General features: G+C 45.5%; 3 protein-coding genes across 8 annotated transcripts; 2 read left to right on the top strand and 1 right to left on the bottom strand.

Annotated features, from left to right (window-relative positions):
• Positions 1-645: 645 nt before the first annotated feature.
• On the top strand, positions 646-23,543 carry LOC126064370 (prothymosin alpha-like). The gene is made up of 4 exons (XM_049863381.1): positions 646-680; positions 2,668-2,737; positions 22,731-23,162; positions 23,496-23,543. The coding sequence occupies exons 1-4, from the start codon at positions 646-648 to the stop codon at positions 23,541-23,543; spliced, it is 585 nt and encodes a 194-aa protein (XP_049719338.1).
• Positions 23,544-32,700: 9,157 nt separating this feature from the next.
• On the top strand, positions 32,701-69,912 carry NUB1 (negative regulator of ubiquitin like proteins 1). 5 transcript variants are annotated; one of them, XM_049861951.1, is made up of 16 exons: positions 35,458-35,669; positions 36,630-36,747; positions 38,777-38,944; positions 40,564-40,622; positions 41,543-41,613; positions 49,199-49,381; positions 49,563-49,654; positions 51,000-51,106; positions 56,283-56,469; positions 57,131-57,238; positions 57,900-58,052; positions 63,322-63,468; positions 65,972-66,067; positions 66,764-66,941; positions 67,119-67,314; positions 69,828-69,912. In XM_049861951.1, the coding sequence occupies exons 1-15, from the start codon at positions 35,473-35,475 to the stop codon at positions 67,295-67,297; spliced, it is 2,043 nt and encodes a 680-aa protein (XP_049717908.1). In that variant the 5' UTR covers positions 35,458-35,472; the 3' UTR covers positions 67,298-67,314; positions 69,828-69,912. The 5 variants fall into 5 exon arrangements, with proteins under 5 accessions (XP_049717910.1, XP_049717912.1, XP_049717908.1 ...); XM_049861952.1 differs by lacking the exon at positions 69,828-69,912 and adding an exon at positions 69,360-69,799; XM_049861953.1 differs by lacking the exons at positions 35,458-35,669; positions 69,828-69,912 and adding an exon at positions 32,701-32,818 and having other exon boundaries at positions 67,119-69,799.
• A 2,579-nt stretch (positions 69,913-72,491) lies between these two features.
• Positions 72,492-107,013, bottom strand: WDR86 (WD repeat domain 86). 2 transcript variants are annotated; one of them, XM_049861956.1, is made up of 6 exons: positions 106,666-107,013; positions 91,397-91,538; positions 87,466-87,889; positions 78,737-78,872; positions 75,769-75,872; positions 75,097-75,361 (listed from the first exon to the last, which is right to left on the bottom strand). In XM_049861956.1, the coding sequence occupies exons 1-6, from the start codon at positions 106,826-106,828 to the stop codon at positions 75,185-75,187; spliced, it is 1,146 nt and encodes a 381-aa protein (XP_049717913.1). In that variant the 5' UTR covers positions 106,829-107,013; the 3' UTR covers positions 75,097-75,184. The 2 variants fall into 2 exon arrangements, with proteins under 2 accessions (XP_049717914.1, XP_049717913.1); XM_049861957.1 differs by lacking the exon at positions 78,737-78,872 and having other exon boundaries at positions 72,492-75,361.
• Positions 107,014-117,295: the final 10,282 nt, after the last annotated feature.

The raw sequence follows: 117,295 nt of genomic DNA, 5'->3' as shown, positions 1-117,295 counted from the left end.
TATAATAAAAATACCCCAAGTGGATGGCTTTAACAAATAGGAATTTATTCTCTCACAGTTTAGGAGGCTAGAAGTACGAGTTCAGGGTGCCAGCTCCAAGGTAAGGCTTTCTTTCTCTGTCAGCTCTGGAGGAAGGTTCTTGTCATCAATCTTACCCTGTTCTAGGAGCTTCTCAGTACAGGAACCCTGGGCCCAAAGGACATGCTCTGCTCCCAGTGCTGCTTTCTTGGTGGTATGAGGTCCTTCTGTCTCTCTGCTTGCTTCTGTCTTTTATATCTCAACAGAGATTGATTTAAAACACAGTCTAATCTTGTAGATTGAGTCCTGCCTCATTAACGTAAGTCTCCAATCTCACTTCATTAACATCAAAGAGGTAGGATTTACAACACAGGAAAATCACATCAGATGACAAAATGGTGGACAGTCACACAATACTGGGACTCATGGCCTAGCCAAGTTGATAGATATTTTGGGGGGACACAATTCAATCCATGACAGTGTCCTTTGGACCTGGGGTCCCTGTGATGAGAACCTCCTAGACCCAGGAGACAGAGAGCCGTAACACTGGAGAAGGCCCAACAAGGAGACAAGCAGCGGCAGAGAAACCGCAGGAGCAGAACCAAGAGACCAGCAGGAGACGGCACGATGGGCTTCCCAGCCTACAGTGCAACATGGCTACAGTGAGCTAGCCAGCCTATGGAGCTAAACAGCTGAGTGCCTCTGGGCAGGAGGCTTGCTGGTGGAGTGGGGTGCCTCCGGGTACTTGTTGGTGGAGCTAAAGAGCTTCATAACATTTGACCGAGAAGGGCAGAGGCTGGGCCTGAGCAGGTGCCAAGACAGGTGGCCTGTCCTGAGGGAGCCGGGAGGAGACTGTCCTCAGGGGACTGAGAGGAGGTGATAGAGCTGTTTTACACTGAAGAAGGGAGACTTTGCCTACATGCTTCCTGATCCTGATCCTGATCCCGAATTACAACCTGTTACTTCCCTAATAAACCCCGTAATCGTGAAAAAAAAAATTGTTTCGTAATATTTTAATAAAATGACTGAGAAATTAGATCGTAGATTTTGAATGTATGTAAAGGATACCTTCTTTTGTCACCTTTAAATTCAGCTTAAAATTAATGGAGTGTGAAATAAAAGCAATGAAGATGAAAGATAAAACCAATATAAATATTCTGACACTGGGGATCCAATTGTAACAAAAAGTTCTCAGATCACACAAGAAGCCGCAACTGGTTCCGAGGAAGAGATAAGTTTTGAATACACATAATGAATAGGCTTTTGGATTGTCTGATAATCCAATTAATGCATCATATGGACACACAGGGAAAGGATGTAACTTTTTTGCTCATTTGACTTGAAATACTGACATCGACAAAGATACAATGAAACTCATGGAGCACCACTTCAAGGAGGACCTCTGTGACACCCAGACCCGAAAGAAACCCATAGCAGTGGAGCCGATTCCAACTCATAGCGACCCTACAGGAAACGGTAGAACTGGCCCATAGAGTTTCCAAGGCTGCAATCTTTACAGAAACAGACTGCCACATCTTTCTCCTGCAGAGCGGTTGGTGGGTTTGAACCGCCAAACTTTTGGTTAGCAAGCACTGCGCTGCCAGGACTCCTTATTTGTGATACACTGGTTAATAAATGTCAATAATTCAAAGGGCGTTTAAGATGAGTCACTGAGCAAGAATCTTGAAATGCCCCACAGTCTTAGAACTCATGTGAGACTTGATACAGATTTCCTAAAGTTTGACAATGATCTTAAAAATGTTTACCATAACTATTACCGGTAATGAGTTATAAAGCCATATTAGCTGGGCTTCAATCAGTAGACAGAAACTACACAGTAATATGAATAAGGCAAGTTCTAATATAAAGAATTATTAACTTTAGCAGGGGGTTGGAGTAATAAGGCATTAGTTGGAACGGAGTGAAGAGAACTCTTAGTACCGGAATAGCAGCAGCTGGCATTGATTGAGTAATCACACAAACAAACGTGGGACTGTGACAGGGCTGGTACTGGAAAGAAGTGTGCACCATCTTGAGGGACTATAATGAGACAAGCCACCTGGCAAAGCTAGCGAAGACTTCCCTGAGGAAATGACAATTGAATTGGGATCTGAGAGATGAATGGAGTTACCTGGGCAGAGGAAAAGGGAAGAATGTTCCAGGCAGTGGAAGCAGCACGTGCAGACTTTGAGGCAAGAGGGAGCAAAGCAAAGTGGGAGCTGCTCCCTCCTGTTTGTGCATAAAGGGTTGCATAAAGGAAGGAATGAAAACCTGAAACAGGAGCACGAGCTGTTTCCTGGGGAGCAGGAAAGTTCTATCAGATGAGTCATGGGATGGGCCGGGGTGTCAGTCTAAAACAAGGTGGCCCATGGGTACCAGAGACGAATGCTTTTAGGTGATGAGCACAGAGTTCCTAACCTGGCTCAGGGGACCAACGAAACACTCTGCAAACCAGCAAAGTGCACACACTGCATATGAGCGCTGTTCTGGGGGTGGAATCCTGGCTTACAGCAGGGAAGTCCATGACCCTCCCAACAGTTAAGCACCAGGCGCTCGGGGGCCTCAACAGCAATCCGGGGAACGATATTCCTGGGATGCCCCTTTGATGGCCTGTCAGCCGTCAGCTGTCCTCTGCCACATGCTCTTCAGGAGAGTCCTGGGCCAGAGGCACTTGGAGCCAAAGAGTGTTACAGCTGAGAGGGAATCCCCTTGCGCGCAGGTGAGGAAACTGAGGCCAGTAAGTGGAGCAAGTGATTAAGACACTGAGGGGCAAAACCAGCACTGATGTCACTTTTAAGGCCAGTGAGCTTGTATGTGTGTGTGGGTGCTTGTGTGGAAGTGTATGTTTGTGTGCGGTGTGCCGGGTCTGTGTATGGTGTGTGGGACATGCGTGGTGTTTGTGTACACATGGGATGTGCATGGTGTGTGGGTGTGTGTGCAAAGGCATATGTGTGTGGTGTGTGACGTGGCTGGTGTATGGGCGTGCGTGTATGTGCAGTATGTGTGGTGCGTACGGGCTGTTCGTGGTATGGTGTGTGTGCGTATGTGTAGTGTGTTTGACATGCAAAAATTTGTGTGTGTGTGGGGTTATGTGTGGTGTGTGGGGTTGTACGTGGAGTGGGTGGAGTATGCGTATGGTGTGTGGTGTGTGTGTGCGCAGGTGTATGTGTGAAGTGTGTGCAGGCGTGTATGTGTGTGCAGGTGTATGTGTGAAGTGTATGCAGGCGTGTATGTGTGAGTAGTGTGTGTATATGTGTGGTATGCAAGTTGTATGTGTATAGAGTTTGTGTTTAGAGGTGTATGTGTGTGGTGTGCATGAATTTGGTGTGTGGGGTCTGTGTGTTTGGTGTTTGTGTGAGGGGTGTATGTGATATATGGTGTGTTTATGTGTGGTGTGTGTGTGCAGTGTGTATGTGGTGTGTTTAAGGTGTGTGTGGTGTGTGTGTGTGCTATACGGTGTGTATGTGTGTGGTGTGTGTGGAAAGGGGAATTCATGACGTAAAAATTTAGTATATTACTTTCCCTTCAAGTTGTATAATTTGTATCTTCATCAACAAACTATGAGGATGTTTATTTGCCAGCTTCCCCACAACCTTGTCAACACTGGTTATTATCAAATGTTTAGGCCTGTGCCTGTCTAACTGTGGACAGATGATTCCCACTGTTTTTAACCTGTGTTTCTTTAATTACTAGAGAGAGTTTGAACATCTCTTCAAATGTTTGTGCACCCTTTAATTTTTTGTGTGAATTCTTGTAGTTGTTATTTATTTGCACTCCTCATTTCTTAAACAACTTCTTTAAGCTTTTTATAGGAGAGAAGTAAGGGGGCTTCTACTGGTAGATGGCAGCCTACCAGTAGATTGTGGAGCATCATATATGGCACATAGTAGGTACTCAATAAACATTTGTCAAATTAACGAATGATCGCTGCACGTCCCTCAAAAAGTTAAACAGACACCTAGCACCAGCAATTCCGCTCCTAGGTATATACCCAGAGAGCGTATACCTAGTCCCAAAGCAGAGGCTCAGGCAGATACTTGTTTACCAGTACGCAGTGCAACGTTATTCACAAGAGCCAGAAAGGAGGAACAGCCCAAGTGATGAATGAATCAAATGTGGGATGTACGTACCACTGAATATTATTGGTTATGAAATATCTAGAATACACAAATGCCTAGAAACAAAACTATATTAGTGATTAGCAGTGGCTGGGGGCAGAGGGGAATAGGGAGTTATTGCTTAATGGCTATTGACTTTCTGTTTGGGGGGATGAAAAACTTTTGGAAATCCATAAAGGATGCTGGTTGTACAACATTGTAACTGAAGTTAATGTCACTGAACTGTACACTTAAAAATGCTTAAAATGGCAAATTTTATGCTGTATTTATTTTACCACAAAAAAGAATTGCCACATGATGTACTGCTTGCTCTGTCCTATTCTTGTTTCCCTCCCAATTCTAGACTTTGAGTCACACACACACAAACTGGGTTTGGGTAGAGGGTGGTATCTTTCTTTTCCTGCTTTTGGGGGTGGGGTGAGCCAAGATGGATCTAGGGGTGATGGTCCAATAGGAACTGGATTATTGAATACTTGCACACGTCTCAAGTTTTATGGTAAAGATCCCCAGTGACTACAACAGGCAGTGCTAGGCTTGCAGGAGGCCAGGAGATGCTTCTTTAGAACTGCGATCCGACGCAAATTCTGAGTCTTGCCACAAGAGGGAGACCTTAACTCAAGATGATTCCAAGGTTTGGAGAAGTACTGACTTCAAAACGTTGTAAAGTTCTCAGTCTCCTCATAATTTTCCTCACTGGTTTAAATACCCGCAAAAGATATAACTTCCAGCTTATTGTAAATACTAATATTAAAGAGCAAAACTCTTGGATATGTATTCAGTGATGGCTAAATACCTCAGCACTTTGATACCCACATGAGTTGGAATTGACTCCATGGCAACTCTTTTTTTTTTTTTTTTTTTTTTTGTATCATTTAAAACGCTGGTGGCGCAGTGGTTAAGAGCTTGGCTGCTAACCAGCAGGTTAGCAGTTCAAATCCACCAGCTGCTCCTTGGAAACCCTATGGGGCAGTTCTACTCTGTCCTATAGGGTCGCTGTGAGTTGGAATCGACTGGACAGCAATGGTTTGGTTTGGGGCCCTGGTGGTGCAATAGTTAAGAACTCGGCTACTAAACAAAAGACCGGCAGTTCGAATCCACAGCCCCGCCTTAGAAACCCTATGGGGCAGTTCTACTGTCCCATAGGGTTACTATGAGTTGGAATCAACTGGATGGCAACGGGTTTATCATCACTTAAAAATACACGAACAAGCTCTTCTTTAACCATCAGGAATCTCGTATTGTTCATTTTTCTTCCTAAATATGTCTTCGCAAAAATTTATTTATTTTGGTGTCGTTGTTGAGAATATACCCAGCAAAACATACATCAATTCAACAGCTTTTGCATGTAAAATTTAGTGACATTGCTTACGTTCTTTGAGTCATGCAACCATTCTCACTCTCCTTTTCCAAGTTGTTCCTCCTCCATTAACATAAACTCACTGCTTCCTAAGGTTCCTATCTAATCTTTGAAGTTGCTGCTGTCACTCTGATCCCATACAGATGGTTCTTATAAAAAGCATAATGTTCAAGGCAGACATTTTTTCCTAGTTAAGGTAAACTATTGTTTGGTTTTAAGAACTTCGGAGATATTTTTGGTTTCAGGTTTCAACATTATCTCAGGGCCAGAGTTTCCAGGGTTCATCCAACCTTCATGGCTCCAGGAAGTCTGGAGCCCATGATAATTTGAAATCCTGTCCTGCATTTTCCCTCTTTTGCTCAGGATTCTTCTACGGAATCTTGGATCAAAATGTTCAATAATGGTAGCCAGGCACAGGGACAGATTACTCAATAAGCTTAATTGTGTTTACTTACTAATCTGTAGTGCACAATTTCACATGAGTTTCATCACACTGGTGAAATTTGTGCACTACAAATTAGCAAGTAAACACAATGAGGCCCGCGTGTACCTTGCTTACTATAAGCCCATGAGTATTGTGTTTACTGGTGTGATCTGCCACTGGCGGGGGCACCATCCATTACTTCTGGTCTCATGGTAAAGGAGGTATCCTCCCCTATTCCTGATTCTCCTTGCACTGTTACTCCAGGCGAATAGAGACGAATTGCTGTGCCTTGAATGGCTGCTTACAAGCTTTTAAGATCTGATAAACGGTTAATCTAACCACAGCAGGCCATAACCAAGAAGGTCAACTTGTTGGTCAGAATCTGAAAAGCTTGAAACAACAGAAAACTACATCAAAGAAGTAGGACAGAATGCTCTAACCGGTTCAATGGGCAGTGGACGTATGTACCAAAACTAAATAACGATTCACCCCAGGAAGCGAGTTAATGATCTACCCACTATCATATGTAGTCCACGTAAGAAATAAAAAACAAACATCATATGGCAGACCTAGAATCCCTGAGCCAAGAGACCACTTTGTTAGAAAAGAAAAACAAGAAAAGGTCACCCAGTCATGATCTTAGTTGTCTTTAAGCAATTATAGTCTGTAAGTAATTTACTTTTAATGAATCAGCACCTGTCAAAATTGTATAGAAAGCACTTCTAGATGGTACTTCTGCAGCCAATTTCCTATTTTTGTTTTCTGATATGTCACAATAAAAAGCTCTTTGTTGCACAAGGCTTCGGTGAAAGTTGTTTACCTACAACAGATGGGTGCAGTGATAGCAGGGTCTTCACGAGCAAATACCTCGTCAGATCTCCAGGAGACCTGGACTGTTTGTTGGCGCCACAGTGGATCCATCGTATTCTGCTTCTTACACTCTGTGTCTGCTTCAGAGGTCCTCCAACAGGGGTAACCGCTACTGAAGTATGAACTTTATCGCCTTTCTGCATAATAGGAGATATCATCATGGCACTGTTTTGGTTAGAAATACTGGTTTGGCAACTTATTTGTTTGAAGCTTCATTTTGCGATTTTTGTTTGAGAGCTCCACCTGCAGGTCTTTTGGTAAAAACTGCAGTTCTAAAGTCATGCAATATTTGTCATTTTGTGATTGACTTATTTCACTCGGCATAATGTCTTCCAGCTCCATCCACACCATAGCATGCATCAAGACTTCATTTTTCATACTGGCTAAGGAGTATTCCATTGTATAGATGTACCACATTTTATTTATTCATTCAACTACTGACAGGCATTTAAGTTGATTCCACATTCGGCTATTGTGGATAGTACTGCAATGAACACTGGGGTACAAGTCTCTGCTTGAGCCTCTGCTTTCAAGTCTTTGGGGTACATATCTAGGAATGGAATTGCTGGGTCATATGGCAGTTCTATTTTTAGTTTTTTGAGGAACGGCCACACTGTTTTCCACAATGGCTGTACCATTTTGCATTTCCACCAGGAATGGACGAGGGTTCCAACTTCCCCACATCCTCGCCAACATTTGCTTTTATTATTGTTTTTAATCTTAGCCATCCTAGTGGGAGTGAAATGGTGTCTCACTGTGGTTTTGATTTGCATCTCTCTAATGACTACTGATGCTGAACATTTTTTCATGTGTTTGGTGGCTATTTGAATGTCCTCTTTGGTGAAATGTCTACTTACGTCCTTTGCCCAGTTTATGCTTGAGTTATTTGTCTTTTTGTTGTGATCAAGGTTTTATATACATTTTGGTTATTAGATTCTTGTCCCATATGTGGTTTCTGAAGATATTCTCCCAGTCAGTAGCTTGTCTTTCCACTTTTTTGGTAAAGTCTTTTGATGAACGAAAGTTTTTAATTTTTATGAGGCCCTATTTATTTTATTTGCTATTTGTGCTTTTGTTATTATATTAGATAATCCATTGTTAAAACCTAGGCCTGACAGCGTTGCCCCTGTTGTTTCTTCTGAGAATTTTATGGTTTTGGCTTGAATATCTAGGTCCTTAATCCATTTCGAATTTGTTTTTGTGGATGATATGAGGCATGGATCCTGTTCATTTTTTTACTTGTGGAAATCCAATTTTCTTAGTACCATGTACTGAAAAGACTCTTCTTTCCCCGTCAAATGGCCTTAGCACCCTTGTACCAATAGACTTATTAAACATTCTTTTTTTTCTCATTCATAACTTTTGTATTAATAACATGTTGAAATAATATTTTGGTGAAATTAAATATACTTCCAAAATTAATTTTACCAGCATCTTAAAAAAATTTTTTTTACTATGCTTTAAGTGAAAATTTACAAAGCAAGTCAGTCTCTCATACAAAAATTTATATACACCTTGCTATATACTCCTAGTTGCTCTCCCCCTAACGAGACAGCACACTCCTTCCCTCCACTCTCTATTTTCGTGTCCATTCGGCCAGCTTCTGACCCCCTCTGCCCTCTCATCTCCCCTCCAGACAGGAGCTTCCCACATAGTCTCATGTGTCTACTTGATCTAAGAAGCTCACTCTTCACCAGTATCATTTTCTATCGCATAAAACCCCAGACCCTGTGCCATTGAGTCGATTCCGACTCATAGCGACCCTATAGGACAGACTAGAATTGCCCCATAGAGTTTCCAAGGAGCGCCTGGCGGACTCGAACTGCCGACCCTTTGGTTAGCAGCCATAGCACTTAACCATTATGCCACCAGGGTTTCCTTCTATCCCATAGTCCAGTCCAATCCCTGTCTGAAGAGTTGGCTTTGGGAATGGTCCCTGTCTTGAGCTAAGAGAAGGTCTGGGGACCATGACCTCCGGGGTCCTTTTAGTCTCAGTCAGACCATTAAGTCTGGTCTTTTTACGAGAATTTGAGGTTGGCGGTCCACTGCTCTCCTACTCCCTCAGGGGTTCTCTGTTGTGTTCCCTGTCGGGGCAGTCATCAGCTGTAGCCAGGCACCATCTAGCTCTTCCGGTCTCAGGCTGATGTAGTCTCTAGTTTATGTGGCCCTTTGTGTCTCTTGGGCTCATAATTACCTTGTATCCTTGGTGTTCTTCATTCTCCTTTGCTCCAGCTGGGTTGAGACCACTTGATGCATCTTAGATGGCCGCTTGCTAGCATTTAACCCCAGACGCCTCTCTCCAAAGTGGGATGCAGAATGTTTTCTTAGTAGGTTTTATTATGCCAATTGACTTAGATGTCCCCTGAGGCCATGGTCCCCAAATCCCCGCCCCTGCTACGCTGGCCTTCAAAGCATTCAGTTTATTCAGGAAACTTCTTTGCTTTTGGTTTAGTCCAGTTGTGCTCACCTCTCCTGTATTGTGTGTTGCCTTTCCCTTCATCTAAAATAGTACTTACCTACTATCTAATTAATGAAAACACTCTTCCTCCCTCCATCCACACTCTCGTAACCATCAAAGAATATTTTCTTTTCTGTTTAAACTATTTCTTGAGTTCTTATAATAGTAGTTGTCTCGTACAATATTGTCCTTCTGCAACCGACTAATTTCACTCAGCATAATGCCTTCCAGATTCCTCCATCTTATGAAATGTTTCATGGATTCATCATTGTTCTTCACCAATGTGTAGTATTCCATTGTGTGAATATACCGTGATTTATTTATCCATTCATCCGTTGATGGCACCTTGGTTGCTTCCATCTTTTGCTATTATAAACAGTGCTGCGATGAAAACAGGTGTGCATATATCTATCTGAGTAAAGGCTCTTATTTCTCTAGGATATGTTCCTAGGAGTGGGATTGCTGGATCCTATGGTAATTCTATTTCTAGTTTTTTAAGGAAGCGCCAAATCGATTTCCAAAGAGGTTGTACCATTTTGCATTCCCACCAGCAGTGTATATGTGTTCCAGTCTCTCCACAACCTCTCCAACATTGATTATTTTGTGTTTTTTGGATGAATGCCAGCCTTGCTGGAGTGAGATGAAATCTCATTGTAGTTTTGATTTGCATTTCTCTAATGGCTAATGATCGTGAGCATTTCCTCATGTATCTGTTAGCTACCTGAATGTCTTTTTTAGTGAAGTGCCTGTTCATATCCTTTCCCCATTTTTTAACTGGGTTATTTGTTTATTTGCAGTTGAGTTTTTGCAGTATCATGTAGATTTTAGAGATCAGACGCTGACTGGAAATGTCATAGCTAAAAACTTTTTCCCAGTCTGTAGGGAATCTTTTTACTCTTTTGGTGAAGTCTTTGGATGAGCATAGGTGTTTGATTTTTAGGAGCTCCCAGTTATCTAGTTTCTCTTCTGCATTGTTAGTAATGTTTTGTATACTGTTTATGCCATGTATTAGGGCTCCTAGCATTGTCACTATTTTTTTCCATCATCTTCATCGTTTTAGATTTTATATTTACGTCTTTGATCCATTTTGAGTTAGTTTTTGTGTGTGGTGTGAGGTATGGGTCTTGTTTCATTTTTTGCAGATGGATATCCAGTTATGCCAGCACCATTTGTTAAAGAGGCTGTCTTTTCCCCATTTAACTGACTTTGGGCCTTTGTCAAATATTAGCTGCTCATATGTGGATGGATTTATGTCTGGATTCTCAATTCTGTGCCATTGGTCTGTGTTTGTTGTTGTACCAGTACCAGGCTGTTTTGACTACTGTGGTGGTATAGTAGGTTCTAAAATCAGGTAGAGTGAGGCCTCCCACTTTGTTTTTCTTTTTCAGTAATGTTTTACTTATCCAGGGGCCTCTTTCCCTTCCATACGAAGCTGGTGATTTGTTTCTCCATCTCATTAAAAAATGTTGTTGGTATTTGGATCAGAACTGCATTGTATCTATAGATCGCTTTTGGTAGAATAGACATTTTTACGTTAAGTCTTCCTATCCATGAGCAAGGTATGTTTTTCCACTTATGCAGATCTCTCTTGGTTTTTTGCAGTAGTGCCTTGTAGTTTGCTTTGTATAGGTCTTGTGCGTCTCTGGTAAGATTTATTCCTAAGTATTTTATCATCTTGGAGGTTACTGTAAATGGTATTGATTTGGTGATTTCCTCTTTGGTGTTCTTTTTGTTGGTGTAGAGGAATCCGACTGATTTTTGTATGTTTCTCTTGTATCCTGATCCTCTGCTGAACTCTTCTATTAGTTTCAGTAGCTTTCTTGCAGATTCTTTACAGTTTTCTTTGTATAAGATCATGTCATCTGCAAATAGAGATACTTTTACTTCGCCCTTACCAATCCGTATGCCCTTTATTTATCTAGCCTAATTGCTCTGCCTAGGACCTCCAGCACAATGTTGAATAAGAGTGGTGATAAAGGGCATCCTTGTCTGGTTCCCGATCTCAAGGAGAATGCTATCAGACTCTCTCCATTTAGGATGATGTTGGTTGTTGGCTTTGTATAAAATGCCCTTTATTATGTTGAGGAATTTTCCTTCTATTCCCATTTTGCTACGAGTTTTTATCATGAATGGGTGTTGAACCTTTTTTTGCATCAATTGCTAAGATCATGTAGTTCTTGTTTTTTATTTATATGATGGATTACATTACTTGTGTCTCTAATGTTGAGCCAATCCAGCCTACCTGTTATGAATCCCACTTGGTTATGGTCAATTATTTTTTTGATATGTTCTTGAATTCTATTGGCTAGAATTTTGTTGAGGATTTTTGCATCTAAATTTGTGAGGGATATAGGACTGTAATTTTCTTTTTTTGTGGTGTCTTTATCTGGTTTTGGTATCAGGGATATGCTGGCTTCATAGAGTGAGTTTGGTAGTATTCCGCCCTTTTCTATCCTCTGAAATACCTTTAGTAGTAGTGGTGTTAACTCTTCTCTGAAAGTTTGGTAGAACTCTGCAGTGAAGCCGTCTGGCCAGGGTTTTTGTTGTTGTTGTTGTTGTTGGGAGTTTTTAAATTACCTTTTCAATCTCTTCTTTTGTTCTAGGTTTATTTAGTTATTCTACCTCTGTTTGTGTGAGTTTAGGTAGGTAGTGCGTTTCTAGAAATTCACCCATTTCTTCTAGGTTTTCAAATTTGCTAGAGTACAATCTGATATGATTCTTTTAATTTCAGTTGGGTCTGTTGCCATATCGCCCATCTCATTTCTTGTTTGGGTTATTTGTTTCCTCTCCTGTTTTTCTTTTGTCAGTTTAGCCAATGGTTTATCAATTTTGTTAAATTTTTTCGAAGAACCAGCTTTTGGTCTTATTAACTCTTTCAATTATTTTTCTGTTCTCTATTTCATTTAGTTCTGCTCTAATTTTTATTATTTGCGTTCTTCTGGTGCCTGAGGGTTTCTTTTGTTGCTCTCTATTTGTTCAAGTTGTACGGATAATTCTTTGATTTTAGCCCTTTCTTCTTTTTGTATGTGTGCACTTATTGATATAAATTGACCTTTGAGCACCGCTTTAGCTGTGTTTCCAAGGTTCTGATAGGAAGTGTTTTCATTCTCATTGAGTTCTATGAATTTCTTTATTCCATCCTTGATGTCTTGTATAACTCAGTTGTTTTTGAGCAGGGTATTGTTCAGTTTCCAAGTGTTCGATTTCTTTTCCCTACTTTTTCTGTTATTGATTTCTACTTTTATGGCCTTGTGGTCTGAGAAGATGTTTTGTAATATTTCAGTGTTTTGGATTCTGCTAAGGATTGCTTTATGACCAAATATGTGGTCTATTCTAGAGAATGTTCCATGTGCAATAGAAAAGAAAGTATACTTGGCTGTTGTTGGGTGGAGTGTTCTGTATATATCTATGAGGTCAAGTTGGTTGATTGTGGCATTTAGATCTTCCGTGTCTTTATTGAGCTTCTTTCTGGATGTCCTGTCCTTCACCGAAAGTGGTGTGTTGAAGTCTCCTACTATTATTTTGGTGCTGTCTATCTCGCTTTTCAATCCTGTTAGAGTTTGTTTTATGTATCTTGCAGCCCTGTCATTGGGTGCATAAATATTTAATATGGTTATATCCTCTTGGTATATTGTCCCTTTAATCATTATATAGTGTTCTTCCTCACCATTTGTGGTGGATTTAATTTTAAAGTCTATTTTGTCAGAAATTAATATTGCTGCTCCTTCTCTTTTTTGATTGTTGTTTGCTTGATATATTTTTTTTCCCTCCTTTAAGTTTTAGTTTATTTGTGTCTCCAAGTCTAAGGTGTGTCTCTTGTAGGCAGCATATAGACGGACCATGTTTTTTAATCCATTCTGCCACTCTCTGTCTCTTTGTTGGTGCATTTAGTCCATTTACACTCAGTGTAATTATGGATAGGTATGAGTTTTGTGCTGTCATTTTGATGTCTTTTTTTTTGCATGTGTTGTTGAGAGTTTCTTTTTCCCACTTAATTTTTTGTGTTGAGTAGTTTATATGTTGTCTTTTCCTCATACTCATTGTTGTTGATTTTGTTTCTGCTGAGTCTCTGTTTTTTTCTTGTATTTTATTTTGATAAATGGGATTGTTAGTCTCCTTTGTCATTACCTTAATATTTACCCCTATTTTTCTAAGTTTAAACCTAACTTTTATTTCTTTATATCACCTTGTCTTTCTCTCCATATGAAAGGTCTATGATTACATTTCTTAGTCCCTCTTTAGTGTTTTAATGTTGTCTTCTTTTACATAATGACATCACTGTTTCCCTATTTCGAGTTTTTTTTTTTTTATCTTGATTTATCTGGGTTGACATCTGACTGCTCTGTCCAGAGTTCTAGTCTTGGGTTGATATCTGATATTATTGATTTTCTAACCAGAGAGCTCCCGTTAGTATATCTTGTAGTTTTGGTTTGTTTTTTATGAATTCCCTAAAGTTCTGTTTATCTGGAAATGTCCTAATTTCACCTTCATATTTGAGAGATGTTTTTGCTGGGTATATGACGGTTGGTTGGCAATTTTTTTCCTTCAATGCTTTATATAAGTCATCCCATTGCCTTCTTGTCTGCATGGTTTCTGCCGAGTAGTCCGAGTTTATTCTTATTGACTCTCCTTCGTAGGTGACTTTTCGTTTATCCCTAGCTGCTCTTAATATCCTCTCTTTATCTTTGGTTTTAGCAAGTTTGATTATAATATGTCTTGGTGACTTTCTTTTAAGATCTACCTTACGTGGAGTTCGATGAGCATCCTGGATAGATATCTTCTCGTGTTTCACAATATCAGGGAAGTTTTCTGCCAACAAATCTTCAACAATTCTGTCTGTATTTTGTGTTATCTCTCCCTGTTCTGGTACTCCAATCCCTCGTAGGTTATTTTTCTTGATAGAGTACCACATGATTCTTAGGGTTTCTTCATTTTTTAAAATCCTTCCATCTGATTTTTCTTCAAATACATTGGTGCCAAGTGCTGTATCTTCAATCTCACCAATTCTGCCTTCCACTAGCTCAGTTCTGCTCCTCTGACTTTCTATTGAGTTGTCTAATTCTGTAATTTTATTATTAATCTTCTGAATTTCTGACTGCTGTCTCTCTATGGATTCTTGCAGCTTATTAAATTTTTCATTCTGTTCTTGAATAACCTTTTTAATTTCTTCAACTGCTTTATCTGTGTGTTCCTTGACTTTTTTATGTATTGCCTGATTTCCTTCCTGATCTTGTTCCTGATGTCTTGAAGGGTTCTGTATATTAATATTTTGTATTCTGCATCCAGTAATTCCAGGAAGGCACCTTCATCCAGAAGATCCTTTGATTCTTTGTTTTGAGAGCTTGTTGAAGCAATCATAGTCTGCTTCTTTATTTGATTTAATATTGACTGTTGTCTCCAAGCCATCTATAAGTTATCGTATTAGTTTATTTTGTTTGTTTACTATATCCTAGCTTCTTTTTTTGTTTTGTTTTGCTATGCCAAAATAGGTAGCTTGAGTGAGCTAGCTTGATTATTTTCACCTTTGAAGCTCTAATGTCCTGTCACCAGATGGCTAGAGCTATTATCAGGTATATCAGCCTAGGACTCCATTCATTTTTCTTGTATGGATTCAGCTCAGGTGTTCAGGTAGTTGGTCATCAAGTGTGTGGTACAGGCTGTCCTACAGTCTTAGAGGGGCAGGAGTGAGTGGTGTAGGTGCAGGTATCTGGTTGCAGCAGGGTATCACGCTCTGAACAAGGCAGGGGGCTTATGACTGTTCCCCGAATGACTGTGAGGAAAGCACATCCTTGTTCCCTAGAGTGCACAGGTGGGTGGGTTCTGCAGATGGACCATGGGCACCCAATTCTTTTGGTTGTAAGGAATGGGAGGTACCAGTTATCATTGGACCTCTGTCTCAGGTGGCTGGGTGACCTGAGTGGAGCCACCAGTCCTTAGGCCCCTGATGTGGGTAGGTGAGGACCCTGTTTAATAGGCAAAGCAGTGACAAATGTCAAACTCCCACCTCTCCAGCACATAGCTGAAACTGTTGCAATCTGCCAATAAGGGCCTATTCTCCTGAAACAGGCCCACAGAGGTCCATGCAGCAGGGGAAAGGTATTCAAAGTCCACAGACTGTTTATGCCTGGACAGGAGCCGCCTCTGTCCTGAGCTTCCCAGGTTAGTGGTGCTGGCAGATTGTCTTTTCCCCAGTTGTGAATTTATTCCTTCTCCAAGGCCAGGAGGATGGCTCAGGGTGCTCAGCGGGACCTATCTCAGGCCCAGGGAAATCAACAACCACTGAAGTTGGCTTGGGGGCTGGAGGCACGGTCAAATATATGCAAGTACTCAGCTTTTGCTGAGAGTTCCATTCTTCTCTGGTTCCAGAGGTGCGAGTAGGCCGTGTGGTTGGCTGTTTCTCCCTGAGAAAACTGCGGCCAAACAGTACCACCAGCTTGCTGCGGTCATTCCCAGGAATGTGCCTGAGGGTTCCCAGTGATTCAGATCTGGCAACTCCACTCTGCTTCTGTACCCTCTCTCCCTCCCCTTGCTGCTCAGTCCATTTTCTAACTTTGTCTTTGATGTTCAGGGAGCCTAGCTTGTCATAAATATGATCATTTCACTTTTTTGGGGGGGGTCTTTGTTGTAAGAGGGTTCACCGGAAGTGTCTGAGTTCTCTGCCATCTTGGCCCTGCCCCCTAAACATTCTTTTGATGATAAATAAGTTGATTGTTTTTCTTGATTATCCCTGCTTGTATTTAAACCCTAAAAATGGAAAGATAATGCTTTTGTTAGATTAACCCAGGCAGTAGCTTCAGCAGGACATTTGACAAATTGTTGGATTTGCCACCTTTCCCCTACTCAGTACATTCTACTTCCGATCCTATGGCTTTAACCTGTTGTTGTTGAGTTGATTCCAACTCATAGCAACCCTAAAGGACAGAGTAGAACTGCCCCATAGGGTTTCCGAGGAGCAGTTGGTGGGTTCAAACTGCTGACCTTTTTGGTTAGCAGCCAAGCTCTTAACCACTGCACCACCAGGGCTCCCCTTTAGCTTTATCTGTCCTTGATTACCCTGGAATCCTGAATGCCGTTGTCAACTCAACCATCCCAGTAACTCATGGAATTAGAGTTAGATTCTGGCATCCTCCAAATGCCCAATATGAGTTAACTGCTCCTGGCTTTAATCTCACTGAAATAAAAAACATAACTGATTACTGTTAATAAGAACCAATTATACAGATTGGGCCCCATCAGAACATAAGCATTCTTATGGATCCCTCAACAATTTAGGCTTTGCCGGATTTGGGTTCCATCTCTACAGAACCAGGAACTTTGATTTCCTAGGTGAAAACTGTTCTTCTTCAGGGAAAAAATCTAACCTTTACAAAAGAGATGCTTTAGTCTGTCAGGAGTTCCCCAATCCCTATGATTTGGGAAGACTCTCTATTTGTGATCATTCTGTTTCTGAAAATTGGTTAATTCAGGCAAATAATGCCATTCCCTATAAGGAACCTGTGAATAACGACACTGGAGCAGCTGTTACCTTTGCACCCAAAGGTTATGCTTTTCTTTGTGGAGGATCTAGCTGGTATAAAGATCATAAAACTCTTCAGGACTTGGGTAACACCTGTGCCCTCCAATGCCTTGATGGCAGCAGAATGTCAGGAGGCTGCATCTTGGAACCTTTGGGGTTCCACTAGAATTCCACTCATACAATGAAAGTGAGCATTGGGCTAACGTTCTAAATTTTTTTGAAAGAATTAGAAACAAATGAGTTGTCTTGCCAGAAGGTATTAACCCCACTGATTTCACTTCCTTTATCAGGTCCTTCCTTTCCTGGCTGGGAGTCAGCGTAAATGAAGTATGATTCCTAACCAGGACTAGATTAAGGCACGTGAGGGCCCTTGTTGTTGTTGTTGTTAGATGCCATCCAGTTGGTTTCTACTCATAGTGACCCTATGTACAACAGAACGAAACAGTGCCCGGTCCCACGCTATTCTCACAATCGTTGTTATGCTTGAGACAATTGTCGCAGCCATTGTGTCAATTCATCTCATTGAGGCTCCTCCTCTTTTTCACTGACTCTCTACTTTACCAAGCATGATGTCCTTCTCCAGAAACTGGTCCTTCCTGATAACATGTCCAAAGTATGCAAGATGAAATCTTCCCATTCTTGCTTCCAAGGAGCATTCTGGCTGTGTTTCTCCCCAGACAGATTTGTTCATTCTTTTGGCAGACCACGATATGGTCAATATTCTTTGCCAACACCACAATTCAAAGGCATCAGTTCTTCTTCGGTCTTCCTTATTCATTGTCCAGCTTTCCCATGCATATGAGGCATTTGAAAATATCATGGCTTGGGTTAGGTGCACCTTGATCCTCAAAGTGACATCTTTGCTTTTTAACCCTTTAAAGAAATCTTTTGCAGCATATTTGCCCAATGCAACACTTTGGTTGATTTCCTGACTGCTGCTTCTGCAGGTGTTGACTGTGGATCCAAGTAACATGAAATCCTTGACAATGTCTATCTTTTTTCCATTTATCATGATGTTGCTTACTGGTCCAGTCATGAGAGTTTTTGTTTCCTTTATGTTGAGGTGTAATCCATATTGAAGGCTGTGGTCTTTCATCTTCATCGGTAAGTGCTTCAAGCCCTCTTCACTTTCAGCAAGGAAAGTTGTATTACCTGCATATCGCAGGCTGTTTATGAGTCTTCCACTAATTCTGATGCCAAGTTCTTCTTCATATAGCCTAGCGTCTCCAATTATTTTCCCAGCATACACAGATTGCATAAGGATGGTGAAAGGATACAACCCTGACACACACTTTTCTTGATTCTAAACCATGCAGAATCCCCTTGCTCTCTTCAAACAACTGCCTCCTGGTCTAGGTACAGGTTCCACATGAACGTAATTAAGTGTTCTGGAATTCCCATTCTTTGCAATGTAATTTATAATTTGTTATGATCCACACAGTCAAATGCCTTTGCACAGTCAATAAAGCAAAGGTAAACATCTTTGTGGTATTCTCTGTTTTCAACCAGGTCTGACATTAGCAATAATATCCCTAATTCCACATCCTCTTCTAAATCCAGCTTGAATTTCTGGCAGTTCCCTGTCAATGAACTGCTGCAACCACTTTTAGCTCTGCCAGTAAGTGCCCACAGGCACCCTACTCTGCCTGGAAGCCTCAGGCTAAAGGTGCTCAGCTCTAGCTCTGTGGGTGGCAAACCTAGCTCCGCCAAGTGCCTGGAGGCCATCTACTCCGCCAGCAAGGCTCCTGCCCTATGGCACTCACCTTTCTCACTCCCTGGGCCAGGAAGCCCACTGCTCTGTCTCCTGCTGGTCTCCTGGTTCTGCTCCCACTGATTCTCTGCTGCTGCTTCTTGCTGTCTCTGGTGTTATAGCTCTTCCTCTCTGTCCTGGTTCTGCTGCCTCTGCTGCCTCTCTATGTCTTCCTTGTTACAGCTCCTCTCTCTCTCTCTCTCTCCATGTCTCCCTTTAAGTGTAGCAGGATGGCAAAACTGACTAATTCCCTCCTTAGGGTTCCACAGACCTTATTTACATGGTTTCACCCTGACAAGGCTGCCGTTCATCTTATTTACATTATTGGCAAGCTATTCAATCCTTTCCCCCACGTGCCTGCCAGTTTGTCGTACTGTGGGGCTTTGCTGTGATGCTAGGAGCTATGCCACCGGTATTCAGATACCAGCAGGGTCACCCACAGAGGAAAGGTTTCAGCTGAGCTTCCAGACTAAGACAGACGAGGAAGAAGGATCTGGCAGTCTACTTCTGAAAAGAATTAGCCAGTGAAAACCTTATGAATTGCAGTGGAACAGTGTCTGATATAGTGCTGGAAGATGAACCCCCCAGGTTGGAAGGCACTCAAAATACGACTTGGGAAGAGCCGCCTTTTCAAAGTAGAGTCGACCTTAATGACATGGATGCAGTAAAGCTTTCGGGACCTTCATTTGCTGATGTGGCGTGACTCAAAATGAGAAAGAAATAGCTGCAAACATCCATTAATAATCGGAACCTGAAATGTGCAAAGTATGAATCTAGGAAAACTGGAAATTGTAAAAATGAAATGGAACGCATAAACATTGATATCCTAAGCATTAGCGAGCTCAAATGGTCTGGTATTGGCCATTTGGAATTGGATAATGATATGGTCTACTATGCCAGGAATGACAATTTGAAGGGGAATGGTGTTGCACTCATCGTTAAAAAGAACATTTCAAGATCTATCCTGAAGTACAACACTGTTAGTGACAGGATAATATCCACATGCCTACAAGAAAGACCAATTAATATGACTACTATTCAAATTTACACACCAACCACTAAGGCCAAAGATGAAGAAACTGAAGATTTTTATCAGCTTCTGCAGTCTGAAATTGATCGAACATGCATTCAGGATGCACTGATAATTACTGGTGATTGGAATGCAAAAGTTGGAGACCAAAAGGATCAGTAGTTGGAAAATAATGGCCTTAGCGATAGAAACAATGCCAGAGATTGAATGATAGAATTTTGCAAGACCAACGACTTCTTCATGGCAAATACCTTTTCTCACCAACATAAATGGCAATTATACACATGGACCTCACCAGATAGCATATACAGGAATCAAAGCTACTACATCTGTGGAAAGAGACAACGGGAAACCTCAATATCAGTCAGAACAAGGCCAGGGGCCGACTGTGGGACAGACCATGAACTGTTCATATGCAAGTTCAAGTTGAAACTGAAGAAAATCAGAGCAAGTACACAACAGCCAAAATATGACCTTGAGTATATTCTACCTGAATTTAGAGAGCATCTCAAGAATAGATTTGACACACTGAGCACTAATGACAGAAGACCAGACGAGTTGTGGAATGACATCAAGGACATCATACATGAAGAAAGCAAGAGGTCATTGAAAAGACAGGAAAGAAAGAAAAGACCAAGATGGATGTCAGAGGAGACTCTGAAACTTGCTCTTGAACGTCGAGCAGCTGAAGCAAAAGGAAAAAATGATGAAGTAAAAGAACTGAACAGAAGATTTCAAAGGGCAGCTCCAGAAGGCAAAGTATTATAATGACATGTGCAGAGAGCTGGAGATAGAAAACCAAAAGGGAAGAACGTGCTCAGCATTTCTCAAGTTGAAAGAATTGAAGAAAAAATTAGCCTCGAGTTGAAACAGTGAGGGATTCTATGGGGAAAATATTAAATGATGTAGGAAGTATCAAAAGAAGATGGAAGGTATACACAGAGTCATTATACCAAAAATAATTAGTTAATGTTCAACCATTTCAGGAGGTAGAATATGATCAGAAACCGATGGTACTGAAGGAAGAAGTTCAAGCTGCACTGAAGGCATTGGCAAAAAACAAGGCTCCAGGAATTGATGGAATATCAATTGAGATGTTTCAACAAACAGATGCAGTGCTGGAAGTGCTCAATTGTCTATGCCAAGAAATTTGGAAGATGGCTACCTGGCCAACCGACTCAAAGAGATCCATATTTACGCTTATTCCCAAGAAAGGTGATCCAACCGAATGCAGAAATTATCAATCAATATCATTAATACCACATGCAAGGAAAGTTTTGCTGGAGATCATTCAAAAGTGGCTGCAGCAGTGTATCGACAGGAAACTGCCAGAAATTCAGGTCAGATTCAGAACAGGATGTGGAACCAGGGATATCATTGCTGTTGTCAAATGGATCCTGGCTACCTACCAGGAGGATGTTTACCTGTGTTTTATTCATTATGCAAAGGCACTCGACTGTGTGGATCATAACAAATTGTAGATAACTTCGCGAAGACTGGGAATTCCAGAGCACTTAATTGTGCTCATGTGGAACCTGTACATAGATCAAGAGGCAGTTGTTCGGACAGAACAAGGAGATACTGAGTGGTTTACACTCAGGAAAGGTTTTATCCTTTTACCATACCTATTCAATCCGTATGCTGAGCAAATAATCCGAGAAGCTGGACTGTATGAAGAAGAACAGGGCATCAGGATTGGAGGAAGACTCATTAACAACCTGTGTTATACAGATGACACAACCTTGCTTGCTGAAAGTGAAGAGGACTTGAAGCACTTACTAACGAAGATCAAGGACCACAGCCTTCAGTATGGATTACACCTCAACATAAAGAAAACAAAAATCCTCACAACTGGACCAATGAGCAACATCATGATCAATGGAGAAAAGATTGAAGTTGTTAAGGATTTCATTTTACTTGGATCCACAATCAACATCCATGGAAGCAGCAGTCAAGAAATCAAAAGATGCATTGCACTGGGCAAATCTGCCACAAAGGACCTCTTTAAAGTGTTGAAGAGCAAAGATGTCACCTTAAAGACTAAGGTGCTCCTGACCCAAGCCATGGTATTGTCAATCCCATCATATGTACGTGAAAGCTGGACAATGAATAAGGAAGACTGAAGAAGAACTGACGCCTTTGAATTGTGTTGGCAAAGTATATTGAATATACCACGGACCACCAAAAGAGTGAACAAATCTGTCTTGGAAGAAGGACAACCAGAACGTTCCTTAGAAGCAAGGATGGCAAGACTGCGTCTTACGTACTTTGGACATGTTGTAGAAAGGGATCAGTCCCTGGACAAGAACATCATGCTTGGTAAAGTGCAGGGTCAGCGGAAAAGAGGAAGACCCCTAATGAGATGGATTGACACAGTGGCTGCAACAATGGGCTCAAGTATAACAAAGATTGTAAGGATGGCGAAGGACTGGGTAGTGTTTCATTCTGTGTTACATAGGGTCACTACGAGTCAGAATCAACATGACGGCACCTAACAACAACAACACAACATCCAAACCCCTTGGGGGGCCACAAGTACCTAATCAGCACATTCCTCGCCCAGTCATGTGGTGGGAGTTAGAAAGACTATGGCTAGAAGGGCCATATCAAGTAATTCACCGCACCACATGAAGCAAGATAAAGTGTCTTATAACTGCCTAGCTTCCCGGTAAATCATGGCACCCTCAGTGACTAATAAGGCCCTGACAGCAGTTCAGTATAAACCAATCAGAAATAAGTTTCTTTGCTTTCCCGGTTTGTCAAAAACCCAGGCATTGCAGGTACTGAGTGGAGTACCTTTCCACATGTACTAGTGGTCCTACCTGATTTAGGAATCCTCTGCCCGAATAAACGTCATCTAATAGATTAATTTTATTATTGACTCAATTTCTTCTGACAGAACGAACATGAAAAAATGCTTAAGATATATTAAGCTTAAAGAGTAGGATAAAAATTGCATATACAGGATGGTGACTTTAAGAAAAGCTCTTATCGAGAAGAAAGCATTGGAAATTTTTCCATCGAAATGTTAGTAATAGTTACATTTTAGGTAATGAAACTTTGGGGGATTTATATTTATTCTTACCTCTTTTTTTATCATTTTTTAATAATTAAAAAAAATTTAATAAGCCACTGGCTACTCTGAAAAGCCCTCTGTGCACTGTTCCCGGCTGTGTTTCCCGCTCCCAGCAGCCACCCCTTCGCCATAGGCCTCCTTCGCTGCCGCAGACTCGGGCAGTTTGTCACCAACGTCTGGAGACTGGCGCTTTCCTCGTAGTCCGCCGCATCAGAGCAGCGGCGTGCCCCACCCTGTCAGTGGTGGCAGAGGACGCCAGCTCCCAGACCACCACCGAGGACACAAAGGAGAAGAAGGACGTTGTGGGGGAGGCGGAGATTGGAGAAGACGCACCTGCTTGTGGGAATGCTGACAACGAAAATGGGGGACAGGAGCCTGACCACGAAGTAGACCAAGAAGAGGAAGTGGGGGAAGGGAGAGGTGGGGAGGAAGACGAGGAGGAGGAAGATGGGGATGGAGAGGAAGAGGGGGATGGAGAGGAAGAGAATGGCGATGAAGATAAGGCTGAGGCAGCTACTGGCAAAGGGGCAGCTGAAGATGGTGAGGCCGGCAGCCACCTAAAGGCGGCTGAGCAGAGCTAGGCCGCCACTTCCCCTCCTTCAGCGACCCCGTGGGACTGACAACATGGGCATCATTACAGGAGCTGTCCACCAGTCCTGATGGATCACGCCCTGAAGAAGAACCCAGCCCTATTCTGTTTCCTCCCGGTGTATAAACCCCTGTGCCTGCCGATGAGAGAGCCATCTTGGCGTTGCAGGTCACAGGGTGCTCCTTGGCTTGGCCGCCAATCAAGTAAAATTGTTCTTTTTTGGCTTTAGCCCCACTCGTGCCTCAGTGTCGCATGGAGCGACACCTGGAGGTCTGGTAACAATGATGAGGATGACGATGTTGACACCGAGAAGCAGAAAACCGATGAGGATGACTAGACAGCAAAAAAGGAAAAGTTGAACTTAAAAAAAAAAAGTCACCATGACCTATTCACCCCCACTTAACGTCTCAAAATCTAAACTTGGTGACAGTCAAATGGAGTCTCACCCCCAGTGGGCAGCGCCACCCGCAGATGGCACGTGCTCTCCACCACACAACCCAAACCACACCACAACATGAATTTGCAACAGGAAAGGAGAAAAGTGCCAAAGCTTCCAAGGCCCTGCTTTTTTCCTTAAAAGTATTTGGAGAGGAAAATTTGGTTTTACTTACCCAACCCAACCCCATGCCATCGAGTAGATTCCGACTCATAGCGACCCTAGAGGACGGAGTAGAACTTAAATGTTATATTTTTGTACATATCGTTAGGGGTCAGCCATTTTTAATGATCTTGGTTGACCAAACCAGCCTTCAGAGCTTCTGTCCTACATCTGACTTTGTGGTGTGACTATGCTAATTATGATCTCAGGAGAAAAATAAACTTGTTAACTGTCTTCCAGGTCTCTATCGGTGCTATACTGAGATACTAGTCCAGTGCAAGCAAATAAAATTTCATTTGGTTGGCCAAGCAAAGGAGCACACTGGGACCTGCGTCGCTAAGACGGCTGCCAATCGGTTACCACAGGGGTTTATAGGGGAGGAAAATAGAGTGGAGCTCCTCTTCGCGGCATGCTCCGGAACCTGGTCCATCAGGATTGGTGGACAACTTCTATGAGGATGTCCTTGTCATCGGTTGACTCAGCCACCCTAGGGTTCAGGATTCACAAGATGGCCTCGCTAAGGGATAATGGTGACTCAGTTCCTCCCAGGCCCCCCTGCCCCCTGTTGGCATCACCTCTGTGATGTGTAGCTGGAAGGAAAAGTTGAGGCTCTCTGTGCAAACATTCGTTGTTCTGCACCTGCAGGGACACCTCAGACTGATTCTGTCCGATATGAGCCCCAGCCCCTTATTTTTCACTCTCGAGGCTTTAGCTTAGCCCTAACCCGCTGTTGTCCAGCGGCTGCAGTTCTTGGCTACCCGGTCGCAGTCCAGCAGCTGCCCCTCTCTATCTTGTAAGAAAAGCAAAAATGACAATAACAGAAATACAACCATATTACAAGCATTCCAGTAACTTTTTTTGTGTATGCTCTTAGCTGTAGTATTAGTTAGTTTGTACGAGGTGGTTAAAAATCCCGAAGATAGAAGGTCCCCCCACCTTTTTTTTTGTCTATGAAATTGTTGTTTATCTACTTATTTATTTTTGGCCTGTTTGATGTATGTGTGAAACAGAGTTGTCCAACAAGAAACTGGATTTTAATTTTGCTGAGTTGTTCTAACAAAAAAATATATTTTTTCAATGATAAAAAAAACAGTATTCTCAGAGCAAAAGTAAAACTCTGAGGGTATTTGCCAATTCTGGACAATGAAGCTGCAAATTCAGACTTTGAATCCGTAGATGGCCGCTCCTGGGAACGGAAAACCAGCAGAGCTTTTGGCAGACACTAACAGAGGGGGAATTCCCAAGGATATAGTTTGAATCCTGGGATTGTGTGGGGCAAGAAACTGAAACCTAAGTGGAAAGCTTCTGAAACGCAGAGGGAGCTTTTGTTAGGCTTGCAAGACAAAGATTGGAGTTTGGAATCTGCTCGGTAGGAGTGGAGGTGAGTTGTTGCACAGCTCCCAGTTGGAAGTTAGAGTGACATGGGATAGACTAGAGCTCAACCCTGCCCTGTCTCAGTCCAGTGCCTCATTGGATTAACATGATTGGCCTCTCACTGGTCTTTCAGAGGAAGGATAAACTCTCCCTGGAGGATGATAACATTTGAAATCTCTACAATGTTTTATAAACAATGTTCAGCATTTAATTAAAAAAAATTATTAATACATCAAAAGCAAGAGAAAAAAAAACACAATAGAAACAGATCCACAGATGAGTCAGGTATCAGAGTTAGCTGACTTTAAAATGACTATGATTAACAGGTTCAAGAAAATAGGTAAAAAGATGGAGAATCTCACCTGAGTATTGAAATCTATAAAAATAAAATCAAGTGGAAATTGAGCTGAAAAGTACAATAAATGAAATTATGAACTCAGCAGGTTAGACACTATAGACCACAGGATTAGTGAACTGGGGACAAAACAATAGAAAATATTCAAACTGAAGGAAAGAATGGAAAATACAGAAACGGCATTAGAGACATGTGGGACACAATAAAAGGTCTAATGTACACGTAATTAGCTTCGCAGTGGGGCAGAAACAGTATTTAAAGAGAAAATAGTCAAGAGTTTTCCAAAATGGATGAAAGACACCAAATCACAGATTAAAGCTCTATGACTTCTAAGTAGAATAAATATGTCTTAGTTATCTACTGCTTCTATAACAAAAATACTACAAGTGTATGGCTTCAACAAAGAGAAGTTTCTTCTTCACAGTCTAGGAGGCTAGAGGTCCAAATTCAGGATGCTGGCTCCAGGGGAGGGCTTTCTCTCTCCGTTGGCTCTGGGGGAAGGTCCTTGTAACCAATCTTCCCCTGGTCTAAGAGCTTCTCGGTGCAGGGACCCTTATCACGGATTGAATTGTGTCCCCCCAAAATATCTGTCAGCTTGTCTAGGTCATGATTTTGTCATCTTATGTGATTTCCCTGTGTTGTAAATCGTATCAGTATGATGTAATGACATGGATTAGTGGCAGTTATATTGATGAGATTTACGAGATTAAATAGTGTCTTAAGCCAATCTCTTTTGAGATATAAAAGACGGAAGTGAGCAGAGTGACATGGGAACCTCATGCCACCAAGAAGGCAGTGCCGGGAGCACAGCTTGTCCTTTGGACCTGAGGTTGCTGCGAGGAGAGGCTCCTAGGCCAAGGGAAGATTGATGAGAGGGACCTTCCTCCAAAGCCAACAGAGAAAGCCTTCCCCTGGAGCTGACGGCCTGAATTTGGACTCGTAGTCTACTAGACTGTGAGAGAATAAACTTCTTTTTGTTAAAGCCATCCACTTGTGGTATTTCTGTTACAGCAGCACTAAGTGACTAAGACAGACCCCAAGTCCCAAGACTGTGGGTCAGGATAGAGGCTTTTCCTGATTCACACAGCCACAAGGGCTGGCGAACCCAAGATCAGCAGGTCAGAGGGCAGGGCTGTTGCTCACAGGCTGCGAAGATCAACGAATCCTGAGATCGGCAGGCAAGACAGCAGGTAAGCTGCTAGCTCAAGTCCCAGGAACCAGAGGTCAGACGAACAGAGCTGCAGGACCCAGAGCGAGTAAAAGCCCTCGAGCCTTGACAGAATGTCCACTTATATTCGGTGCAGGCCACATATGCCCAAGGAAACTCCCTTTCAACTGACTGGCTACTCACAGCAGATCCCATCATGGGGGTGATCACATATCGAATCTCAACAGGGAAGTGATCACATTATACAACTGCGAGTTGACTCAGGATACAACCTAATTTTGTAGATTGAGTCTTGCCTCATTAACATAACTGCCGCTAATCCCACCTCATTAATATCACAGAGATAGGATTTAGAACACATAGGAAAATCACATCAGATGACAAATACTGGGAATCATGGTCTAGCCAAGTTGACAGATATTTTTGGTGGACACGATTCAATCCATGACAACATACAAAATCAACAACACTTAGCACATAACAGTAGGATTGCTGAAAGCCAAAGACAAAGATAATATTTAATGTTAAAAATGGGTTAAACAATAAAACATGGATTTTCCTGAACTTAATTCAAAAGTACTAATACCATGGTTAATTCTATCATCTTTGTCCTTATTACTTTATCTTTTCAGTTAGTACATCTCTCACCCAACTACTGGAGACAGATGAACTGAGGTAACAGTTAAAAGTTTGGGACCAGTATATGTAAGAGATTCAAAACCAGGGCATGTAACTTGAGGACTAGATGTTTTCAGAACTATCCTGAGTCACAAATGAGCATGTTGAGCTCTTCCTGATAGTCACTATGGCAATGACAGCTCATGCCCTTTCCTTGAGATTCAGTCTTCCACTCACATTTTCTGAGAATCAGAATAACCCCTTACCTAATCATTTCAAAACTTCTTTCTAATTCCATCACCTGCTATTATTGGCAACTTGATGTGAAACAGAATAAAGTGACTATGTCTCCAAATAGGGTTATTAGTAAAACTAATTAGACTGAAAGTGTGAGTCATCATTCAAATTCCCCCCAAATTCCAGTTTATAACCACTCCCCAGAAATTCCCGTTTATAAATAGGAAAGGAGAGAATGAACTTTTCTTTTTAAAATTCATTCCCCATCTATAAAAAATTAGCTTACCACACAACTTAACTCAATGTACTTATACTGCTCTAATTAAAGAAGCTATAAATAAAAGACTTGCCAAAGCCACCCGCTACTTTGACTTGGCTAGTAAGAATTGCTGAAGTTCAGCATTAAATTTCACTGTCATGCAGGGATGTTTAAGGATTTTCTGATTTTACTCTGGCACTGTTATGCAGAGCTTCCTTGATTCTTTCTAACCACAAAACCCATAGCAACAAAAACGCAAGCACAAATTAGGGAGAATTCGTCACCTCAAGAAATTCAAAGAAGCCACTAAATTTCAGTGTTAGAGATAACAGAAAGGAGGCAGGTCAATGCAATAGGGTAACAATAAAATATAGCAAGAGTAAAAAAAGTTGAATTATCGGGTGAAAGAGAATACGCATTGTAATTCTGCCAGATACTGCCACATTGTTCTCCTAGGAATTATACCAATTTACCACTCCGTAAAGGAACCCTGGTGGCATAGTGGTTAAGTACTATGGCTGCTAACCAAGAGGTCGGCAGTTAGAATCCGCCAGGTGCTTCTTGGAAACTCTATGGGGTGGTTCTACTCTGTCCTATAGGGTCGCTATGAGTCGGAATCGACTCGATGGCACTGGGTTTGGTTTTGGTTTTTTGAAGTAATGTATGAGAGTGCCTATTTCCTCACAGCTTTGCCATCACAGTGTATTACCAATTTTTCTACTATGATAGGTAAAAAGCAGTATCTTGGTCTAGTTTTAATTTGTATTTATTTCATTATAAATGAGATTAGGCAATTTTTCATATATTCATGAACAATTTATATTTCTTTTCTAGTTAACCATATTTTTATAGTCTTTGACTATTTTTCTATTTTGGTCTTTTCCTTTTGAATTGTAAGAGCTCTTTTTATGTTAAAGAAATTTGACTTAAATGTGAATTGATAATATTTTCTCCCATTTTGCTACTTGCTTTTTGCCTTTGCTTACGATTTAAAAAAAAATTTGCTTATGATTTTTAAATGCAGATCTTAAAAAAGTAGTACAATTTATCTATTTTTAGTTTGCTTGTTTTATGGCTTCTGAATATTGTCTTAGCTTAGAAAGGCTTCCTTCTCTCTCACTTTTTTCTGGAACTTTCATGGTTTCATTTTGTATGTCATAGTCTTTGATCCATTTAGAATTCACCCTGGTGTACTGTGTGAGGTATGGATCAAGCTTAATTTTTACTTCCAGGTAGTAATCCAGTGGTCCCAATGCTATTTATTGAACAGACTATCTTCTACATAGATTTGAGATGCCGTCCTTGTCGTATACTGAACATCTTGTGAGTATTAGAACCCCTTTCTGGACTTTGTTTTTCTCCATTGCTTTGTTTATTCATGAGCCAGTAAAACATTCTTGAGTTAAATGTTAAGGGAATGTAATGAACTAAGTTTGTAATGAGCACATATAATTTAAGGGAGTTTATTCAACTTAGGTTAATTAAACTTTAATCAAGGAATGGTTACAAGAAATTATTTTTATACAAAAATGTCTAGATTTATAAATAGAATGTCAAAATTTGTAAGTTGAACTTACAGGCTTAAGAGAATCTATATTCAAAAAATTTCAACTATGATAAATTCAGTGTTATTTAAAAACTTAGGTAACTACAGAGTCTCCCTATGCTTCCTCCACTAAGGTAGCCACTGCCATGTCCCCTTCCCTGGCTTGCTTGCACAGATGGTACCATGGTGGCCTTTAGCAAGTACCTGATGGTGCAAAACTCTTTGCTGATGGGGGCCTTGATCCTGCCGCACTGCCTGCCTCACCGCGGCCTGCAGGAATTAACTGTAAGAGTCACCGGATGCCCAAGTCAAACTTGATATCCTGACTCTACGATACCTAACATCCAAATTTTACCACTTAATTAAGCAATCTGTATGCTCACTTATTTTCCGTTCAGCTTAAAATAAAAAAACAGATATTCTATTAAAAAAACTGAAGTATTTTTAAAAAATAAAATCTTGTGTTAATTCAAAAAAAAAACAATATTTGACTGCTCTGTGATTTAAGAAATAATCTACCAATTGGGGCAATGTTTATTTCGTACAAGAAGAAACCACTTCCAGAGAATGGAGAATTCATGGAGACTTCAATGATTTTTGTTTAATGAATACAAGTTTCCACGGTGATGAAGTACTTAATGGTTTACTCAGCACTAAAAAGTTAACTCCTAAAGATTTAGCCCTCCATCCACCTGTAGCCATGAAACAAAACAAAACAAACTCATTGCCTCAAGTTGATTCTGACTCACAGCCACCCTTGAGGGTAGAGCAGAACTGCCCCATACAGTTTCCAAGGGGCGCCTGGTAGATCTGAACTGCCGACCTCTTGGTTAGCAGATGTAGCTATTAACCACTACACCACCAGGGTTTCCCTGTAGCCAGTAAAACCCATTGCCATTGAGTGGATTCCGACTCGACTCATAGCGACCCTATATTAGACCTCTCCAAATTTAAAGAGGTCCCGAGTCTTTTTCATTGAATCACAAGGTAACAGTTTTGTTACCATTCTCTGCAAGCAGGAAAACAAACAAGTGTAGCCATGCTGCAAAGTTGATTAACAACTTTTGGTGGAGAAAAATAAAAAACAGGCCAGGGAAGCCTTAGGCAAGATCAATTTTGGGTCAGGAATATTCAGGTTTGTGGGTAAGAAAATCTTGAAATAAAATATCTAATTTAAAAAATTTTTATTTTGTTGTTAATTAAAAAAAAAAAAAACCCGCTGCCGTCGAGTTAATACACACAGCAAAACATACACCAATTCAACTGTTCCTACATGTCCAATTGGATGACGTTGGTTACATTCTTCTGTGCCGCCTTTCTCACCCTCCTTTTCTGAGTTGTTCATCCCTCATTCACATAAACTGACTGCTCCCTAAGATTCCAATCTAATCTTTCAAGTTGCTGCTGTCACTTGATCCCATATAGATAGCTCTTAAGAGAGCATAATGCTAAAGGCAGGCGTATTTTACTAGTTAAGGTAAACTTTTTTTATTATCTGGTTTTAAGAAGAGTTCAGTGAATACGTTTGGTTTAGAGTATCCCAGGGCGATAGTTTCAGGGGGTCATCTAGCCCAGTGGGGCTTCAAAAAGTCTGGAGTCCATGAAAATTGGAAATTCTGTTCTGCATCTTTCCCCTTTTGATCAGGATTCATCTACAGACTCTTACCGTCCAGTCCTTCTGGTCTCATGGCAAAGGAGGCAATCCTTCATGGAAGCAATTAGCCACACATTCCATATCCTCCTCCTATCCCTGACCCTCTTTCTTCCTCTGTTGCTCCAGGTGAATAGAAACCAATTGCTGTGCCTTGGATGGATACTTGCAAGCTTTTAAGTCCCCGGGTACTATGCAACACGTAAGAGGTAGCACAGAAGCACTAAACACACTATTAGGCCCATTAACTGTAAAATACCTATTTTTAATTAAAAAAATTATTCCATACTATATAGAGTCCTTTACATGAACAAAATGATCCTCTTGTATATTAAAAAAATTTAACACAGACAAGATTAAAGTTAGAAACATAAAACATCAAACATCAAACTATAATTTTATAGAAACAAAATATAGAATATTAATAGAAAGTACATGATAATGGAAATATAGGAGAATATTTTAATAATCTTGGGGTAGCATAGGCTTTTGTAACCAAAATGCAAAAACCAGAAGCCACAACGGAGAAGACTGGTAGTGTTCACTATGTAAACTCCAGCACGGTGAAACACATCAACAAAGGTAAATGATAGGAAACGCGTAGCTGTGAGTAAAAGGAAAACGAATGCAAATAGCCAAAACAAAACAAACATGGAGAGGTGGTCAGCTTCACTAATGATAAGGAAAAGGTAATTCAAATTAATGGAATGTCATTTTTCCTTCCCATCAGATAGGTAAAAATTTTGATAGTTCTTTGATTGGGAAAAAGTTCAATAATGTCCAGTTGTGATGAAGTTGTAGGGAGATGGGCTCTTTGTACACAGTGTATGGGTCGTAAATCCGTACAGCTTTTTGGGAAGCAATTTGGCAGTAGTTTTTCCATTTCTGGGAATCTATTCTGAGAAATACCTGTACTTGCAATGATACATGCGTATCTTTACAGCATTGTTTGTAATAGCTAATAATTACGAATAGACTGTTAATCAACAGAGACATAACTAAATACGTGTTATGCTATTCATTTATTAGAATCAGGAAAATCTATACGTAGTGACATACAAAGATGTAAAGCAGACTATGTAATTAAATGAGAAAAAAAGGTGGCGGAACAATGTGTATAAAATTCCACTTATGTACCAAGGCCAATGTGTGCTTTCTGATGGAGGGGACAAGGGATGGTAGGGTCAGGGAGCAGTGTGGGTTTATGCTCCCATAGGGTAACTCTTCCCTCTGTGGGTCTCTTTTTAGGGTGAGAAGTGGCCTCATCAGTGGATGAATTCAGGGGCTTCCTGGCTCCAGTCAGCCTGCATTTGGGGTGCCAGATATTTACAGGAGCTGTCTGGGAAGATCAGCTGCCCAGCACCTGTGGTCTTGGGGCCTGTGGGAGAAACTGGGAGCTGTGGGTGCGGAGCGCTTTGGAAGCAGGCAGCTCTCAGCAGACACCGTCGCTAATCACGGCGATGGGTAGGTAGGTAGGGCGTTTAGCCTGGCAAACGCTGGGGCGGCCAGTTGGGGGGAAGCTCTTAATCCCACCCTGAGGGCGCACGGGCCGTGGGGTCCCGGCCCCACTCCGGGGGAGACGGCTCTCCTTGCGGCGTACCCCGTTCTCTCCTAAAGCTGTTGGAGAGGCCAGGCCCGGCGGCCCAGGCGGCAGGCCCAGGCCCAGGCCCGAGCTCCGCCCCCCGCCTCGGCGGCCTTCCGGACGGCGCGCGGGCGGCGCGGCGGGGCCGGTCTCACCCGGAATGAAAACGAACGGCCGGGCCGCATCCGGGCACTCGGCGGGCGGCGGGCGCGGCGGTGGCGCAGGTGAGGGCGGCGGGCAGGCGGGCTCCCGGCCCCGCGTCCCCGAGCCTCGCCGGCTGTGGCGGCGGCGGCGGGCCGGCCGGGTCTGGGCGGGATGGGGCGGCGGCGGGGGCATTAAAAGAAATTCAGTTGTGTTGCCTTTTGGAGAAAGAGAAATGAGTGTATTTGCGCGGCGTGTGTGCGTGTCGCGGGCGAGGGACGTGGCGGTCCGCTTCGTGAGGCTCGCAGCCTGGAAACCCTGCGGGGCAGCTCGGCTCTGGCCCTCGGGGACCTAGGACTCGGAGCCGACTCCGCCGCGACGGGTTTGGGGTTTTTTGGTTTTATGGAACGAGACAAGCAGAAAGCTTGAATCGTAGCGGTATTATTCCAGATATGACTTTTGGGATTTATTTGCAATCAAAGCCAGAGATTCTTGGCTGTTTAATGAATAAATAGTGAATTTTTTCGAACCTTGACCATCTGAGTCTGTATTTCTCCTTCCTTTTCTGTTCTTTTCCAGTACAATTATCTTTCAGGACTCCTTTTAAAAGGTAAGAAGAAAATTGGATACAATTGAAAAGCTTTGGATAAAGGTAGCCTCGATCAGTTCCTAGGAAAGTGGAAGAAACTTTCAAAGGAGTGGTTGAAACGTTTCACTTTCACTTCGGGGCAGTTAATGTGTCAGCTTTTTTGGTTGAATTTTGTACGCAGGCCTGAAACCGGCTTTCTCGGTTATCCACTTAACGTGGAAAACCGACCTATTAAACTGTGTTCCTTTTTCGTTTATTTAAAATTCGTGTCGTGGCTCTCTCTGTTATCTGTAACTGAGGTTTTGTAAGTTTCAGAGAGTGGAGTAATTTTTTTACAAAGGTCTCGCGCAGCGTAGACCCTGAGTTGTTGCTTTGCGCCGCGTGTGTGGACCAGCTGGGTTTGTGAAGCCCGTTTGCCCTCTGGCCAGGTGGTGGCCTGGATGGGGTCTGGGAGGGCTGTGCGTTCACCTTCACATGGCCTGGCTCCACGGAGAAGCCCATGAGGTTATTCCCCTCACTGGGGTTGCTGTGATATTTTATTCAGAATCTGAAGATTTAGGGGTCAGGAGTATAACTGTGTAGTGGTCGAGGGGTTTGCACTTGACAAGGTGAGGTGCCTAAGTACTGCTGGGCTTTTCTGTGCGAAAAGGTGTGTCAGTGCTTGAAAACCTGGGGTTCTTTCATGGGTCATACAGGATGTACACACCTTCCTTGGCTGTGTTTATTCCTTCTTCCCTTTGTGCCTTCCTATCCTGATGACCGTATTTCTCACCCCCAAACTGACATAAAATAGGTTTTGATTTTCTTTAAAAAAAAATTTTGTTTATTACATACGTTTAAGTTACTAGACCTGATTTAAAAATCAGGTGAATTGGGTTTTGAGGGTGTGGAATAGTGACCTTCAATGGAAAAAAGAAAGTTACTTATAATGAAAGAAAAAAAAATCATTTTATTGTAATAACATAGATGACAAAAAGTTTCCCATTTTAACCATTCTTAAATGTCCATTTCGGTGACATTCATTACATTCACCATGTTGTGCAGCCATCATCAATGTATTTCCGAAAGTTTTCATCGCCACAAACTGAAACTCAGTGCCCCTTAGGCAATAACCCCATTCTCTCTTCCTCTCAGCCAGGAGCTAGTAACTTTTCACTTTTCTTACTGCTTGTCTGATCTTGAAACCCGTTGCGTCAAGTCGATTGCAACTCATAGTGAATCTATAGGACAGGGTAGAACTGCCCCATGGGGTTTCCAAGGAGCAGCTGGTGGATTTGAACTGGCAACCTTTTGATCAGTAGCTGTATCTCTTAACCACTGTGCCACGGGACACGCTTGTCAGATGTCTCCTCATTAGCAGCCTCACCCACACCACTGAATGGCTGCTTTAGAGTGAGATGAATGGACACTTCCACTGTGGGCTGTGGCTTTTCAGGAGAGTGGCATTACCAACAGAGAACAGAAAAGCAGCAGGCGGTTGCCTTTCAAAATGCAGAGTCCAGTATCGTAGGCAGAGGTTCCAGAGCTGCTTATGACTCTGCCTAATGCTGTGACCTTGGCCAAGTCATTTTCCAAACCTAGGACCTCAGTTTTCTTGGCTGTAAAATGATGACCCAAAAAGTGTTGTAACTGAATAGCTTATGTGTTAGTGTGCTGTTACCACAAAATATTATGAAAAATTTTGCTAGTGTTATAAAACTTTTTTAATTAAAAAATTCAGTATAGAGAATATTTACTGTTGGTAGTTCACGGTTCAAGATAGCTTTTCTTTAACTACCAGAGTGGTTGACCTATTGTTTTGTATTAAATTATAAAAGAATGTACAAGCTCTGTGTTGATTTGCTTATAAAAGTTCATTGTCACAAGTCATTGTATGATATAATGCTTAATAGTTAAGTTTCATTTTTCTCCTAGGAGAATAATATATTAAGAAATAGAAAAGTGTAGTAAACCTTGCTGCATATTAGTAATTTTGAAATAGTACATCTGTGTGTGTGTTTGTATTTTTTATAATTTTTATTGTGCTTTAAGTGAAAGTTTACAAATCAAGTCAGTCTCTCACCTAAAAACGTATATACACCTTGCTACACCCTCGCAATTACTCTCCCCCTAATGAGACAGCCCGCTCTCTCCCTCCACTCTCTTTTCATGTCCATTTCTCTAGCTTCTAACCGCCTCCACCCTCTCATCTCCCCTCCAGGCAGGAGATGCCAACATAGTCCCAAGTGCCCACCTGATCCAAGAAGCTCAGTCCTCACCAGCATCCCTCTCCAACCCATTGTCCAGTCCAATCCATGTCTGAAGAGTTGGCTTCGGGAATGGTTCCTGTCCTGGGCCAACAGAAGGTCTGGGGGCCATGACCACCGGGGTCCTTCTAGTCTCAGTCAGAGCATTAAGTCTGGTCTTTTTATGAGAATTTGGGGTCTGCATCCCACTGCTCTCCTGCTCCCTCAGGGGTTCTCTGATGTGTTCTCTGTCAGGGCAGTCATCGGTTGTAGCCGGGCACCATCTAGTTCTTCTGGTCTCAGGCTGATGTAGTCTTTGGTTCATGTGGCCCTTTTTGTCTCTTGGGCTCGTAATTACCTTGCGTCCTTGGTGTTCTTCATTCTCCTTTGATCCAGGTGGGTTGAGACCAATTGATGCATCTTAGATGGCTGCTTGCTAATGTTTAAGACTGCAGACGCCACTCTTTAAAGTGGGATGCAGAATGTTCTCAATAGATTTTATTATGCCAGTTGACTTAGATGTCCCCTGAATTCATGGTCCCCAAACCCCTGCCCCTGCTATACTGGCCTTCGAAGCATTCAGTTTATTCAGGAAATTTTTTGCTTTTGGTTCAGTCCAGTTGTGCTGACCTCCTCTGTATTGTGTGTTGTCTTTCCCTTCACCTAAAGTAGTTCTTATCTACCACATGTTTATATTTTTAAAGAGAAGTTTGGGGCTGGTTAAAACCTTAGTAATTTAGATTAAAGGAGGCCCTGGTGGTGCAGCAGCAAAGCGCTTGGCTGTTAACTGAAGAACTGAAAGTTCAAATCCGGCAGCTGCTCCAGGGGAGAAAGATGTGGCGGTCTGCTTCCATAAAGACTACAGCCTTGGAGACCCTATAGGGCAGTTGTATTCTGTTCTGCAGGGCCACTGTGAGTCAGAATTGACTCAATGGTACTGGGTAATTGAGTTTAAACTGCAGAGGGAGGAATGGGAAGGACGTCTGCTTGTCTTACAAAACACCTCAACATATTAGGTCGGTTATAAAACAGTTTGAAATGTGCTGTGGAATTTTATTGTTATATTGTTTTGCTTTCAAGGATGGCACAAAAGAAATATCTTCAAGCAAAATTAACCCAGTTTTTAAGGGAAGACCGAATTCAACTTTGGAAACCTCCGTATACAAATGAAAATAAAGAAGTTGGCTTGGCATTGAAGGTATTTTTCTTCTAAGACATAAATAACTAGCAGTGTTATAAATCTCCTTGGTAAATCAGGTTCTGAAATCTCCGGAAATTGTCAGGCACAGCCATATAAACTTTTGGCATAACCAGAAGCATCAGTGACAAGCAAGTACCTACTTTGACTAGGAGTTTACAAGCTTATTTTTGTTTAATAAGATTTTGTTTAGATGACATTGTCATCTAATTTCTCAGGTGTGTTAATCTAGAAACTAATTTTGCCTGGACAGCTCAGCCGTTCCAGTGTAAGTTATTGGTTATGTTTTTAGGGTAATAGTATCTTGGTTGATTCTCAATTCTCCTTGCCGTCTTGGTCTGTAAAACGATTCTCCCCCCCTCACTTTTTTACACTATGGCTGTCAGTGTTCATTTTCCCAAAACATATTTTTCTAGAAGTTAGGCCTCAAATTTTCAATGGCGTCATCAGAGATGGCTTTATTTTACATGAGTGAAATTTCTAGAAGCTGACATTTCCCTGCTTTTCAAAGCAGGGAAGCAGTAATCATTTTTGATAGAACCCTGTTATATGAGAAAATCCTATCATGTACTCATCTGCTTTTTCAGTTGGAGAATCCTGAATATGAGGAGGGGGTTATCGTGAGGGCAGCAGAGTGGCCTGCACTGTGACACAGTGATGCACTCAGAAGATGACTTAGAGTTGTCTCTTCTGTCCCTGATAGGTCTCACTTTTAATTTTTGCAACCCACCGGTGACCTTGCTTCTGAATTTGCTTGTTATAATCTTGACTCAGAAACTAAGAAATTTAGATTTTCCAGAGAATTACAGGAAGTTAAAAAAAGTCTTAGGTGTTTTCTGGTGCTAAAAATAATATATACTCTTGGGTTTAAAAATGTATGTATATAATTAAAAATTTAAATAATACATTTAAAAAATAATTAAACATATCATCATTAGTGGTATATTGTTTCATGGTTTTCCTATGTGAATATTAAAATATATGTGTATTACAAAGGGGTTTATGTTATTTTTAAAATACAATACTCTCCTCCTGTTATGTAGCTTTATAGATATCACGAACATCCCTCCCTATTATAAGTCTTTGCTGCATAGTATCCTTATTAGAAATCTGGACAAAACCTGGGACTTGAGTGTCTTTCAGCTGTTACTGTTTTATGGAGTGTGATGCCTCTATGAGCCTTTAAACCCCAAATGCAAAGCTTCTTTGGGAGGGAACATAATGACTTCACTTTAAGTAATAACTGGTTCAGGTTCATTTTTGAGGCCCCTTAAATCTTCCAAATTCTTTTTCCCAAACCTAAAGTTCTCCCTGGCAAATGATTTCACAACCAGTACAAGTGACTCAGAATTTTAAGAGTGGTATTTAAATCTAACCGGACTTGTTCTCACTTTAGTTAGAACGTTTTCTCCATTTCTTCCCTTATTTTCCTTCAGTGGAGGTGAACAGTTAACTGTTTCTTTTTTTTTTAAAAAAAAATAATATTTTATTGTGTTTTCGGTGAAGGTTTACCCAGCAGTTTCGGTTTCCATTCAACAGTTTCTATACACACTGTTCAGTGACTTTGATGACGTTCGTCACAACGTGTGAACATTCTCAGTATTTCTGTTCTCCTGGTTCCCTGCTCCCTCACATTCTCATCTATGTTTTAAAGTACTTGTTGATTGTTTGGAGTTCACTATTTCTTAAAAATTTTTTTTTTATATGTATATATTTGTAGTCATCTTTTTTTTTTTTTAAGTCTTAGCCTGCTCTTCTTTTCCCCGGAATAATCCCAGTATTATTTTGACTTTTCCTGTTGGGCCTGTTTTTTTTTAGCTTTTATTTGTTTTCATTTTTCCCTGGATCATCTCTAAATTCTCCACACCTTGCATGAGGTCAACCTAAAGACTGGGTTTCACTACAACAGGGGTGACTGCCCCTCAGCAGAGCTTATTGCCTTCGAGTTCTGCATGTGCTGGTCTGTGTTTGGCTTTTCTTTTTTTGAGTTGGTTCTCTACCGATCTGCATTTTCTGATTTTTTTGATAGGACCTTGCTAAGAAATACTCTGACAAACTAGAATGTTGTGAAAATGAGGTAGAAAAAATAATAGAAGAAATACGGCAGAAAGCAATTGAACGTGGAACAGGAAATGAAAATTATAAAACAACAGGAATTGCTACAATCGAGGTATTTTTACCTCCAAGACTAAGAAAAGTAAGTAATTTCTCCAAATTTACGTATGTACGTCATTTAATGAAGTGATCGAATAAATCGTCATTTTTTAAAAAACTGCCATCCAAATTTATAATTCTTTTAAGTTATTTTACATGTTGAACATTGATTGACTTAAAAGTTACTTTTAGGAACTCTTAAACTAGGACGCTTACAAGGTAGATTTCTTCCTCTTGAGACCTCCACAATTTCGTGAAGCTATATTCACGTTCTCATCTTTTCTATAGTTCAAGGAAAAGCTTAGAAATAATGGGGAGTAAGGTCCTTCAGTGTTCTAAAGCTCTCGTGGTATAACACATCACAAAGGCATTCATCCTTTTTTCTATTCGGATGGAGGTCACAGGGGTAAGCTTAGTGCTCCAGCAGGGTTGAGGTACTGGGCAGGGCCCCTTTACGGCAGCGCCAGGTCTTCAGTAGTTCATGTCCAGAAATGTTACTGAGTCTGGGCACCAGAGTGGCTGGCATTTCAGGACCGATCACTGCTAATTATTCTTAAAAGAAATAAAAGTCTGTATGTCTCAGGGTCACCGCAGGAGTAGCATTTCTGCTGCAAGAGAAAGGAAAACTGTGTCCACACAAAAAACTGAAACAGAGATGTTCATAGCAGCATTAGTCACAACAGCCAAAAAGTGGAAACAACCCAAATGTCCCATCAGCTGATGAGTGGATAAATAAAACGTTAGATGTCTATATGGTGGAAAACTGGTAAGCAGTGAAAAAGAATGAAGCTCGGATTCGTGCTGTAACATTATGTTAAGTGAAAAAAGCCGGTCACAAAAGACCACATATTTATGATTTTGTATGAAAATATTCTGAAATTGGATTATGGTGATAGTTGTATAACCGTGAATGTTTAGAAACTGTTGAATCACACACTTCAAACAGGTGAACTTATGGTATGTAAATTAATGTCTCAATAAGCAGTTAAAAAATTCTAGGGGAAATAAAGAGCTTTATGAGAAAAAGAAAAGAATGTATCTCAGCCTGCCACTTTATGAATTGAAAGGTGATAAACTTAGAACTCTCCTTCGCTAGTGTCAAGTATTCGGGAAACCAAACTACCAATCAGAAGGCTGAGTAGATTTGGTTAGCCTCATAGGTGTTGCTAGTGATTCTAGGTTTTCATTTTAAGCCTGGCCAGTGGAGAATGAAGAGGTCCCAAAAACATGGCTCCTTGCTCCCTCTTGTCATAACCTCACTGTGCGGTGAGGTGAAGTGTCTTCTGCTCATCGAGGTGGCCCTGTTGTTGGAGGTGGCAGGCCAAGTCCTATATAGCTTAGGCCAGGTCCGTTGGTTGAGCTTGAATAAAGATGGCCATGGGACAGAATGTAACTTCCCACCAGAGACCGAATGCCCACTGGGTATTGTGTGGTTTTTCTGACGTTGCCACGTTGGTGCTCCCCTGAGGATGCTCTGGTCACCAGTTCAGGACAGCAAAGGAGTGACGTTCAGGAGGCTTCCTCCTCTAGGCACACATGGTTATGTTCCTTGACCTAAGTACTTACTCCTTTGGTATTAATCTTTCTGATTTCGTGGACACAGGCTCTGATAGCTAAAAGAAAGTCTGAAATCAGGTACATTTTATTTTGTCTTTTAAATAGGACAGGAAGAGCTTGCTGGAGACCCGATTGCACGTCACTGGCAGGGAACTGAGGTCCAAGTAAGTGCCAAGTGCTCTGGGCCGCAGGTCTTGACTATTTTCATGTTTATTCACCTGGTCCTCATGGCCACCCTAACAGAGAGGTCGGGAAGGTATTGTTATTTCCATCTGTTGGGAGGGAAAATGAGCGTTTGAGGTTCAGTTACTTAGTTAAGGAGCAGAGTGGCTGGGAACTCAAGACTTAGAAGATTCTTCTTTATTTCCTGATGTAACTTTAAATCTGGTCAGAACTCAGGGCCCACCCCGTAATAGATACTTGATCTTATTTAAATACATGAGTGAGTGATTTAAAAAGGAGACAGCCTGGTATTGAATCGTAGTTGTTAATGCAGAGTGTTCTAGCTGATTTCAGACAGTTGGCCCATTTATAAAAAGAAAAAATAACAGCCCACTGTAGAGATCCTAACTTTGAAATCTGGTCACTTACTTCACCTACTTGTATATTTTTAAATGGTGAGTGTTTTGTCCACCTCCAAGGCTCACCAGTCAGTGTTTTCAGCTTAAGAAGCAGGCTCTAAGGAGCCTATAGAAGATACAGGGGATGGATTTATCCTTACATCAGCCAGGGCCCTTCTGCTCACGTGGTCTCCACTTCATGAGGAAACACGTAGTAAGCAGATAGTTTAGAAATGTCATGGTCTCTTAACACTGCTTTTTTTTTTTTATCTGTACTTTAGATGAAGGTTTACAGGACAAACTAGTTTCTTATTAAACAATTAATACACATATTGTTTTGTGATATTAGTTGCCCTCTTACACTGTTTTGAGTAATCATCTACTAAGGTGGCTTCGTCATAAAGTTGTAAACTTGGGCGTTTCTGAATAAAATGTATAAAATAGTTATCATGATTAAAATCTGTTTAATGGATGATAAATACCAAGTTTGTTTCCCCATAGTTTTCACTGGTTTTATTTTACAGAATAGCTGAAACCTTTGGATTTCAAGAAAATTACATCAAAATTGTCATAAATAAGAAACAGCTTCAACTAGGTATGTCATGGCAAAGTATGCAGAATTTTTAAATCAAGTGAATGTAGAAATAATGACTTTGCATTCTTTTTTTTCATTGTTCCTCTATTCCAAAATTTCTAGTGACCTCGTTATGTGTATAATCCAAAACCAATTTTTTTAGAAGTTTACTAAAATAAAAATGTGAAGCAGATGTCTTGGTCATCCTAGTGTTTCTATAACAGAAATGCCACAAGTGGATGGCTTTGTCAAGCAGAAGTTTATTCTTTCACAGTCTAGTAGGCTAAAAGTCCAAATTCAGGGCATCAGCTCCAGGGGAAGGCTTTCCGTGTGAGCTCTGGAGGAAGGTCCGTGTCATTAATCTTCCCCTGCACTAGGAGCTTCTCCGGACAGGAACCTTGGGTCCAAAGAATGCGCTCCGTTCTTGGCGCAGCTTTCTTGGTGGTATGAGGTCCCCCTGTCTCTCTGTTTCTCTCTTTTTTTAAAATTTTTATTGTGCTTTAAGTGAAAGTTTACAAATCAGGTCAGTCTTTCATACAAAAATGTATATACACCTTGGTATACACTCCTAATTGCTCTCCCTCTAATGGGATAGCACTGTTCATCCCTCCACACTCTCTCCTCGTGTCCATTCCAGTAGCTTCTGGCCCCCTCTGCCCTCTCATCTCCCCTCCATTGGTTCTTTTTTATATCTCAAAAGAGATTGGCTTAAGACGGTATCTGATCTCGTAGAGTAGATCTCATCAGCATAACTGTGGCTAGTCCATCTCATTACATCATAGTGATAGGATTTACAACACGTAGGGAAATCACATCAGTTGACAAAATGGCAGACAATCATACAATACTGGGAATTATGACCTAGCCAAGTGGACAGATATTTTTCGGGGACACCATTGAATCCATGACAGCAGAAAACAATTTTTCTGTTCTATGTCCGGGTGTAGTCTCGTTGGGGAGAAAGATGCTGAGGTCTGATTAAGTGTTATAAACTCCAAGCCTGGGGTCTGCTGAGAGTAAAATTGGTTTCAGGGAGATTCTCCCAAGGGAGAAGAGTTAAAGTGAGTGTGGAGAGCAGGAATGGCCATAGTGGTGAGTGTTTCAGGCTGAGTGCCTCATCACAGCACCCTAATAGGAACTCCAGGAAGTGAAAAAAGTCCAGTGTGCTGTGTGAGAAAGGGAGAGGGGCGTAGCTCTAAGAACAGAGAGCCAGGCAGAGGCCACCTCGTGGAGGACTGGAGCGTTGGTTCTCCGGCAGGGGCAGTTTGCCCCCCAGGGGACATTTGGTGGTGTTTGGAGACATTTTTGGTTGTCACAGCTGAAGCAGGGGTACTGCTGCATCAAATGGGTGGAGGCCAGGGATGCCCCTAAGCATCTTACAACAGAGAGTTACAATTCCTGCCGAAAATGTCAGTAGTGCTGCTGAGAAACCTAGGTGTATGAAGCTCCTTCAGTACTAGAGTATTTCAAGAGCAATGGAAAGCCATTTATGCTGGGGAGTGACAGACAGTCCTGTTTGTGTTTTAAAGATCACTTTAACTGCATGAGGGGAAGGGGTTTGGAGGGCGTGTGAGTGAGTCTGGGGAGACCAGTTAGTTAGTATGTTAGTTCAGGTAAGCACTAGTCTTAGGGGTTTCCGGTGGCTTCGTGTGGCCTGCAGAATCAAGTTCAGATTTCTTAGCTTCACAACCTATCCCTGGCCCTCATTTCCCGCCTTGTCTCTAGCTGTGTCCCCGCAGAGCCTCAACGCGGAGCTGCACTTGACTGCCCACCGTTGTCACACGTTATCTCTTTCACCTTTGCTGCACCTGAACTGCTTCCCCCATGCTCCCTCTCTTCTTTCCTCTCCATCCCACTGCAGACTCTGGAATGTAAGCCCGGCCGGCTCCCCGGCACCTCCTTTGGGATCGCTTTTTTACCATAGGGCACCTTTCTGAACCGGCCTCGTCCCAGCAGCACTGATTGGATCTAGGCTTGCATTTGTGATGTTGGTTTTATGCACTTAGTCTTTGTTTTGTGTGTCTGTTTCCTACCGTAGCCACTGAATAGCTGAAGAATATAATTATATCCTAAGGACCAGCACAGTGTGAAGGTGGTGCTTAGTAAGGTTTTAGCAGTTGGTTGGGTGGCTGGTTGAACTGGGGAGTTTTGAAAACCCACCGGGTCGTGGTGTCATTGGTTTGTGTAGCTTCTGTAGGTGCGCAGAGCTGAGTTAGTCACGGTCTTTTTTTCCTAGCACACCGCCACCATCCGGTTGTTCAGTGACCGCTCTTGTTTTATTTTTTTCTCCCTTGTTCCTGAGTCCACCCTCATTCCCCTCCCCCCAAATCACCACCCACTTCACTATGTTCGCTGCAGTGAAAACTGTGAGAGCCAGAACTCAGTGGGGCAGCTGTGGTTTTCCAGGGTGCAGTCTTACCACTTTTCTGTCGCTCGTTTTGGTAGACAATATTTGAGTTTTCCCTCTCTGATAGGTTTCTGCCTTACACAGCTTCCAGCTTTTGCAGGTTTTACTGTGCCTTTTTGAATATCTTTGTCTCTGTATAAAATACGTCATGTTGTTTTATGTTTTAATTTATAAAAATTGTGCTCTAGACCTCACTCTCATCTTCAACCCATTATATCCTCTGTCCCTGTTGCTGTGTGTACCCTGTCCCCGTGTCCAGCTGCTGCACACACTCAGCACATACTGCCTCTCCATTCTCCTAGTGAGAGACAGCTGGCGGCTGCAGTCCTCCAAAGCAGGGCCACACGGTTGTCCTCAGACACGTGCTCTGTGCGGGGATGCTGGCCCTGTGCAGGCTCCTGGCAGTGTCTCACTGCATCAAACATACCAAAGTGGGTTCTTAGGTCCTTCTAGACCCCCAGGGCTGACCAGGCTCTCCAGATGGCTGTTGCGGTACACACCAGAGCGTGTGAGAATTCCCGTTTCCTGAGGCTGGCAAACACTTGTTTTTATCCAGCTTTCTAAATTTTGTCAGTTTGATGGGAGTGAAGTGGTACCTTGTTCTGGTTGCTTTTTCTTGGTTTTAGTGTGAGCATCTCTTCCCACACTTGGTATCCTTTTCCAAAGGATGCGCTCTGCTCCCGATGCTGCATTCTTGGTGGTATGAGGTCCCTAACTCTCTGCTTGCTTCCCTTTCTTTTATCTCTTGTGAGATAAAAGGTGGTGCAGACCACACCCCAGGGAAACTCTCTTTACATTGGATCAGGGATGTGACCTCAGTAAAGGTGTTACAGTCTCATTCTAACGCTCTTTAACATAAAATTGCAGTCACAAAATGGAGGACAACCACGCAATACTGGGAATCAGGACCCAGCTAAATTGATAAACACCTTTCTTTGGGGGACATAATTCAATCCATGACACCTGCTCCCTTACATTCTTATCTTTGTTTTAAAGTGCTTGTTGACTGTTTGGTCTCATATAGGTGATTTTTTGTAAAGGAGCACAGTACTTGTGGGTGATATTCATTATTTTGTGAGCCTATCTGTTACTTAGCTACAAGGTGACCTCAGGTTAGTTTTGGTTCAAGATTTGAAGGCTGTCTCAGGACAATAGTCTCAAGGAGTCCTCCAGTCATAACCAATCCAGGAAGTTTGACTTTTTTGTTTGCTTAAGGAATTTGAGGTTCTGCTTCACATTTTTCTCCCATTGTATTGGGGTCTATCCATTGTGGCCCTGATTAGAATGGTTGGTAGTAGTAGCTGGGTACCATCTAATTCTTCTGTTCTCAAGGTAGATGAGGCCATAGTTTGTATAGACTGTCCAGTAGACTAGTTTCTTCTTTGAGTCTTTGGTTTTCCTTCTTTCCCTTTTGCTCCAGATGACTAGAGATCAATTGTGGGCTCTTAGATGGCCACTCATAAGCTTTGAAGACCCCAGACACCACTCACCAAACTAGGAGGTAGAACATAACATTATAAACTACATTATGCCAGTTGAAGGAGATGTTCCATGAGTCTTTTGTCCTAATCCTTCAAACCTAGAAAAGCCATATGCACACCTATGTTCATTGCAGGATTATTCATAATAGCAAAAAAAAAAAAGGAAAGAAACAGCTTAAGTGCCCTTCATCGGATGAATAAATAAGCAAAATGAAGTGCATACATACAATGGAATACTACGAGACCCTAAAACAGTGATGAGTCTGTGAAACATCACATGGATGGATCTGGAGGATGTCATGCTAAGTAAAATAAGTCAATCACTTAAGGACAGATATCGTATGATCCCACTTTTGTAAGAAGACAGGAGTAGATAAATAGAGACCAATGTTCACTGATGTTTACCAGGGATGGGTAGGAGGAGAGGGAGAATCTCACCACTCTCTAGATGGTAGACACTCGGTATTTTTGGTGATGGGAAAAGTAGCACAGAATGAGGGTGTAATGAGCACAGCTTGACCAAAGTAAACAATGGCACTAAGAAGTGTGTAAGAGAAAAGGATGTTTGGGCTAAAAATTATGGCATACATAATTTGGTGACACAACAACAATAATCAAGAAATGCATGTATGGTTACATATGTATGTGTATGGGCATGTATTTGTACAGGTAGGTACCCTCCCAAAAACAAACAAATCAAAAAAAGCCAAACGTGTTGCCACTGAGTCGTTTCTGACTCATTGCAACTCTAGGACAGAATAGAGCTGCCCCATAGAGTTTCCAGGGAGCAGCTGGTGAATTTGAACTGCCAACCCTTTGGTTAGCAGCCTGAGCTTTTATCGCCGCAGCACCAGAGTTCTAGGGTAGGTGCAGGTATGTACATATGCATGCATGGATAGGAGTATCTATCTGTACGTGTACATATAGGTATGTGTGTGCACATGTATATACTCAGAGGACACAGTTCACATACTTCTCAGACATAACCAAATAAATACCTTGTGAGATTGGTTTCCTGGGTTTGAAGGCCTAGGACCTTAGTCTCATGGGACAACTTAGTCAACTGGCATAATATAGTTCACAAAATTCATGTTCTGTATCCTCGTGAGGTAAGTAGCGTCTGTCTTGCGTGTAGCCATTTAAGATACGACTGTTGGTCTCTGCTTATCAAGGGCAAAAGAGAAGGAAGGAAACTAAAGTCTCAGAAAAGAAACTAGTCTATAGTGTTAATAGCCCATACAAGCCACGGCCTCATCTCTCTAATACCAGAAGAACTAGATTGTGCCCGGCTGCTACCACTGACCATTCTGATCAGGGCCGCAATCGATGGACCTTGACAGGATGGGAGAAAAACACGAACACAACTCAAATTTTTAAAATGGCCACTCTTACTGGACCAGTTGAGACTAGAGAACTCCCCGAGTCTATCGCCCTGAGCTACTCTTTAAACCCTGAACCAAAACTATCCCCTGAGGGGATAATAAATAACATATTGGCACACAAAATAAAGGATATTACCCGTGAGTACGGTACTTCATTAAAAAACCATCTATATGAGACCAAAAGGTCAACAATTAGTTTAAAGCAAAAATGAGAAGATAAGGAATTGGGGACACTGGAGCACTGGAGGCGAAACAACCAGAAAGGAAAGAGAACATTGACACATTGTAAAAAATGTAACCTAATGTGATTGAACGATTTGTATAGGAATTGTCAAATGGAACCTAATTGCTGTGTAAACTTTCACCAAAAACACAGTATTATTTTAAAAAACCCAGAAGACCAATCCCACGAGGTGTTTGGTTATGTTTAAGAAGTATCCATAAGTGTACCCCCATGTTCTTCATGGTATGTATGAATATCTATCTGTGCATACGGCCACAGAGATGGGTGTATGTATGCATACACCTATGACAGATTTTCTAACCTTAAGTTGTTCTTGCATTTTTGGAATAAATGCTATTTTAACCATGCTGTACTTTTTTTTTTTTTTAAATACACTGTAGTTATGTTTTACGTAGGATTTTCATATCTTTATTCATAAGTGAAACTGACCTATAATTTTCTTTTTCTGTAGTTGTTTGGTTTTGTAGTCAAGGTTATGCTAGCTTCATAAAGTGAGTTAGGGAACTTTTTGTCTTTTTTGCACTTTCTGGAACAGTTGTACAAGTTCCTTGAAGGTTTGGTAGAACTTGCCTATGAAAGCGTCTGAGCACGGGCCCTCATTTATTTATTGATTTATTTTTATGTGTATGTGTATTAGTTTCCTAGAACTGCTGTAATAAAGTCCTACAAGCTGAGTGGCTTAAAACAACACAAATGTGTTCTCTAATGGTTCTGGAGGCTAGAAGTCTGAAATCAAGGTGTCGGCAGGGCTGTGCGCTCTCTGAAAGCTCTAGGGGAGGAATCCTCCCTTGCCTCTTCTAGCTTCCGGTGACCCCAGGCGTTCCTTGGCTTGTAGCAGCTTAACTCCAATCCCTGCCCCTGTCTTCACGTGGCCCTCTTTCCTCTGTCTCTCTGTGTATCTTTTCTCCTCCTTTTCTAAGCACCAGTCCTTGGATCAGGGCCCGCCCTACTCCAGTGTGACCTCATACACTTAACTAATTACATCTGCAAAGACCCTGGTTCCAAACCAGGTCACGTTCACAGGTCCCGGTGGTTAGGACTTGAACATTCTTTTTTGGGGGCCATAAATTAATCCATACCAGTGTGAATGGGGGAGAGTTCTTCCGTTGCTACTTTAATTTTTATAATAGTCATTGTCCTATTAAAATACCGATTTCTTCTTATGCCAATTTTTGCATTTAATGTTTTTAAATTTGTGTGCTTATAATTCATAATGGGATTTTATTTTAAAATCTATTTGTACGTCTTTGTATTCGCTTTTTCATTTTGTATGTTAATTTTTTTTATGTTTATTTGCATCTTTTATTTAATTTCTGTTAGGTTTATATGTTTGGTTAATCTTTTCAGAGCTTTTGGTTTTGTTAATATTCTCATTTTCTCTCTCATTCTGTTTCATTGATTTCTGGTCCTTTATGTACATTTTATGTATGAGGTAGTAGAAGCTAGAAGATAAGCCGTTTACTCAGGGCCACAGAGTTAAAAAGGCATGGGGCCGCCGTCTTCACTTTTAACACTACTGTAAGTTGCCTCTCACAGTGCTCTCCGGTATTACAGCTGCTTGTCCGTGGCTGTGGGTTGGGTTTATTATTTCTCCCACCAGAGGGCAGGGAAATTGGTGTATTATACTTGCTCGTATTCCTTTATATTGCCTGGCCCAGTGCTTTCCTGTAGTAGATTCCCAAATATTTGTTACTTTGATCTGGTCTTATGACAAGAATAAAGACCATCAGAAAGCATGAAGTCACTTCTGTTTTACAGCTGCTTAACTGTCACTGTACCACACAACCGCATGTAAGCACATTCTTCCCGCTGAGTAGCATAGTAGTTTGCAAATGTTAATCAGGTTTTAAAATTCCATTTGTCATAGAGAATGGGTTATGACCCAGTAATTTTAAAGGCTCTTTTTGTGCATTGGTTAAGAGCTACGACTGCTAACCAAAAAGTCGGCTGTTCAAATCCACCAGCCGCTCCTTGGAAACCCTGTGGGGCAGTTCTACCCTGTCTTCTAGGGTTGCTCCGAGTCAGAATTGACTCAACAGCAGTGGGTTTGTTTATACTTTTTGTTTGTAATATGCAGTTCTGATTTTTACAGGGAAAACACTGGAGGAGCAGGGAGTGACACACAACGTGAAGGCCCTGGTGCTTGAACTGAAGCAGTCTGAAGAGGATGCGAGAAAGAACTCCCAGGTAGAGGAAGAAGAACAAAATGAAGCTGAACTAAAAGAGAAAAGAATACAGAGGACCAAGAGAGGACTGGAAATACTGGCCGAGAGAGGTACACAGACCTTTCGCTGACTAGTTAAAGTGTGTAGTCAAAGGTGACGGTGAGTCATGAAGCTGTGAGGAGTTGTTATGTGTCTCTTTGATTTTTTTCCTAAACAGTCTGATGTTCTTAAGGTTGTCTCTTCCCTGCTCTTTAACATTGAATAGTGAACTTCATTTTGGTTTTGTTGCAGCTGAGATGGTGGTGGATCCAGAAACTACCCCTTACTTAGACATAGCCAACCAGACAGGCAGATCAATCAGGATTCCCCCCTCAGAGAGAAAAGTAAGTACTGTAAGAAGGTTATGGTTACTTCGTAGATTTGCCGTCAGAACTAAGGTCGTTTTCTAGTTATTTTATTGTGTAATGCCTTGAAGGATTAAGGAAGTTTTCTGTCCTGTAAGTCTTGTAAGCGGAGGCTGTGCCATATCATCAGCATTTGGACACGTGAGTCTCGCTGTGGTTCTCAGAGAGTAGTACCAAATGCTTTGTCTTGCTGTCCTCTGGCAGTGATGTTAAGCACACCCAGGGCGTGACCCACTGCCTTCAGGATAGCTGGCTTTCTTTCGCAGCGGTTGGTTTGGTTGACTTATTTTACTAGAGGGCCGTGTCCCCTAGGGTTGTATCTGAATAGGGGGCAGTGGTGCTAGGTAGTTTGGGGAGACTCTGCCAGGTGATTCTGATTATGTCCCCCTTTCCCAGCTATTCTATAATTTTGGTAGGTAGAAGGTGGTTTCCTCTTTGAACATAACCAAAAGGTTCTATAATTTTGGTAGGTAGAAGGTGGTTTCCTCTTTGAACATAACCAAAAGGGTCTTCATAACAGGGTTCTACAGCTTGGACCTTGAGACCAGTTTCTGAGCTGAGGTCCAGTAGCTTCTTCTAATGAAGAGCTCTAAGGACTGTGGGCCAAGTTAATTTCAGTAATGCTGTTTTTAAAGCACAGCTTTGAGTCAGCTTTGCTATGTGGATTATTCTGTTTAAAATTAAGGTTTAAAGTTAAGTTTTAATAAGAGAACTTTATAGCAGTAGCAATGGTGGATTGATGTTTATTTTTCTAAAAATGTTGATGATTCTTTGCCTGTTGCTATTTTATATTAAATGATGATATCCAGATCTTTTTGGAAAACCTTTACAAGATTGAATTATATAAAAATTCAAATCTAAAACAAATTAATGAAGTTAATTTTTTTTTTGATCAGCTTTTAAAAATTGTTTTGGAAATACTGTAATGGACAAATACTTCAAATTTGATAATTAAGAGTAGAGAGTGGAATGCACACTGTCTTTACAAAGGGTGCAAGCATTACTGGCTGCTTTCTTGCAAGTCACATCTGACAGAAGACTGGGAGGTGTAGAGTTAGTGGGTCCTGAAATCAGCTGATGGAGATGACGGGCAGGTGCTGGTCGTGTGACCACAGCAACCACGTTAAATTGAGTGTTTTGTTTCAGTGTTTAAATAAAATAAAGACTTAATTTTTTTTCCTTAATTTTGGCTTTTAGATTTGGTTGTGATCTGCTTTATTTTGGTTTTTTTTGCTTTGTTAGATTTTTAGAATTAATATGCTTTTAATATAATTTGTTTTCTTATAATTTAAAGTGATTTTTTTAAATCCGTATTTTCTCCTAGGCCCTTATGTTAGCTATGGGATATCATGAGAAGGGCAGAGCTTTCCTGAAAAGAAAAGAATATGGAATAGCATTGCCATGTCTGTTGGACGCTGACAAGTATTTCTGGTAGGAACTTTTGTATTTGCTGAATACCAGTTTTACGGAAGATGGCCCAGAGTCTACACAGCACCTTCCCTCCCCCACTGTACACATCAGACTTCAGATTATCACCTGAGACAATGGTTCCTGTGAAATGGTGGTTATGGTGCAGACCAGTTTGGCAATTGTTTCTTCCCTTCGTATTTCTAATTGATCTGCCTTCCCTGTAAAGAAAGTTTTTTACAACAAGCATGTAGGATATCGCCTCTTGTGTGTGACATGTTGTTAGCTGAACTAGGCATTATAAAGTTTCCATCAGCTTTTCACCTAATGGTTTTGTGTGGACATTGATGATCATTCCCCAGGCCATTGTTTTAGTAGAGGCTACAGACGGGTGGTGTTTCATTCCTTCTGCATTTGCTAGCTGGGATTCTTCTATAAAGAAATATTTTTCCTCACCAGATATTTGGTTATGCTGAGGTACAGTTTGTGTAGGAAAAACAGGATGAAATGCTTGGTTCTTCCCCTTCATTTTCTTGTTTTCAGAATAAATGAATTGCTTCTCTTAACATCCTCCAAAGGTGACCAATGAGGTTTTTTTTTTTTCTGAAGTATCGGTGTGAACTCATAGATTTTAACACATGTGATGTGTTTCAAACCTCAGTGCTTAAATTGCCCATCTTTGGCAGGCAGGTGGCTCCTGCGTCGCCTTGACATGATCCTGATAATCTTTGTAGTCTCTGATCTCTGGTGGCCAAAGGTGTTCCAGACTCATCTTGGCGATTTCCTGTCGTCTCAGACTGGGAATCAGAAATTTCCCCGAGGATTCCTGGTTCCTCTCAATGGAAAATGGTATTTAGATACTATAATTCTGGCATACTAAACATTTGAAAAATAGACTTGATATTTGAAAATGGTTAAAAGTTAACTTTAGAATTTCATATTTTGGTGAATTCCCAAGGTTATTATACCGTATACTTTAAGAAGGTGAATACAAATGTTTGTAGTATGCCGGCAACATGGGCCAGGTCCTTTGGGTTTAAATGAACAAATCCCAACTTAAAACAACTTAAGCAAAAAGGGGATTTGTTATCTCATATTCGGGAAGAGAGGGGCAGAGGCAAAGCTGGGATGACTAGAGCCAAGGACTTGGTGCCTCTAGTGTTCTTGTACTGCAACTTTGGCTCTGCTATCTAGTGTTGTGTTCATTTTCTCCACTGCAAATGGTGCAAGTTGTGAGTTGTGTCCTTAAAATTCAGGTAGAATTTTCCATTCCCTTCCACAATCGTTTCTAGTTTTTTATCGTGGAAGAGTTCAAGCACATGTAAAAATGGAGCCTTCAACAGTTATCAAGACATGGCTGATCTTGATTCATCTGTGTGAGCCTTTCTTAAGCTTTGTACACTGGACAAGCCCTTGAAGTAACTTTAAGGTCTTCAGGAACCCCTGAATAAAAGTAACTTTCTCTTTAGCTCATGGTATAGTAATATGTTCCCTGAATGGTAGATACAATAATCCGATAGTAATGCTTTTTTGAGTAGAGAATTGTCTTTTTCCTGAGGATATGATTGGTCTGGCCAATTTACTGGCATACTTTTTGTGTGGTTTCCTCCCTTTCTATAAAGAATATCAACTCTAATGTAAGGCAGTAATGTAGGTGCAGGAAACTTCAGTTATTTCAGTTTCTTTCTTACTTGATTTTGCTTTCTGCCTTCTCCAAGTAGGCTAAAAGTCTCATCCCACTTTCTATTATATAGAATGCTAATAGCTTATTAGTGTCTGGAGGTATGGCATGTAGTATGAACAAGAATAGTTTTTTTCCCTATTTAAAACTAAAAATGCAACTTCCACTTTTGGCCAAGGTAGCGTAATGACTGGATTTCTCATCTCCTGAAACAAAACATTGGAAAAAACATGTGAAACAGTGGTTTTCAGGCAGTGCAGAGCAGTGATCCCTGAGATAGGGGAAACAGTGTGAGCCCTGGGATTGCTCCAGTTTACTGCCTAGAGAGAGCTCCCAGTCTGCAGTGCAAGGAGGGGAAACCCGGCCAGAGCCTCATGGTCTCTTGAGTTGAGGAGATGGAATTAGGAATCCAGGAGGCCTAGATGCCTAGTGTTTGCAGGACAGAGTACTTGAGAGGACTCAGAGCTGCCAGAAGGAGTACTTCGGAGATCTTCAGAGGTCCCCTTTGAGTTTTCTGCTCAGTAATGACCAGCATGTGTATGTGAGGAAACTACCCAAGGCTGAGAGAGACATCACCCAAAAGAAGCAGAAACTTTCTCAGAGCTCACAGAGGGCCAGGAACGGTTTGTATTTCAAACTACAGTGGAAAACTTTGTAATTAAAGGGCATTGGTTAGAGTACCCAGAAGGGTATTGCCTCAGTAGTGGGGCTAAATTAGTCCTAGGCTAAAGGCTTTTCTGGTTCTATGTAACAAAAGTTAAAAGCTGGCTCAGAAAGAATCAAACTATTTTCAGGTAACTTCATCCTGGACAAAGTTCAATAATATTTATAGCAATATAAAAATACCCAGCTTCCAATGAAAAATTACCAGGCATGCAAAGAGGCAAGAAAATAAAAGCCATAATGAGGAGAAAAATCAACCAATAGAAACAGATCCAGAAATGACACAGAAGACAGGATTAGTAGACAAGGACATTAAAAACAGGTATTATAACTGTATTCTGTATGAGCATGTTAAATGGAAACATCAAAGGTACACAAAAGACCCATATTGGACTTTTAAGAAATGAAAACTATAGTGTCTGAGATGAAAAGTACATTGGATGAGATTAACAGCAAATTAAACACTGCAGAAGAGAAGATTAGTAAATTTGAAGACAGAAGTAGAAACTGTCCAAAATGAAACAGAGAAAAAAGATTGGAAAAAATGAACAGAACATCAGCTGTGGGACAACTTTAAGCGGCTTACTAAATGTGTAATTGGAGTCCCTGGAAGGGAAGAGAAGGGGAACAGAACGAAAATTTGAAGATACAATGGTCAATATTTTTACCAGTTTGATGTGGACTATAAACCCACAGATTTAAGAACCTTAATGAACCTCAAGTACAAGAAACCTGAATAAAACTACATCAAGGCACACTATAATCCAATTCCTTAAAACCAGTAATAAAACTAAAAATGACTTTTTAGCCAGCCTTCCTTGAAAAAAGATTAGCTTAGCTTTCCTTTCTTGAAAATAATACCTTTATTTTATACAAAATTCTAAACTTATAAGGCAGACATAATAAACTTCTTTTAAATAATTGGCTTAAGCCCAAATGGGATATTTCTAAAGGTAGGCTTGGTTGGTTTTATTTAAATAAAGATTTTAAATTTATTTTAATTAATGTTTTCAATGTGAAAATTTACTAACAATGTTGTATAGTAAAGCTACTAGTCATAAGCCAAAGCAGCATTAATAAATGTGTAGTCTAAGACCAATTTTATACCAGGCTTTGAGAAAGCATTTTCCTGAGTGACATGATTAGACTCAAATATAGGTCTAATAGTTTTGAAATAATTAAACGGAAGTGTTGATTTCTTGGTCTCTTTTATAGACCTATGTATGCATATTTTTGACACCAAAAGAATGAAATATACCTCCTTAAAGCAAGACTTGCACTTGTTTCTTTACCGTACAATACTGTTTTGGGTCGAGCTTGAGATAAACACGTTGATTTTATTTTCATCTGATATAAGGTGATTTCCGTCCATGCTCTTGGTGCTTATTAAGCGAGAAAGAGCCTGCTGACATGTGTAAGAAATTGAAAACTGGTAAAATGTTCATTGCTCTCCTATAAATGATGGGAGAGTCTTCTGCCATAGAAGTCAGAATGTGTCTAGAAGCAGATCAGTAAATGTCTTCTGGAGTGTAAGATCAGACCATAGTCTTCTCTCAAAGTCAAGTTTTCAGACTGAGTAGAAGATTCAGAGAAAGTGCCCTCACCCAGTCATGTGTGTAAATTATGGTGTATATATTATAGAACATTCATAAACAATAGAAATTTTAAAAGAAAGAGACAAATAAAAACTCTGCTCTGCTGTATTTCTTTTGTGCCCCCGTGGATGGTCTTGTGTGTGCCCTGGAGTGCCCACTTCGGAAACCACTGCTGTGGAGGGCAAATGGCAAATCACATGCCTTTTGGTTTTTCTTTTTTTCAGAGCAGATTTTCATAGGCCAGTTGGGAAGCTTGAGGGCATGTGGACTTCGTAGTTTTATACAAGAGTAGCCTTATTTTTAGTAGAACACTAGTGTGTGTTAACGTATAATGTGTGGTAGCAAACGTTTCCCTTATTTGAGTGTTCAGACCTGAGATCCAGATTTGCATTTTGAATTTTCAATGTAATCACAATTTAAAATCAAAGTGAATAATCTTGATGTCCATCTTTGTCACCACTTCTTTCTGGACCAAAGTGACTTCTGTTTATTGCCTTGTCTTTCCTCTCCCTCTCTCTGTACTTGGGTTCAACCTGCTTCCACAGCTGGAAAGTAGCATTTAGCCTCCACATGGGCCCTCAGAAATTAGCTAGGCATTGAAACCTGGTGTCTTCTGGATTTTTTCCCCCCAGCTTGAATGTCATTGAACGTGATTGCCAGGTCAGAGTCTTCATCAGTTGAAGCCTCTTGGTGAATAGTGAGTTTCGTGTGTGCCTTTTTCCAGCAGAGGTCCTTAACCTTGGCTGAACATTGGACTCACTTGGGAGATTCTAGAAATACAATTCAAGGCCCCACCCCCAGAGATTTTGGTTACAATTAGTCTAGTTGGGGCCCCAGCATGAATATCTCTCAAAAGAAAAAAAAAAAGGTTCCTCATGTCCAGGTAATTCTGATTTGCAGTCAGGGTTGGGACACTTGCTTTGAGGCGAAATCTGCCCATATTTGCTGAGCAGCTCTGACCTAGTGGCCCAGGTCTCCACTCCCTGCCAAGGCCTCTTTACCAGCATAGCAAGGGTGGGGGTGTTGGGTTTGTGTGCTAGGGTAGATGGTGTTAAGGTGCTGTTCCTGAGCCCCAACTTCTTTTTTCCCACTGAAGGGATGCAGATTATATAGTCCTGTCACTGACACTGGGGATTGTGTTTCTCTGTTTTAGATTAGTCTGTCCTTGAGAATACACCAGTGCCTAGAAAAGAATTCCAGTCATTCACAAAACGATCTATAATGCTGATTTTAATGGCGATCCTTCCTTTTTCCTTCACAGTGAGTGCTGCAGAGAACTGCTGGACACAGTTGATAACTATGCAGTGCTCCAGCTGGATATAGTGTGGTGCTACTTTCGCTTGGAGCAACTGGAATGCCTTGACGATGCAGAAAAAAAATTAAACTTGGCCCAGAAATGCTTTAAAAATTGCTATGGAGAAAATCATCAGAGACTGGTCCACATAAAAGTATGTTCCTGTAACTTGTTTTGTGTGTTGTTGAATTCATTTCTAGAATTGATGTTTATTCCTCTTAAAGGATTTAGACTACTGCCAAAAGGTGCTTTTATTTGACAATAGTGTATAAAGTGTGCTCTTTTAAAGCTATATTACATTTTGAAAGTGGTTGTTAAACGTCTTTTGTCCATGCAGTATTTAACCCAGAAGAACAGTTTTCTAGTCACAGGACCCCAGGGGTGGTCACCCTCAACCAAAGGGAAACCGGTGACATGTCAGTGCCCTGTGGAGTCTAACGGAAGATTGAAGTGCAGGAAACAGACATTTGTCTAGTAGCAGTTTACACGGATGTGCCACAGCTCAAGAGCTGGGACTTGAATAAGGATTTTTCTGAGGTGCTGGCAACAAGTCACCAAATTCTGCCTGGAAATTGCAGGGCAGCATAAGATATCCCTGGTTTTGGTTTTTGCATACTTCCCTACTGACCAGAAGGTCGCTGACCTGGGTGTCTGGGGACCCTGACTTTCACCGCCTGCAGTAGTGACTGTATGTAAATGTTAGGCATACTACTTGGCCTCTGTGGAGACAAAGGGACCTACAGATGTGATTATTACATTTTTTTTTTTTATAGTTAGAGGTAAAACAATTATCCTTTTCCCTTTTCTCATTTTAGGGAAATTGTGGTAAAGAGAAGGTATTGTTCTTAAGACTTTACTTGCTTCAAGGTATCCGAAACTATCACAGTGGAAATGGCGAAGAGGCTTGCGAGTATCTCAACAAGGTAACCAAATGAACACTCCAAAGTTGTTACCATTTTCTCCTGCTTTTTATTTCTGATACCCAGAAGTGTTTTATAAACATAATAGTTTGTGGTTTATGAGAAATGTGTCTCTCTCTCTCTCCCTCACATTATTATAAAGAAACCTCAAAACCCAGTGACTTTGATTAGGTAAAAGCTATTGCTCTCGCCTCTAATAGTAAAGGTGAGCCAGCCAGGCCGCAGAGCAGGAGAAGAGGGTCCAGGGCAGCCTCCTCAGAGAGATGACCAGGAGCTGGGCCACCACTTCCGCCCACATCCATGGGCCTGGACTTTACCACCCACCCACCTGCAAGGGTGTGAGGGCTGGACAGCCAGGTGCACAGCTCAAGTTCCAGGGGTTAATTACAGTATTGTAGAGGGTAATGGATACTAGTCCCTGCTATAACACCCAGCCTGTTTTCTCACTCTCTGTCATGTATGAGTTATGTGAGCACAGATAGTGTTGTTTCTCTCCATTTGTACTAGTTGATAACAGGTCATATTTAGAGATTTTCTCTAAAATCTGGCACACCCTAATTCATTTGGGTACAGTCTAAGTTCTTCCAGCTTTAGCTTTACATGGAGCCTAACATTCCTATAGTGATAATGACCCTTACCTTTTTCCCTTTTTTTTTTTTTTTAGGCACGTCAGCTCTTTAAGGAGCTATACATTGATCCATCAAAAGTTCATAATTTGTTGCAGCTGGGATTCACGGCACAGGAAGCCCGGCTGGGCCTGAGGGCATGTGATGGGAATGTGGACCATGCAGCCACCCATATCACCAACCGCAGAGAGGTACTGGGACCGGCCGGGCCCCACCTGCCTGAGGCTCCGCCTTGTTCTTTGAGTAGCTTGTGAAGCTTGAGGCAGGTAGATTTTATCTTCTGAGATGCCTTAGTTTTCTTGAGTATGCGAGAACAGAAAAAGATCATCCCATAGTAGGTATTAATACCAAGGAGTTTTTTTTGTTTTTCAAGTTTCTAAGTCAGATTTAATTTAATTTCGAAGAAATCTGATTTTCTGTACTTTACGAAGCTAATAACAAGGAACTCTGTCACTGCGATATGGGAAATAAGGAGAAACTTGTCTTTCTTAAATACATTGATTATTTGGCAGTCAGTTTGTTTAGTTTTATTCCCTTTTACGGTGGCAGGTAGCTCATTGGCATGGTTATGCACACAACTGTCTATCTCTTTTTTTTTTTTTTAAATCATGGCATATTCCTGGAAACTATTGTGAAGACGACTGTTTTTCCATGAGAATGTTGTGATAATTTAGAAATGTGAGTCCAGTCATAGGAACAGTTAGCATACCGTTAGGAAACCAAAGGCACAAAACTGTTGATCATTTAAAACATTCAGAAATAAGAACATTATAAAAGAGTTACGGAGAGAATTTTGGAGTTGGAGGGAGCCTTAGCAAACCCAGCGTGCCAGTTTTACAGTGAAGTAACTGAGGTCCGGAGAGAATGATGGGATTCTTAGTGGTAGAGCATTGTTCATATTAATACAAGAAGCTGGAAGTAGATTTTCCCACAGGTCCTTTCTAGCTGTAAACTCCAGCCATAGAAGTCTCTGGAATCTCCCCAATATGTATTCTCTCCTTTTTCCCTTTTTGCTCAGTACCAGGGTTAACCCTGAAGGAGAGCAGCAGCCTGAGGTGGTATTTGGAAGGGGCAGGAGAGCCCAGTGTGCTGGGTGGGAGTAGATTTCTGCACTGATTACATGGTGGTCAGTCCAAAGGGTGTTCAGGTTCCTCTGGCTGTGTTAGTCATCCTTCTCCCAGTCTGCCCCGACTGGCTTCCTAAATCATGTTCCACTGGGTCTTGCTATAGAAGTCAGTGAGGAGGTAAAGGCACAGGCTATGAAAAACTAAATTCTGTGTGTTTGTATTTTACGTAGTCTAATTTAGTAACAGCATTGACAGGGAGATACCAGAAATTGAAGCTGGATTCAGGAGAGGCTGTGGAACAGGGATGTCGTTGCTGATGTCACATGGATCTTGGCTGAAAGCAGAGAATATCAGAAAGATGTTTACCTGTGTGTTATTGACTCTGCAAAGGCATTCCAGTGTGTGGATCATAACAAATCGTGGATAACATTGTGAAGAACGGGAATTCCAGAACACTTGATTGTGCTCATGCAGAACCTGTACGTAGACCAAGAGGCAGTCATTTGAACAGAACAAGAGGATACTGTGTGGTTTAAAATTGGGAAAGGTGTGTGTCAGGGTTGTATCCTTTCACCATACTTACTCAATGTGTATGCTGAGCAAATAATCTGAGAAGCTGGACTATGAAAAAAAACTTGGCATCAGGATTGGAGGAAGACTTGTTACCAAACTGCAATATGCAGACGACACAACCTTGTTTGCTGAAAGTGAAGAGGACTTGAATCACCTACGGGTGAAGATGAAAGACTGTAGTATGGGTTATACCTCAACATAAAGAAAAGAAAAATTCTCACAACTAGACCAATAAGCAGCATCTTGATAAACGGAGAAAAGATGAAATTTGTCAGGATTTCATTTTACTTGTATCCACAATCAACACCCATGGAAGCAGCAGTCAAGAAATCAAATGACATATTATGGTGGGCAAATCTGCTGCAAAAGATCTCTTTTAAAGTGTTAAAAAGCAAAGATGTCACTTTGGGGGCTAAGGTGCGCCTGACACAAGCCATGGCATTTTCAATCACCTCATATGCATGCCAAAGCTGGACAATGAATAAGGAGGACCGGAGAAGAATTGATGCCTTTGAATTATGGTGTTGGCAGAGAGTATTGACTATACCAAGGACTGCCAGAAGAACAAATAAATCTGCTTTAGAGGAAGTACAGCCAGAATGCTCCTTACAAGTGAGGATGACGAGACCTTGTCTCACGTACTTTGGACATATTAGTAGGAGGGACCAGTCCCTGGAGAAACCTGGAGGGTCAGAGAAAAAAAAGAAGACCTTCAATGAGATGGATCGACCACAGTGGCTACAATAGACTCAAACGTGGCAGTGGTTGTGAGGGTGGCGCAGGACCAGGCAGTGTTTCGTTCTGTTGCACGTAGGGTTGTTCTGTGTTGTAACTGACTCGATGGCACCTGACAACAACAGTTCAGTTCTAATAGACAAGCAAATATTGCTGCTATTGCATTTGTTACTTGACTATTATTTGATTATAAGATTTTATTAGCATTTGGAAAGCCAGTGTTTTAAAAAGAGATGGTTTGAAAAATAATTTTCAGTATAATTATTCCTTACATTTGTATAATACTTCCTAAAACATCCTCACAATCATGACATCACTCAGTTCTGCCTGTGAGCACCTATGAGGCCCCTGGGGCAGATAATTCTCATTTTACAAATGAAGAAACTGTGGCTCAAAGACTGACTTTTCTGGGGTCAAAGCTGTAGTGAAAACTTCGCTTTTCTTGTACGCTTTCCCTGTCCTCTATGAGACGAAGATTTGATTTGTTGCTACAAAAGCTTCTGAAGAGCCAAGAGAGATAAAAAAGTAGTAAAAGTTGCCACTTCACTTCTGTAACTTTGTAAGGAAAAGTCAGTATTTTAAAAATACAGTGGAGTCGTGTCATATAAAGATAATGCGTGTAGTATGGTTGACCCTGCTCACTCTTCTATTCAGTGGGTGTGTATTAGTTGGATACTTTTGGCTAAAAGCAACAAAATACCCAGTTCAGACTGGTTTAAACCAAAAAAGAAATTTAAAGGCCAGAAGTGGAATAGATTTTAAGATTACTAGTTGATTCGGTGGCTTAACAGTGTCACTGAGGACATGGTTTCTGTCTCCGCCCTGCCTTCCCCTGTGTTACCAATGTCATGTGATCATACCAGGAGGGGATAGAGTGCCCAGAAGCATCAGTGAGCATCCTTGGCTTCTCACCATGAACCAGTCACCGGCCAGGGTAGTGCCACAATCTGATTGGCTTAGGCCTGTGGCAGGAGAGAAGGGATTACCCTCAATAGTACAGCCCATTAAGGGCCTACTTCTGGAGCTGGCCAGTCTCCCAAGCCTTAGAGAGGGGTGGGTGAACGCTGGGAAGACAAACACCGTGTCCCCTAGAAGGTAAACTTGGGTTGGAGCCCAAGATGCTAGCTCTAGGTGTGAGCATCATCTCACTGAGCCGAGTGTAATATATAATTCTTAAAATCATTTTTCATGCAGCATGGCCCTGAGTACAGGCCAATTTCTCACTTGTTGGAAGAAAGCGAGCCTGAAAAAATGGGGTCAGCTATGGTGCTGACATACTGATGCTGTGAGAGTCGGAGAAGCAGCCTCCCCGAGAGGTTTTCATGGGTGACTGTGATCATCCACGGCCCTCAGCCCTGACCTAAGAGACTAGTTCGCATAGGAGATCTGACTTTATGTATCCATCAAATATTTCAGTACCGTACTCAGTCATTTGGTTTATTTTATTTCTCTAACTCTGTTATAAAGAGGAGCAATCAGAAAGTAATTTCCTCAGAATGTTTATCCACCTGATTAAAAGAAACCTGGCTTAGACAGCATTACTTTTGTGATTAAAGAAAAAATGTTCTTTGAGGCGCCGACTTTGTGTCAGCTTTGTGTTGGGTATGCCTGAGTCCTGTGTCTGCTTGAATGCTATGCATGTTTCTTAGCCTTTTGAAAAATGGAAGAAGCTGTGATTGAAACAGAGGATGGGGCAGGCTAAAGGCATCTTACCTGGGGTCTGTGTGTGAGTAGAGGCATGAAAGTCAAAATGAGCGATACTTTGGCTGGGACTACAGCAAAGAGTAATTTTGTAGCCGGATAAGGTCAGCTTAGAGGCGCTGGGGGTTGAAGAGTTGAGTGTCAGAATGTCAGGAGTAGGTGGGTGGGACGGCCAGTCCTGTGCTGTGCAGGAGGGTGGGTGGGAGAGACTGGCCCCTCAGAGACGGAGGACTCCTCCGGGCAGGCAGCGGGGGAGGCTCTGTTGGAGCCCAGGTGAGAAGGCAGTTCTGGCAGTGCTGTGGCTCACCCAGTTAGGTTCTCTGGAGTTTTAAACAGGAAATGACAAGCTGTTTTCAACTGTCACTCGTCAGCCAGGTGCTTCTGCGGACCCTGTGTGAATTTTTGGTTCCTCGGTGATGTTTCCTTTCTTTCCCTAAGTGATGAAGTCACATTCTCACTGTGAGGAAGAAGGTAGAGGGCCACTTGCTTGGGCTGAGCCCCGAAGGCAGGAGACACAGAGGAGTAGATGCCTGAGAGGGAACGGTGTTTTCTCCCCAGCTCCTGCACTCAGGGTGGGGGCTCTTCTCCCCAGGAGTCCCTCCCGGGAAGGACCCGGCAGCCACCAGGGGGCGCAAGAGCCCCCCCCCCCCCCCCAGCTCCCTGGCCGTGCTCAGACCTTGGCAGGCGTCTTAACTTCTTGAAAGATTTCTGTTTCCTCATTTGCAAAATGATGAGGTTGGATTAACTTCATGGTTTTGAAACGTTTTCTTTTTAGCAGCAGTTTCATGCAGTGCCCCTGTTTAGAAAACAAATCCAGAGCTCTTCCGATTGGGGCCGGGTGGGTGGTGGGAAGAGGCTAGACCCCCCGCCGGCGTTCCTAGGCTCCTGCAGCACCAGGTATCTCCAGGAAACAGGGTTGAGAACCGTGGGTTCAGATTGTCTCTGATGCCAGCTCACTTTACGATTTGGTGGGCTTCACATGGAATGCTTGCCCCTAGGAGGCACCTGAGACCTTCCTACTGAGAGCGTCAGAGGGTCCGCAGCAGGCGCCAGGGCCCCGCCCGCAGAGTCCCATTGGAGCAAGAGCCCAGGGGGTGGGCGAGAGGCCGAGAGCCGACCCCCCAGTGCAGGGGCTTTTCTCCTCCCCTTGACTTGCACTGGCCGGCCCTCCGGAGAGGCGCTCAGGTACCCAGTAGACCTCTCCTCACCCGCAGCACGCAGGCTGCTTGACTGGGGGAATAGGTAAAGAAGGCTCACCACTCTGCCTTCTGTTTTGCTTTTTGCTTTGTCTGGCAGCCCCAGGAGTCCTACAGAGCGTAGAATTAGAAGGCTTTCTGTGACATTTCAGTCTCTAACTCAGTGTGACTTTGCTGTTTTCCTAAAGGAATTGGCCCAGATAAGGAAAGAGGAAAAAGAGAAGAGACGCCAACGCCTGGAGAACATCAGCTCTTTGAAAGGAATGGGCTACTCCACACAGGCAGCCAAGCAGGCCCTTCGCCAGGCCAGTGGGGACCTGGATGGAGCCCTGAGGGTAACCCCTAGCCCCCGCCCACGCCACTTCTGTACCAAGCACCCTCCTGCTGCTTTTCTGTATAGGTAGCTCACCAGGGCCCTTCTTGGTTCATGGAGCGCATGACTGGGGGCTCTTAATTCCTCTTTTGAACCTAAGGGTCAGTGTTCTTCATTCTCTCACCTAGTTACAGAACCAGAGTGGCGGGCCCTGCTGGGAGCTTGGCCAGCCCTCCCTGGCTAGGGACACGCCACCCCTCCACAGTTCAGTGGAGCCCACCAGAGAAAAAAAAACTGCTGCCGAGTCTATTCCGACTCATAGGGACACCATAGGATTTCTAAGGCTGTAAATCTCTAAGGAAGCAGACTGCCGCATCTTGCTCCCGAGAAGCTGCTGCTGGTTTCAAACCACTGACCTTTTGGTTAGCAGTCAGGCCCTTTAACAACTGCGGCACCAGGATGGAGCCCATAAGAGCCCATAGGCAGGACTTTTTGTCAGATTTCGGTTTGTAGCAGAAATTTGAATAGTAAACAAGTAGGCGTAACGTCCACAGTGGAGGAAGAGGGCATTGTGTTATACTTAAGCTTCCACTGTTGGGAGAATGGTAATTAACATTTTAGTATTTTTTTAATATAATTTTTTTGAGTTAAAATTTTTATTGAATATCTAGCTTTATTTACTTATTTTGGAGCCCTGGCAGCACAGTGGTTAAGCTTGGCTGCTAAAGGTCGGCAGTTCAAATCCACCAGTGGCTCCTTGGAAACCCTATGAGGCAGTTCTCTGTCCTGTAGGGTTGCTACGAGTCAGAATTGACTTGACGGCAACGGGTTTGGTTTTTTGGTTTTGATAGTATATGGTGGCAAAGGAGCTTTTTAAAAAAATCAGCAGAAATGAAAAAACTGGTTGGGATCCAGATTACTAGTAATGTTACTTGGGTCTGTTTCCTTTCCAAGTTTTGTTCAACAAGCATATTAAATCCGTGATGGGGACAGGTGCTGTGCCGAGTGCCAGCCAGGTGATGTGGGGACAGTTTCTGCCCTCAGGGACCCAAAGGATAGTGGACAGGGAGAAAACATGGTGAGACAGGGCTGCTAGGGTCGAGCGAGGGCGGGGTGGGGTGGGGGAAGGGTTTCAGGAGTAGGGGCCTGGGGTTGAGTAGCGAGGGTATTGGGAGTTGGCCAGTAACAGTGGGAGGAGAAGGCTTGAGGCAGCAACCAGCGGGAGGGGTTGGAGGTCTGAGAGGGCAGAGGTACCGGAGGAGCTGCTCAGAGTCCTTGGGGCTGAGAGTAGGTTAGGAGCATTCTGGGGGCCTGGCGGGGGCCAGAGATAAGGCCAGGCAGGTGGACAGGGCCAGGGTGGCAAGTGCCATCTTATTTGTCCTGCTCGGGAGTTCACATTTGACCCTGCAGGCAGCTAGGAGCCAATCCTACCTTTGTCCTTTATATGCTGCCCTTTATATGCCTGTTCCACGCCTCAGAAGGCTACATAAGTCAGGGTTGTTTTTTCTTTTTTTGGTTTTGTTTTAGTTAATAGACTTTATATTTTAGAACCATTTTATGAGGTTTACTAACAGAGCAGATAGTGCAGGGAGTCGTCCCCCCCGCACTGCCCCGTTTTTCCTGGTAACGTCTTTCCCTCTGTGGTGTGTTTGTTACTGTTGGTGAGCCCACACTGATGCCCTAGTATTAACTGAAGTCCGCGGTCTGCAGTAGGGCTCACTCTGTGCTGTACAGATGTGCGACGCCTTGTGGCCACCTTACACTGCAGGCAGAGTAGGTCACTGCCCTGAAGGTGCTCTGTGCCTCTGTTTTTTTAAATACATGTTTTTAATTAAATTTTTTAAAATTTGACTGTCTAGTTTTATTTATTGTGTTGGAGAAATATGAAAGAGGTAGGAAATTCTGAATATCTAGAGGGAGGGATGGGGCTCAAAACTCGTTTTTAGTTATATGAGTAGTGCATAAATATCTGCTTATTGTACAAGAGTCAGCCGGTGTGGAAGTGTTTAGTGTTATAAAGGAAGTTCCCCAAAAGGGTTCTTTAAAGTTAGGAGTAAGTGTTGTGTGGCAGAGACAGGAAGGTCAAATGAAGTGTGTATCCCCTGCCTGACATTTTCAGCCTATAGGACACGACGTCTTTGAAGGATAAGCGTACACTGGGCCGCCCTGACCTGCTTAAGAACCCTTCCTGTTCGTAGCTCCTATAACTTGTGGCCCCTGAGTCTGAACTCTGTTTTCTTGCGGCACTTCTCCCACCTGCTCTCTGCACCTTGTCCCTTCATGCTTCCTCAGTGCTGATGTTACCTTTTGCAGGAAGCCTCTTTGGACAGTGGCCTCCCTGGCCCCCAGCCTGGGTGAGGTGTCCCTTTTCTCTGCATCCATAGTACCCTTTGCAGAGCCCCTCACGATGACCTGTAACCAACTGCTGGTCCTGCTAGTTGACTGAGGACGGGGATGTGCCTGAGTAGTGGGTCACAGGTGCTCAGTCTTCATGATCAGTAAAGGGTATTCCTGTGTGTTTCTAGATTCTTCTCAGTAATCCCCACATGTGGTGGTTAAATGATTCAGATCCTGAACCCAGCAGTCCTCAGGAAAGTCCTTCCCAGGAGAATATTAACCAAGTAAGTAAGCATGCACTGTGCCCTGTGGGCTTGCCAGCCTCACCTGTGGGTCTGCTGGGGTTGCAGGGCTGAGTGGGGGAGCTGAACTTGTGGTGTCGTAGCTCTGGGGGCTGCCCTGGAGGCCACCCAGGTGGGCGGGGAGGGGCAGGAGGTGCGTCCTGGTCCTTGGAGAGCAGGGACAATGAGAAGGCAGCTTTCTTCTTTCTTGAGGGTTTCTCCTCTCTCTTATGCACACCACTTTGTGCATCAGCCGACTTTTCTCTTAGCCCCATTTCTCTGCCCGTGACCTTAAAGGAGGTCACAGTTTCTCTGAAACACTGTCCAGCTTTGTGCCTGGAGTGATAAATGGATGCTTTTGCTAGCCCACACCCACAAATGAGTATGCCTAGTCCATGTCATGGCTTAATTAACGGTAGTAGTAATTAGAGTCCCCAGACACTTTTCTCTCAGCCTCTGTGGTTGGATCCTGTTCCTGAGATGACTGGGCGCTGATCTGTTTGGCTCAAGTTTTCCTAGATCCTTTCCAGCGGCTTCAAACCCATATTGGTGCTAAAGAGTGATGTGTAGAGAAAGGGCAGCGATGTGCGTGGAGTGAGGCTGTCCTTACTTTCTGTGGGTGACGGGTGTTATACTGGACCAGAGGTCAGGCCAGCACTGGAGGGCTGAGGTCGCTGCCACCCTCTGTGTCCCCCCCAGCTGGTATACATGGGCTTTGATGCCGTTGCTGCCGAAGCAGCGCTGAGAGTGTTCCGGGGAAATGTCCAGCTGGCAGCCCAGACCCTTGCGCACAATGGCGGGAATCTTCCTCCTGACCTGCAGCTCTCAGCAGAAGATTCTTCATCAACGCCATCCACATCCCCTTCCGGCTCTGCAGGTATGTCTGAAGTCTCTGAATTCCGCGTGGGGAGCGGTGTTCCCTGTGAAGTCAGAGCCTGACGTATCGAGAAGGCGACCCGGCAGGGCCAGTGTGACGGGGTGGTCCGTGCAGCCCTTCCGTGAGTTTTTCTTCTCTCCTTCTCAGTTAACTCACTGCTGCAGTGCTTTATTGTAGGTACTTCTAGTGGCTCGACAGATGAAGATATGGAGACAGAGGCGGTCAACGAAATACTGGAAGATATTCCAGAACATGAAGAAGATTATCTCGACTCAACCCTGGAAGATGAAGAAATTATCATTGCAGAGTACTTATCCTATGTGGAAAACGTAAAGTCTGCAGCAAAGAAAGACTAAACGATGGACAGAGATAGGTACTAAAAGTTTCTGCTTATAAATTCTATCATTGTGAACAGTCTAAGCAGATCTTGTTTTCTTCTTATTTTTCATCTGCTTTTGCCACAAGAGTAATTCCTACTTGGGTGTGGGGCAGGCGAGGAGCAGCGGTGAGGGGTCCTGGCCGGTAATGGGTGGTCGTGGGGAAACAGCTGCCTCCAGCCTGACTCTTGCTGTTTCTTCTGCCTTCGGGTTCTGTGCCCCTCACTCCACCCTCCCTGCTTGGCTTCTTCTCACCCAGAAATGGGACGGCGCTGGGGCCAGGTTGGTGCTGGAGAATGGGGTGGTCACTGCCGAAGGCCTTCAGGGGCAGGTTATGGAGGGAGTGTGTCCTGGGTCTGCTGCCTCCCCTTCGTCCTGTCCAGCCTTCCTGCCGGCTGGGGCCCGCGGTAGATTCTGCTCCTTGTTCCCATGGTGCAGCCTCTCCTTGTCAGCCCCACAGCTTCCTGCCCACCCTTACCACCTGCCCCTAAAACTGACCTTTCAGTCTTCAGTCACTCCAGGCACTTAAAACATTGCTTTATGCTCTTTGTTATAGTAAAATACGCACTTGAAATATAAGGTTGAAATTTTGAGTTTATTTAAAATTGCTCTTTACAAAAAAAATCTCATTAAATGGGAAAGTCACGAATGTGAACCAGAGCAACTACTGTTCTTGTTTGTTTGTTTTGGTTCAGACCTTCATTCTCTCAGGAGGTAGACATAATGGTTTCTTTTTTTTTCCAATATTTTACTGTGGTTTCGGTGAAGGTTTACACAGCAGGTTAGGTTCCTGTTGAACAATCTCTACACAGATTGTTCGGTGACATTGGTTAAATTCTTCAAACTTCTTAGAGTGAACAGTTTTAGATTCTAGTTGTCAAAATGAGCTCCTTGCTAGGTCAGATGCCTCTCAGGGATTCTGATACCTTTTCTCCAAGGCTTTGTAGGTTTTGGTATATGTATTACAGAAGACTGTTTCTAAGGGTGTTAAATTTTCAGGGCACAGGTCTGCAGTCTCACTGCACCACGCATTCCCTAGTAGATGGGAGTTAAGTGGAAATCAGCTCCAGCACCTAGGACACACTGGCAGCAACCAGGTGCTGAATGAATCAAGTGCAAGATTTATTACTGAGCCCACCTGCTCTCGCAAAAGCCACTGGAAGCCCCTATGGCTGAGGGCAGAATGTGCCAGACTGTTGCTGTCAAAGGGCTGAAGTAATTCAACTTTTTCAATTGAAAAAGTTTGGGTGGGTGGAAATCTTTCCCTTTTTTTATTTTTATAATATGTTTTATTTTTGTTGTTGATAATATACAGAGCAAAAAATACACGAATTCAGCAGTTTCTACATGTACAATTCATTGACATTGGTTACATTCTTCGAGTCGTGCAACCATTCTCACCCTCCTTTTCAGAGTTGTTCCTCCCCCATTAACATAAATTCTCTGCCCCCAACGATTCCTCTGTAATCTTTCCAGTTGCCCTTGTCAATTTGATCCATATACCCAAAACCCATTGTCACTGAGTCGATTCCAACTCATAGCAACCCTATAGGACAGAGTAGAACTGCCCCATACAGTTTCCAAGAGTGGCTGGTGAATTCAAACTGCTGACCATTTGGTTAGCAGACAAGCTCTTAACCACTTTGCCACCAGATAGATAGATCTGAAAAGTGCATAATGCTCAAGGCAGACGTTCTTTACTAGTTAAGCCAAACTATTATATGATTTTAAGAAGACTTTAAGAGATATTTTCGGTTTAAGGTTTAAAGATTATCTCAGGGCAGTAGTTTCAGTTCCATCCAGCCTCCATGGCTCCAGAAAGCCTGGGGTCCATAAGAAATTGAAACTCTGTTCTGCATTTCCCCCTTTTGATCAGGATTCTTCTGTAGAATCTTTGATCAAAATGTTCAGTAACGGTAGCCGGGTACCATCCAGTTCATCTGATCTCATGGTGAAGGAGGCAGTTGTTCATGGGGGCAATTAGCCACACATCCATTTCCTCCTCCTATTCCTGACTCTGCTTCTTCCTCTGTTGCTCCAGGCGAATAGAGACCAATTGTGCCTTGGATGGCCCTTTGCAAGCTTTTAAAACCCAGGTACTACGCAACTAACTAGGAGGTAAACAGAAGCACTGAGCATGTTACTAGGCCAGTTAACTGGGATGGTCCAAGAAACCATGACTGCAAACCTCCAAACCAAGAACGAAATCCCATGAGGCGTTTGGTTGTGTATAAGCAGCTTCAGCAGTTACTCTTTTTTTTTTTGTCGTTGTTGTAAATATATCTCACAACTTTGCCAGTTCAACTTTTCGCAGGTGTATAATGTACTGATAGCAATTACAGTAATCGGCTGTGCAACCCTACCCTTAATCATTGCAGTTTTTCCATCACCGTAACCAAAACTCAGTACTCCACAGGCCATAACCTCCCTTCCCTGTTCCCTCCCACCCCTGGTAACCACTAATAAACTGGTCTCTCTATATTTGCCTTTTCTTGTCTTTTTATACAAGGGAGGTCATGCAGTATCTGTCCTTTTATGAGTGATCAGCATAATGTTTTCCAGCTCCATCCATATTGTAGCATGTATCAAGACTTCGCTTCTATTGGCTGAGTAGTATTCCAATGTATGTAAGTACCACATTTTGTTTATCCATTCATCTGTCTGATGGGTATTTAGGTTGTTGCCACAGTTTGGCTATTGTGAACAGGCTGCAGTGAACATTGGTGTACAAGTCTCTCTTTGAGTCTCTGCTTTCAAGTCTTTTGGGTACATACCTAGTAGTGGAATTGCTGGGTCGTATGGTCCATTTTTAGTTTTTTAAGGAACCGCCACACTTTTCCATAACGGCTGTACTCTTTTGCTTTCTTACCAGTAATGGGTAAGGATTCCAATTTCCCCACATCCTTGCCAACATTTTTTTTTTTTTTATATATTAGCTGTCCTAGTGGGAGTGAAATGGTATCTCTTTGTGGTTTTGATTTGCATCTCTGATGACTAATGACACTGAGCATCTTTTCATGTGTTTGGTGGCCATTTGAATGTCCTCTTTGGTGAAATGTCTATTCAAGTCCTTTGCCCCCCCCCGACTTTTTTAATTTGAAGATATTATCTTATTTTCTGACTTAAAAAAAATTATTTTGTTGTTGTTGTTGACAATATACACAGCAAAAACCAGGTCAACCATTTCTACATGTACAATTCAGTAACATTGACTACATTCTGTGAGTTATGCAGCCATTCTCATTCTCCTTTTCTGAGTTGTTCCTCCACCCTTCACATAAATTTGCTGCCCCCTAAGGTTTCTATCTAATCTTTCAAGTTGCCGTTGTCACTTTGATCCCATAGATAGCTCTTAAAAGAGCATAATGCTCAAAGCAGACAATTTTTTACTAGTTAAGGTGAACTATGGTTTTACGACTTCAGGGGATATTTTTGGTTTAAGGTTTAAAGATTATCTCAGGGCAATAGTTTTAGGGGTTCATCCAGGCCCCTTGGCTCCAGAAAGTCTAAAGTACATGAGAATTTGAAAATCTGTTCTGCATTTTTCCTCTTTTGATCAGGATTCTTCTACAGAATTTTTTATCAAAATGGTTAGTAATGGTAGCTGGACACCATCCAGTTCTTCAGGTCTCATGGCATTATGGATTGAATTCTGTCTGCCCAAAATAAGTGTTGTAAATCCTAACCTCTGTGCCTTTGGTTATAACCCCATTTGGGAATGGGTTTTTGTTATGTTAATGAGGCAGGATTAGTGAGGTGTGTATCCTGAGTCAGTCTCTTTTGAGGTGTAAAAGAAATAAAACAAGGTATTGAAGCAGAGATGGCTGAAGAGAGATGCCAAGCCACATGCAGGAGCAGGAGTCAAAAAGATGACGACTTCCCTCCAGAGTTGATAGAAGGCCTTCCCCTAGAGCTGGCACCATAAATTTGGACTTCTAGCCTCCGAAACTGTGAGAAAATAAATTGCTATTTGTTAAAGCCACCCGTTTGTGATATTTTTGTTATAGCAGCACTACATAACTAAGACATATGACAAGGGAGACAGTTGTTCATGGAGGCAATTAGCCACACATTTCTTACCCTCCTCCTGTTCCTGACCTTCTTCTTCTGTTATTCCAGGCAAATAGAGACCAATTGTGGAGTCTTGGATGGCCTCTTGCATCTTTTCAGGTGTTTGCTGGCAATTTGAATGTTCTCCTTGGTGAAACATCTATTCAAGGCCTTTGCCCATTTCATGGTTGGTTTGTCTTTTTGTTGTTAAGTTGTTGAAGTTTTATATATATTTTGGTTATTAGATCCTTGTCAGGTATATGGTTTCTGAAGATATTCTCCCAGTCGGTAGCTTGTCTTTTCACTTTTTTGGTAATGTCTTTTGATGAACAAAAGTTTATAATTTTCATGAGGCCCCATTTATTTTTTCTATTGCTGTTTTGTTTTTAAGCAGAGGCACAGATGGAAATAAAAGGTGGAAAACGTATTAAAAAATTGTCAGCCTAACTTTGCGGTAAGTCGCTCAAATTTCTTAATTGTTTCAAGTGTTGGAAATGCTGCTTGAGCTAGTGGAGTGTGAGCTTTGTGAAGGAATCAAATGAGTGCCCCAAGAAGCAGCATGGGCCTCTGCTAGGGAAAGATCTGCCTAGAAAGCCAAGCTGGGAGTTGATGGTGGGGGCACAAGACTGCCGGGGAGGGGAGAGCTGCGGTGCGATCTGTCTGGGTCCCCGTCAGCCCTGGGAGCTGCAGGGGAGCCAAGGTGAGAGAAGGCTCTGGGCCTTGTTTGACTTGCGAGAACATCCAAGCTGGATTTCGTGCCTGAACTGAAGCTTGCAGCTAACAAATAACCATTGTGGGCTTGGGCCAAGCATAGCTTCTACCTTTCTGAATGATTTTCTTCACGGAGATGGAAAAGCTAGGGAGGCACAGCCACACCAGCAGGTCCCTGTCTTTGTTCCATGTTCTCTTGAGGAGATGGAAAGAGAATCCCCTTCCTGGAGTGACAGAATGGGCTCTGGTCTTCCCAGCAGGAGCTGCCCTCTGGAGGTAGTTCTGGACATATACTATGTGTGAGCAATGAGCAGAGCTCTACAGCCACCTGTCCACTTAAGTTGGGAGACTCAGGTTCTGGTCCTGGCTCCGCCTCTAACTAGTCATGTGAAACTGGCTAGGCAGCAACTGTTTGTCACTCCTTGCTCTGTAGGGCTACTGAAGAATCAAAGGACATTTGTGCTGAAAATGCGGTTAAACTGGAGGGAGTGTGCTGAGGCTGAAAATAAGAGAAGCCACCACAGAGGAGATGGGCCTTGAAGAGGACCTCCTTGGAGAGTCAGGAGAGAAAGAACATTCCAGAACTGGGGCAAATGAGGAGATAACGGTGGTAGGGCATACTGAGTGTGACATATTCATGGGGTCACGGGGGTTGTTCTTGACCCCTCAGAGGGTGTGTGTTGGGAGCAGAGAAGACTGAGGTTGGCTGGGTTGTCGAATGCACTGCAGAGCACCCTGAAAGGCAGGTGGGAGTTCAGATTTGAGTGGCAGAGTGTCGGAGCCACTCGAGGGTTTTGAGTAGGACAACAAGATTGACAAGGCCAGCTATGAGGCTGTTGCAGTAACCGGCTGTACCTGACACTGATCACTTCTTGTAAACACTGTCTGTTCTTGGCTTTGGTGACACGCCATATGTTACTCTTATTTTCCCACCATACTCCTAAATAGCTTCTTGTCCTTCTTCCCCTAGCCAACCAAATGTATCAAAGGCAAAAACCATGGCCATCTGATTTCTTTACAGCAAGGTGACTGATGTGGCTGGAGAGGTACCCAATTTAGGTTTAGAGGCTCTGACCATGCTGAATAGACTTCTCATGGGCTTGTGGCGATCTAGAGAGGTGATGAATATCTTTAAAGCCTCCTTGACATCAAGCAAAGGCCTCTGGGCTGCCGAAATAAAAAGTATCTCAAATTTATTATGCTTTGTAATTGCAAAATAGAGGTTTATGTTTCCTGCTCTTTCTCCAGGAGAGGCAGGGTGGACAGAACTGAATAGTTCTCGTAGACTGTGCATTCTCTGGTTATATAAGGGGTGTAAGGTGACGTCTGAGCAAGAGCTGTTGAGAAAGAGTGCAACATTGCCTTTAAAAGCAGAGGAGTCTCCAGGATGTGAGTGTGGGTTTAGGCCCAGGACTGGTTCCCCTCGAGAGTGTTCACAGGCAGGTGCTTAAGATGGTTCCGCCAGACCTTCCTGAAATGTCACCTCAGCTTTTTCTTAGGAAGCTCCCTTCCCGGAGGACCTCCTGCAGCCACAGCCACGGGCCTGTAAAAGAGCCACTGGCAGGCGGCAGGGCCTGGCAGCCCCACAGGTCGGTCCTGTGTGCTAAAGTCACACTCAGGTAACAGTGAACGTTTTGCAGGCTCTCTACATGGCCTTCCCTACAGCCCAGCTTCCCTGGAGGCTGCTCGGATGGTGGAGCAGTCCCAGGTGTGTGCCGCGGTCATACTGACCACGGTGCCCATACTGTACCTGTTCACCTGGGCTGGAGGGGCAGCCACCTCCCCTGGACCTTAGCACTACTGGGCCTTCTGAGGAGCAGGTGAGACCTGTCCTGCCGCTTCTGCTTATCTTGCTGATGCGATGCTTTCTGCACCCCTGAGATAGTAAAGTGTACATTTCTCCACATGGAGAGCTGCGTAGGCCCCCCAGACTTGTCTTCTTAGCCATCCTGAGCTCTCGAGGATCTCTGGCAGCTTCTCTTCCTGCACCAGGAGGCAGCCCAGGCCTGGCACAGGGCGTTGTGGTTGCAGGAAAGGGGCACCAGCAAGGGTTTGATGAGCTGCCCCTCAAGTGATAGGAGGGGCTGCTGAGGGAGGCTGTGGGGGTAGAGCCTGTATCTCTAAGGCCTGAGCCCACTCCCCCAAGTCACTGCCATTGCATCTTGTGTAGGGTGTGTATCTCCATGCTAGCACAGAGCTGGCTACTGGATATGTGCTGACAGAGGTCCCTGGGACACCGCTGAGGTGAAGTGGCTACTACCCTGGTCTTCCTACACCAGATCCTACCAGAAGAGACCCCCTCTTTGCTTCATGCCAGAAAATAATGGGAGCTCCCAAGCAGAGAGTGATAGAATTCCTGTTACTGTGGAAACAGGCCAGCCCAGGCAGGGTGTGGACTCCCCTGAGGCCCCCAGGGGAGCCAGAGGTGGGACTGGAGGCCAGGCCTCTACTGTGTTCCTGGAACCCCTCCTAAAGGAAGCAGAGATCCAGTTTTGTTGGGGGGGGGGCGGGGAATACACCACATCAAAGAGCACTTTTAAGCAGGTGTATTTCAGCTCTCTATAAACGTCCTCCTGACAATTTGCCAAAATGAAAACATGAGTTTGGCTCAGTGGATTTTGTGAAAAATGTCCCCATCTCCTCTCAGCAGGAAAGAGGTGGCTTCATCGGAGTTCAGGAACTTGGGTGTTGGTGGTTTCCACAACCACGATGCAGCTCTCTGGCTGGTGATCCTGCATTGGGAGCATCCTGGGTGTGACAGATGACAAGGCCTGAGGGCAGGAGCCTCTAGCAGAAGGGGGTGAGGAGGAAGAGAGGGAAGCCCTAGGAGGGAAAGGGACAGAGGGCCGAGGCAGTTTCCAGGGGAGTACAACCTATCGAGTCACTCTGGCTCCTTCCAAGAGGCCTTCCCATCAGGCGGGTGGCTGCAGCAGTTGAATACTGAGGGCTTCTGAAAAGTCCGTAATTACAAAGTGAAAACGGAAGCAAGGACACAACCAAAAAGTGCTAACGAAGTCCTATCCAGGCTCCAGGTGCTTCGTCCCTCCTTCCCAGCATCGGAAGCAGGAGACTGCCGGGCGGCGAGGAGCACCGGCAGGGCTGCGCTCACGTCGGGGCCGGCCCGTGCGCCGCGGCTGCTGCGCAGCCCACCCTGTTGTTGAAGCGCTGCGAGCGGCCGCGCTCGGGAACCGGGCGGCGGGGGCCGGGCTTGCGGAGCCCGCGCACGTCCCAGAGGCGCAGCGAGCCGTCGTGGGAGGCCGTGTAGAGCACCTGCTCGTGCACCTGCGTGGGGTGGAGGGCGTGAAGGGGTGCTGTTACCACACTCTGCCTGCTCTCCTTCCCCACCGCGGGCGGGAACCACACCTCTGTCCGCCCCAGCCCCGCCCGCGGGAAGCCTTGCAGCGGCTGCTGGCGCATAACCTAGGAGCCAGCGGTGCCAGTGGTCACAGCACCACGGCCATCTTTAGGCAGGGCTGGCTGACAGCATCTCGTAGGTGCTAAGACCTCGGGTAGAGGGCTCTGAGGCCTTGGGGGAAGGAGCCTAAGCTCGCCCCCTGGGCTGCCCTGCGGTGGAGTGATGAAGGGAAGGGCACTGGAGACTTGGGCCAGGACCAGCGCCTGCAGCCTCACTTCTGATGGTCAGTTGGGGCTCAGACCTGTTCTCCCCAGCAAGCCGCGGGGACTCCTACCTGGATGCAGTTGATGACGAAGGCATGGCCACGGAACACCCTCTGCAGCACTCCAGACTGGGTGTCGAAGGCGCGGGCACAGGCGTCCCCACTGCCGGTAAACACTGTGGACACAGAGCGCGCACACTGGGCCCTCCCTGCAGCTGAAACCCCTGTCCTCTGGAGCCTCCCAGAGGGGAACTGGAACACCCGTGGGAAAGGGCAGGAAGGGTGGGATCTGAGGCCATCGCCAGGTCAGATGGTGAGCACTGCCTGCCTGCCCCACAGGGCTGTTAGGGGGTTCAAGTGGGAAAGATGCAGAAGCCCTTCAAAAAGAATGAGGTGCCACATAAAAGGTGGCCCATCCGCATCTCCCTAGTCCCTGGGAGCTCAGTGTGAACCTAAGGGTGGCCTGAGGCCTTCTCTGCAGCCCTGGGCTGCCTGCCTTCCTTGGGCTTCAGGTCAGCCTGTGCTGTTCTCCAGGTGTTTGTCCCTGCTGAAGGCCTCACCCAGGCTCCATTAGTCTCCCCTGGGGCCGAGGGCCCATCTCCAGGCCCTGGAAGCTCTCTGCTCCCTTCGTCTGCCTGGACATCCTGTTTCAGAGCAAGGACTAACCAGAAAGGCATTTCTCTGGAAGAGGCTGCCCTCCTCTGCAATGGACTTGGCCCCTGAAACAAAACCCAAATCCTCCTGAGTTCTCCAAGAGTTCTGCAGAACCACTCTAGATGGAGGAAGCTGCTGGCTGGTCAGCTTTTCCCCTAGGCTTGTGCCTCTCCTTGGGGTTTGTTTCTGCATTCTAACTTAGTCCAACTGTCCTCAAACTTCAGTGTGCACAGAATCCCCTGGAGGGCTGGTAAACACAGATGGCTGGGCCCCACCCAGAGTCTCTGATCCAGTGGGCCTGGACATTGACACTTCTGGAAGTCTGGGGCCCTGCTGGGGCTGCTGGTCTGGGGCGGGGGGGCACATGAGAGCCACTGGCCTAGAGGACTTGCTTGCTCACTATTGTTGTAGCCCGCAGTCTCCCAGGAGATACCCGGAGCTAGGGTCTGAGTGCAGGCAGCTCATTGGGCAAGGGATTCCAGGAAGCACCTGTGGGGGAGATGAACAGGGAAGGGAAGGATGCCAATACAGGTGTGTTAATGAGTGGGTGACTGCTGTGGGCACCTGGGGCACAGTCCTGCTGGAGACCCTGGGGAGACCAGACCTCAGAATTGTTCCACCTGAGGGAGAAGGCCATGGGGTCCCATTAGTCATTTTTTGAGGGCTGCTCTTGTCCGCTCCCAGCCCCTTTGGGTGGCACCTTGGCCTGCTCTGCCCCTCATAGGCAGAGGGCCCAGGTGGTGAAGGTGGAGTGTGGTGCCACAGCACCTGCTACACTTACTACCTTTCCTGCCTTCCCCTCCATCAACCCTGAGAATGTCCTGGGGCTGCTGGGCATTGAGGTGGGAAGGGCCGGGAGCTCATCCTGCGGCCCATCCACACTCCCTGACAATGGGAAGTAGGGAGAGTCCATGGGATTTCTCTCAGTTGCAGGTGCACTTCCAGCTGCTGCCATGGGAAGGGGCGGTGGGTGGCGCCCGCAGTGGAATCCTCCCCTGTACACTGTCGGCAGCAACCCTGTGAGGGGAGCACTCCTCTCTTCAAATGTCCTGGGCTCAGAAGCAGAGCCACAGTCACACCCAGAGGCTCTGACACATGAAGAAGGAAAAACCTTTTCAGCTGTCAGACACCTCAGTCTCGAGGGCACCTCAGGCTCTATTTTCAGAAATTCCCACTCTATCTTCATCTCACACCTTTGCTGTGAAATCAACGTTTAATTTTCCACTGTGACCCGTTCCCTCCCAGGACCTCCCTCCCCAGCCCTAGTGCTCGAAGACTACACTCGGGCTCAGCTCTGTCACAGGGTGGAGGCAATAGAGGGGGAGGGCGGGGCTGATGGCAAAATGTGAGGTTGGGGGAAAGCAGGGAAAGTTTTGGGAAGACTTTCAGGAACTTGAGAGTCCTGCCGCATGAGGTACAGTGAGGTTGGGGTTGCTTCCCCTGCACAGTCTCTGTTCTCCGGGTGTGTCTGGGGTAAACGTGACCACCCAGCAAGGGCAGATGTGTGACAATTTGAGACCTGTGGGACAGCTTGTTGTCTCCCCAACAAGCCATTCTGCCTTTCTTTCCAAAATACTCATGGTCTTAATCCTGGCAGCAAAACCCTCAGATAAAAGATCACTATTCAGTCTCTCTCGCAGGAAGAGTGATCAGAGAGATGCATACAGAAGTCTTTGGTGGGGCCTACTCAGCTGGAAGGGGCATTCTTTTCCCTTCCTTCCTCCTCCTCTTTCTGCCTGAAACATGACATGATGGCTGGAGCTCCAGCAGCTGTCTTGAACCATGAGGCCACCTCGATGACAGAATATATGGGCTAATGATGATGAAGCAAAATAATAGAAGTAATCTCGGCACCTGATGACATTATGGGTCACCTGTTTCAGCCTAGACTTCCAGCCTCTGAAATTCTTTTACCTGAGAGAAAAATAAAACCACTATCTCTTTTAAAGAGCCCTTATTTGGGTTTTCTCTTATCTTTAGTCAAACCTAATCCCAAGTGAACCAAAACCCATGTGGCCCTCAAGTCTGGCTAGATTAACTGGGTGCCACTGCCTTGCTTTGATAATTAGAATCTGTCCTTGAGAGGGGCTTTTTACCCCAGGAGCTGGGAACATTTGGGTCCTTGCCACGTTCTTGTAAAGGTGGAGGGAGCCCCAAATTCTAACTTGGATCTTCTCTCCGGAATAACCTGTGAGAACATGAGACAAGACTTGGAGATGGCCAGGCTGCAGCCGGGGCTCAGCAAGGGGATGATAGGGCAGGCTTGTGAGTCAGCACAGAGTGTGGGAAGAGGCCCAGGCAGGGAGTCTGGGTAGGTTCCAGGAGGTGGAGGCGCAGGGGGTGGGTGCCATGGGGCATGGGGAGTGCCGGCGGGCGGGTCACTTACAGGTGCCCGCGTGGTACTTGAGGGCGCTCACGCTGCGTCTGTGGGCCTTGAAGGTGCGCACACACTCGCCCGTGTCGGCCAGCCAGCACTTGACCGTCCTGTCAGCACTGCCCGAGTACACTTGCTGGTTCACGAGCTGGGGAGGAGAGGGGGTCAGCCCACCACCTGGCCACTAGCCACCCAGCAGTCATGAGCCAAGAAGTGAGTCTGCCTGGGGTGACCCCATCCACTCCCTCACTCCAGAGGGCAGGGCCATGTGGGCCACTGTGTATGGAGGTGAACTCTGCCTGAACTGGAGCTAGGTGTCCAGGGCTACCATGGGGTGCTGGATACCCTGCCCACTGGCTGCCCAAAGATGGGGCTGGCCCTGACTGAAGAAAATAGTCTGAGCTGAGCTCATCCATGCCACATTCCACCTGGGAGACATGGGGTGGGGACAGCTCCCATCCCTTCACAGGAGCCCCCCTTGCCAAGACAGATAAGTGGACTAGCCCAAGGGGGTTATGGTGACTACTGAAGCAATTCTGAAAGTTCCCCTAGACTAAACCCTACCCAGCCAAGAGAGCTCCCAGTTGCCAGCCCAGGTCAGCAGACAGAGACAGGGAGCCAAAGGCAGGGGCACTGCCTGCCGCAGCCACGTGGGGCAGAAGGCCCAGAGCCCCTCCAGCTTCCAGGGCATGAGAGACAGGGCTGGCTGCACACCCCCAGGACAGCCATTAGTGAGTGCAGCTGGATCCAGGAGCTCTGGGGGCATAGACACAGGTTAGGCACAGAAGGCCTGCCTGGAAGGAAGGTGGAGCCTCCCTCTGAGGCATCAGGTGACAGGCCCCAGTGCACACCCATCGCCAAGTCCTCACCACCTCCTGGGTCCACAGCTGGGTGAGCACTTGTCCCTCACGACACATTCTGGGCCACCTTTACACTTCAGTCCACAGCTGACCCAGCTTTCCCGTGTCCCCACACCTCTCAACTCAACTTCCAGAGGACAGGAATCTGACCAGCCAGCTCATCTCCTTGTGGACTTTGGATTTGGCACTTTGCAGTAGGCCCTCCCCTCTCCTCTGGCCTGGCCTCTCAGGAGGAAACCTGTGAGGCTCCCGGCTCTACCCTACCTGGCCTCTGAGGCCCTCTGGGGTGTTCTGTAATGAACAGGGTAGGCAGAGGCCCCTCAGGCTTGGCTGATTTCTCAGGGCCTTGCCTCTCTGCTCTTGGAAGCTTCGGAGCTGGCCGTAGGCCTGCGAGAGGAAGGGGAGAGCAGCTCCCTGGCCCACACAGGGCCAACTGGTGTGGAGGCAAATGCCTGAGACTGGATAACTCTGAAGAGTTCCAGTCTTCCACCCCTGAGCTGTGGAAAGGTGGCCCACAAGTTAATCTCAACAAACCAAAGGAGCCTGGCCTATTCCCCCTTAGCAGTAGGAATACAGCCGCTCACCAAGCACAGCAGTATCTAAAGGCTCAGCTGGTATTCCAGTATATACCCCAACAGGAAACCGCAGACCAGCTCCCCCGGCTCTCAACCTCCAAGCACAGACTCTTCCTCTCCAGAGCAATTAGAGGCAGGCCACAACCGCAGGGCCCTGGATGCTCACGTGTCTCGCGGTGAAGGCCCCTTTTAAGTCCCTGCCCTGAGTCCATGTGTGTCAGCTGGATTTTACAGACAGGGTCAAAGACAGACAGGAAATGGATGTTAGCAAGAGGTTTGTCTCTTGGTGGAGAAAGCGAAGAGCAAGATGAGATTTCATAGACCCCGAGTGTAAGTGCTCCCAGCTCTAGGGCTGTGCAGCTGGGGGAGATGCAAGCATGTCTGTACTTCACGCTACCACTCTTAGAATGGCAGTGACAAGTGTCCCCCTGCCTGCTCTTTGTGCTTCCCAGAGGGGAGGAGCTGCAGTGTGGTACCCTTTCAGTAAATGATTTGGTCTTGGGTCTGAGAGCAGGACCACACCTGAGGCTAATGAGTGGGGGCTGACCAGACCGAGAGGGGTCACTTGGGGGCCCAATGCTGACTAAGCCTCAGAAGGCTGGTGGTCAGGCCAATAAAAGAGCTTCCTGGGTTGGAAAGTGCAAACGTTGGGCTCCTGCGGGGAAGGGCAAGGCTGTCCTCTGGGAACACAGAAGCTCTGTGCTGAAGAATCCCAAGCCCCAATCTTGTCCCAGGGTAGAAACATCAGCTAGGAGGGGGGCGCTTAAGAGATTGGAAATTTATCAAGAAATAAAGGACCAGCACCAGAAGCAACAGAAACCCTAGACCCTATAGAAGGCAGAAACAGCGGCAGAGCCCAGAATTAGCGGCAGAGCAGTCGGACAGCAGTGGCTGCAATAGCACCAGAAGCAGCCGAGACCAGGAGCAGGCCTGGACAGCGGCAGAAACCCAGGTGGAAAGCTGAAACACTTGGTGGCGAGAGGCCCTGGGCAGTGCAAGGGGCTCAGAGGCAGGAGCAGCAGGCCCCGTGCAAGTGGGAGGCCCAGAGGTTTGGGGCAGTGCCCACTCCATCCTGAACAGCAAAGCTGCGGCAGCATGGGGCCTTCTCAGCCCACAGGGCTTGGTGGTGAGAGGCCCTGTGCAGGGGTCTGCCCACCGAGCCTGGGACCCCCTTTCAGGGTTCTCCCACAGAGTAGTTCTACCTCAAGAGTTGTGATGCCAGCCCAGAGCTGGGGCCGGCCCAGGGCTGTCCCAAGGCTGTCGGCTGAGATCTGGACCAGTGATGACAGCAGAGCCAGCCAAGAGGAGCCACAGAGAGAGAGAGAGAACTCAGCCCCTGAACCACAGTGCACCTGCTGACACCTCAGCCATGACATGCCCACCCAGTGGTTTTCGGGAAAGGTGAGCAAGTCCCCTTTGAGAAGGTCCTTCTATGGTGCAAAGTGGGGCATGTGTAGAGGAGTCTCCATTCCTGGTCAGCCTTCTGGGCCCAGGGAAGACTGGCTCACCACGGAACTGTTTGCTGTCTTTCTGTGAGTAATAAAACAACTTTCACTGTGCCAACACTGTGTCTCGTGTGTGACTGGATTGGACCAGATGGACGTAGCAATCATGGAAGGGTTACTGCCACTGGTTGGGGTCCTCATCTTAGCAGCCTTGTGGTTTCTTGGGATCTTACAACTGCCTTTGAGGCAACCTGCCTGTGCAACACAGGGGCAGGAGGGAAAGACCGCCTGCACTCTCGAAAGTCCTCAGGGTCCTTTGTGTGCTAACCGGGCCACTGTGTTACTGAATGCACACTCTACAGTCAGTCCCAGGAAACTGAAGGCCAGGCCAGGGGCAAGACAGCATATGCCTTAGGCTAGGTGGGGCATGGAGCTAGGTGAGGAGACCTCTCAGAGCGGCCCTGAATGGGTCTGAGTACAGAGCTACAGAGTAACAGCAGTGGCTTAGGAAGTGTGGCCAGCACTAAGCCACGGCATGGACTAGAAAGCCAGAGTCTGGAGGGAAGGATACTATGTGGTGGCCGGAGTCGGATGTGAGACGAAGAGCAATTCCCCTCGAGGCCCTTATGGACGCAGCTCGCCTTGTTAGAGCAGATCCACGGGCGCTGAGAGCCACTGGTTTGCTCCACGCCCGCCCAGCACACCAAAGACCCATCTATCTGTCTCAGGGGGTGGTGCTGCTCCACGCCCACCCAGCACACCAGAGACCCATCTGTCTGTCTCAGGGGGTGGTGCCGCTCCACACCTGCCCAGCACACAAGAAACCTGTGTCCATCTAAAGGGGTCAATCATTGGTCTCCCATTCTGGAGACTGGGAAAGCTGAGGCCCACAATCAGGTCCTGTCTACCTCACATGGCCAGACTGCACAACAGACTTGGACTTGCCATGACCAGGTGCCCAGTCTGAGCACACTGGACCCCACAGCGGTGTGAGGCTAGGGGAACTAGGGGGCTGCATGTGCCCACCACCCCGCCCCCACCGTTCCCTCATGCTGTAAGAGTCACCTCTTATCACAGGAGAGAACTTGGAGGTTGAGCCCTAAATCCTGTCTCTCCATGGTAACAACAGCTGAGCAGCTTCCCCTTCTCTGCCTCAGTGACCCTCTCTGAAAAAGGGGTGAAGTCTTAATCTTCCTCCCCTCATTCATGGAATGAGAACCCCCACCCGAGTGTCCATCTCCCAGGGCATAGGGCTCAGAACTCTTCTCCGAGCACAGGAACCACTGCTGACGGCAAGTGGACCTGTGGGATTGGCCGGCCTGTGCCCCCCGGACACATGTGGATGACCGGGTGGGGCCAAGCTGGCTCCTCTCCTCTGAGTGTGCTGGAAAGCAATCAGGGCAGTCGTGCTTGGTCTCTGGATAGAGAAACCGAGAAAGCAGGAGAGAGAAAAGAATGCAGTCAACCCACAGGGTAGTCTCACAGGCCTGTTGCCCTGCGTCCTGCTTCCCGGACCCACCCTGTGAGGCCGATCCCTGCCTTGCTCCTGTGAGCACATGCCCCTCAATCCTGTGTTTGAGCTTGAGAGAACCCCCATTACTATAAGCAAATGTGACTTTTAAGACTTCTAGCCTCCAGGAATCCCAGTTTTCTGAGAGGCGTTAAATGAAAGGTGTGCATGACAGTGAAGAGAAAAAAAAAAGTCCTCACTTGTATGGCTGATATGGTCCCAACACTCGGCTGGACTCATAGAAAGGAGCCAGCTGGTGAGGCAAGAGGAAGCTTACTAAGTACCTCTTCTCCACTCGTGGGAACCTGCCTTGGCAGCGCGTGGAGCTCTCGGAGAGCGCCAGGCTGCCTGCAGGAGAGGGAGACAAGGGGCCTTCACCCTGTTATGGGAGACAGGGGGAATCTGAGACGGGCCAGGCCAGGACACCATTAGAAACACCTATATTTTATACACACATTTCCCAAGGGATTACAGTGAAGGTTGTTATATAATGAAAGTTATATTTATGAAGTGACATTATACACTGAGATTGGGAAAAACAATAGGAAACAAAAGAGAAACTCCCGTTTCTTTAGAAGCCAAACAAGAGGAATGCCTTCCCCCTCTTCCGCCCTTGCCCCTGGCCTGGCCTGGCCTGGCCCTCCTCGCCCACGGGTCTCATTCCCGACCTACTGGACAGCTCCCACACTGTCCCCCAGCCCAGCCCACAGGCCACAGACGCAGCTGAATTCCTGAAACTCCTGACTCGTTTTTAAAATCAGTAAAGGAAGATTCGACAGACCATTTGTGGTGGGTACTTTATTGAATTATGCTTCCCTAAAAAGTGGAAAATCTTCAGTTGCAGAGACAGGATACTGGAGGACTTTACTGAGCAGAGGTCTCATCCCCCCACCATCCTGGACAAGGGGGGCTTTTCCACCTCAAACCCACCCTGGAGGGAAGCAGGATGTAACTTTATAGCTAACTACCCACTTAACTAACCAACGAATGGACCAAATGACCGGATGTTTACTGAATTAAGAGCTAGCTGCTCTTTATAGCATTTGTCAGTTTGTCATTCTGTGGTGGCTTGCGTATTGCCGTGATGCTGGAGGTTATGCCATCGGTATTTCAAATACCAGCACGGTCACCCACAGTGGACAGGTTTCAGTGGAGCTTCCAGACTGAGACAGACCAGGAAGAAAGACCTGGCAATTTACCTCCAAATATTAGCCAGTGAAAACCCATGGATCACAATGGAACACTGTTGGATATAGTGCTGGAAGATGAGCTCCTAGGTTGGAAGGCATTTGAACTACACAGTAGCCACAACAATGGGCTTGAATATACCAACGGTCATGAAGATGGCACAGGACCGGGCAATGTTTCCTTCCACTGTATGCGGGGTTGCCATGCATCAGAGCCGACTCGACAGTGAGGGACAGCAACATCGAAGCACTTTATAGGAAAAGGGTGCTGCCTCACGTGGCAGTCCCTTCCTACACCATTTTAGGGAGCAGTGCTCAGCCAGCCGCGATGGAGTGTCTGTCTGCACTCACTCCTGACGTTCCAAGCTCTCTGCCTGGAGCCCTCTTCCTCACGTCTCCAAGGGACTCTCAGGGGCCTTGGCCACAACCCTGCTGTGGCCATTTCTTTGCCCTTCTTTTTCCTCCTTCTCCTGCCCACTGAAACCCCAAAGGTCCTTCAAGGCTGCTTTCCTGCCTAGTGTGTGTGATGTGTGTTGAGTGTGTGTGGCGGGTATGTGTGTGTGTGGTGTGTATGTGGTATGTGTATGTGTGGTGTGTGATTATGTGTGTGGTGTGTGGGTGTGGTGTGTGTGTGGCATGTATGTATGTATGGTGTGTGTGTAGTGTGTATGTGGTGTGTAGTGTGTGATGTGTGTAGTGTGCGTGTATGGTGTGTGTGGTGTGTGTATGTGTGATGTGTGTGTGTGGTATGTGCATGGCATGTATGTGTGATGTATGGTGTATGTGTAGTGCATATGTGGTATGTGTATGTGTGGCATGTAGTGTGTCATTTGTGTAATGTGTATGTAGTGTGTATGTGGTATGTGTATGTGTGGCATGTAGTGTGTGATGTGTGTAGTGTGTGTGTATGGTGTGTGTGGCATGTATGTGTGATGTATGGTGTGTGTGTAGTGTGTGTGTATGGTGTGTGTGGTGTGTATGTGGTATGTAAGTGTGGTGTGTATGTGTGATGTGTGTAGTGTGTGTGTGTGGTGTGTGCATGGCATGCATGTGTGATGTGTGTAGTGCGTGTAGTGTGTATGTGGTATGTGTATGTGTGGCGTGTAGTGTGTGATGTGTGTAGTGTGTGTGTATAGTGTGCGTGTGTGCTGCGTGTGTCCCCTGACTTCTCTCTTTTAGACGGGATTTCAGGTGAGCCTTTCTGATGCTCTCTGCTGGAACACTCGAAGCTTCTCCGACTCTGCTGGGTGACCAGCACCCAGATCCCACAGGATAACCTTGTGCAGGGAACCCGGGGAGCCCCCTCAAGCCCCTGGGGTGGGAGGCAGGTCTGGGGCCTGAGGGAAGGGCTGCTGTTCCAGGATCCTCCCCTCCCCCATCCCGGCTGGCTCTTTTTCCTGCTCCTGTGCTGGGTTCCTGGGCTGGGGCTCCTCCCTGACTTCACCTGCTGGGCCCCTCACCAACACACACCTGCCCCGCCCCCTCCCCTTCCTACCTCCTGCTTTGGCTCACTCAGAGCACAAACATAAGCGGAGCTGGGGCAGGGGCCTACCTGTGGAAAACAGCACCTATGGCAATTAGTTTCAAATTGCTGAACGATCTCTCAGAGCTGGCGATGGAAACTGCGATGGCCAGCAGAAACCGGTATTACCGCCCCCCCTCAAACAGCACCAAGGGAGCGTGCCCGCCTTGCCTGCTATGCCTCAGTTACACCTCTGGCTGGCGGGGGGCGGGGGGGCCCTCTGCTGTACAAACATCACCACAAACGGCTGGACCACAAGATTCTTTTTAAAGGGCGTAAGATCCTTGGAGGTCCACAGCTTTGTATGTATAACGTTCTCAGGCCGCTTTCATATCTGCTGTTTCTGAGTCTCACGGTGCACCTGAGGGGTTAGGAGGGCTGTTTTTATTCCAGCACCTGAAAACTGTGGAAACTGAGGCTGGGTAGCCTACACAGTAGGTGGCACGTCACAGCTCGATGTCCCCACTGGGCCACGACGCAGGGAAGCAGGGTCAGAGTCATAGACATGTGACTTACACGAAATGATTGAGAAGCCAGGCAAACCCATCATGGGTGCCTGTGGCTCTCTGGGGTTCTGGGTGGCCTGGGGTGAGGGGCCAGAGGGTCCCTCCACTGGTCCTGGAGCCGCAAGTTACCTTCACCCCCAGAACCACAACCCGGTGGCCTGACCTGACCCCAGTGGGGACCAGCCAGGGAGGTGGCTTCCAGGAAGTCTCCCCCCACCCCCACGGCCATGGTTGCCGGGCGACCTATGGGGTAGGTTGCTCAGCTTCCTGCTGCCCTGAATGCCTCTCCTACCACCTCAGATGTGGCTCCCCAGGGAGCAGGGGCTGACCCACTCCCCTTCAGAAGGGAAGAGGCTGGCCAAGATCAGAGCCTGGCACCCCTGTGCTCCTAGACAACAGAGAGCAGGCGCACATCTAACTGGACCCACTGCCAAGCCCGGGATAGCACGTACGTGAGCTGCTTAGTGACAAAAACAATGACAATGACGTTACTGATCGCCAAGGGTTGTCGAGAACATACCACATACAGGCCCTGTTTAGGTACTCTGATGTCTTCTATTAATTCATTAAATCCTCACACAGCCCATGAGGTAGCTACAATCTCATGTCCACAGTTCTTTACCCACAAGCTTGGGGCCAGATGCATCTCGGGGCCTTTTGGATTTTACAAACACTAATGTTTCCAGGCAAAGGGATAAATAAAAACTGCATACAGCCTCACCTCTGCTCAGGTGAGTTGTGGTGCCACCTTAAGAAAAAGGTTTTTGTTTGTCAGAACTTTTTGGATCTAAGAATTCTGGACAAGGGGTTGCAGGCCTAGACAATCCTCATTTACAGATAAGGAAACCAGGGGCAGCGCGGTGAGCACGCATCTGAGGGCAGGCAGGTCGTAGGGCTGGGGTTCTAGATTGCTACAGGCCTAGGAATCCTCCATGGCTGGTCGGAGAACAGGGGGCAGCTTTCCACAACTTGGGGCCCTGAGAACAGCCCCTGGGAGGTGCCTGGTCTGGGCCAGCAAGCTCCACTCTGGGGTCTTAGGCGGGGCCCTGGCACAGCCCAGCCACACAGACTCAGGAGCTAGGCCGGGTTAGCAGCCTTTGTGGGAGACGGGCTGCGGGCGGCCAAGGTCGTCTCACCTCCAGACAGATGACAGAGCCCTGGTGCTCTCGGAATACCCGCAGCTGCTCCCCACTCAGGATGTCCCAGGCGCGGACGGTGGCGTCAGTGCTGCCTGTGAAGGCTGTGTGGCCAGGCGTGTCCAGTGCCAGGCACAGCACGGCACCCGTGTGGCCCCGCAGTGTCCGGTGGCAGCAGCCACTGGCCACCTGCCACACCTTGGCCGTGCCGTCGGTGCTTCCTGTCACCAGCAGCCCCCCAGCCATGTCCTCGTCCCGCTCGCAGAGGGCACTGTGGAGGTCCCGCGGGGCAGAGTAGGCTAGAGGCAGGACGCAGTTGCGGTGGCCCCGGAACTCCCGGGACATCTGCTCCTTGTCTACACTCCAGCAGCGAGCCGTCCGGTCGTAGGAGCTGCTAAAGAGCTGCCTGTCGGCCACCAGTATCCTGATGGCAAGAGGGGAAGGGTTGAGGGTCAGATGGCCAGGCTGGCCACAGGGTTACACCCTATTTCCCAAGTCCCACTGCCAAGGGTCCCTTTGGCTGACATTCTAAATGTTCAAAAGTCCAGCTAATGGGGAAGGGCAAGACACTCCCGGCAGACAGGAGACATGGATCTGAGGAAAGCAGGGGGTAGGCTGTCCTGGGCTCCTGCATCAGGAGAGGACGGTGAGGAGCTCCAGCAGTAGCTCGGCCGTGGGGCTCCCCACCACCCCCAGAACAAGACTCAGACTCAAGGCCTCCTCAGTCTGGCCCCAAGCATTCTCCCTTCTCCGCCCACCCCTGTGTGGACACCATGCCCTTTGCCGGAATCCACACAGCCTCCTGCCCAGTCAGACTCGGCACAGCAGCCGGAGCAGCCTCTCCTTTATCTGGCCAGACTTGCCTTCTGAGTTCTGCTTAGAGTCCCCTTCTCCAGGAAGCCTCCCTGATTTCACCCTCACCGTTGCCTCCCCCTTGGCTGAGCTCCTCTCCTGTGCTGAGTCCGTGTGTCCATCTGGACTTCACCCTCAGCCAGAATCAAGGCCCCAGGGAGCCTTGGAAATACCTCTTAGCAGTTACCCAAAAAATCATTATAGGAAGCAGGTAGAAAGGGAAGAAGGGAAAGAAGGAGGCAGGGAAGGGGATGGGTAGGGTGACCAACTGTCCCAGCCTGCCCAGACTGAAAGGTTTCTGGGGACACAGGGCTTCCAACTTTAAAATAGGAACACACTGGGATGAGTTGGTCACCCTGTACGAAGGTCAGGCTCAAGTGGCTGAGTGGTGGGTTTCAGACTGAGGGACCCAAGAGGAGGAAGGGAGGCCCTTGTGCTCATAGCTCGGGACACTGTGCCCCTTGTGTCCACCTGTGACTTCCTATAAAGGTGAGGGCCCAGGAGGGGGCACAGGTGAGCAGGACAGGGGGCTCTGGCAAGGGGTGCACGGTGTGAGGTGTGGGGCCCGTAACAAGGGTCTGCTGTCAGCTCAGACCAGCAGGACCTCATGAGGGCTGATGCCTGGTGTCAGACACCCAAGCTCCCCCGGTTCCATGCAGTAAATATTCATGACCCTTATTCTCTGATGAATGTGAAGAAGGCCCCCTCCCCCCCCATCCCAGGAAAACTCACAGGAAATGCACATGGAATCCTGCTTGTAGCTTCAGAGGTTGGCACCCTCCTTGTTGAGAACCCCAGTGGTCACAGCAGGTGGGGGAAGGGGGTCATGACAGGCTTTGAGGCCGCAGGTGCAGCTGGGTGGGGGTGCTGGGCTGGGCTGCCTCTACTGGGAGAGCCCTATGTGTGGGGTCGGAGGGGCCCACCAAGGGTTGGGATCCCACCTTTCAGGCTCCTCTGTGAAAGGCCAGGAGGAGGTCTGGCCCGGCTGCAGGACTCTGGCACCCCAGGCCTGTTTCTCCTTAGAGTCCTCAGACAACTCTCATTTCCGCAAGGAACTTGATGCAACAGAACTGCACCAAAGTAAGAGTCATGCTTCTGACTGGCTTTTGCCTGGATTTTCTCGAGATGTGTATTTCTAAGTGGAGACTGACTGTTGCCACACAGCACCGGCGGGTGGTGTCGTGGGGGGCTGCGTTGGTAGGGAGGCCTGGGGTGTGGCCTGGTGTCATGGAAGCTTCCAAGCCCCTGATGCTCACATGCCTGGGCTGGCTCTGAAACTTAAGAGGATGTGAATTCCACACCCTCATCTCAGACATCTGTCACATTTGTCACCAGGTTATTAATATGCAAAAGTTGACCTAGGGCTGTTGCTTCTTAACAGCTGAACATTCACAAACAGTGTGTGTGGGCGTGGGGGAGCTAACAGTGACCACAGAGCACGCTTCCTAATGGGGGGCTAACAGTGACAGAGCCCGCTTCCTAACTTAATTGCCCAGATTTACTTCTGAGAAGCAGCCGGTGGTCCTCAGGTTAGCCAGCTGTGACCTGAGATCACGGTGGCCAACACGGGCCAGGGGGAAGTTCTCTCACCTGCCCCATCTGCCGGGCACCTTCAAGCCACTCACAGAGGGGACTCCTTGCACCCCTCCCCCTTTATGTTAATAACAAGCATCTTTCTCAAGAAAGGCAGCATGGCCAGAAGAGGCCAGCGTGAGCTGTAGAAGACCTGAGTTCTATTCTTGTGCCTTCAATGGCATGTCTGTCTTCTTACCCCTGGGCGGTCCTGAGCGCTCTGCGCCCCAGCTGCTGGCAGTCTGGCAGTGGCCGGGCTGGGCGCCCTGCTGGGGTTCCTTCCAGACAGACCTTTCCACTTTTATCATCCCAAGTCAGCACCATGAGGTCCTCTGGTTTACTGCTGCACTCTACTTAGGGGTGCCCCTAGCAGCCTGCCTTGTGGGAACTGCTCCCCGGCAGGCCCTGCTGATCTAGCTGCTGAGATCACGGGCCTGGCCCAGCTTCTCACCCACCACCCTGATGGTTAATCACCCGCCCACTAGAATACCCCTTCCTCTCTGCCCGCCCCAGCCCCAGCTGGCGGACCATCCTGTGGCAATGTTCCATGAATTCCTGAGTACCGGGCTGTACTCAGATGAACCTCTGGCCGAATGCGGCTCCTTCTCGGCCCAGAGGGCCTGCTGGCGGGGGCTCCAAGTCTCCCCCTTGTACGGGCATTCCCTCAGGACTCTGACAGGGCTGGTCAACCCACCTCAGCTAAATAAATAGTATCAAATTGATCTGATCAGCAAAGGAATTTCCATTGCTTAGCTCAGACCCAAATTTAATAAGGAAAGGAAAATTCAAACCTCCTTGAGAACGGAGGGGTGGGATATTTTCAACAACCACATGGAAAGAAGAGGTTTAAAAACATCCATGATTCCCTCTTCACAATTCCCATTTTTCCCCTTCTCCACCCCCCGGGTCTACCATCAGTTATCAATTAAGTGATTTCCTCTGGAATTCATGCCCATCAGTGGGAGCAGTAGGCACAACTGCCTCTCCTCACAGCCAGCAGCGGGCAGCAGTGCTGACAGGGCCCTCAAAGGTGCTATTGGACACAATTCAGGGTACTGGAGGTACCTGCCATGGAAGAGGAGCCCTGGTGGCACAATGGTTAAAAGCACTCGGCTGCCGACAAGTTGGGGGTTCAAACCTGCCAGCCACTCTTTGGAAGAAAGATGTGGCAGTCTGTTTCTGCAAAGATTTCAGCCTTGGAAACCCTATGGGCAGTTCTACTCTGTCCTATGGAGTCGCTGTGAGTCAGCAACTGGTTTGCCATGGAAGAGTGGGTGAGTCCCCTGCCCCTCGGCCTCCCAAACTCCCAGTGCACTGGAGTATTAGCACTGTGCCCTTCTGCTCCAGCCCCCACCACTGTGTGCTGCTGACCACCTCCCGTGTCCAGGCTTCCCAAGGGCAGGGCCCACGTCCTACACCTTTGTTCCATCCGCTCTGCCGGGTAGTGCCCCTGACTAAAGACCGAGGCCTCACTGACTGGCTGCCCAAGAGCCCCGGTCATACTGACCTGTTCACGATGGATGTGTGTCCTCGGTAAACGGCCAGACACTGGCCAGTCAGCACATCCCACTTCCTGACGGTGTGGTCGGCACTGCATGTGAAGGCAGCCTCGCTCTCCAGCTGGCAGAAGGTCACGTAGCTTTCGTGTCCTGCAAAGGAGGGGAGACGTGAGCACGGTGTGCTGCCTGCTGACAGTCTTCATCCGGGAAGGGTGTTTGAGAAGGGGAGGAAGGGAGGAAAGCAGGGGCAGGGAACGTTTCAAACAGATCCAGAGCTGACGAGCCTTTTAAAAGGACGATTTAAGTCTGGGAGACTCTCGAGATGCTCTGGACCCTTTTATCCCTCACTACTGACACACGCCTATAGGAAGTAAAGCTACTTAGCCTCTCCGCACCTCGGTTTCCTCATCTGAAATGTGGGTGGTAACTTTAGCTACCTCATAGAGCTGCTGTGCAGACTGAGCTCCAGCGCTAGCCACACGGTACATGCTGTGTGTCTGCTGGTCTCCTTACATTTGGGTACAGGTACTGTGCTCGGCCGAGTACAGGCCCCCAGAGATACCAGGTCCCAATCCCTGGAACCTGGAAGTTTGACCTTATTTGGTCTTTGCAGCTGTGATTAAGTTAATGATCTTGACATGGTGAGATTGTCCTGGATTATCGTATCAGAGATAATATGGTTTTACACGTAGAAAACCCTAAAGAATCCATTAAAAAAAAAAAAAAATAACCGTTAGGCTAATAAATAAATTTAGCGAAGTTGCAGGATACAAAAATCAACACATAAGAGTCAGTTTTATTTCTATACAATAGCAATGAATAATCTGAAAAGAAAATTAAGAAAACAGTTTCATTTATAATAACATAAAAAAAAGTAATTAATAAAGAAGGTGAAAGACTTGTATACTAAAAACTGTAAGCCACTGCTGAAAGAAATGAAAAACCTAAATAAAGGGAAGCCCCTGCATGGTGCAAACACTTAATGTGCTCGGCTGCTGACCAAAAGGTTGGAGGTTTGAGTCCACCCAGAGGCACCTCAGAAGAAAAGTCTGATGGTCTACTCCTGACAAATCAGCCACCGAAAACCCTACGGAGCACAGTTCTACTCTGACGCACATGCGGTGGCCATGAGTTGGAGTCAACTCACTAGCAACTGGGTTGTTTGTTTTGTTTTTCAAATAAATGGAAAGACATCCCGTGCTCACAGAGTGGAAGACTTAATATCGTTAAGATGTCAACACTCTGGAACCCTCATCCATTGCTGGTGGGAATGCAAAATAGTACAGCTGTTGTAGAAAACGGTCTGGTGGTTCCTCAAAAAACTACGAGTAGAGCTGTCACTAGTTCCACTCCTAGTTATATACCCTAGGGATCTAATAGAAGCGGCATGAATGGACATAGGAACACCTATGTTCATTGCCGATGGCACTGAAGAAAGAAGTCTAAGCTGCACTGAAGGCACTGGTAAAAAACAATGCCCTGGGAATTGACGGAATACCAACTGAGATGTTTCAACAAATGGATGCAGCACTGGAAGTGCTCACTCGTCTATGGCAAGAAATTTGGAAGACAGCTACCTGGCCAACTGGCTAGAAAAGATCCATATTTATGCCTATTCCCAAGAAAGGTGATCCAACCAAATGCAGAAATTATCAAACAATATCATTTATATCACATGCAAGCAAAATTTTGCTAAAGATCATTCAAAAGCAGCCGCAGCAGTATACTGACGGGGAACTGCCAAAAATTCAAGCAGGATTTAGAAGAAGATGTGGAACCAGGGATATCATTGCTGATGTCAGATGGATCCTGGCTGAAAGCAAGAATACCAGAAAGATGTTTACCTGTGTTTTATTGGCTATGCTAAGACATTTGACTGTGTGGATCATAACAAATTATGGATAACATTATGGAGAATGGCAGTTACGGAACACTTAATTGTGCTCATGAGGAATCTATACATGGATCAAGAGGCAGTCGTTTGAACAGAACGAGGGGATACTGCACGGTTTAAAGTCAGGAAAGGTGTGCATCAGCGTTGTATCCTTTCACCATACCTATTCAATCTGTATGCAGAGCAAATAATCCTAGAAGCTAGACTATATGACGAAAAACAGGGCATCAGGATTAGAGGAAGACTCATTAACTACCTGCATTATGCAGATGACACAACCTTGCTTGCTGAAAGTGAAGAAGACTTGAAGCACTTACTGATGAAGATCAAAGACCACAGCCTTCAGTATGGATTACATCTCAGCATAAAGAAAAGAAAAATCCTCACAATGGGAACAATAAGCAACATCATGATAAATGGAGAAAAGATTGAGGTTGTCAAGGATTTCGTTTTACTTGGATCCACAATCAACACCCATGGAAGCAGCAGTTAAGAAATCAAAAGATGCATTGCATTGGGCAAGTTGTCTGAAAGAGATCTCTGAAGTGCTGAAAAGCAAAGATGTCACCCTGAGGACTAAGGTGCACCTGACCCAAGCCACGGTGTTTTCAATCACCTCACATTCACGTGAAAGCTGGACAATGAATAAGGAAGACCGAAGAACTGATGCCTTTGAATTGTGGTGTTGGTGAAGAATATTGAATATACCATGGACTGCCAAAAGAATGAATAAATCTGTCTTAGAAGATGAATAAATAGAATGCTTCTTGAAAGCAAGGATGGTGAGACTGCTTCTCACATACTTTGGACATGTTGTCAGGAGGGATCAGTCCCTGGAGAAGGACATCATGCTTGGTAAAGTACAGGGTCAGCAAAAAAGGGAAGACCCTCAGGAGATGGACTGACACAGTGGCTGCAACAATGGGCTCGAGCATAGCAGCAACTGTGAGGATGGCATAGGACCAGGCAGTGTTTTGTTCTGTTGTGCATGGGGTCGCTATGTGTTGGAACCAACCTGATGGCACCTAACAGCAACAACAAATGTTCATTGCAGCACTATTCACAATTAGCAAAAAGATGGAAACAACCTAAGTGCTTGTCTTAGGCTGGGTTCTATACAGAAGCAACACCAGTGAATCATATATAAATATAATACATGTATACGCACATACATACATATATGTAAGCAAAAAACCAAACCCATTGCTGTCGAGTTGATTGTGACTCCTAGCGACACTACAGGACAGAGCAGAACTGCCCCATAGGGTTTCCAAGGAGCAGCTGGTAGATTTGAACTGCTGGCCTTTTGGTTAGCAGCCAGTCTCTTAAGCTGTGCGCCACCAGGGCTCCATAAATATGTATATGTATATGTATATGTATATGTATATGTATATGTATATGTATATGTATATGTATATGTATATGTATATGTATATGTATATGTATATGTATATGTATATGTATATGTATATGTATATGTATATGTATATGTATATGTATATGTATATACACACACACACACACACACACACACACAGATTTATCTCAAAGAAATAGCTCACACAGCTGTAGAGGCTGACAAGTCCCAAGTCCGTGGGGCAGGTGTCAGGCTAGAGGCTTCTCCTGACTCACGTAGCTGCAGGGACTGACAAACCCAAGATCAGCAGGTCAGACAGCTGGCTGCTGGCTCACAGGCTGTGGGAGGCTGACAAATCCCAAGATTGGCAGGCAATTTGGCAGGCTGCTGGCTCAAGTTCCAAGAACTGGAGGTCAGATGATGATGACTGAATGCAGGATCCAGCACAAGTGAGCAAGCCTTGCCAGAACATCCATATGTATATTGGATGCAGGCCACACCCCTGAGGAAACTCCCCTTACAACTGATTGGCTGATCACATCATGAAGGATGACCACATCATCACATAACTGCCAAATTACATCATTACATAACCACCAAACTACATCATTGCATAACTACCAATCTACAACATTATATAACTGTCAAACCACTGAGGATCATGGTCTAGCCAAGCTAACATACAGCCTTATCAATAGAGGAATGGATAAGCAAAATGTGATACATACATACAATGAAATACTACTCAGTGATAAAAACAAGTTCCCAAACATCTTGCAATGAGGATCAACCTGGAGGACATTATGTTGAGTGAAATAAGTCAATCACACACACACACAAACCAAATATCATATGTTCTCATTTTTATAAAATGACATGAATAGGTAAATATATGAAACTAATGTTCATTAGTGGTTACCAGGAGTGGGGGGCGGAGAGGGAGAAGTACTTCCTAGCCAGTAGTCCCATTTGCTTATAGTAATGGGAAAGGTGGCACCAAATGTGGGTGAAGTTTGCACAGCATGACCGATGCAATCAATGTTAATAGCTGTACATGGGGAAAAAGATGAATGGGCAGATGCTAGGTTGTGTAACAATAACAACAATCAAAAAAATAGGGGAGGCTACAGGTGCCGATACTAGTTAGACATAGCCAGTCACCTCATGGGATTAGTTCTCTTGGTTGGGGCCTTAGGGCTGTGGTCTTGTAGGACAATCCAGTCAATTGGCATAATAGAACTTTTAAAGTTTATGTTCTACCTCCCAAGTACGATGAGTAGTGTCTGGGATCTGGGGCCTCGGGTCTTAAAAGCTTACAAGCAGCCATCTAACATACAACTACTGGTCTTTATTCGTCTGGAACAAAAGAGAAAGAAGGAAACCCAAGAATCGGAGAAGGAACTGGACTACAGGACTAACTGCTTCTTCCACCTTGAGACTAGAAGAACTAGATAGTGCTCAGCTATCACTACCGAATGTTCTGATTAGGGGCACAATAGATGAAACCTGATAAAAAGGGAAAGAAATATGGAACAGAACTTCAAATTTTTAAAGAATCCAGACTTACCAGGCTTATTGAGGCTGGAGGAATCTCTGAGGCTACGGCCCTGAATTGCTCTTCGGACCTTGAATTGAAACTACCCGCTGAAGTCACCTTTAAACTCAGTAACAATGTAGCCAAAAGAGTAAAGATTGTCACCCTTGAGTATTGCATTAAAAAAAAAAAATCTAAATAAGACCAATGGGTCAACAGCTATTTTAAAGCATAAATAAGGTGGGGGGTGAGGCAGGGCAGAGAGTTCAAGTAAATGGAAATGAAACAACTAGAACAGAAATAACAAGAATGTTGACACAATGTGAAAAATGTAACCAATGTCACTGATCATTATGTCTAGGAACTATGAAATGGAAGTGGGTCTTGCTGTGCATATTTTCACCGAAAATAAAATTAAGTATTAAAAAAAAGATGTCAATACTACCCAAAGCAATCTACAGATTTAATGTAATCCCTATCAAAATCCTAATGGTATTTGTAGAAGAAAAACTCATCCTAAAATTCATATGGAACTTCAAGGGACCCCAAACAGTCAAAACAATCTTGAAAATGAACAAAGTTGGAGGAATCGCAATTCCTGATTTCAAAATTTACTACAAAGTTACCGTATCAAGGCTGTGTGGTAATGGCATAGGGATAGACACGTAGACTAACAGAACAGAATAGAGAGCCCAGAAATAAAACCTCACATCTATGGTCAATTGGTTGTGACAAGGGTGTCAAGGCCATTCAGTGGGGGAAAGGACAATCTTTTCAACAAATCATGCTGGAAAAAATTGGACTTCTACATGCAAAAGAATGGAGTTGGACCCTTGCCTTACACCATAAGCAAAAATAAACTAAAAGTGAGTCAAAGACCTAAGGTTAAGAGATAAAACTAAAAAACTCTAGGAAGACAACACAGAGGGAAAGCTTCATTGACCTTGGATTTGGCAATGGTTTCTTAAATATGACACCAAAAACACAGGCAACAAAAGAAAAAATAAATTGGACTTCACCAAAATTAAAAACTTTTGTGCAGCAAAGGATACTCTCCAGAGAGGGAAAAGACAACCCGCAGAATGAGAAAATATTTCTCAATCATGTATTGGATAAGGGTTTAATATCCAGGATATATAAAGACTCCTACAACTCAACAAAAAGACAAACAATCCAATCACACAAAATGGGCAAAGGACAAGAACAGACATTTCACCAATGAAGATACACAAATGACCAAAAAGCACCTGAAAAAATGCTCAGCATCATTAGTCATTAGGGAAATGCAAATCAAAACCACAATGAGATATCACTGCACACCAATAGGATGGCTATTTTAGAAAAACAGAAAATAACAAGCGTTGGTGAGGATGTGAAGAAACTGGAATGCTTACGCATTGCTGGTGAGAATGTAAAATGGTGCAGCTGTTGTGGAAAACAAAAAATTAAATGTAGAATACCATATGACTCAATAATTCCACTTCCAAAGACTGGAAATCAGAGATTCATATAGATAGGTGTACACCAATGCTCAATGCAGTACTATTCACAAGAGCCAAAAGGTGGAAATAACTCAAGTGTCCAGAAAAAGGTGAATGGATAACAAAACGTGGTCGATACATAAAATGAAATATTACTCAGCCATAAAAAGGAATGAAGTTCTGATGTATACTGTTACGGATTGAATTGTTCCGCCAAAAAGATATGTTGAAGTCCTAAGCCCTGTACCTGTGAACTGTGAGACAATAAATTTCTGTTCTTCAAAGCCACACACCCACCTTTTGGTATTTGGTTACAGCAGCCTTAGGAGACTAAGACACATGCTGTGATGTGGATGAAATGTCAAAGAAGTTAGAGGTAAAGGGACAAATGTATGACTCCACTTATCTGAAATATCTAGAATAGGCAAATTCATTCAGACAGAAAGCAGATCAGATGTTACCAGAGACTGGGGTGGGAGAAATGGGGAGATATTGCTTAAGGGGTATGGGGTTTCTGTTTGGGATGATAAAACTTTTTTTTTTTTTTAAATAGATAATGGTGATGATTACACAACATCGTGAATATAATTAATGTCACTGAATTGAACACTTAAAAATGGTTAAAATGGTAATGTTTATGATATGTATACTTTACCAGCCCAAATAAAGAAAGAAATGAGAGAGGGAGAAAGGCAGAGGCAGGTTTGACACATACAGAGGAGAAGACAATATGAAGACAGCAGAAAGTGATTCAAGATGCTGGCCTGGAAGAGCAAGGATCACCTGGAACCACAGAAGGTGGAAGAGGCAAGGAACAGGCTGTCACTGGAGAGTCCAGAGGGGGTGTAGCCCTGCCAATACCTTGATTTTGGCCCAGTGATATTGTTTTGGATTCCTGGCCTCCAAAACTGCAAGAGAGTAAGCTTCTGTGGTATTAAACCACCAAATTTGTGGCCCTTTGTTAAGGCAGCCACTGGAAACTAATATAGATACCAAGCTGAGTAAGATGCCAGCACTGAGGGGCAGTGCTGAGACAGTGCATGGCCCTGGCGAGGGGACAGGATCAGCACTCACCCGGGCAGGGTGGAGTCCTGAAAAAGGAGGAAGGCCTGCGTGGCGTGAGGAGGGAGAAGAACATTCTGGGCAGAGGGACAGCACATGCCAAGCAGAAGTGGCCCTTTAGGGCAGGCTAGAGAGCTGAGTAGCCCCCTGAGGCTGCGAGCATGGTGAGGGTACAGATCTAGGACAGTCCAAAGGGTCACACAGGGTTCCAGGGTTGCGGCTGCATGCACCTGGGTGACCTGCTAGCTGGTATCCATGTCACTGGGTGATGTCCACTGGGGTTAGTGGGGACAGCCCTGGCAGCCTCTGATCACCGATCTTAGCAGGGCCTGTCCTTCCAGGCAAAGAAGTGTCCAGCCTGGAGAACAACTTTTTGACAGAAACTGAAGCTGAGTGTATCTGAAAGGAATGCAGGGATCAGAAAATCAAAAAGAAATGTTAGAACTAAAATCCATTTTGCAGACGAGGAAACTGATGAGTTAAATACCCACACATTTGGTGGGATGTATTTACCACGTTTAAGGATTTTGATGAAATTTGAAAATTTATATAGATGTCTGGTATCAAGTACATGGGGACTGAGAATCTCCTGGGTCATTTCAAGCTGATCGACACATGTTTTTTGTCTTGGGTTTACGCTTACTTATTCTTGGAAGAACTCAACTTCTTAGGTTCTAGGAAAAAAAATTTTAAAAAAACAATAAGAAAGAAAAGTTGTACAATCTTCTTGGAGAGCAGATACCAGGCCTCCAAGAATGCTTGTACGAATTAAGTAAACAGTTGAAACTACAGATTATGTTTCCCTTAAAATGCATGGGGGTTTAAAATTCAAGGGCAAAATGTGTTTGGCAAAACACAGTGCAGGATTTGCCCACCCTACAGGGTTTATAAAGTATTTCAGGATTGTCAGCACACTTTCCCTGCCACCCAGTTGCTCCCACCTCTGCCCCCTCCCCCCCTGTCAGGAGGGCTCACAACACTGCTGAGGAGGAGCCACGTGGGCTTCCTCACCTGGCAGGCACCTCACCTACCTGCCTGGCAGGGAGCTTGCAGGAGGGACTGACCCGGGTGATGGGCAGGCGGGCCCCCTCTGGCCCTGGTCTTCTGAGGGGCCGCAGGCTTGCACTAAAGAAGGTTGACTCAAGTCTGCCTCCTCCCCAAGGACCCCGATTGTGTCCCACCACTAGGCATCTCAGCAGCAGGAAGGCTGAGTGCAAAGTAAAGCTGTGCATAAAGAAGCCAAGAAAAGCACTTAGGGACCAGCGTGGCCGGTAAACCAGGGCTCCTTGACCTAGCGAGGCCACGGCCATGCAAACAGGTGGCTGAAGTTGGGAAACTGGGGCTGTTCTTACGACATGTTTAAGGAGGAGGAAAGGGGATTTATGCCCTGATTGCGACTCTATAAAGACACAGGCACATATAACAAAGACTTGAAGAAAACGTGCAATTGGGACGTAAGTTGCTGATGTATGAACACCTTGTCTGCGAGCCTGAGTGCCCACGGCTCTCTTGGGGAGCTCTGGTGAGGCCCCTGTGGCCTATAAGCCTTTCTGGTGGGCGAACCCCTTCCCCCAGGCAGGGTTGTTGTGTTTACAAAGCCACCCACCCTGCATCTGAAAACACGCTGGAGTGAGTCATGGCTCAGCATGGACAGCAGAGGGGCAGGGTCTGACCTGCAGGAGTCATGCCTGCCACCCAGGGGTGCTGGAATGCCGGGCCCTCCCTCCCACCCCGGATGTGGGTGCATGGAGGGCCTGGAGGGGCCCAGTCACCTCTCCAGGGACCCACAGGGCCTCAGCCATCCAGCTGTTGGAATTGTGCAGATCAGCAAAAAAGCCAAATGAAAAATAAATATTTTTGAAGGGATGGAGACTGCAGATAAGATGCAGTTATGTTGAAAAGAACATGCTGAGGCTACAGGGATTTCTGCCAGGACAGTTGGCCCTTCCCCTCCCTGCCCACACCCCCGGACTTGCTGCCCTTTCTGGAAACTTCCGGTCCAAGTGCTCCCTCCATAAATGCTGGAAGTGCGCTGAAATGCTCTGAGGCAGAAGGCAGACTGCAGGCAGGCTGGGGCCCGGGGCAGATGGCCAAATCGGATGTGCCCTTTGACTCAGCTGAAAAGCAGTGCCCCTGTTCCCTCGAAAAATGTCCCAGTTTTGTACAGCAAAGCATGTGGCCTCCCTGGCAGACACATGACGCAGGCAAAACAAATCCTGTATCTTGGCACCATCCCAACCCTTGCAGCACAATAACTCCTCAAGTGGCATCTTTATCTAACGGCCCAGCCGGTGAGGCCATCCCTGAGTTGTGACTAAACTCTGCCTTCCAGATACCCCTGCCCTCTGCTTCTGCCCCATTTATAATGTGGGCTCTGTCCTCCCACCTCAGCTGGGGTCAGACAACAGGGAGTCCCAGCAAGAGACTTTAGGTCATGATATGCACCCTCAGTGTGCTCCCTGAGGGTCACCTCAGGCTGGTGTGTCCCTGGAACCAAGGTCATACTTTCCCCAGGAAGCCCCCTGCAGTCGTTCCTGGGCTGTAGCAACTGTGCTCAGCCCAGCTCCTTTAGGCGAGGAGAGGTGGCAGCCCTGCCGGTCCAGCTCCGGCACTGTGGTTCTCTATACTCTGCCCCTTTATTAAACTCTCTGAAGGGTGCCATTTTGTTTCCTGCCAGAGGTGACTGATAAATGGGTCTAGATTCTAGGATCTCTGACTAAGGGTCAAACAGGCTAGTCCACAGGGGCTCACACATACCTCCCATACCACAAGTTTCCAGTAAATAGGAACATGCTGTTCGTACCCACGGGATTAAAAACAAACATGCTGGAAGATGCAGTTAGAAGATGAGATGAGTCATAATTGGCCAAAACCTTCAAGCTGAGTCCCTTACTCAGTCTGAAAAGAACAGGACAGGAACTGCCATTTTGGGGACGTTTTTTTTTTTATTATCTTTAACCCATTGATCCAATGAAGTGCTCCTAAATAAGTAGATACCAATGGATAAAAGAGAAAAGAGTGGGATGGGGATAATTCCATTAAAAGCAATTCTTCTCATTACAGAATGGTTGGCAATTAAGCCCCCTTTTTCACTGTGAGCTCACCAACAGCATTGGAAAGCCAACTTCATTTATTAAAAAGTGAGTTTGTCCAATTAAAACATGGGCAAAAGACTTGAATAGACATTTCTCCAAAGACATACAAACGGCCAATAAAAACCAAAAAACCAAACCTGTTGCCGTTGAGTCGATCCTGACTCATAGAGACCCTATAGGGCAGAGTAGAACTGCCTCATATGGTTTCTAAGGAGCACCTGGTGGATTCGAACTTCCGACCTTTTGGTTAGCAGCTATAGCACTTAACCACTATGCCACCAGGGTTTCCAAATGGCCAGTAAGTACACAAAAAAGTGCTCAACCTCATCAGCCATCAAGGAAATGCAAATCAAAACTACAGTGAGATAGCACTTCACACCCACTAAAACCAAAACCAAGCCAGCTACTGTGGAGTCCATTCAGACTCATGTCTACCCCGTAGGTTTCAGGGTGAACTGTGTTTCACAGGGTTTTCAATGGCTGTGATCTTTCGGAAGTAGATTGCCAGGCCTTTCTTCCAAGGTGCTTCTGGGGGGGTTTGAACCACCAATCGTTCAGTTAGAAGTCGAGTGCTTAACTGTTTGTATCACCCAAGGATGGCTATTATCAGAAAAAAAAAAAAAAACAGAAAATAACAAGGGTTGGTGAGAATGTGGAGAAACTGGAGCCCTAGTGCATTGCTAGCGGGAATGTAAAATGATCACTGTGGAAAACAACCCGGCTGTTCCTCAAAAAGTTAAACATGGAACTACCATAACCCATTGCCGTCATGTTGATTCCGACTCACAGCAACACTGCAGGACAGAGTAGAACTACCCCAAAGGGTTTCCAAGGCTGTAAATCTTTATCAAAGCAGACGGCCACATCTTTCTCCTGCAGAGCAGCTGGTAGGTTCGAACTGCCAACCTTTCAGCTAGCAGCTGAGTGCCAAACCACTGCACCACCAGGGCTCCTCAGAGTTACCACATGACCCAGCAATTCCACTCCTAGGTATCTACCCAAAGCAGAGACTCAAACAGATAGATGGACACCAACGTTCGTGGCAGCACTATTCATAATAGCCAAAAGATGGAAACAACCTAAATGTCCATCAACAGATAAATGGATAAACAACACGTGGTTTATCCATACAGTGGACTATTTATTACTCAGCCATGAAGAGAAATGAAGTTCTTATACATGCTACCACATGGATGAACCTTGAAAACATACTGCTGAGTGAAATGAGGCAGACACAAAAGGACAAATACTCTACGCTCCCACTTACCTGACAAATGGAGAAGATGCAAACACATAGAGACCAACGTTTGTGAGCGGTCGCCAGGGGCTGAGGGGAGTGGGCAACAGGGAGTTACTGCTTCAGCGGTACTGAGTTTCTGTTTGGGGTGATGAAAAATATTTGGAAATGGATAGGGGTCATGGTTGCACAACATGCCGTGTGTAAGTGCTGTCAGTGAATCGTACAAGTAAAAATGCTTAAAATGGCAAATGTTTCGTTATACATGTTTTACCATAATTGAAAATAAAAGGTGTGTTCCCAGCCCCTCAGGGGAGTGCAGCTGGTGGGTGGAGGGAAGCCCACCCGCTCTCCACTCTGGTCATGAGCCTACTCTCCCAGGGCCTCAAAGAACAGCAACGTACCCACCAACCATTCACCCCACAGGCAATCGCCCTCATTCACCTGCTCCATCCCACTCCTTGGTCCCAAACTTTCCTAAACAACCTTGCAAGATACACAGAAAAGCCCCCGGTCCCCCAATCGCCTCTGCTGCCTGAACTGAGCAAGCTCGTATTCAGATAAAAAAGCATGACAGGGGCCAACCCCACCCCTCCGCCCAGGAGACCAGGGCTGACTGGCCCACAGGCAGTCACTGGGAGTGGCACACGGTTCTAACCCTCATTCCAATCTAGCAGCTTCCACAGTGGAGTGGAAAGAGCACTGGACTTGGAGTCAGGAGCTCTATAGCGTTAGCCTCCCATTGGTTAGCGTGTGGCCTGGGGCAAAGTCTGGCCTGTGCCGGAGCGGCCAACAGTGGCCTGGTGAACAGAGAAGTGACAGTGGGTTAGAGCCCCCACGCCCCCCCCCCCCCAAATGGCCAGCTGGTGACCTCGGGCCAGTCCTATCACCTCACTGTGCTTGTTTCCCCACCCACGCAGGAGGATGACAACAGCACCTGCCTCACAGGGCTAATTCCTGTAAGACATGCAGAATGCCATGTGGTAAATTTGTCAGTCTTCCCTGCTCTCATCTGCAAGCGGGTAACAATCCTATACCCCAGAGCTGTGATGATTATGAACATAATAAGTACATAGCCCTGGTGGCTCAGCGAGTAAGGCACTTTCTGCTAACCAAAAAGTTGGTTGTTCAGACCCATGAGCCGCTCCACGGGAGAAAGATGTGGCAGCCTGCTTCAGTAAAGATTTACAGCCTTGGAAACCCTATGGGGGGCAGTTCTACTCTGTATAGGGTCACTATGAGGTGGAACTGACTCAACAGCAGTGGGTTTTTAAGTACATAGATGTTTACTATAACATAATAGGGTACTCAACAAATGTTCTAAAAAAGCAAGCAAACCCATTGCCACTGAGTCAATTTCAGCTCATGGCAACCCCATCTGTTACAGAGTAGAACTGCTCCACAGAGTTTTCTTAGCTATAATCTTAACGGAAGCAGATTGCCAGGCCTTTCTCCCGTGGAGCCTCTGGGTGGGTTTGGACCACCAACCTTTTGGTAAGCAGCTGAATGCAAACCGTTTGCACCACCTAGGGACCTAAACAAATGTTTTGCGGATACAAAAAGCACAACTTGGACGGTGGCTGGCAAGGCCTTTCTCTCCTTGAGGGGCCACACAGAAGTACCATCACACACACAACAGACTTCTCTGCAAAATACATCGATTAGTGCAATCTCAGGATCAGGAAAGTTACCTTTTTTTTCCCCTCTGTCCTTGAAAACTCTTGAAGTACCTTACCCCTCTGATGGCAGACACAGTTCAGTAGGGGCATTTTCCTGCTAAGTGGGGTAGTCTCAGTCAGGGTGCTACAAGGCCTCGGTGGGAGGCTGGTTTGAGTGCCCTAATGGACAGTAGCTGAGAGGCCACCACAGGGGTGTGGAGGAAGGACAGAGCAGGGGAGGACCCAGGTACCAGGCATGCAGCTGGATGTGAGGGCAGGATAAGGTGGATAAGAGGGGCAGAGTCAGGTGCCCACAGGCTACAGCCAGCTTGGACAAGCCTGGAGCTCAACTGGGGAGGAAGCCCTGTACAGGCTGGGCTCCCACATGGGCCCCAGACCAGCCATGCATCAGATCCTCCCACAAGCTCATTAGAAATCCCAGTTCTAGAGGCCTATCCCAAGGGATCACAGGAATGGGGCCTAAGAATCTGCATGTCAGAAAGTCCTCCGGATAAGCTCATGTTTGGGAAGCAATGCAAATTGGACTTAAAATTTCTAATAGATCTCCTAGTCTTAGCGGGGTGTGTTTGAGTGTGGGGGTGGTGGGGGAGATCATGTGCTAGTTTGTGGCTAGTTCTCCATTGTCCACACTAACTCCTAAGTTAACAGGTAATCCACCATGATCCCTATTGCGCTTTGACATTATTTTTATTTACAACCAGGAGGGTCAGGCTCAGCCAATATTGAAGCTAATTGGTACTCCCTGTGCCTACATAAGCTTCCAGGCCTGGGGGAGGCCACCCAGGATCTGCCATTTATTGTGGAAAAGCCAGCCCAGGACGTAGAAATGCACACAATTCAGACGGCCTTGTGCCCCATCAGGGAACTGCTGGTGCTGAGGAGGGGTCCCCACAGATAGGCTAGTGCAGACTTTCTGATGGGCCCACAGTAAGAACACACTGACCTCCCAGTAAGTAAAAAAAAAAAAAAAAATACACACGAGCGCAGGTCTGGAGCTGTTCCATGAAACAACATTACACCTACTACGTGTCATGCATCCTCATATACCTGTTTTCAAATACGCAAAACTGATTCAACAGCCCCCTCCGGAGAAACTGTGATCGATATAGTTCCTCTCCCTGCCCTTCATTTTACAGCTGACGGTACACAGGAGGCATCACAGAGAGCTGATGGGGAAGATGGCTGCTGGCGCCCGGGGACGTTCAAATTTCAACTCAACCTTTCACCTCCAGTTCCCATGTCTGTAAGAGTGGGGAACAGCAGTGTGCAGATGAGAAATTAGTCCTGCAATGCACAGCAGTCCCCTGCCTGGTGCAGACCAGTTACTCCCCCACACTCAGGGCAGCGCCCTGTGTATCAGTGTGGGACTCTGCTCCACAGGGTTTCCGGGGCTGGTTTTTTAGAAGCAAGTCGCCAGGACTTTCTTCATCCCCAAAGCTTTTCCCTAGGTAGTTGAGTGCGTTAACCATTTTCACCACCCAGGGGCTCAGGCAGGTAACAAGACCCTGACAAACACCAGCCCTTGTTACCAGAGTGGTCCCGGGAGAGCAAACGTCTGGCCAAAGGTCACAAGATCAATGCCAGAAAGGTGAAGGTTTTGTTTAGCTGAGGGCTGTAGGCGAGATTTCTTTGTTAAAATTGTTTTAGTAATAACGACTTAATGCGGTTGGCTAACAAGCCATCCTAGCTCCCGGAGGACAGCTGCTCATCCGCGCACCCGACCCTGAGTGCTCCCCATGTGCACCCACCCACACTGCCGTGCCTGGGGGGGCTGGGGGCTGGGCTGCGCGCACCCCATTCTGCACCCACCCACTCCCCCACGTGCGGTCCCGGCGTGGGCACCGGCTGGGATCTTGGAGAGGGGCCTGCGGAGGAAAGGCAGGGCGACCCCCAGCACTCAGGTGGGGGGCGAGGGGAGCGGCGGCCGCGGGGCTCTACCTTGGAAGAGGGCGCAGCACTGGCCATCCGCGGTGCTCCACAGCCGGGCCGTGCCGTCCTCGCTGCCTGTCAACAGGCGCTGCCCGTCGGGGCTCAGGCTGAGCCAGTTGATGCCGCCCCGGTGGTCGGCGCAGACCCTCAGGGCCGACACACCGCCCCCCATGCCGCCGGCCGGCCCAGCTAGGGGGCGGCGCCCCGGCGTCCGGGCGGCGGGTCCCCGCGGCCACCCCGGGGGCCGGCGGCCATAGGTGGCCTGAGGCTGGGCGCGCGGCGCGGGCGGAGCGGGCGCAGCCTCGTCCCGGGCCCCGCAGTGGCGGCCGGCGCCCACCTGAGCAGCCCTCCCCTCCGGCGCCCGCCGCCCGCTCCTCCCCCGAGCCCACCCCCCCGCCGCCCCGCCCCTCTCCGGGCCGCGCCCCCCGCCGCCCCTTCCCCACGCGGGAGCGCAGGGCGGGTGGCGGAGCGGGGCGGGAGGTCTGGCCCTGGGCACGGCCCCCGGCTCTGGGGAGGAGAACGCCAGCCGGGAACCCCTCGGGCCGGCGGAGCGCTGGTCCCGCCCGCGCCCAGCCCTAGGCGCCCAGCCGGAGGCGCTCGGGGGGCTCAGGGCGGCCCAAGGGCTTAGGAGAGCGCGGCCTGGTCATCCCGACCCGCCTCCAGCGGGAAATCTTGCGCACAGCCGGAGTGGTCAGGAAGTCCCACAGGGGCTGCTGGGCGGGGCGGGGGGCTAGGTCCGGGTGCAAGCCCGGCGAAGGGCAGCTCGCGCTGGTTTCCTGGGGCCAGCGCGCCCCTTCCGAAGAATCCCGTAGGTCCCCGCAGGAACCCACAGCCCGGGCTCCCGAGCCCTCGCTGGGGGCGTCCCTGGTTCCCGTTAGGGCAGTTCCAGCGCCTGGTAGCAGCCTGCGCCCCCCACCCCCCTCAGGTCCTGTAGGTAGCGGGATTCCCGAAACCCCCAGGGCTCTGCCAAGCATCTAGGAGGGCAGACGGCCGGTTGGATTTGTTGGGGGCTGAAGTGGTGGATTCGGAGACCCGGCTCTCATGATGACTTTCCTTCTCCCATTGGTCGGCCACGTCCAGATTGCAAAAGAAAACCCCATAATCGAGTCCACAGAGCTCTGGGCCGTTGCTCCTCACGTGGCCATCTAGGGAAACTCATTCTTTTATACGCAATCTTGTAAATAAGTTTGTGGGCTTTATTCTGCAGGCAGTGGGGCACCAGTGAGGGCTGTAAGTGGGATGTTGTGATGGGGTTTGGGATTGTTGCAAGACTGCTGGTGGCGATGTGGAGGTGGGTTGAAAGGAGGCAGGAGGCCTCTGTGGTGACCCAGTGGAAGAGGAGAGGAAGGCACAAGTGCTGGGGGACTCAGGAGGTGGACTTCAGAGAGTGGATGCGTGTGGTGAGGGAAGGGAGGACTGGGATGCCTCCATTGGGTGAGAGATGGGTAGATGGTAGAGGGTGACACCATTCAGGGAGAGGCTCCTGCAGGTCTACTCTGAGCTTGTTTTAGGATCTGTGGGCTTGAAGAGGCATTGGGACATCCAGGAGTGAGGACTGACAGGTGGCTGTGGGGTTTGGGTCATCATGTGCCCTGGAGCTGAAGCCCTTGAGAAGATGCAATGACTCTGAGCAGACCAAGACAGTGTTTACATGGAGGAAGAGCCAGAGGAGACTCAAGGTTGTGGGCAGAGGAATGGGAGGAGGCCAGGCATTTATTATCCAATGAACTAATTGGGGAGGGGGGGGAGGACAGTGCAGAGACTGGCTCAAAGGGAGGCTGGGTGTGAACATGTTTAGGCTGCACACTCCAGGAGATTGCCTACTAGTTTGGGAGACAAGACAAGTGCAGGGAGAAGCGTGTAAGTAACTTTCAAAGGAGGGAGGCGGGCAGTGGTGGTTCGGTGGTAGAATTCCCACTTGCATGTGCGGCTACCACCCATGTGATTCCCAACTGATCATGGATGGCAAAGGACCGTGCAGAATTTGCGGCGTTTCCATCTGTTGTGCATGGGTGTCATGGATTGAATTATGTACCCTCCCCCCAACCCCGCAAATGTGTGTATCGACTTGGTTAGGCTGGGATTCCAAGTATTGTGAGGTTGTCTTCCATTTCGTGATTGTAATTTTATGTTGAGAGGATTAGGGTGGGATTGTAACACTGCCCTTTCTTAGGTCACCTCTCTGATCCAAGGTAAAGGGAGTTTCCTTGGGGTGTTGCCTGACCACCTTTTATCTCTCAAGAGAGAAAAAGAAAGGGAAGCAAGCAGAGAGTTGGGGAGCTCGTACCACCAAGAAAGCTGTACCAGGAGCAGTGCACGTCCTTTGGACACACGGTCCCTGTGCCTGAGAAGCTCCTCGACCAGGGAAAGATTGAGGACAAGGACCTTCCTCCAGAGCAGACAGAGAAAGACTTCCCCTGGAGCTGACGCCCTGAATTTGGACTTGTAACCTCGTAGACTGTGAGAAAATAACCTTCTCTTTGTTAAAGCCATCCACTGGTGGTATTTCTGTTATGGCAGCACTAGATGACTGAGACAATGGGGTTTCCATGAGTCGGGGGCTGACTCGTGGCAGCTAACAACACCACCACCACGATAACAAAGGGGTCACATGGGTTTAGTGAACCAGACGGGAACAGTTCCTTCTGGTTTCTACCTCCAGATGTCCACCTGTAAGCCTGCAGCTCACCTACTGCCTACTGCCCCACTTCCCCCCTTTCCTCCATCTCTCCTTCTCATCACTTCAGTAATAAGAGGTGAGGGTGAGCCAGCCCAGCTCCGTTCCTGGGTGTATGTGTGATGGTAAGTTCTTCAGGATGCTTTCCAGAGCCAGGTCGCTTCCTCTTTCCCTTATCAGGTTGTAGATAATACAACCTGCTCTAGAGAATTTTCCCCAAATACAACAGGAGTGCAAGGAGGTGGGATGTTGGGAAAACAACTCTAATTTCCCTGAAACCGGGACCCAAGAGAAGGAAGGCAAAGTCTTCCCCATCTTCTCCTTGAGATGACAGAGCTACAGAGATCCAGAAGCCAGGCTGGGCCTGACAATAACACTGTGAAGTCGGCAAAAACCCATCTCCCGTCCCCATTTTGTGCCCTTAACTCTATGTCAGAGCCCCTCTGAGGGCCTGGAATCCTATGGTGCCCACCTTTCTCCTGTATTTAATAATTTTATAAACTAAGTCACCATAAGAAGGGGGGACCTGGCAGATGGAAGAGGGAGTGGTTAGGTTTTAAGAAGATTCAGGAAAGGAGTCAAACCAAATCAAACCCACAGCCGACTCATGGAAGAAGATTGCCACATCTTTCTCCTGCAGAGTGGCTGGTGGGTTCGAACCACCAACTCTTTGGTTAGCAGCCGACCTCTTTAACCACTGCACCTACCAGGGCTCCTTCAGGAGAGGGGTAATGTTTAACAAATGAAAAAGGGGGCACATTCCCAGCACCAATCGGGGGACCGTTTTGTGCCAGAGACTGGTCATACTCCGTGGGAACACACAGCCACAATTTCACCTACCGAAAGAGTAACCTTGCAGGGTCTCTCTGAGGAGCATCAGACATCCTCAAGGGGCCTCCTAGGCATAGCTTTGTCAGAATCCTTCTTCCTCACCTGGTACAACCCCACGCTGGAGGTGGGGGTAAGCAATGATTGGCATCACTGTCTCCAGCATTTGCTGAGGGCTTACTGTGTGCTGGGTACTGGGCCTAGGATTTTTCGAGAGGATGGAGACCTCCCTGTCCTTAAGTCATTTGCGGACTTGTAAACACCGCATTGCCAGCAAGAACAGGGTGTCAAGGAAACGCAAAGGGATGTTGCCTCAGGCTGGATGAGGGCAAGAACCAGGACAAGGTTTCCTGAGGAGGGGAGGATCGAGAAGTGGAGATTCTAAGCTGGGGGAGAATTGTGCACAAAGACTGGACATTCCTGCGGAACTTCCTGGCCAGCAGGAGGAATAAAGCCTGGCCTTCTGAGCAGCAGGATGGAGTACATATTGAGAGGTGTGGGGGTGGCAGGTGTGATGCCGACTGCAGGTGAGGCTGTAAATGTGGCACCAGTTGGGCAGGAAGAGGCTTCTATGCCAGGTTCAGGGGATGGGAAGCCCTGAAAGTTTTTTGGTGGTTGGGGGAGGACATGATCAAATATGTATTTTAGAAAGACTGTACTGATGACAGCACAGAAGCCGGTTGGAGGAGCACAAGGAGGAACTCGAAGATAGTATAGGATTGAAGAAAGAACCTTTTTTAAGATGGAGAGGCCTGATTAAGTTTAAATATTGCTAAGAAAGAACTTGTAGAGGGAGAAGTTGAAGATACAGGTGAGAGAGAACAATAGAGGAAGTGAGGCCTCTGAAGAACAAGAGGAGGAGGGGGAACAGGGAGCAGGAGTGGAGATTAGGCTTAAATAAGAGGAGGGAGTACCTTCTCCTGTGATAGTTGGAGAGGAGGTAAAGATGGAGCCCACAGAGAACCTGTGAAACTCTCTCGCACAAATCTCCACCCACACCTAAAACTTCAATGATTAAAAGTCCAGTCAAAAGATTATGTGAAATCTTCGTGGTGGATACACGGGTTTTTGTTATATTATTCTTTGTACTCTATATTTGAAATATTTTATAATAAAAACTGATCAAAAGGCTTTATGAAGCCTCAATATTATTAGTAATGTTCAGAGACCCGATGGTGCAGTGGTTAAACCCTCAGCTGCTAACTGAAAGAATGGTCGTCCGAATCCACCAGCCGCTCTTTGGGAGAAAGATGAGGCAGCTTGTTTTCATGAAGATCACAGCCTTAGAAACTCTGTGGAACAGTTCCATTCTGTCCTATAGGGGTGCTCTGAGTTGGAATTGACTCGATGGCAATGGGTTTATTATTAGTGTTTAGAGAAAATTATCTAAGGGAATTAAAACTATTAATGTATAAAGCCCTATATCCACCAGAATCCTGAATATATGTGTGTCCCAAATTGTAAGTGCTGCTGGGTCCAGAGCTCTCTAGGCTTCCTAGAGAGCTTCCCAGCCTCTCATCGAGGGTCCTGAGCCAGGCCATGAGCTGCCCCGCAAGGCCACCAGGGCAACTCCCCTCATTCACCCATTCCTAGGACAGCCCTCTCTCAACCTGGCTCTAAGGGATTACTGTCCATTCCAAACAGGTACCGAAATCAAAAGGAGACAGGTTTAGGGAACTAAATCTCCTGTTCACACCAGGAAAATCCTCTAGCTGCCTTTAGCCACTGGCTGCCTCATTCCCTAAAGTCAGGAGTCAGGCCCTTCGGAGCAATGGAGTTGCCCCTCAGAGACTGGCCCTGGGCCACAGAGGAAGGTCCGGAGACTGGGCACACATATGACTCATCCATCACCCCACCTCTGGGGCTGGAATGTCGGGGCCTTTCCTGGGTTTTTACTCAGGGCTGCATTAGTAAGGACATGGCTGCTCTGGAGAATAAAAGCCAGCTGGCAAATATCCCATCCTCCAAAATTTTCACTTTATCTCCCCCCACAGACTCTTCTAGCAGCTTCAAAGAAATGTCACAGACAAACTAGACAAAGGGAATGCAGTTTTTGAACATCTTTCAAAATGCACTTTGATTTCCACTTCTAGCCAAATGAAATAACAGGGTCTGGATTGACTCTCCTTCCTGAAACTACCAACCAACCAACTAAGAAACAAACAAAATACATGAAGCAATGGTTTTCAAGACACTGGACATCAGGCAGTGAAGGACAGAAATCTCTGAGAGACAGGAGAAACATTAGATGAGCCCTATAATTGTCCAGCTGACTATATCGAGAGAGTTTCCTGACCACAGTGCAGGGAGAGGCAGCCCAGATGGGAACTACCCAAAAGGATCAGAGGTAACTGTCTGACACTTACGCTGGGCTGAAAATAGTGGCTGTTCCCACTAGCCAAACTGAAAGACCTAAGGATTTACAGGGCATTCGATAGAGTACTTAGAAGAACCTTTCCTAAATAATAAGAAATAATTAGCCCTAGACTTAGCATTGCTTCATTCTCATCCAATAAATCTTAAAAGTAAGATTCAAAGGGATCAAAATTGTTCCTTAACGGTGTCTCATAATAAAGCTCAAGAATTTTATAGGAATATGAAATATCCAGCACTCAACTAGGTATTATCTCAATGAGTGGTATCCAGGCAAAAATTACCAGGCATGCAAAAAAGCTGGAAAATAGGATGCATAATGAAGAGAAAAATCTATCAATTGAAACTGATTCAGAACTGACAAAATGTCAGAATTAGCAGAAAAGGGTATTAAAACCATTATTATAACTGTATTATGTATTATCAGAAGGTTATGTAGAAATGTGGTCGATATAAAAAAAGGTCTCACATTGAATTTCTAGAGATGAAAACAATGTTGAAATAATAATAATTAAAAAAAAAAGGTGGCATTAACAGCAGATTAGACATTACCAAAGAAAAGATTAGTAAACTTGAAGACACAGCAATAGAAACTATTCAAAATGAAACAGAGAAAAAAAGCTTTTAAAATGAAAAGGGCATCACTGAGCTGTGGGACAACTTTAAGCACCCTAATGTATAATTGGAGTCCTTGAATAAGAGGAGAGAAAAGAGGGGACAAAACAAATATTTGAAGAAATAATGGTTGAAAAGCTCCCAAATTTGATGGAAATTATAAACCCATAGTTCCAAGACACTCGACAAACTCCAAGTACAAGGAAAATTAAGAAAATGACATCAGGGTCAAATTGTACAGAATCAGTGAAACAGAGAAAATCCTAACAGCAGTTGCAGGGGGTGGTGCATATTATAGATAGAGGAACAAAGATAAGGATGACAGCAGATTTTTCATGAAAAACAATGCAGAAAGAAGACAGTGGAGCAACATTTAAAGTATTTAAAGAAAAAAAAAACTGTCAACCTAGAATTCTATACCCTGAAAAAATATTTTTTCAAAAACAAAGGTTCAATCAATGAATATGAATGACTACATCATGCCCCCTCCCTTCCTGAGTCCTGTTGGGTGGGGGCTGTTGCCAGGGTGGGGCCTGTGTATACCGGTCTTATAAGGTCGCTATGAGTCGGAAACGACTCAACGGCAACAGGTGGACGGGCAAGTATTGCCTGGGTATTTTAGAAAACAAAGAGCACCTTAATTGCTCAGGCTATTTTCAGGAACCAGAGACAAAGGCCAAACCAAGTTCTTTGACCCACGTGGTGTGTATCTGTGTCTATTCTGCTCTTTATATAACCCAGAGGTGATTAGGTTTAGGATTTGCCCTACTCTAGTATGATGTTATTAACATAACAAAAGAAAAACCCTAATTCCAAACAGGGTCATATTTATTGGTAGAGAGATTAGGATTTCAACACATATTTTGGGGGGACATGATCCAATCCATAGCGATAAGCAAAAATTTCAAAATGATCTTGGGTTTGTATCCCAAACCATATATGAAAATTGGCTCAAAATTAATCATAGTCCTAAAAGTAAAATCTAAAAACTTTTGAAGGAAAACATAGGAGAAAATTATTGTGACCTTCAGTTAGGCAAAATTTTCTTAGATATGACACCAAAAGCGCAATCCATAAAAGAAAAAGTTGTTAAGCTGAACCTCGTCAAAGTTAAAAATGTCTACTCTTCAAAGACACTGTAACAACTGAAAATATACGCTTTTCTAAAGACACCTTTAAGAGAATGAAAAGACGCAGCATAGACTGAGATAATGTTCTTAGAAAAGGAGCCCTGGTGAGGCAACAGTTAAGCACTTAGCTGTTAACCCAAAAGTTGGCTGTTTGAATCCGTTCAGTAGCTCCATGGGAGAAAGACCTGGTGATCTGCTTCCATAAAGATTAGAGCCAAGAAAATCCTATGGGACAGTTCTATTCTGTCATGTGGGGTTACTATGAGTCGGTATTGACTCAATGGCACCAAACAACAGCATATCTTATAAAGCCACAAAAAACCAAACCCAGTGCCGTTGAGTTGATTCCGACTCATAGCGGCCCTATAGGACAGAGTAGAACTGCCCCGTAGAGTTTCCAAGGAGCACCTGGTGGATTCAAACTGCTGACCTTTTGATCAGCAGCCATAGCACTTAACCCCTGCTCCACCAAGGTTTTTCATATCTTATAAAAATCTTATAAGGAACACTCAAAAATCAGTAGTAAGAAATCAAACTATCCAATAAAAAATAAGCAAAATATTTGAACAGATACTTCACCAAAGAAGATATATAGATGGCAAATAAGCACATGAAAATACCCAACATCATTATTTATTAGGGAAATACAAATTAAAACCACAATGAGATACCACCACACATTATTAGTGCGGCTAAAAAGTCAGACAGCACTATGTGTTGGCAAGAATATGGAGCAACTCGAACTTTCATATGCTTCTAGTGAGAATATAAAATGGTACAACCACTTGGAAAACAGTTTGGCAGTGTCTTAGTGTTAAACTTACACCTACTATGTGGCCCAGCCATCCCACTTTACCCAAGACATGTGAAACCGAAAAAACCAAACCCATTGCTGTTGAGTGGATTCTGACTCTTAGCAACACTATAAGACAAAGTAGAACTGCCCCATAAAGTTTCCAAGGAGCGCCTGGTGGATTCGAACTGCTGACCTTTTGGTTAGCAGCCGTAACACTTAACCACTGTGACACCACATGTCTAAATGATGACTTGTACATGCATTTTCATAGCAACTTTATTTCTAATAGCCCAGAACAACTCAAATGTCCATCAGCAGGTGAATGGCTAAGCAAACTGTGGTACATCTGTACAATGGAATGCTACTCGGCAATGAATAGGAATTAACTACCGATATACACGACAATATGGGTCTATCTCAAAGTCATTACGCTGAGTGAAAGAAACCAAGCGGGAAATGAAGCTATAGTGACACAGAGCATATCAGTGGTTGCTTAGGCAAGGGGCAGAGAGTGGCAGGTGGGAGGGAGTACCAAGGAGCACCAGGAAACATTGGGGGGTGATGGTGGCTGCCGTAGTGGTTAAAAGGTATGTCTGCTAACCAAATGGTAGGCACTTTGAATCCACCAGGTGCTCTTTGGAAACCCAATGAGGCAGTTCTACTCTGTCCTCTAGGGTTACTATGAATTGGAATTGATTTGACCGCAATGGGTTTGGTTCGTGTGTGTGCGTGTGTGTGTGTGTGTTCCTGATCTTGACTGTGGCGATGGCTTCACAATGTCCCTCAAGATGCAAATTCTACACTTTAAATATGCGTGACTTGTTTTATGCAAATTATACCTCAACAAAGTTGCTAAAAACAAAAATGCTTTGGCTTCACCCCTTTCCCTTCCCTCTGGATAGTTCTCAAACTCCTAGTGGGTAAAGACTGGTAGCCTGCCATGACTGGTGGGACTTCTTTACAGCCTCAGTCCCGGGAGATGCCGAATTCTAAGAAGAAAATCCAAAGAAAGAGTAAGAAGTCCCTTCCTTAGGCTGCTGCTCTGGGGATGCCCAGCCTCTCCTTCCTTCGTGGTCCTGGTCTGAGCCCTTTATTCCCCCATCCTCACCCTTCCAGCATATGTTCCCTCCATCACTGGCCAGCTCTGTCTGGAAATACCAAGCATTCTTCTTGAAGGGCAAATACTGAACTTACATGGGCTGTTGAGGAAAAAACAGCTTTGCCCCTATTAAAGGATTTCAGTCTTTGCTAGGCAGTGGGAGGAATATTTAAGCTCAGAGGAAGCTTCCCAAGCCTTGGGAGTTTACACCATGCAGGCAGCAGTGGTCAACTCTGCTAATTCGTCTCGCAAGTAATTACCTGAAACTCGCTGGCCCAGTCACGCTTTTCCCAGCCGATTTGTCTGAAACTGATTACAAAGAGGTAAAAACCAGGTCTTTGTCTTCTCCATCACAGGCCAATGGAAAAGTGACACTGTACGAGGCTGGTAGACATCTTTACTATGTATTTTATCTCCCAAACACTAAACACACAAAATCCCTAGGCATGAAGTGACAATTACAACGCAGGATCTATGTTCAGCACATTATGTAATAACCTTTAACCTCCACAACAACTTCTCTTGTAAATAATATTTTATTGTGTTTTGGGTGAAAGTTTCCACAGCAAATTAGGTTTCCATTTAACAACTTTTATACAAATTGTTCCACGCCATTTGTTACGATTTTTACAATTGTCAGCATTCTCATTATTTCACTTCTGTTTGTTCTGTTTCCATTGATCTAGCTTCCCTTCCCCTCCTTACGTTCTCATCTTTGCTTTCAGGTAAATGTTGACCATTTGGTCTCATATAGTTAATTGTTTAAGGGAGCACATTACTCAGGGTGGTGTTTGTTTTATAAGCCAGTCTATTATTAGGCTCCCCACCCCATACTGTGATGGCTTGTGTGTTGTTGTGCCACCTGTATTTCAAATGCCAGCAGGGTCACTCATGGTGGACAGGTTTTTGCAGAGCTTCCAGGCAGACTAGCAAGAAGGACCTGGTGGTCTACTTCTGAAATATTGGTGAGTGAAAACCTTATGAATAGCAATGGAACATTGTCTGATATAGTGCTGGAAGGTGAGCCCCTCAGGTTGGAAGGCACTCAAAGTATGACTGGGGAAGAGCTGCCTACTGAAAGTAGAGTTGACCTTAAAGATGTGGATGGAGCCAAGCTTCAT

The sequence above is a fragment of the Elephas maximus genome, chromosome 20, assembly GCF_024166365.1.
Source record: "Elephas maximus indicus isolate mEleMax1 chromosome 20, mEleMax1 primary haplotype, whole genome shotgun sequence".
NCBI lineage: Eukaryota > Metazoa > Chordata > Mammalia > Proboscidea > Elephantidae > Elephas > Elephas maximus.
This window is presented reverse-complemented; position numbering and strand designations above follow the sequence as displayed.

Bases quoted from the DNA above. Each gene is read 5' to 3' on its own strand.
- LOC126064370 (XM_049863381.1), top strand. From the start codon at position 646: ATGGGCTTCCCAGCCTACAGTGCAACATGGCTACA. The intron at 681-2,667 runs GTGAGCTAGCCA...CATGCTCTTCAG, and splicing joins TACAGTGCAACATGGCTACA to GAGAGTCCTGGGCCAGAGGC. The intron at 2,738-22,730 runs GTGAGGAAACTG...TCCCGCTCCCAG, and splicing joins GGGAATCCCCTTGCGCGCAG to CAGCCACCCCTTCGCCATAG.
- NUB1 (XM_049861951.1), top strand. From the start codon at position 35,473: ATGTCCATTTCTCTAGCTTCTAACCGCCTCCACCCTCTCATCTCCCCT. The intron at 51,107-56,282 runs GTAGGAACTTTT...TTTCCTTCACAG, and splicing joins GACGCTGACAAGTATTTCTG to TGAGTGCTGCAGAGAACTGC. The intron at 66,942-67,118 runs GTATGTCTGAAG...GCTTTATTGTAG, and splicing joins ATCCCCTTCCGGCTCTGCAG to GTACTTCTAGTGGCTCGACA.
- WDR86 (XM_049861956.1), bottom strand. From the start codon at position 106,828: ATGGGGGGCGGTGTGTCGGCCCTGAGGGTCTGCGCCGACCACCGGGGC. The intron at 78,873-87,465 runs GTGAGACGACCT...TCTCCTCCCCAG, and splicing joins GCTCTGTCATCTGTCTGGAG to CTCGTGAACCAGCAAGTGTA. The intron at 75,873-78,736 runs GTAAGTGACCCG...CTGTGTCCACAG, and splicing joins CAAGTACCACGCGGGCACCT to TGTTTACCGGCAGTGGGGAC.